This window comes from Emydura macquarii, unplaced genomic scaffold (genome assembly GCF_026122565.2).
Source record: "Emydura macquarii macquarii isolate MOO-44397 ecotype Brisbane River unplaced genomic scaffold, CSIRO-AGI_Emac_v2 contig_1477, whole genome shotgun sequence".
In the NCBI taxonomy this organism is placed as follows: Eukaryota; Metazoa; Chordata; order Testudines; family Chelidae; genus Emydura; species Emydura macquarii.
Window position 1 is genome coordinate 26,559,507 of NW_027131614.1, and position 140,004 is coordinate 26,699,510.

Here is a 140,004-nt window from a genome sequence, read left to right on the forward strand (position 1 = left end):
GGAGAAAGAAAAATGTTGACTTATCAGTCATTTTCTCGTCTGCGAATAAGCATTTCTGCTCATGCAGACTTCCTGGTTCTGCTAGAACAGAGATATGGCATCCATATCAATGTTTTTTGTTAAGTCACAGAATCCAGTTGTCCAAGGGATTTGTTTAAGCATCAGAAATATATTAACCCAGCTGAATGTCAATCCAGGGTTAGCTCAGCACACATAAACTGTTCTGATAATGTTCCATGTTTGCATACAGTTTAATTTTCAGTAATTTTGGAAGAATAGTAGAGAATTGATGGAGTGGTGTCCTCACCTTCACAGCTCCCCTAGATCCACAACTCTAGCTGCCTCTATCCAATCAGCAGTTGGGGACCTGACCCACTTGTAAAGGATCAGCAGCTGCGATTGAGAAGCTTCTTTGAGAAGAGCAATTGAATGAGAAGGGAAGATTTTTCTTTTTGCTTCTTCATTGTATAGAACATTTGACTCCTTGTTTCTCATTAAGGACTTTGGAGGGTAGTACTCTGGTTTAGTCACAAACAAAAGGGTCTTTTAGACCCATTTTGTCTGCTGTTTGTCCATGTTTTCATAGGACTGGAATAACAGGAGTTTGTGAATCAACAGAAACTAGCACTGGCAGAAAAAGCTAGTAGAAAGTCCTTGTCTGCAATATGCCTTGCTAATAAGTCTCTGCAAATACTGATATTTAATTTAAAATTTAGCTATAAAAGTATAAAAGTTCAAATTCTGATCTGTTACACTGGTGTAAATTGGGAGTAACTTTACTGAAGTCTGTGGAGTCATGCTGGATTTATGTTAATCTGAGAGCAGAATTTAGCTGAAAGACAATAATGTTTTAGCCAACATTACATTTATTTTCTTTCTTTGATTTTATTTTAAATATCAAGCACTCTTAGAAATTCTTGACTAAATATTTTTCCTCCATTCTCATTGCCACATTTTGTGTAACTAATTCATTTGATCTGATACCCTCCCTTCCAAAAGGTTGCTTTCCTTCTGCTGTATCTATCATGGCTGGTAGAAAGAAGAAAGAGCGAAAAATCACACAGCTGGTAAAACAGTGAACCTAAAAACATACAAAGCTATACCAGAGGGAATAGTCATGAACATAAAGTGAACAAGCACCCAGACTATTGATTACATGCTGCTCACAGAACACTAGGCATTTCTGCCAACTTCTTTCCACTCATACGCTGAGCTGCAGACAGCATGTTGTACTTTGCATCATCAGTTTTGATGAATAATGCACTGATAAACACTGCAGCCAATATTCTGGAGGAGCTGAGAAGCCAGATGTCATCTGGACCTCCAATAGTTTTAGCCCTGGGTCTCTGACAGACACTGAAATAAACACTAGACATGCACTGCAGAACAGGCTATGCCTAAATGCAAGGTTATGTACAATATTACATTTTACTGGAAAACATATGGAAAATGAATGGGTGTTGTAATTCTTTCACAAATAACTTCAAGTGATGCTGAGGCGGTAAGAAACTACAACGGCATTTGCGGTTTACTGGAAATATCTGCCAGGTACATTTTACTCCATGGAGTACGAGGAAAAACTCTGAAATAAAAGAAAAATTTCACCAGCTATGAGGATCCAATCTTGTAAGTGGCGGGGCATCCTCTTTTCCAGTTAAGTGGATAGAAGATAGGTGCTCAGCACCTCGGGCAATCAAGAGGCTTCTCCATTTGGAAGACTAAACTAAAGTTCCTCCTGTATCAATATTTTTATTGGTTGTTATTAAGGCAAATCTTTCTGTTACCTTGGCCATGCAAAAGATCATTTCTATTCACTAACACAATGAATGCTAATGTTTCTACAAGGCCTTGAACATGGTTTTTAGATTTACAATATATAAATCCTAATGCTAAGGGTAAAAGGCCTGATCTGCAAGCTACCTGCACATTGCTTCTCAGGCCCATCTGTTGAAACAGTCTGAGCTCAGGGGAATCTCACGAACTGTGACTGTATAGGTTTCAAAGTCAGCGTGGGCAGCGCACATCTTATATACCCAGTTTTCTACCCTCTTATCCATAAACAAAGCTCCCTTTGAAATCTCTCAGATAGCATCAGCACCAGAAGGTGTGGAGACTAAATCTCTTCGGGATCCAAAAGTGGCAGAAGTCGGAGCTTCAACGTAAGTTTACTGTGACATTCTTACCACTCACCTCTCAATAACCCAAGCACTCAGTGTGCATCACACATTAGTGAAAAGTGCTTTAAATCCAAGCAAGGAGTGCAGTGCTAATTAATTTATTAACTACAATTAAGGGCCCATGTTTGCCCTCCAATACTTGGGTTAAACTGTCTCTTAAATTAATGAGAGTTGCCTCTGCTTATGAGTTTGGAATTTGCACTTGTTACTCGCTATTTGGTTTAAACACCTTGGTTGAAATTCCATATGTGCTGAAATCATGTATGCTGCTTTGAAAATCTACCCTAGGTACTATGGCGACAGATGCCTTTGGGCAGTTGCTGAGCTGCGGCTAGAGGAGGCGGTGGCGGCAGCAGCAGCTGGAGGTAGAGGGAGCCGGGCAGCACCAGTGGTTCCTGGGGGGCAGCCAGCGGAGCTGGGAGAGCTTGGAGCTGCCACTCCCCGCAGGCTGGCTGGGACTCAGGAGGCGAGAGACTTGAGGGGCGGTGCGTCTACATGGACCACAACACTTGGCAGACCTCCTATGGGATCAACCAGGTGGACATCGGTTCTATTTTTACGGACATTGTTATTTATTTATGGGTTTACAGACAGCAGTAAAATTGCACATTTTTTTACTGACTGTCTGTAAATGTACGGACAGTTGGCAACCCTGCTTTGCAAATGCTTGTACAGAGTGCTGTACTTTTCCTAATGTGTGATGCACAAGAATCTCTTGGATTTTCAATGGGAAATGAATGGGTGGTCAAACTAGTACAACCACTTGTGTAGATACTTTCAATAAGGTAAAGTCTGGTTCCCCAAAAGATGTAGTCACCATAGCTGCTGTTGCGCATTTTTAAGAAAAGGGGCAAAAGTACGTTTTGGATCTTCACATAAAAGGCAAATAATCTGTCCAAATCTCTCAACCCTTGCTCTCAGGAAGGGATTCTCAACTGGCACACAAGAACAGGTGTCAGGGGCTACCCTGTCTTTCCCAAATTGCTAAAGAAGAGGGGAGTTCCACTTAGGTCCTGGTTTGGAAAAGGCTGAGAATCGCTGCTCTTGAATACTAAAATGTTTAAAGGAATGTTTAAAAATGAAGGAGGAAAAAACTACAACCGCACCTAGAGTTACTGTACCTGGAGGAGATTCTAACTCAAAGTTTTGTTGAAGGAAAAACTGTTTAGGTAAAAGTGACACATTGGATTCTTAAACCCTGTTTGTGCCTAATAAATTGGAGGAATTGTTCAAGATCAGTTATGCAGTGTGAAAATATCACTCATGTAATTCACCCAGAGTCAGTAAGACCCCTGGTGCCTTCCTCAGCAAGTGTAGGTTGTGTGATTTAAAGCAATCCAAGTTGCAACTTTAATCTACCCAGCTAGTTTTCTAAGAAAACCGTGTAGAAAAGAGAACACATATGACTTGTATATTTAGAACAGCTTCCCATATTTTGCTACCCCATATTTTTTCTCCATTTCTTTTACACCTGAGCAACATTGTATACTTGGCAAATATCCTAAAACGTGCACTTACTCTAATCCTAACTGGGGGAAAAACATCAGATAATATGAGCCTCCTAATGCTGTTTTTTCATTTAACTTACCAAAAACCTGAGAGAGGCAGAACATGAATAAGGACATTTTAACATGGTATAAAACAATCACAAAGAAACTGAGCTGGACCTGGGACGTGGTTAAAACAAAATAGTTGATCAGGAAATGCTTATATAGATTAGGGGTAAGCTGTAAACAGACAGAGACAGTGACTATAGTGGAATGTCAATTACCCTGACACTGATGGGTACAGCAGTAGTGAAGTCATTAAGGATGGATGCATGTTTCTAAGTGTGATGTACAGCAGTATTTCTCAACCTTTAAAGTAGCAAGTACCCCCTAACTTCTGAAAATTGTAATAAGTACCCCAACACTCAGTTTTCCACTCTGAAAAATACAATCTTTTTCCCCTTTACCACTGGACGACTGTATTTCTCGTAAAGCAGGAGAGTTCTGAGTTCTGCAGTGCTGTGTGGCTGTGGCTGATCACAAAACCCCCTGCTGTTTCTCCCCTCCTTCCTCCTCCCCATCCTCCATATAGGAGCAAAGGTCAACGCCAGCCAGTCACTATGGCCTGATGGCGGGTTCACGTGGTGTTCTCCTCACACAGGCGGGAACTTGTGAGGTATGAGCAGGCACTAGCGGCCCACCAGAGTGGATAGCAGCGCTCCCCATGGCTGTCCCTAGGAGGATGCGAACCTGGGGCAAATCACACTGTGTGGGCCCCTCTTAACATTTTTATACTGGTAAAATCTGGGGCTGTCAGAGTTGTCAATTTCACTGCTCAGCTAGATCAGTGAAATTGACAAGTAAACCTGTGGGTAGAGCCTGGCTCCAGGAAGGGGCAAGCCGCTGGGCTCTCTACCTGGCTTTCTGAGCACCGGGCTTTGAGCCGGGGAGCGGAGCTGCCACCTGGGCAAGTTGCAGGTGGCTGCCACCTGGCTGCCAACCCAGGAGGTGGGCAACTGCCAGCTGCTCCAAGCTGGGGCAGAGGAGACTTCCACGCAGGCTGGGACCGGGAGATGTGGGCAGGCGGCAGGTAGCTGCTGCCCATCTTCAAGCCAGGGCATGGGAGTCTGTCTCTCCGCTCAGAGCCGAGGCACAGGTGACAGCCACCCAGCTGCGAGCCCAGCTCGCAAGGCACAGGAAGCTGCCGCTGGGTTCCCACCTGGGAACTGGGACCGGGCGGGACATGGGCAACTGCTGCCTGGCTTCCCAAAAAGCCAGCGGCTCCCACCCAAGTCGGCGGCTGCTGCCTGGCGTCCCAAGAAGCCAGTGGGTGCCACTCAGCTTCCCAGGACTGGGCGGCTGCCGTCTACCTCCCAGCTAGGAGGTGGGACCAGGCGGGAAGCTGGTGGCTGCTGCCCGTCTCCCTTCACTGGGTTTTTTGCCACGTACCCCCTGACTGTGTCTCACATACCCCCAAGGATACACGTACCACAGGTTGAGAAACTATGGTGTACAGAACTCTTTCTTCAGTTTGAGGAGTAATCAACAAGACCAGAGGCTATTCTGGACTTAGTCCAAGAAAATGAAATTAGGTGAAATGAATAACATGTAAGCTAATAATCCCTTAGGGCTAAATTATCATAATATCACCAGATTGGAAACACCTCTGAGAATATTTGTGAATGGTTATAGACATACAAAAATATTGCAAGTGGAATGAGTTGAAGAAACTTGATTGGTATCAACTGTTTGTAGACAATAATGAAAAAATAGGCAGTATTTAAGAAATGGAGAGCCTGACATTGCAATTAATTTTGCCTTAATCAAAGTCAAAATGATAACAGCAATAAGTCAATGTGGTCCCAAAAAGATGTAATAAAGGTATCAAAATTCTTCCCTTATTTAAAAGGCCAGGCATCCTTGAAAAATGGGAAGGTTTGGCAGATTTATAATGAATGAGAACAACATCATGAGAATATCAACAATGAATAATATTAATTAAATATTTCAATCAAGACTGAAGCCAAGTTTCTGAAGTATATGTATGCAATGTAAATGGTGAAAAGAAAAAAAGAAAGGAAGAGGATAACGAATCAGAGAACACTCCTTCCTATCTGTGTCTACAAATTAAGGGACCAGTCCTCAAACTGTTGGCTTCATTGGTACTTTCATATGACTATAAGTTACAAGACTGGGTGCTTAATGAGACAAGCATCTGTCAGTATCCAGGGCAACAATCCCTTTGCCATTGGAAGCTGACCAACTTCTCCTGGAGGAAGTATTTAGCATATTTAGAAGTGGCCCGAGAGTGTAAGTATGAGCCACAGTGGTTGACTGTGGCCTTTTTTGTTCATTATAACAATCTGGAAATACCTCAGGTAAGAAGCATGTCTTGCTGCATATAAACTATTCAAACATTTAATTGCAAGTGTCATTTCTGGGTTGACAGTTGGTGCAAGCCATCTTTCTCTAAAATGCCATGATTTGTGATACCAGAAAGACACTTGGGAACCAGTTTCTGTTCTGTTTTACTATTGGTTTAACAGCCAGAAGAATTGTAGGGCTAAATCCTACCCTGCTTAGTGAAAGAAAGGAGACCAAAGATACTGCCAAGTGAATCCTTTGCAAAGGATGAGACTTCTGCCAGCAAAGACAAGACCTCTTATGGTGGGCAAGGAGAATGTGTGGAGGAGAGTATTTTGCTGCTTCTCTGAGAAGCCCTTGGTTAGAGCTTGCTGCTGACTGCAGCAGACACTCTAACCAAATGGGGGAAGGGCAACGCATGCCTGACTAACCAGCAGCTCCTGCCCCCTTAGGAATGTGTTGTCTAGCTAGCAGAGTCTTTGCTCATACCCTGAGCTCTGTGAGAAAGATTCTGTCTTGCTGCTTGTGTAGGAGAAAGAGATTCTCCCACCCTTCCTTTCCTCCCGCCAACCCTACCTTCCTCAGCCCTGTCCTGGGGCAGCATGTGGCAGGATTTAGCCTTGAGTAATGAAGCTTGGGTCCAAACTTCCCCAAAGTTCAGAGGTGTTTGAATGCGTGGGTCCAGTTCAGACCATTATAGAAATAGGGCCTAAATTGCAAATTTCAGATTCAAACTGCCCCAAAGTCCTGGGGAGTTCGTATCCCAAATTCCAGTTTGAGCCTACCTCTACCATTTATGTAAAATTCTTCTCCTGATTTTCAACCAGGCTAAAAGCTGGAGAGAAAATGGGCTAGATTCTCTTACGCTGGGTTTCTGAATTATCGGTTCACAGACAACGTAACAGAAGCCTTGAAATTACCCATTTTAATTCAAAACGTCTCTTTACAACTTCATTTACCAGTTTATTATAAATGTTGATTCTTGCCGTGCACCTTAAAGAATGCAAAGTTGATTAAAGTGGCTAGTGTGATCTTTGAAAATGTATCAGAGTCTGGAACTAGAGAACGCACACCTGAAATGCTAAAACGACGTGGAAATGGATATTGAGAAAGGTGAGTTTACATTTTCACAATTAAATGAGCGTTGGAAGAGATTTCTAGTGGGTGAGTAATATTTTAAAGATCTTGTTGGGATTGCCAGTTGGGTAGCTCAGGCACAGCGCATTGCATTAATGCAAAGGAACAGACTTAAAATGCTCAGGGCTGGAATCTGATCTCTCTTGCAGTGGAGTGAATTTCGAATAACACAGAAGTCAACTGACTTACACCAGTGTAAACCTGGTGAAGACGAGAGGAGAATCAGGCCGCTGACCTATAGAAGCATAATTAGCCAGAGTATATTTGGTTCTGAGGAGAGGGATGCAAAGTTGTTGTTCTTCTAAATGTGTGCTATGATAATGAATCTGAGCCAAAATTAGGTCTACTATCTTCTTCAGCAAGGAGGCCTGAGAACCTTTTCAGCTAGTCTGGGCTCTGGAAGGTAGCACATATCCTGAGGAGGAGTAATCCTGTTATCATGTGGCCATGTATCAGCCACCCAGTTCTCGCCAAGGCAGAATCTATAACTCCAGCTAGCCTGGCCACCTTACATATGGCAGTCAAGCCCTTTAAGATAACCTCAAGGGAGGCATAGAGCTCATCAAACTGAAAATCCACCTCTGAGCCTGAGGAGTAGAAATGGGAGAAGATAATCCCTCAGCCCTGCAGCAACCCACAGCACTCCAGTGAAGGTACATGTTTTCTGAGGGGAAAAGGATGCTATGTCTCTCTCCTGTGAGGTACCTGTGCAACAGTAATTGCATCCCTAGTCCTTGAGTAACCTCTGTGACCCAGGCTGCATTGTAGGGAGACGGCTGCTTCTGGGGGAAGAGGAGCATACTGCATGATTTCTCTGTCCCCTGAGCAACTCTGCACTTCCCAGCTACAGAATGGGTACAGATTCTCTCCTCCACTCCAGGCCGATTATCCTTAGGACTGCTGCATCACTGATTTACATGGCCTGCTGAAGTTTAGAGGCACCCTACTGGCCTTTACTGTAAACTGGCCTGAGGAGATGGTTCATACTCTGTTCACAAAATCACGAACTCTGTGGAAATTTCAGCCCTGCGATAAAGATCCACATTTCCATGAAGATTAACTAGTAAACAACTCTAAAAAGTGGAGGAGAGAGAGCAAGGTCATGCATACCTGTGCAGCATTATTTGTCTGCTATGCAGAGTAGAAGGAAAGAGAACGTGAAGAAGTGAGCACAACTGCAACAGCAGCAACGGTGCCTAAGCCACATACCTCTGTAGCATTTCAGAACGGCGGCGGCACAAACATCTGTTCCCAAGGAAAATGTTTTGTTTGTTTTGTTTTGAAGTGAAATCTGGAAAAAATGAGATTGATGGTAAAGCATAAAGCCCTGGAAAGCGGAAATCAGGGTGTGCACCCTCTTTTCCAACCATCACATTATGTGAGAAACAAAGAGAAAAAATAAAACTAAATTAAGGTACATTTTTTAAAAAGCATCCAGTACAGCATGGGAGGAGTGAGCCACAGCCTTTGTAACTGTAGAGTCCACCACATATTTGCACTGTTAACGAGCTCAGAGGAGGAAATTTAAAAGAAGACTTTGTATTGTTCCTGAAGTCTCTCAAGCATACTGAGGGTAGAATTCCATCTGTTCACTTCAGCTCGGTTCAGTGAACTAGTTCACTTTTAATGGTTCACTAGGCTGTGACACTTAGTAGAAATTATGCTAAATGTTTTTTAAAACCTTTACATTATCATTTAAGAAGCTGCATGACAAGATCACTTGAAAGCTAATCCTTTGATCTCTGTCTCCTGAGTTTCTTTCATCTGATAATGGAGACAACATAGCATATGCTATTAAGGATGGAGAATGTGTTGATGTGCTGCATGTTCATTTTGCATGCTGCCTTAATTTGATTCTATAATTTTCCAGACAGTCACAAAAAACGCACAAAACCTGCAGGTCATTGCACTGAGAGTCTGCAGTCACCTCGGTCATTCCTGTGTAGCTATTAACACATCGTGAGAGCTTTAGGTGCAAAATGTCTCTTGCACTAGCTCCTATAGTAAGTACCCTGTGTTACTGACCAGGTGACATTGCTTGAATGACTCCTCAAACAATGTAAATTATTAAGTTTTTGCAGTGGTGCAGAGAGGTGATGGGGGAAGGGAGCTCTCCATATCTGATACCTGCTCAATGGAATCTTACAGAAAGTCTGTTTATTTTTCATAAACTTTTGGAGAAGACCAACTAATAAGGAGCAATTTGAGTTTGTCTGGAAAAATGTTAGTGATGAATCGCAGTAAATTTTGATTCAGTCATGGATTTAATTAAGATTTGTGACAGATATTGGATTTTTAATCGCTACCTTTTCCAACATGCATCTTCACTACTGATTCCTGGGCCTTCCTTTCTTTGGGTAAACCCATCTTCACTGTGGGATGTCTACATTGCCTTGCAGGGACCAGCTAGATGTCTTTATTCTCATGGGGAGACCTGTGGAGATCAGCAGAATGTCTTCACCTTCTTACAAGGAGAAACGGAAACACAGACAAATGGGCACAGACTTTCCAGCGGGTTAGTGATCTACAAAACCTGCCAGTATTTTCACTGTGCTCAAGAGGACAAAGTGCAGCCTTTCCAAGAGGCCACCTAGCATCTGCACTGCATTGCAAAGGTGGGGTACCCTGAACACAGCCAGTCTGACAAAATTAATTCAGACCATGAGCTGTAAAATTTGGTTCTGGTTCTTAATTTCTCCAGCGTTTGGATCCGATATTTGCTTTCAGCCTATTATCATGCTAGGGGCCAGCCACAACATTCATATTCAGATCTGATTTTCCCAATAACTGTCAGCTGTTTGGATCCAGGATTTTGGTTCAAGCACATCTCTACATAAATGTGTCTTCTGAGAAATAAAAAACTCAAAAACACAGATTCTGTCACTGAGATAATTACCATGACGTTGTCCTAATTATGATAACCTCACTTTCGTTTGTCTAGAGGAGAAAACATATAGGATACAGTGTGAAATGACTGATGATGTTGCAGTGCATTTTACAAGCATCACTTTAGCCACCATACAAGAGAACTCTTGAATAAAGTTTAAATAAACCACCAAAGTATGTTCTTACTACAGTTTTAGATCCCCATCTGAAAGACACTATGCTCACTTTTCTCTTTGAAGCATAGTACCTGCTAGTGCTCCATCGGTGTAGGGGTGAGGGATTCTACATTGCCTTCTACAAGTGCCAATGCTGTAAAAGCACTATTTGGCCATGAGTATTTATCTGTCAAAACAAAAATTAACTATAAAAACCTAAATAAACAAAAACAATCAGCTAAATGCTGAACACCTCAAATGGGCTCCCATTATGCCCTGAAGTTTACCAGACTCAAGTTCTCACAGTGCTATCAGAGAGGTTTTTAGGGGCCCTCTGCTGAGGAAGCCCTGCCATCACCTCAGAGACTTTGGCTCTAGACAGTAAGAATACGTCAGCTACTCTCAACTGTCTGATGAGCTACAAAGCAAGAAACAGAAACCATTGGAGAATGGTTCCAAAACTTTCTTCTGATCAAGATGCAGTGGCTAAAGTGTGTTCAATGCAAGGTGAACCCACTATCTTTTTAATCCAAAAATGAATTTTTCTTACAGAAGCAACATTATCTCATGACGCTAGCAGAATCTGGCCAGTGCAGAATATATAAATCCATTTGTGTGTGGACTTTGACTGGTATCAAACTGCCTCAGTTATTGCCAGGACATTTACTCAGAGATTTCTGTTCTGCAGTCGAGCTGCTAATTCCCCTTGAGCACTATTACTGTTGCTGCTTTTTATGCTTCTCTCTGTGATACTACTCAATGCAAGTTACAATTAACTCAAAGGAAGTAGGAAGAGATGGATTCTTTCTTTATAGAATGAAATGGGCTCAGAGTGGGAAAAGATGCTGATTTTGCCTAATCTGCCCTTGGTTATTTATTTTGTCCTTCAAACAGTTGGCCTTTGATTATCTTTACACCTTGCCTTATTATAGAGGTCCAGTACAATGCCTATGTGCCATTTAAATCCCACTTAAGCCCTCAAAATAGGGCTATTTTGACGTTTTCGAGAGGTTAAGTGGGACTTAAGTGGTACACAAATTTTGTATTGGTCCTCTGCACAGGGCTGAGGTTCAGGCCTTTTGTTTGTGAGAACTATGTCACAAAGATGAAAACATTTCCCTTCTGCTGGAACACCTGCTGAACAATTAGAAGAACAACCTTACTGTTCAAACATTAAAGGCCAAAATGTCACACCTGGAGCAATCATTACTCCTGCAGAATCCCACGTTTGTGCGTGCAGATTTTGTCCATACAAAGTGGCAAGTTGTTATTTGCTGATTTAGAGATGCAAATGCAGGTGGAGGGAGTGGGGCCCATCATTTTTAAAGGTGCACTCACCAGCCCACACCTAAAAATTTGTCCCTAAACATTTTGCTTATATTTTCTGCAGTACATTACTGCATTACAAAACAAAATTTTAAAAAATCACATTGCATGTGGATTTGGTAGAAATATTATTTCCCTGATAATAAATAGTATGGTCTAAGGACTGACAAAGTGCTTGGTGCTGTACAAGAAAAATTAGTCCCCAGCTTAAGAAGGTATATCTAAGGCCTTACTTCTGCAAACATTTATGCCTGTAAGTAACTTTACACACTTTACACACCTGAGTGGCCCCACTGAGTTCTACTACTCAAATGTGTAAGTTATTCACATGGACCATAATAAATAGCTCACAATCTAAACAGTTCATATTTGTGAACTATTCAATAAGTGTATTTTTTGACACAAGAGACCATTGCAATTTAAAGACCTATTTTGATCTGCATTCTAATTTTGAAAACTCATTATTATTATTTACATGATAAACATAGTCATCATGTTGTTCCAGATTTAAGCATTGTGAAAAAGAGGATTTTTAATGCAATGGGTCATATTGGCTTAAAAGCAGCTATTTCTGTTGATCAAATCAATTTTGTTGCTGCTCAATGCTCATCAAGTCCATGTGGGAAAAAAATCCTTATGGCATCTTTATTGCTGTGTGAAATGATTTGGTCATTTTTAATTTCTTTGTATTTTGCCTATAATACTCTAAACTGTGTTGCATTCTCAAAGGAGGTGACTTTATTACTCTAGATGACACCACTTAGATCTTGGCTAGAATATAATAAGTGATGTGCTGCCACATTTTTAACAAAAGGCTCCCACAAAAATTTTCTGCCTCATTCAGTGATACATGTGGTGTTACCTGGACAAAATACTCTCCCCCTTTTTCTCCACACCCCAAAAATGTATTAATTCCATACTCTTTTCTCTCCCCCAAAACATCAATTTCACATTCTTCCCCCTACCCCTCCCCCAGCTCACCACCTTTCCAGTCCATTGTGTTTTCTCATCACCAGTATCTCACTGAGGCTCCCAGGTGTCTGGTCATGGGTCTGGCCCACATGCTCACAGTCTAACTGACTGCCACATTTGGGGTCAGGAAGGATTCTTCCCCCAGGTCAGATAGGCAGAGATCTTGGGGTTTTTCACCTTCCTCTGCAGCATGGGGCATGGGTCACGTGCAGGCTTACACTAGTGTAAATGATGATTTCTCTGTAACTTGAAGTCTTTAAATCATGATTTGCGGACTTCAGTAACTGAGTCATAGGTTAGGGGTCTATTACAAGAGTGGGTGGATGAGGTTCTGTGGCCTGCGTTATGCAGGAGGTCAGACTAGATGATCATGATGGTCCCTCCTGGCCTTACAGTGTATGAGTCTATGGACTGACCTCCCTTCCAGGCAGCTATTCTTCAAAGCCACAGCAGCACAATTGGCATGATGTCGAAAATGGGGACTGGGTATCACCAGGATCGTGTTGGGGGATCTTTCCTGAGTGATGCATCGGGGCACCCGCTTTTCTTACTGCATGCTGGGGCCGAGCAGACAAATTCTGGTGGAAGTACAGATGAGCTAGCATGGGGCTACAGGATTCCCAATGACTGCAGCAGCCTCTTGGTCTCATTTGTTCCCCTGCTGCTCCTTGTGTGCTGCTCGAGTGCAGGGCTGAGGTTGGGGGGGAGAGGGTGTTGAGCGAACTATTAAGGTTGTGATGTGCTTTACGCTACTCATCTAAGCAGTGCCTCTCCATCTGCACTACTATTTGTACCCATGCTAGGGGGTTCTGCAGTATGTGTACGCTACACACCACTGTAAATGTAGACATAGCCTATGAGGTGTTCCCCCCATGCATACCTGGAGGTAGTAGTGGGAAAGGCAAGAAGAGAGTTCCCTTTCCAGCAGCTGGCACAGTTGCATCAATAACGTGCATTCAAAGGGGGCTGAACATTTTAACAAGCCGGGTTGGCCTTAGCATTTTGGGGACAGTTGTAAAACAATTTTTTCACTGTTGCCTTCCCAAATGTAACCAACTTCTGTCCACGATTATCGCACCGCTATACTCCAGCCACAGGGCATAAGGCTTTAGCCGAAGATTAGTGAGCTTTTTTAGGATATCCCAGAAACTTTAGCTGATTCATAAAACCTAAAATGTGTGCGTGAGAGAGATTTAGCTCCCACAGCCTCCTGCTGTAGAAGTGGAGTGCTGCAGCATATTCCTTCCACTCTCTGCAATTGGTTTATATTTTAATGGCTAACTTTTCAAAGGACAGTGCTAGAGCCTTACTTTATTATTAAAACCAAGACTCTCCTTTTCAGGGCCCTACAGTTGGCTCTGTTAACAAGGGGCTTGTGTGAGCTCCCATAAATCCCTCTAGCTCCTCAGAGAGGACAGTCTACAGTGGAATTCTGCTCACACCTGTGAAAACATATATCTATGTTTTATTAACCTTTCCTGGTGACTTTTTCAGCACTTTGAAACTAGGAAATAAGGGAGAGAGGAATAAAGTTATGAAGATAAACACAAGACAAATGAAATTTCAGAATAAGGGTGGCCCAGATGCCCCTACCAGATATTAATCCCCTTACCATTCTTTGTTTGAATCACTACACATAGTTCAATAAACCAAACAAAAGCAAAATTTACAAGAAGGTATTAGGAGAGACTGTCAAGGCACAGTAAGCCATCAGCATGTCTTCTGGCATTGTGATTTTTGATCCAAGATTAGAAATCTGTTGTAAGAATTGTTCCCAGATTATATCCCACCTCCCCGATTACCCTGATGTTGGGAAAATGTCCTGGGGGACTTAAATTGACTAAAACTGTTTGTAACAGCTGCCAATAGCTGCAATTCTTTGGTATTACAAAAGCAATTGCCCTTCCCGAGAATATGATTTACAAAAGTAAAAGAATTGACAGAGACAGGAAGAATGACATTACTAAGACTCATCTCCAAACTAAGGATCCAGTCTTGCAAACCCTTTCTCACACGGTTATACCCTCTGAAGTCAAATGGGAATACTTGCAAGAGTAAGAGGTGTAAAATTGCACAACTTAAATTAAAATTAAATCTCTGTGCTGAATTTGCGCCCAGTTCAGTACCTCTTTAACAAGAAAATCTCCCATTGAAGTCAATAGATTTTCTTGAGCAAGGAATATTGAATTGTGCTCATTATCTTTGTCATTGATATCTACCATTTTGTGAATTCCGTGTTCCACTAACATGTTTCTTGCTTGTGAACAAACATTTTATGTTATCAATTATCACTATTACATTTAATAAAAAATTAGGTCCTGACCTAGCAATCCTTACTCGTTTGAATAATTGCTACTCACATTTCAATTGCATTACTTTCCTGAGTAAGGATAATTTGCCTGAATGAGGGTTTGCATGACCAGATATTTCATAACCTTAAACATATTCTCACTGACATCTATTTCTAAAAATGATGTTGAGGAATAAACCTTACTTTAAAGCTTTAATGCAATTAATGATTTTGTAACAACTGACATAATACTATTTTCAGTGATAGCTTATTGTAGTTGAATATAATGTAATGCTCCCTGCAAGCTGCCTTCAAAAATCCTCTGTTAGGCACAGTGAGAGAAGCTGCATTAACTTGCATAAAGCATCTCTCACAAGTAGTGTGAAAATATGAGAACAAAAGACTCATTAGTTGTTTCTTAATTTTAAGTCCTAACTAATTCGGCTGAAAGATATCGTGCTCAAAAAATTTTAAAATTCCTACCTGGTATCGTGAATGAAACAAACTGATTCATTTCAATGCTTTTGCATCAGAAAAAGAGTCAGATACAGTAGTCAGTCTAATAAGTGATTAATAGCTAAAGTGAGCTGCTGGCACTCTATTTCCTATCTCCTGCTCTGTCTTCTCTTTAACACTCAGGTAACTGTCAAAAATGGACCTAGCTATTATAGATGACATGGGGTAAATGCCTTCATGTTGTCCTCCAAAGGTTAAGGTTTACCAACCTCAGTTGGAAGCCACAATCTCCAATAACCATTAATCCACTAAACTCCTGTTCGAGTGAACATATTTATGGCTGCAGTCACTAAAGGGTGAAATAAAGATTAGTTTTTAGTTAGGAACGCAAAGCTTTTTAGATCAATACAGACCCACTGCTGAAATCAATCTAAAGTTTGGAATTTTTAAGTAAAGATTTACTGGGCTTCCTTGTACAGTTAATTTTCCAAAGGGGGAATAGTCTCAGCAGTGCTACATAGTAATCAAATTGAGTAAACACTAGTCAGTTCGTAAACTGACCTCAGTTATGCACATAGCAAATGAGTGTACAGCAGTAAAAACACCCATAATGTGGGTAGTAAATTTGCCAATAAACAGGTAAAGCCAAAGTGAACATATAGACCAACATGATAAAATATTAGTAGCTACATTTGCCTATTTGAAAACATAAATAATCAATAGACATTAATAATGAAGTTGTTCGTGCGTTTCTTTATTACTGTGCATATTAAGTGTTTCAATTATTTCTACTTAGTTTAATAGATAAATGTATATGCACATTTCATGCAAGGCTTTGAAAAGAATATGGGTTTGCTCTTCAAAACAAAAGCTACTGTTTAGATGAAAGAACAAGTGGACTGGAAATACACAGCTTGTTATACCCCTCTGCTGTTCATGTTTGATGCATGTATACAATTTATTATGCAATTTCTTGAGATTTGACAAAGTAATTGTCTGGCAAACCATAGCTTTAATGGTGTTTTTTTCTGCTTCATACCAAAGGTCTGAAGGTATTGTAGGAAAATGACTTAATAGATCAGTGTCTATAAATGCTGTTAATGCATATTATATATATATATATGTATATATGTGCAGTGGTGATCCAAGTTATTTTCTGAGTTACCGCACAATATGTTGTGAGATTCCATGTGGTAAATTCATTTTAGTCCACGGAGCTACTGCGTGAAATCTTATGATATGTTGAACTGTAACTTCCAACTTGGGTTACTGCTGTATCTTTAGTCTAAGTATCTATCACTAGAAGATTTGTGAGTAGACCTAGAACAGTATAGAGCCCTAAGTGTTATAGCAGCACCACTTAAGTTTAAAACATGCTAGAATTTCCATTATTAATTCCATTTTCAAGGGTTTGTCACTTAGCAGCTAAAATCCATTCAGGTCTGAAACCAAAATCAAGCTGCAATATATATATTTGATTTTAATCATATTCATTGTAAATCCTTGTAGCTGTTCTTAAGATAAAGGAGGACAAAAATCCTTAAGTTTTATCATTTTAAACACTTTTGCAGACTCCTCTAACTAAAATATGTCTAATATAGAAACTGAAATTTCCTAGCAGAGTGGTGTTCTTCATTCTTCTTATCTCTCCATTATACTGTCAGTAAAAATGACTGGCTAGATTCAGAGCTAGTGGGAGTGGGCACAACTCCCTGTAAGTCAATAGAGTTGTACCGTTTACACCCACCAGTGAACTTAGCCATTGCCTCTCAATTAACCTTATATGACGTTAAAATTAAATTCATTTTGTCCAGTGTCAGTTCTCAGCCTGAGACTTTAGGAAGTTTTACTTATTGTCATATGTAAATAAATACATGCCATCAGGGATGGTCTTGTGGGTCAAGAGTGTTGTCTCTTGGGTGGCGTGGGTGAGAAAACCTGCACCAAGTGCACCCGAGTGTTTCTGGCAGCCAAATAAAAAATGAGATGACATTCTAATACTACTAGTGAGAGCTCTGACAGCATGTATCATTTTATTATACATCATCTATGTTTTTTAGAATTTCCATTCTAAAATATTTACATTTTTTTTTGCTTTTGTTCTCTGTTTTAGCTGAATTAATTGTTTATGAATGATGCCAGATGCTGAAGTGTAAAGTTTATCCAGTGGTACAACAAAAGCAAGGCCATATAAAATACTCTCCATTCCCCACTCAATCCCTTGAGGAGCCATTGGAAAGTTCTGGCAGGACAACTTCTAAAGATGAAGAAGGTAGTAGAATCTCCATGCCCAATCAGTCCATGGGCTCACTATTTATATTGAAGCAGGATGTTAATTAGTGCCAAATGTGACCGTGTTTTTTGTTACGTGAACTAGAAACTGGACTGAAACAACCAATTCAGCTCACACAGGCCCCTGTTAGCTTTCAGACTGTAATTGCTTTTAGTCTCTACTGACTTGGGTCAGATCTGAACTAGCCACCTAGCTTGAAAGACGCTGTCTCCCATCATCAATCACGTAAAACATCCAGTCCCCCCTGCAATTTTGTTTCTTTATCTAATGTTTTTTTTGTTTTTTTTTTTTGAGACAGAACAGTTTAACTAAAGTGGTATGCTCCACTAGGACAAAAAAAAAAAAGCTAACTTCCTTGTTAATTCCCCACATTTCTGAGAGCAATACAAAAGCCTTAACAAACAAGGGATTTATTTTCTTCCTCCTGCTCTTGTTCTCCCCTCATACAGTAAGCCACTGACTAAGGCTATGTCTTCATTGACAAAAAGGTACATTTTTGCAGTGGAATAGCTAACCAATTGCACTGTAAAATCCTAGTGGAGACAAGGTAAGGTAGTTTTTATCTCACTGTAGCTAGTCAAGGTCAACTCCAGGCAGAGGTGTTGTGTGAGGAGGGGCTGGGGGAGTCATGTGACCCCGCCACCCACCTCCCCTTTACTTCTTGACTTGTACTGAGCATGCTCACACAGACTAAGCATGCTCAGTAAAACTGCAGAAGCCAACTGCCCTCACTCTGCACCCCCACTATTGGTGAAGTTATAGTGTTGACCTCAATTAGCATTGGCAGTGAAGACATAGCCTGACAGTGTCTCGAGAATGTTGGGTAATCCTGGCTGCTGGTTGGCTACTGGGAAAGTAATAATACATAATCTCAGTTAACAGAGCCCTTCCCTCTGCCGATGGAATAAGGTTGCACTATTTAAACAGAGCCCTGCAGAAAGGCAGTCAGGTCAGTGTGCTGATCATGTAATTACATGGCAAATTCAGGATGGAGTATAAGTCTTAACTTGCATTTCTTTGTTCCATTTTTTATGCTTAGGTTTAACTTATGTCCCATCATTCTGTTAATGAATAAGTATCTTAGTGGTCAAAGTTAACTCTACATTTTATTTTGTATCATGATGTCCTCAGAAGTCAATCAGCATCCAACCAATTCTCTGTGCTAGATCTCAGAGGAGGGTCCAAGCAATTCAAAGGCAGTGCTGTGGGAAGTGGTACAATTTTTTATGTGGTGTTCTTGCCGTCTGACTCTGAAAATCATCTTCAGCAGAGGTTGGAAGATAAGGAATGGAAACAATTTGCAACCCCCTCACAAATAACTATTAGCGCTCCCTTGGGGGTTGTGATCCAGAGACTGAGAACCACTTTAAATCTAAGGAATAAATACTTCTCAGGTAGGAAGACTCACTCCAATTACAACTACTGCAATCCAACTATTTCCACAACTTCTAGAGCCTACCTTTGGGCTACAAGCCCCTCCCCCATCATGCATAAGCACTCTCCTACTGTGAAGTTGCAGGAGGAAATGAAGCAATTGAGACAGAATATTGTAATATTCTGGGGATATGTCCTGGATTCCTGATCAGGACTTTGGGGCAACCAATTAAGAGACTGTCTGCCACATGCCACTTAAGAAACCCTTCCCCAGTTTTACAATGAGCCCAGTGCATGCTAGGAAAGGACTTTGAAAGTTTTAACCCGTCCTGTGTGAATGCACATACAGACTCCAGTTCAGGAAAGTAGCCTTATTCAGGAAAGCATTTAAGAATGTGCTTAAAGTTAGGCACATGCTTAAATGTTTTCCAGAACAGAGAGACTTAAGCACAGTCACGTTTCCCTGAATTGGAGCCATAAGGCAGGTGCAATCACTAAAACTTATATTATGTACCTGTCTATCAAGTCCCAGTGTATGAGCTCCCAGTAATCTTGTACACAACATGCAAAGGAGCAATGGTTAGAGGATTTTAGTTACAGCATGGCTCTGTCCAAAAGGACTTGCTTTACCTACTTTGCCTTTTGACTGTAATTTCCCCAAGTTTAGCTGCTTCCTTTAACAGTTCTGAGTTCTGCCCCCAAAACTATCTGTGACAACTCTTTTAGATGCAATAAATCAAAATTGTTTTTCAAAAACTATTGTTTTTTTAAAAAGCTTTATTCACTTAAAACATTTATTTGCTCCATCTTGATTGCACTGATCACATGAATGACTAATTTTGACTGAGTTGCTCTAAAGGCTAGTGGGGGGAAATCTGTGGTTGACTTTTGTGCATTTCACTGCTTTAAGGGTCAGAACTTGTCCTTCTTGCTCCCACAGATTTCAATTCCAGCTTTGGATACCCAGAAATACAAGACAGAGCATTTTATGATATCATGACTCTTCATAACACGTGTCATTATCTATAAATCTCTGTTCTGTATATATTCAGTTATAGTAACAGTATTTTGCTACTTAAATATCTATAATGTTCAGCACCTTTTCCTGAAGGATCTCAAAGCACTTGACAAACATTAATTACCTAAGTCTTACAATACCCATGTAAAATGCTATAGATTATTATTATGCCCATTTTAAACATGAGTAAACTGAGCACAGAGCTGCTAAATGATTCACCTTTGGTCAGACAGCGAGTCAGTGGCAAGAACAGAATCCAGATATCCTGACTTCCAGTCTCCAGCTCTAGCCACTGAACTACACTTCTTCCTTCCATACATTTATAGGGTGCCATTATTTAAAAGTGGATTAACAAGGATTGCCTGTGTATATATGTATTTTAATTTTATTTTGTATGTTTGTACACATAGACAGGTGAGGAGTGTGATACCAGATATATTTTCACAATCACAAGTTAACTCACATGTGAAAATGCACGAAGTGGTGTATTATATAAAGTTATCTGGAATGAGTGGTACTGTTACCAAGAACACACCCTCCATGTCATTGTTGCGCATTTATTTTATTTATTTATTTGTATTATAGTAGTATCCACAATGTGCTAGGTGCTGTCCAAATATATGACATGACATTATTCCTGCCCTGAAAAATTGATTTATCTTGTCTGTACACTATATTTAAGATGGGGGGAGGGGTAAATTTTAGTGTCCTATGATAAGAAATCACATCTTCATATGATTGATTCTTCTGAGCGCTACCAACTAGTCATGTCTCTCCTCCCATTTTAAAAGCAATAGTGGCAGAGATGCAAGCTGCTTATAGTCTCAGCAGGCTGGATCAATCATAAAAAGGCCATTTCTGTACATCGAACAATGAAGTAAGCTAAAATTCCGTTACTACCACCAGCTTTTACAACAAAAATATAGGCGTTTTGGATTGATTCTCACCTTTGTTCTTTGTTAAGATCCTGTGCAAAGAGAACTTGCTGGTTTCTGATTTATACGACAGTATCTGTCCTGGCATGACTCTATTGCAACAACAAAAATATGTAAAAATAAAAAAACACAAGAGCATAAATATAAAGCTATGTTTCAGTTTGCACATATGCATATTACTGGGAATTTTAAAAACCATACTCCTTTTAAAATGAACTTGTATTGAAAATATTTACCCTGCTCAGTTTACTACTGAACTTATTGTTAATAGGGCATTTAAAGACAGGGCCCTATTTTGTCATGTTAATGCTCATGAAGATCTCCCCCTTCCCATACCACTGGTGGGAAGTGCGGGGTGTGTGTGTGAGGGTGGGGGGGTGGGATTTAGTTGCCTCTGCAGCATACTCTTCCTATTCACAAGACCATCAGAGAACCCTCCCTGGTGTAAAGAATGAGTAAAGAATGAGGTGAAATGGAGGAACAGAGGATGGTGGACAACGTGTATTCATCTCCCTTCAACAGCCAGCAGCAAATCTGTTTAAAAGTTAACAGCCTGAGGTAGAGCCCTCCATTGTATGGAACTCCCATGCATGGTTAGGGTGATCCCCGGCTGTTGGCAAGAGAGCTCAGGAGCGAGTGTGGAAGCTCAAGGCCTGCATGTGGATGAGCTTGACCTTCAGTAAATTCCCTGAAATCTGTGATATTTCTCAGATCTGTAAATTCTGGGTGGCCACCCCCTGCTCATTCCAGGGATAAGGAGAACAACTCTCTCCTCTCTTTTTGAAATAAGTCAGCAGTTTGATTCATTCAAGGTTTAGGAGAAACCCCATAAGAAAAAACATCAGTTTCCTCCCTTAGCTGTCTTCTGCAGAATTTTTCCATGGGAGAAGGCAGTCTTGCCCACAGGGACAAACAATAACTTTATCTTTCATAGACATAAGGGATAAAGTTTTCAAAAACAGCTACACCATTTAGGAGCCTAAATCCCATGGACTTTTGAAAATTTTACCAGGTTTGTTTTAACTCACTTCTTTTTCTTGCAAAGACTTTGATTGCTGAAGGTGTGATACTAGCAGACCTGGTGCCAGCTCATGCCAAGGCCCAGGGACTCACTGAACCCTGACAAATGCATAGCTGGAAACCAATGTGGCTTTCTTGTGGCTTAGTATGATTAAAAATAAATATTAGTGTTATAAGTATATGTTTAGTGTTTAGACTTTATGGAAAGCTTGTAGGATGCTTCATGTATTGATCCTACTTATAATATCTGCATCCCATAGTATAAAGTTATATTGAGTGTTTTGCTTTGTAAACCTCTGTAACTCACCAAATGGGAAAAGAAGAATTAATTAAAGTACATTGCTTGTCTTGCACACAAGATGGTCCATTGAAGAAGGCAAATGAGGCATTGTGTAGCATCAAAAGACAGGGACCTTGTTGACTGCATTCCTCACTCCCTCCAGGAAGGGGAGGCCTGTGCATGAACTCATTCCATCAGTTTGGATTCTGGGTGAAGGGAATAAAAATCCCTGACAAGAAATTGGGTCTTTTTATGCCATCTGAACTCTGAGGGGCAAAGGGTCCTAAACATAGAGAGCTGCTTACTATATATAGACGCTTATATTACCTTTTAAAATCTAAAATGTAACTCATTTGTATATTTATGTTTTCTCTTTTAACCTTGTAAAAAAACTCCCTTTTCCTAGTTAATCAATCTTTAGTTAGTTTATTACAGGATTGGCTACAAGCATTGTCTTTGGTTTGAGATGTGAGTACAAATGGCCTGAAGGAAATGACTGGTCCTTTGGGACTGCAAGTAACCTGAATGTTGTTGTGATATCACATAGTCCATCTTGCCTGGGTGACAAGATACACTGGAATGCCAAAAGGACTCTCTGTGACTCCATGGTAAGACTGTTATAGTGGTTTAAGAGTTCACATTTGTTACTGGGTTGGTGAAATATAATTATAGAACATCCAACCAATTTGTAAGCCACTCCAGACAGCATGACAGAAGGTTACATGTTAATAATGCGTAAATGGTCAAAGCTCATTTATGGAAATAAAATCAAGCTTCATTTTGATATTGGTTTGGGTAGCAAAGTGAATAACAAAATAGAACAACAAACCATGGTATTTTCCACTGAGCAAAGCATTTCAATTTGTTAATGCTAGAAATCTGCAAAATGTTTGCTGGGTCAGTCAAAACCTTCAGAGATATCTTTTTGCAACTTATAGTGTGTAAGAGTATGTGACAGATCATTTAATGAAGAACTATACAAAGACCCTCTGGGATTATTTACAGCCATTACAGCAGTAATACAGTAAAGTTCAACAGCACAAGGATGATATAAAAATTGCTCTTCCCATCTACCACAGTTTAGTGACACTTCACATCCTTGGTAACTGTAGCTGCTATTGAAGTGGAGGAGTCTTAAGATTCATACTTCTCTCAAGGATGCTAAGAGCCCAAATCTGGGACATCATATAAGAAAAAGACACAAAAGGAAGGACACAAAGAAAATGGTGTTAGAAGAAGCATAAAATGATGTGAATCTAAATACCATTTTCTATAATGTTAACTACATTATTTATTTATACTGTAAATTTCTTACAATAATAAGTGAATACGTGAAGGCAGCACTATATGGAGGAGGAAGGGGATTCTTGCTCTAAAAGGAAGGAGCTTTCTGATAAGAAAAAATTGGAAGACATGGCACAGTCCATTTTTTTTTTTTTTTTTTTTTTTTTGTCCCCACAAAGCAAGTTAAAGTGAGAACTGTCCTGGAAGTTACAAACTCCTTTTGGTTCCAGCATTTCAAGATGGAACTTCCCAATTCCTGAGCAATCTGACTTCCAGCTTATTTTTCTTCCAACTGTAGATGTATTGGCATCCTTTTGCAAGTTCAGGAGAAAGACAATGAGGGCTGCCTTTCAAGGAAACACCCTTAGCGTTTATTTTAATGACAAGAGTCTTGTTATAGCTGGGAAGAGTGGTGCTTATAGATTTCACACTTTAAAACTTTCTGTAAGTGCTCTTCAGTCTCTTTTCATGTGCATTTCATTCAAGGACATACCTTCCTGCTTCTCCCCGCCCTCCCCCCACGAGTGCAGACTTGACAACAGAAACACAGAGCTATAAATGTGAGGGTGCAGTCTGCAGTATATCATGAGATATAAGTGTGGAGAACATGTCCTCTACCAAAATGCCCCTTGGTGCAAGGAAAAAGCCAAAATGCCTAAAAAGAACTCCCTCCAACTGTTAATACCACAAAGGAGTCAAAAAAAACCCCATGAGCTGTGCACGTTCCTAAGGCATCAGATCTGGCAGAAAGTTGAAAGGTTATGTTTGTGAAATAGCAGCTGCTTTCCTGCCATTTGATTCAGGATTCTGCATTGCAAAGTCTCCAAACTGAAAGACAAATCTGACAATATGCTAATCTTCCAATAAAAAAATATGACTTCTGAACCCTTATCTCTTGAAGAGCTGACAGTGAAGTTCAGAGACGGTTGTCTAACCAGACAAAACGATAGAGAAAATATGCCTTCAAACAAGATCATAAATCTTGAACAGTGCAGGGGAACAAATGTAAAGGGAACGATTTACCACTAATACCATTTCTTAGCCTCACTTTCTTCCTCACCTCACCCCCCAAACCCACCACATAGGCAAGGACGGAGGATGTACCCTGTCAAATCAATAACATAAATACGATGTTGGGGGGGGGGGTGGGGGGAGTGACAAGATATGGTATATTAAGATCAGACGTTATTTCCTTCACATCCGGGGGAAAAGCATAACACAAATATAGGGCAACCTGAACACGACGGTATATACACAGACCCCCCAAACAAAAAGTTTGCATATTGCACAGGGTGCTTAAAGATCATAAATCTATGCATGAGAAAGATGTAGTGGAAATTTTTGGGGGGATTAGAGTTTATTTTTGTCATCTCTGTGAGACAGCTACTCATTCATCCAGATCACAGCTAAGAAAAAAGCTGGTCACAGAAATTAGCAGTTTCAGCTCAGCAGCAAAGTCGCCAGCCTGTGAAGGCAGAGAGAAATTGACTAATTAGCAATGCGCACTAAAACTTGACGGTTCTTTATAGAGAGAGAGGGAGAGAGGGAGGGAGGCAGAGGATTGGGGGGGGGGGCTAGCTTTTTCCCCTTCTTTCTTCCAAAGATGTTTGAAATCGCAGTCATTTACGCTCGACAATTTTTACAATAGCCTTGAGCCATAATTTTGCGAGTCTCTCCAGCATCCATCCCCCTGTATGGTCTCTCTCCACTGGCCATGCACGACCGTTTCTCTCCCCAACCGTGGATTTCCTATTACTCTCGTTACGACTCACTGAGCCCCAGGCCCAAGGATAATGATGTGTTGTTTCTTGGTAGCATAATTTGTCACACGTACATTTTTTCTTCTTCTTCTCTTGCAGAAAGCTCTGCGCTCTCTCTCTCTTTCTCTCTCTCCTTCTCCCTCTCGTACATTTTCTTGCTGTTGCTAATTCATGGTGATCAAATGATGTACGACAAAATAAATTGTAAAGAGTGACTGCTCCGAGTTGGGAACCAGAAGGTTGGTTGGGGTTTTGTTTTTTTTTTTTTCTTTGTTTCCTTTTTTTTTTTTTTTTTTTTGTGGGGGCGATCAAACCTTTAAAAAGGAAGGACAATTGATTTTTTTGGGGGGGAGCTTAAGTGAACCTTTACTTTGGCAGCTGGTTGTGGAGCAGGTAAGTTTCTGGCCTTGTGTCTAGCCGTCGTGTGTGTATTTCCTTGTGTCTTCTGGTTTGTTGGGGAGGAGCGGGGTGTATTTGTGTGTGTGTGTTGGGTGGGGGGGAGGTTGTGTAACAAACGCCTGCTTTGGAGAATAAACTCCTATTGCAAGAAATGGGCAAAGGAGGAAGAAAGAAGGGGAGGGAGGAGGAGGAGGAGAGTGTGTGTGGTGGGGGTGGGGGGGAATTGACCGGGTCCACTTAAAGAGAGAGGCTCGTGGCGATTCTTAAGCCCATGCTGGAAAGGCAAAGCGGGGAAGGAGGAGGTTGGGTTCAGCGGGAGCGGGGCAGGGGAAGTGGCTCGCGGACCCCCCCAGTAAATAAGGGAAGCAAGTGCTCGTGTGAGGACGGAGTGAGCCAGCGGCCGCGCTGCAATGGAAGGAGCCGGGCTGTGGAGGGTCCCGCCGAGGAGCGGGAAGAGCAGCGGCAGGCTCAGCTCTCTGGCGGGCGGGCTGTGGGCGGCAGCCCCGCTCCGCTTCTCTCCAGCCCGCGGGAAGGTGCCGTGACAGGTCCTCCCCCACCCGGCGCAGAGGGGTGTCTCCGGGGGGGGGGGGGAAGGGGCAGATGCCAGGGGCTCCCCCTTGACTGCCCCCCTCCCGCCCCCCAACTTGAACTTCTCTCACTTGTTCGCGGAGTTAAAAGCGGCGGCGGCGCCTCCTGCCCAGGGGCTAAGAAACCCGGCGGGCCCGGACAAGCCGAGGGAGCAGCGGCCGCCTCCCAGCCCCGGCCCGGGGCGGGGGCTTCCTCCCTCTCCTCCTGCCCAGCCGCGCCAGGCTGCCCACCAACTCGTGCAAAGCCGCGCAACTCGGGCGGCGGGAGTGAGTGCGGGGTGGGGCGGGGCAGGGCAGCGCGAGGCTGAGGCCGGGCCCCCACCCCACCCCCAGGCCACAGGCGCGCGCGCTGCACAGGCAGGCGCCCGGCGCTGCAGAGCCGCTGGCCCCGCCAAGCAGAAGGCGGGCAGAGCAACAGGCTGAGGAGGGGGCCCGCGGGGGCAGCCGAGGCTGTATCGGCTGGGCTGCGGTGGGGGGGCTGTTCAGTTCCTCAGCAGCCTGCGCCAGCCCCTGGCTCGCTAGTGCTAGTTGTTCCTCGGGGGCATCGCAGCAGAGTTTTTTTGAAAACAGCCCCCAACTCCTCGCTCCTCCCCTGGAAACAAGCAGGATTTGCACGGGAGGGGGGAGGGGGGGGAAGAAGAGCCTTTCCTCCTAGCCGCGCGCCTCCCGTCCCTGCCCCTCTCCTTCCTTCTGCTCCCTGGTTACACAAATCCCGTGCATGGAGGACAAAGCCCCAGCGCCAGGCGCCGGCCCCAGGAGCTCGTGCCGCCGCCTCAAGCCCCCAGGAGCACCCGGCGAGAGCTCGCTGCTGCTGCCGCTGCCGCTGTGCATGGCTTTAGGGCCGTTGCTCTGGGGAGGGGGCGGCTGAGTGGAGAGAGAGGCTCTTTGGCCGCAAACATGCCCCATCTAGTCAGGCTGAGCGCTCCGGGCCTGCTGTAAAGCTCTGTATTTATTGTTGTGCCCCCCCACCCCACCCCACCCGCTCCCCTCCCCTGCCCCCTTTGCCCAGGTTGGAGGAGGGTTTAAAGGCAGGTGTGTTGAGGCTGCTCGCCATGTCCAGATCCGGGGACAGGACCTCCACCTTCGACCCCAGCCACAGCGACAACCTGCTGCATGGCCTCAACCTGCTGTGGAGGAAGCAGCTCTTCTGCGACGTGACCCTGACGGCTCAGGGCCAGCAGTTCCACTGCCACAAAGCTGTGCTGGCCTCCTGCTCCCAGTACTTCCGATCCCTCTTCTCCAGCAGCGGCGGCGGCGGCCACCACCAACCCCTGGCGCTGGGGCCGGGCGCACAGGACGGACTGGGCCTGGGGGGACCCCACAAGGACCAGCCGCAGCAGGAGGAGCCGGGCACCCCTTCTTCCTCCCCAGAGGACAAGCTGCTGGCCAGCCCCAGGGCCATCAACAACCTGGTGCTGCAAGGCTGCTCGTCCATCGGGCTGCGCCTGGTGCTGGAGTACCTGTACACGGCCAACGTGACTCTCTCCTTGGACACGGTGGAGGAGGTGCTGTCGGTCAGCAAGATCCTGCACATCCCCCAGGTCACCAAACTCTGCGTGCAGTTCCTCAACGACCAGATCTCGGTGCAGAACTACAAGCAGGTGTGCAAGATCGCCGCCCTGCACGGCCTGGAGGAGACCAAGAAACTGGCCAACAAGTACCTGGTGGAGGACGTGCTGCTGCTCAACTTCGAGGAGATGCGCGCCCTGCTCGACTCGCTGCCTCCCCCCGTGGAGTCGGAGCTGGCGCTCTTCCAAATGTCCGTGCTCTGGCTGGAGCACGACCGGGAGACCCGCATGCAATACGCCCCGGACCTCATGAAGCGCCTCCGCTTTGCCCTCATTCCGGCCCCGGAGCTGGTAGAGCGGGTCCAGTCGGTGGATTTCATGCGCACCGACCCAGTCTGCCAGAAGCTGCTGCTGGACGCCATGAACTACCACCTGATGCCCTTCAGGCAGCACTGCAGACAGAGCCTGGCCAGCAGGTAAGGGGGTGAGGGGGAAGCTGAATGGAGGACAGTGGCTGGCAGGTGGGAGGGGTAGGGGTGAGGGGAGGGGGTGATTCAGCCACACACTTACTTATTTTCAGTAAATGCCCGAAGTGGTAAAAGTTGAGTTCAACCTGAAAAGATCCAAGAAAGGAGTAGAGGTGGGGTGAGGGGCATGCAGAAGGGGGGAACTCTGTCTCGCACACCCACACACACTGAGCTGGGGAAGGGGGGGGGAGACACAACCACATGTATGGGATATAAAACCCACAATCAAATAAGAGAAATACCAACAGCAGTGACAAATAGATTACACCCTAAAAGAGCAAAAACGTGGGTAGTGTTGACCCATCAGTTATGATCGGTGAGGTCAGTTTGAAAAGGAGTGATTGGACTGTATAACTAACGTTTCCAAGTGGTTTTTCTATAGTCCTAGCTAGCTGTAGCTCTTTGTAAAATTGTAACCTGCCTTGGTCTCTGAGAAAGAACTTTGAAAGGACTGATAACGAAGTGTCACATCTCTTCAGTGTCATCTTGTTTAATACAAATCAGACAAAGATGGAAATGAAGGATTGCACTGCTGCTCCCTCCCCAGTCCTGCCAAGCAAACTTTTTTGTTCCCTCCACTTTTCTCGGTGATCGGAGAAGTAGTTGTTGCCGAAGATGATGTTGATCTGTCTAATAATATCTGAGAGCAAAACTCTTCTGTCTTTTAAAATGTCTCCGTTAATATAGGAAGATAGGATACGTATGATGGGAAACTGACTAGGGTAAAGGGAGTGATAACTTCCCACTGCACATCACTGTCAGTGCTGGGTGCTTGCAAATACAACAAAGTCGAAAAGATACTCTGCTGTTCTCTAGACACTGTAACACCGTATAGTTTGGTATATGCTTAGCTATCCATTAACAAAACTATTTTTATAACTGTGTGTATTGAAAACAGGATTACGATTTAGTAACTGCCTCTTAAAATATAATGCGTGAAGAAGATTGTGTGGGCAAACAGGCATGGATTCCTAGCTCAGTTTTAAATCCCATTATGAGCTCTCCGGGCTGTTTGCATAGGGAGATAGTATCTTGTCAGCTTTCCATCTTTCTATTGTGGTAATCACCACAACTCCATAAACGATCATGCCTAATCCATAGCACTAAAGTGTAAATGTTAGATTTGACAGTGCATGTGAAGGTTCATTACTTGAGAACCTGTTGTAATTATTATAGGTCATTCCCTCCCCCCCCCCCTTCCTCTCTTTAAAAAGGGGCTGAATGTTCAATACAATACATTTTAAATGATCATACATATACTTCAATTCCATTAATTAATTTTTGTGAAAAAGTTGCATTCATACTTGTTCTGATATTACCCACTTTCAGATAATGTCCATATTATGCATCAAAATTTGTGACTTCATAATGTTTATATCTGTGACATCTCAGTTATTTTGGTGTTAATGAGGTAATGAATAGTGATGTAGAAGATTGACAATGTGATGTTAGTGTCTGGAGGTGAAAGCACAGCACATAGTTTAATGAGTAGTTAGTAAATGGAAACTAAATTAAAAGCATATTTGAAGGGTTTAATTTTTCTTCCCTTGCATAGGTATATACTTCATTTTGTTCAAAGAATGGAATGATATAAAGCAAATATGGTGACACAGTAGTACAAAAATCAGAGCATGTTGACAAGATTTTGCTCTGCATTTTAACTATTATTAATATTAAGTGGACTATTTATTAATATCTTGTATTAATAGGAAAGAGTGGTATAATATTGAGATATAAAATGACATGATATTTTACTGTTAATTTAGAATATTTTTTGAAAATCTAATTTTAATATGTACCCAGATGATTTAGCTTTAGAAATACTCTGTGCCTTCTTTTATGATCTCTGTCTGTCTATTTTAGCGTTTTGTTTGCACACATCACCATAGTATCTAAATGCTTCCTGTTGCTAGATACTGGAATAAAAAATGAATACAAACATTTGCAGTAAAAAGTATTGAGTCCAGTATTATATCTGGTAAATATCCTTAGATTTCAACATTCAGAACAGTTGACTTTCAAAATGCAAAATCCATTACCTGTTTTTGTCTAGATTCTGCACACCACCTGGGTGATACTGGGGCTCATGTCCTGGTGGATTGCTGAGATACCAAGCTGTTTGGTTCAGTGAAGATACCTTCCAGCTTCACTGGTCCATATCATTTGAAGGATATGTAGTGGTGTTCTGACCACTGAATGCTTACAAGTGTCATGGATACTGTAAGAATCTGATACTCCTGCTGTTGGAAGCGGTCTTTTCCTTTAAGCAGGAAAGTACACAAAGGATTGTACTTAACAGACTTAAATTGGCTCCTAAATGGCAGTTATTTAATTGGCTAAGGGAGACTATAAAAATCACATTTTTCATTTGTAATAGATCTGGGTATGTGTTGATAATATTTCAGAGAGTCTTTTATTAACTTGAAAAGATGAATAACACAGTCACCTTCTCAACTTTAATATATGTTTAGAAATAGTGTTGTAAGAAGCTTCTGTTTTGTTTTGAGCGTCACAAGTGGTAGGTCTAAAACATTTTAAATCTTACTTTACAAACAAACATACAATCTTCCATGAAGCGTTAAAATATTAAAAGTACCAAAACAAACTAGGATACAGAATGCATGTTGTGTATTTTCATATTTGGGGCAGGGGATTGCAGCACTAAGAATTGATAATGCTCATTAAAGATCCATTGTTGTGTCTTGATGATCTTAAAGACACCTCATTATTCCATCAGATTGTCCTAATCCATACACGCCTTTAAAAATCCAGTTACCTCTCTCTTAGCTATACTGGCTCGGAAGTTCTGATAAGAGTGAAAAGTTACTTATTTACTTTACTGACTAAAATACGACTCAGAATACATACAGAACACAGGTCTATTGAATAAGAAGGTGCTATTTTACATAGTGAAATTTACAATTTATGCACCTATCCAGACAAGCTTTTGCTGTCTGCTATATATAGTTTTGCTAAAATTATTATCTCTAATAGGTTTAACATTGTAAAAAAGTTATTTTTTAAGAAAAAAGATATGGCAATACTTTCTGAAATTATTAATTTGGAAAATAATATCTAAAAATTACTGAACTGTAAAATAAATGAACAAATAAAAATGTGTGTAGGATTTTCAAAGTTTACTATTGGTTTCCTGGGAGCAATAAAAACCTTAATAGATTAGAACTTTAAAAAAATGTATGAAAGATTATTCATAAAGGATTCATGGCTCTTTTACAAAGAGATAAATTATTCCCTGTGTACACTAAAGTTTTTAATCACTGAGAAGTAAACAGTACAGTGACATAGACATCTGCTTGTAAGTGTAGAAGAATTGGGAGCATCACACACACACTAAAAATCACCTGATAACTTTCTTCCTTACCTTTGTCTCTAATATACTACTTGAAAATAATAGCACACAACCACTTTGGGATTTGACCTAGTCACATTTCTTAAATTCTTACCAAGTACAAAGAGTCAGTATCAGAAAGCTTAACATATGGTTGTTCTGCTATGAAAAGTAACAATATAAAAATGGCACCTTCTTACTCAATAGACTTGTTCCTTGTATGCATTCTGGGTCATATCTATTTACTTTACTGCCTAAAATAAGTTTCTTATAGCACTGTAGAACCAGTATAGCTGTGGCAGTGGGAGCTAAATTTTATTCTGGATCAAGCAGAATGAACAGAATTATTTACTGAGTTCCAAATGCAATATCTGTATTGTTGCTGACGCATGAGCTAGAAAGAATCCAGTTTGACTTTCCTGTTGGATTTTCAGGAGTCTCAGTTAGTAAAAGAAAACAGATTTCCACCTGTTAAACCAAGCAGATTCTTTCTGGGAACCACAGAGACAATAAATGATTTTGCACTGGTCACTACTTTGACCTCAATGGACTTGCTCCTGATATAGGCCCCAGTTCAGCCAGGTACTTAAGTACATGCCCAATGGGACCACTCCCATGCTTATGTTAGCCACATGGGTGAAATTCTGGATCCACTGAAGTCAGAGTTTCCTCATTAGGTTTTCTTGCTGAATCAAGTCCTTACTCTGGCATAAGTGACAGCAGAATCAGGCCAACTCTTTTTTATGGAAATGTGTCTGTGTGTTTATACTATATGATAAAGAGGATAGTACACAGGTTACTGTAATAACCTCTGTGCAAATATCTAGATGTCTGATAATACAAGGCCCAACCATCTGCCATTGCAATCAGTGGAAAGACTCACATTGATTTTAGTGGGAATTGGATCATGGCTATAATGGTAACCATAAAGGGGAATCTTAATTTATTTATGATATCACTATGCTATATGTATAGCTGTTTACAATTTTCCTCTGTTGTGGTATTTTCTATATGTCACAGAAGAAAACAAAATGCGGTCAGATAAAAAATATTGCACTTGGGATTATTCTTTTAATTGTATAACTTCGGTACAGGATTTCAATGATACAAAAATTTATTTGATTTTGAGAGAGTTACAAATGATAGCATTGTTGGGTAGTGGAATTTTGCTATCAGAAATGACTGACCTAATCAGAATTTTATTTTGGTTTATTTACATGCAACAATTCTAATGGTAAAAGACAGTACTGCAGCACTGTGACATTAGGTTTTTAAATCCCATTTTGGTGACAGATGATAGTAAACCCATAGACAGATAATGGAAAATTATAGAAAAAACATTAAAATTTCTGGGAATTTTACTGTTGTTGTGAAGAAATTTTGTTATTCTTTTGCAATTCATTTTGATGGTCACATTTACACTTACTTATCTATGTCTAGTTTCAGTGATGTTACTGTCTCTTTCCAGTGGGATAAGAAGGGGCATTGAGGGGGGAAAAGTCAGTTCATAGAGCCAAACATCTAATGAGGTGCTGACTACTTGCAGAACACCTGCAACTTCTATTAAAAATCAATAGGAATTGGTGTGATCAGCTCCTTTCAGGATCTGGCTACACAGCTAATTAGATATCCATATAGTTATATCAGGCAGCTGAGGGCATAGGAGTATAGGAAAATAAGGTTGGAAGGAAGGGAAAATGGGGATGAGGAGGAAGATGAAGAAAGTGACACTGTGGGAGAAGAAGAGGAGTACATATCTAATGTCAGGGAGGGAAATACAGGTGAAGAGAGGGATGCAAAATAGTGAATAGATATGAGAGAGACAACAGAAGAACACCCAGGAGGAAAATAGACAAAGAAGCAAGTGAAGAAGACAAAGGATAAATCTCATTCTGGCAGAAACATCTCCTTTCAATCACAGGTAGCTCAGCTTCTGCAAAAGTCAGTTCACATGTCAGGGGAAAATAAATCAATTGATCTGAGGTAGGAAAAATGGAGGACAGGAAATATGAAATTGAAGAGAAAAAAAAGAAGGAGAAAGATGAAAAGGTGAAAGAGAAAATTAAGCTGGGCCTGTCTGGTGGTCTAGTACTTGTGTTCAACATGGTACTATATCAGGCCTGGGTTTAGTTCCCATGATTCAGTCCATTGGGATTATAGATGTTGGAAATACTTGAGACTCAGAAGCTGAAGTTCAGACCCTTCTGAATTCATTCGGAGTTTTGCCTTTGACTTCAATGGGTACAAGATTTCAATCAGTGTTTTGTGTTGCTGAACATTTACTACCTCTCCAACAAACTGCGTGATATTGATAGGCTGTGAATGAAGTGTCACCAGTCATCCCTCATCTGAAGGAGGGTAGCTGTGGACATGACAGGTGGAAAATGTAAAGTGATGGTGTGATGGGGCATCATGGGGTTAAAAGCAACTCTGGGGAGGCTGTGTGGGAGGCAGCCAATAGGAGAGAGGTTGGGAGAACAGCCAATCAAAAGCCAGCAAGCCCATAGAAAAGGAGCTTCAGGGCTGAGAGCAGGGCAGTCTCTGCCTGGAGTGCAAGGAGGGAAGGCTGTCTCTTGCAGGCTGAGAGGCCTGAACCACCCTAGATGGAGTTACTGCTGGGAGTGGGTGTTAGCAAGCCCTGAAGATGGGCAGAGAAAGTGCTAGGGCTGGGGGAAATGGCCCAGGGAGACTGCAGCAGGGAAAGAAGTTCGAGGTGCAGCAGGAGGCTGTGATTCACAGGGTCCCTGGACTGGAACCTGGAGTAGTGGGTGGACCCAGGTCCCTCCCCGCCACTGGGGAAGTGGGAGAATAAGTGACTGCAGGTGCCACTGAAGAAGTGGTGAGATTGAGAAACTGCAGTCTGGACTCCTGAGGAGCCAAACTTCTGCTAGAAGGAGAGAACATGGATTGTGGCTTGGCCGAAGCCAAGCCTTCTTCTGTCACAAAGAAGATGCTGCAGGTCCTAACAGCTGCGGGAAGGGCCACAGCGACCTGGGAGGAAGAGTGATGGTGTGCAGATGAGGGATGGGGGTGTCGGCTTGAAGCTAATCTCCAGACAACCAGCAGGAGGTGCCAGTCCAGCAGTGAGTGGTGCAAATCCATCATAGATGGACAATGGAGAAGACATAACCACTCTTTTTTGCCTTCCACCAGACAGATTAAATATGTTATATACACAAGGCAAGGCTGCTACACTGTGTAGCATTGAAATAATGTTCATGTTGCATTTATTTGTCTACAAGTTTGTCAGAGGATAACTCCACTCCAGACTTTCTGCTCTCTCTCAGATTTCCATTGGACCTCAACTCGGGTTTTCACTTTTGCGGGTGCAAATGATTTTGCTTGCATTTTTGTTTTGAGTTGCAGGTGCATATGCTAATAGCTTGGCATCTAAAAGCCCAGTTGTGACCACAAAATAAGTAGTTAGATTTCTGGCTAACATTTACACCTATAATTCATTATAAGTGCAAAAATGCAGGTATAATTGTTTGCACACACAGAATTGGATCTGCAGAAATGGAGGTCCAACTGAAAAGCATGTCCTTAAAATCTTCAGTAATTAAGTCTTGACCTTTTATCTGTTGTCACCATGGTTTTGAGCCAAAGCCCACTGATAGCAATGTGGATCTTTCTATTGACTTCAGTGGGCTTTGTATCAGACCTTATGTTCCCATATTAGTAATTGCAAATTATACCCACAACAGGCCTTTCTCAACTGAGCTGCCCAATAAAGACCAACATCGGAGGCTGCAGGGAAGTGAACTAAAGAATTCTAGTCAGTTTAATCCTAATTAGTTTCACTTGCCTTATGTGCATCCATATGCACATCCAAGGTGTAAGCATAGGTATGTTTAAATATCCAAGACAGAGAGGGAGGATTAAAGATGAAACCATCGTGGAAGGGGATACTGAGGCTCTCACAGGACTGCTATTTAAATAGTTGGTCAGGACAGTTCTTCAGAAGGATCCTTATTAGACAGATTAGAGGAAGAAAAGTTCAGAACTATAGTGGGATTACGTGATATCCAGTTTCTAGGCCCAACTCTAGTGTCGGTAAGGAGAAATACCTCATCTTCTACAGCATCCCAAGGGCTGTTTCGATGGTCTCCAGCATGGGCAGTTTATTTTTAAAAAGCACTTTTCTGAATCTCTGATCAAGGCTTCTGCTAAAGAGAGTTTTTTTAACCAGATCCTTTGACCCCATTCTTCTGTCAGAAAAATAAAATCTCTCCCTGGGAGGAAGGTAATGAGGATAGAAATCTCTTCACAGGATTATTCCTTAGCCATTCGGTGTCGAAGAGGCTGAATGTGCCTCCACCCTCTATCACATGAAACAGGCTGGGGGATCCACTCACAAACTTTGGGGATTCCAGGAGACCCACCTGAGCCATCCAGTGTGGCCTTCTCCCCACAGTGGCCCACTTCTTGGGAACACTGCTCTAATTGTAGTTGCTCCAGAAATTCTTCTGAAAGGGGGAGCCCCAGTGAGAAGTCTTCATGGAACAAGTAGATGCAGACTGTAATTACCTCTTACATGTTAGTACTTTCCCCAACATGCATCGCGATCCCATGGAGGGCAGAGGTAAGAATGGCTGAAGGAGAAGAGCTTCATGCAGATGTTTCCTTCTGCACCTGGACCTTGAAGGCAAAAGTTCCCCAATGGAGAAAGGAGAACTCTGAAATTCTGAATCTGTAATTGCTGGCCATTGTAAATGACGGATCTGCCTCAACAGAATCATTCAACCCCATATTCAAGCGAGTGATAACCAACTTGGATATTTGTGAGGAAAAGCTGAAGATAGAAAATAAAATCAATAGCTGTTTTTTCCCAAGAAAGAGATCAGAGTTCTGTTAAACACACATTGTGGAGAAAATCCCAGTAAAAATAAGGTCACTATTGATAGTTAAGGTAAGTCTTCAAAAATGCAACAGAGTCCTTCTCTATCCCAAAAGCAAATGCAAAAGTCATGACTATTCTTGCACAGCAAGATATCTTCCCAAAAGAAGAAACATATAGGAAGTTAATGAGAACCCTTAAGAGAAATTTTGGGCTTGAGTCCACTGTAGAGCTGGTTGGGAATTTTTCAGCAAAATGTTTGAAAATTTTCACTGGAAAATGGCTATTTGTTGAAACCAAAACTTTTTGCAAGAATGGGTTAGTTTCAGTTAATTTCTCAACTCAAAAAGCTTAAAATCAAAATTTATCAAAACAAGATGTTTTGATATTCTCTAAACATAGTGTTCTAGTTTTCTAGTTTAAAAATGGCTTTTGGTTTGGATATGTAAAGTTAATTATAGTAAAACAAAATTAAATACAAAGTGATTGAAGTTTAAGCAAAACATTTCAAAATGATCAAAATGAAATGTTTAAATTGACCTGAACCAAATTTTTTATTATTTTTGACATTTAACATTTTTCGAGATTGACTTTTTGTCCAATTCAGAATGAGAAAAATTTTGAAATCTGGCTGGAAAACTATTTTCCATCTAGCTCTGTTCACCACTGGCTTTGCCCAACCAGCTCCAGCTTAGTGTAACAAAATAAAATATATAGATGTTTCAAAGGACAAAACCTATCATCAGAAACACTTCTTGGCATCCTTTTTCATAGCTGAGCTATTCAGTGGCTCCTTGAAATTTTCCTTACGGACCATGGCACCCATGTTGTTGATAGTAGATGTCTCTTGCTGTGTCCTTGGAAGGCAGACAGCCAAGTTTGAAGAAATATTATCACTTGCCAAATTTGAAGGAAGCAGACTGTTCAGGGAGAAGCTGGGAAAGTAGAAGCTGATGCAGCAGACAAAAAAATATAAATAAATAAAAAAGTCTGCCTTCAGAAACCCCAGAGGAAAAGAAGATAACCAACCTTAAAGGAACAGACACCCCTTTTAGAGCTCTTGTGGGACTCAGAGAAATTTTAGAAAGAACTCAGGATATGACAGAAATAGGTTTAGGAACAGAGGCAATGGAGGAGACAAATCAAGCTAAGATCACTTATACTCAGATAATGGCAGCAATTGTCATTTCCTAAGCCCAGCTTCCAAAGAAGCATCAGTTAGCAAGAAATAATAATTTTGAAGTAGAGTACCCCATACAGCCACATACTGTTACGGACCAGACCGTAGGCAATCTTGTATAATGGTCAGGGCAAGAGTCTGGCCTAGTGGAGCAGAGGTGACCAGGTCTAGTGGCCAAAGCCCAAATCAGGAGCCGAGTTGCCAAGTCCAGGGAGTGAGCTGTTGTTAATAGCCAGGAATTAGGAGTCAAGCATCAGAGCCAAAGTATTACCTGGAGCAGGAGCAGAAATCTGGAGCTTGAAGCCAAGGCAAGGAAACTAGGGGTGGCTCTAGGAACACAGAACAAGAGGCAGGAGCAGGGAAGGAGCTGAGAGCAGGGAGCAGGATGTGAAACATAGCTGCAGCCATGAAACACCATGAAGCTGCCAGGGACCTTCCCCTGCTGCAGAGTTTAAGGATGGGCTTGAGGGCAATGAGTGGGGTCTGGGTTCATCTGTGGGGACCCTGAGACATAATTTCAACATTGTAATCAAGCAAAGGCCCTTATCAGGGAACTTAATAACATTCATAAGTCTTTCAAAAGTCTACATGCCAATAAGGCTGGCATAGACGGTTTCTATTATTCACTTACTGGGCTAAACACTGTCAGTATGAGTTCCTTCCATTAAGATCACAGTGAGTACCTCAGAGATTCACTGAATTGTTAATAGACATGGTTGCAAAGCTCAGGTCTCAATGAATTTACTGATACCTGTACTTGGATGACTTTCTAGTGTGGATATAATCATTACAGCACAGGTATAGGAAGCAACTAACTGCAACATCAAAAATACAGAAACATGGATTCGTAATACATTTCCACAGAATGAATGTGGTTTCAACACAGTCATTCACACAAGACGAGAGATGCCTTTGACAAAGGAAAGATTCAAGAAGATAAGTTTGGCTGGCTATTCACAATGAAACACAGGCAAAGAAAGCATGTATTAGTGCCTGTCTCAAGTTACAAGGAACAGTAGTTTCATGTACTTATATAGCAACCTTGGCAAGATTCCATATGAGATAACTACAAAGATTCTTTATGAAGAACTGGTACCAATCTCTTGTCAACATGAATAATAAGCTGTAATGGAGAGAGTCAATGAAAAAGACATTATTGGATGTTTGTCCTAGAGAAACGATAATAATGGAGGCCAATTTTCAAGGGTAGTAGCCCATACTTAGTCCATATAACAACACAGGGGATCTGACTCCCAAATGAGAAGATATTCACTCTGAGTGTCCTGGAACTAAGAACAGAGAAGCCTGCTATCCCAACTTTTCAGAATCAACTCGGAAATCATCAAGTGTTAGTAACAAGATGAAACCAAACAGTGACTGCATTAGTAAAAAAGTCTGAAAGGTACTCAGTGCTCTGGGTCACATCAGGAATCATTAGTCTTAATAGAATGGGTGGAAATTCCCCTGGCAACCATATAAGAAATGCACATAAAAGGAAACAAACAAAAAAAGGGTATTGGTCAGTAGGTAACTCCATCAACAGGCACATCGGTGCTTTAATCATGAAATATTCAATCATATTTCTCATTGAAGCAGTCAACCTCAAGTTAGACTTCTTCTTCCAAGGTCAATCACAAGACAAAGATTTAAAAAAAAAGCTCTCACAATGCGTATCTTATGTCTTATTTATTTATGAAGTACTTATGAAGTGCTTTGTGTGCTGGACAAAAATTAAAACATTTTAATAGATCAAGAAGAGCACAAACACATCAATCCCCACAGTAGGTCACTCCCACAACTTGTTATTCTTAACTTCCCCCAACCTCTATCTAACTTCACACATCATTTCCTGGCCCAGATCTCCAACTCCCCAAATAGTCTGCAAGTCAGTCCCCAATAATCCCTTCCTCTCCTGAGGAAATGAATGGGGGAGTGGGGGAAGTTATGTCCTAGAGGTCACCAAATGCAGGCTTAGACAGATGTTGCTATTAATTCTACTACACTACTATAATATATACATAGTCTCTGGGTACTCTGCTAAGTAGGTGTATACAGAGAATAAAGACAAAAAGAATATCTATGATCTTCATGGCACCAAACTGAATGAGAAGACCCTGTTTCTCAGACACAATGACATCAGTGGGACAATGACATTGGACAATGACATCAGTGGGACCACCATTCACTTCCTCATAGGTGCATCCTCCTAAGGAAAGAAATACGTTGGGAAAAATGTCGTTCTAACCAAATCATTTCTAGGATATTGTTGTGAAACGAACCTAAAGTATATAGAGCACACTCCAGGATTTGGCTAAAATTCAGATATTGTCATTGAGACAAGAACTGTGACCCTACGAAAAAATATTCCTGACATCCCAGACTTCCTACAGAAGGGCCTATCCTTAGACACACTTTGAGTACTCTTAAGTTTAGGTCCTTGCTCTGCCAATTGAAGAAGAGCTCTGTGTAGCTCAAAAGTTTATCTCTTTCACCAACAGAAGTTGGTCCTATAAAAGATATTACCTCACCCACCTTGTCTCTCAGTTATATTAGGGTCAGATAAAAGATCCCAGATATCTATATATCCCCAAATGACATCTGAATCTAATAAAGCTTCCCCAAAAATTTGTGTCCAACCCGAAACTTAAATTTGGTCTTCCAAACCTTCATTAAGCCCACATTTGAATCTCTGCATCCTAGTATCTTCTGTTCAGTAAATGAATGTTTCTAGTCACGGTTACCTGTGAAGTAAAGCATCAGCGCAGGCTGAATTAGCCTTAGAAAATCTATACTGCACTTCCCACAGCACTAAGGTAGTTCTTAAAACATCCTCGTCATTTATGTCCAATATCCGTTCTGCAGCCCACCAGTCACAAGAGACTATCTTCCCAAATTTTTGTCCTAAACCAGAGCATGAAAAAGGAAAGCTGTGGTGTAAACATGCTGTAAAAAGAGTTCTCAAAATGCACATAAAGAGAAAACAAGAGATTGATGAAGCTTCAGAACTTATGTCTTTCCATCTAAACTGCAGAAGGCAAAAAGCATCAAAGTCAACAATCTTCAGATGGCTTATATGTTGCATTAAAAAGGCTATATAGAACTTGGCAAGATGGTTTCATAGGGATTTACAGCAAATTCTCTGAGAGTAATACCCTCGACCCAGGCCAAGAGGATGGCCACAGCAGCAGAAGAGATTTGCAGTGTAGCAACCTGATTCTCTATTCAGACCTTTGTTAACCATGATGAACTGGACACTATTCCCTTCAGATGCATCTTTTGGGGAAAGAGGTTTCCAAGAACTATCTTGGACATTCTGGACCAAACTAATCCCTGGCATTATTTCATTGGTGGACTAAAACCAGAGCTGAATGAGGCTGTGTGTTTAAATGTATTTTTAACTTTTAGGTTGAATTCTGAGCCTTAGAATATTTATTTGTTTATACTAGTAATTAATCCAGCTCATTCTGCCAGTATGATTTTCTTAGGATGCTTACTATTTATTATTTTGAACAGTGCTAGGTGGTCCTATATAGGCCCCAGTTCAGCAAGGTACTTAACTGACTTCAATGGGTTTGAAACATGTACATAAAGTTGATCGTGGTCTTACTGAATTGGGGTCACATTTTTATCTACTAATTTCTGTTCTTTGATTAACATAACCACCAGTCTGAATTCACCCTAAAATGCAGCTTTCTTTATTACTTTTAACAGCGTACTGAATATGTGTAAAGAGTTAATAGATTGACATTTCTGTATTTTTTAAACATTAATTAATATAGATTATGACATTTTCTTATATGGTTTGGAATGTTTCACACCTGGAATAAGTGTGGTGTTCCTTCCTTCCCCAGTAGAGAGAATTCTGAACTGCCACCAATAACTACATGGATGAGGAAAGCCCAGCAGGGGGTGGTTAATCAGAAAAAGTAAATCAGCAAGGAAGATATTTCCCCTAGTATTGTTTTATGGGGGTGATAGGGCTGCATAATTGCTTTGGATGGGGGGTAGGGGTCAAGGCTTCTGAGTTCTGTGCCTGTCTCTACCATTGACTCACTGCATGACCAAAAGCAAGCAGCATCCACACTCGGTGGCTAGCTACACATGTCAGTGAAAGACTCAGGCAGCAGGAAAAGGCTTCAGCAACTTCCTGCTGCTGAAATCTTTCACTGTGACAAGGAAAAGCTCTGGTAGTGGGAAGGCATGGGGGAAATCCCCTTGACAGAGCTTTTCCTTGCTTTTTCCTTTAACTTGTGTCAAAGTTATCTGGCCACAAAGGCCATTTAAGACAAAATTGTTCACTTGGCAGGCCGCACAGTAAAAAAAAAAAAATATTAAAGGGGCAGCGCAATGGCACAGCTTTCACTTACTCACTTTCCATACACACTTAATACTGTATTTTATTATTGATCATAAAATGAAAAAAATTAAGTTTTTTCTTTCAATTGAAGTATCTACTAATATAAAACAGATTTCAGAGTACGTAATGCATTACCACATTTCAACTAAAATTAAGTTTTACTGGGTGAAAATCAAATTAAATTAACCTTTTATGACTTCTGCCCAGAAACCTGACACTTTTTCTCTCGCACCAATATTTTTATATCTGGTTCTAAGTTCCTAGAGGTGGCCACTCGCAACACAGCAGCCAGATGTTCATCTATAATCCTTGATCTGTATTTTGATTTGTTTAGGTTCATTGTAGAAAAGAGCTGTTCACAAATCCAAATAAACTCAGGATTCTTCCAAAAAGATATGCCAATTTGGGGAAGTCATTGAATGAAACATATTGGTAGAAATCTTACTGTGGCACTTCACTGAATTTATCCTTAAGATGTTGTTTGCACTGAAACTCGATTATCTCCATTTGAAGATCTGACAGAGCTGTTCTTACATCAAAGATTAAGGGGTTTGCAAACAACTGAAACCTGTCTCGATGAGACTGAAAGTCTTGAAATCAGCAAACAAATTCTTTGGTCAGGTCTGATAATTTTTCATTGTAGCGGTTGTAATCTTCATCTCTAAAAGTATCTTTGTGTAAGTCTTGAATCTCTCTGCGTACACTGAAGTGAACGAAATTTCCATTCGACACCTGTTGCTGCCACAAATTGTGTTTGGCTTTGAAAGCCCTCACCTCTTCATTCATTTCCATCACAATCTGCTTAGGTCTTTGGAACTTCTTGTTTAAAATATTCATTTGCTCCATGAGGTCAACAAAAAATGCAAGATCCAGTAACCATTGTGGATCACTGAGCTCTGCAAGATGTTTCCCCTTTCCTGCCATAAAGTCCTGTATTATTTGATGCAGGAAAAAAAATTGCTTCAGAACTGTCCCATGACTTAGCCATTGTACATGGGTAAAATACTGCAAATCATCATACTGTGATTCCAACTCATTTAATAAGGCACGAAACTGTCGGTGTTGCAAAAACCGACTACAGATGAAATTCACACACTTAACAGCAATGCTCATTACATGTTCTAATTCTGCAACTTTTCCACACAATGACTGCTGGTGCAGAATTCAGTGTAAGAAAATCAGTGATTCTGCATTTATTTCTTTAATTTTTGCCATCACTCTGCCAGTCAATTCATTGATTCTCCGTCATAGATGATGCCCCATCTGTTGTAATGCCTGCTAGTTTCTCCTAAGGTAACTCTGCACTTTTCAAGGCTTCCTCAAGTTTAAAAAAATGTCCTGTCCTGTGGTTGTGTTGTCCATGCTTGACAAACTTAAAAGCTTTTCAACAACATTAAAGTTATTTGTTACCCTTCTTACAAAAATTGCAACATGCACTGTGTCCATGATATCTGTGCTCTCATTTAAAGCAACAGAAAATACACACAACTTGGTTTTTTTCCTAAGCTTCAGTTTAATATCATCTGCCATTTCTGTTATTCGCTCAGCAGCTGTGTTTCTAGACAAACTGATGTTAGAAAAATTCTCTTTTTTTTTCAGGGCATACTACATCGGCTGTTTTAAGCATGCATTTTTCAACAAATTCACTCTCTGAGAATGGCTTGGCAAAACATGCAATCTCTTTGCAAATAATATAGCTGGCCTCTTTAGCGCTTTCATTTTTTCCCCTCATTTTAAGAAAAACATTTCGTTGAGACTCCATAGCTTCTTTCACGTTTGCAACTTTGTCAGCACAAACTTTACCAGTAAATTCAGAATATTTTGCTTTGTGCAGTGTCTCATAGTGTCATTTTATGTTATATTATTTCATTACAGCAGCCGAAGTACTGCAAATTAGACATATTGCCTTGCCATCATATTCAGTAAAAAAACCACTCATCTGTCCAGCGATTTTGGAATTTTCTATGCTCTTCTTCCGGCACCTTTTGTTTCAGAGCATCTCAACATATTTTCAGCAAAATATATTAAATTTTACAGAAATTAAAATAAACATTGTAAGCTTACACTTTTATAGATGGGCTTCACCATACTAAAATAAATTGTGCACCACTCCAGCAGTGGGATGGGGCTGGCCACCAGCCAGTTTGGAGGCCAGCCAGCTTATATAAATGAGCTTCACCATACTTCACTCGAGTTTTGAGACAGTTTTGAGTTTGGGGGCGGATCAGACTGGCCAGCCTGGGGGATGGGCAGACTGGTACTTGGCACTGGGATGGGCTGGCGCTGGGGCGCTGTGCGGCCGGCAGCGCTCTGGAGGCTGGGAGCGCTAGGGCTGGTGGCACTCTGGGAGTGTTCTGTCTGGTGACACTCTGCGGGCGGGGTGGACCAGTACTCGGCGCTGGGATTGGCCGGCGCTGGGGTGCTGCTCAGCCTGCAGCACTCCTGGGGCTGTGAGTGCTCGGGCTGGCGGCGCGGGCCGTGTGTTTGACACCCCTGTGCTAGAGTCTTTACCTGCAGTGGGGAAAAGCTCAGCAGCACGGAGCTGCCTGAGACTTTCTCCCTGCCTCCCTCTTGCCACAGCCTTTCCCCACTGGTGAAGTCTGTTCCTGCAGAGGGGAAAGGGTCCAGCAGCAAGGAGACACCAAGACACTACACTGCTAAAAATAGCAGGGTAGATGGGGAGGCATGGCTTAGATGAGTTGTATATGCAGGGGCGCTGGAACAATTTTTACAGTGGCAGTGCTGAGAACCAGTGAACCACACTACACATCCTGTATATAATGGAAACCACTTCAAGTCATGGAATGCAGCAGCTACCCCAGCAACTCTAGTTCTAGCGCCTATACCAGTAGGATGTGTACTCGTGTACATACCCACATCCTTCAGGTGTGTCTTTTTTGTACTCCCCTAAGCTGTCTATTGAACACGCTGCCAAAAGAAGAGTGCAGTGTAGACATACTTTTAGGCTAAAGCTTTCCACTTGTGAACGTAAAGTTAGCTTCGACTTCTAACTAAGTGGCCTGATTTTCAGAGATGCTGAGCACTTGCAGCTTTCTTTGAAGTCAGTAGTTGTGGGTATTCAGCTTCTTTGAAAATCAGGCCACTCATAGAGGTGCTTAAATATATAGGCTTATGTGCCTGACTTGAGACATCCTCATTTGAAAATTTTGGCCTTAAAATATCTTTGCTCCAGTTTACACACCCAGAAATAGGTAAAATAAATTCCACATGATTCAGGGTTCTCTGAGGCTTAATTAAGGTTTATTAAGTGTTTTGAGATTTTCGTATGGAAGCAGCTGTGTCCATGGAAAATAATAATAATAACTAATAGGAGTATGTGTGTGGTGATAATAGGAGGTGTAATAGGAGTATGGTGAGACTAGACCCAGTGGAGCCTAGGTATGAAAAACCCTTTTCAGGAGAGTTTACTTAGAGTACCATACATCAGCTTTTAATGCTACACAAATAGCCTGCTATGGTTAACAATATTTCAGCCTGCCCAGGTTAGGGCCTACTAATATTAACTGTGTATCAGTTAATATAAATAGCCCTATTAGTATGAATGTGAATTATTATCCTATTAGTATGTCACATGACATTCTATGCTATGAAATATGGAACATAAAAAGAAAGTGTTTCAGCTGCAATCTAAAGTGATTCAGATAATAATTACATATTACCAAAATAACAAATATGTAGAAATGTAATAGAGAAAATATCTGTCTTAGGGTTTTGCTAGCAAATCACATGAGCTTTAAACTATGCCTTTCTCTTACTGTTTTTATTTAATTACATTAATGTTTGAAAATAGGTTACTGCCTATGAACAGTGAGTATGTGTGTATATGTTAACATTCTGCTGTAGTACTATTGCTGGATGTAATACCAAACATGGATATAGTATGACCTATTAGATAAAAATATGTATTTCAAAACCTAGAATATATGCATTTACTCCAAAGACCAGAAAAACACTTTTGGATCTAATCTACCAAGACCATAAAACATGCTTTAAAAAGAAATATAGACACTTGTATTCAGCCAGTACATTTGGAATGTTTCTGATTAGATAAAAAACATATAGTAATTATCTGAAAGATCAAGATGCTTTCCTCAAAAAGATCTTGGCTATTGAGTTCATATTACACTTTTATAAAAGGACTCTTACCTATCTCACAGCCTAAAACATATTTTAAAACATTTCTTTTATAGCTGTGTTGCTCCCTCTTCAGGATGCTGTAAATATACAAATTGGGTTTTGTTTAATTAAAATTGAATGTGGATTGCATGCTGCCAAAGTCTGGAATTTCAAATTTAAGTCTGACATTTCATTCTGCACCTTAGTCATTGAGCCTCTTTTGTTCATTCATTTTTCACCATGTTATGAGGTTTAGAAAGGAGTTTATTAGATGAATGTTGAAAATTGAAATATGCTCCTTTATCTATTAGACCTTACAAGAGCATTCAAAATTTTATAATACAAGTAGAAATAATTGTGATATAACTATAACATACAATACAAGAGGGTTGGAATAAACTATTTACTCTCTATCATTAGGGATGACCATGCATAACTGACTTATGGCTCCAGTTTGCTGTGCCACTAGTTACAGCCTTAACTCAGACAAACAATAGAGTTTATCATGCCCTCATGTTGCATATTATCTATCTACCATACTTACATTAAAAATCTTTATTTGGAGGCACTGAACATTTCAGGGAAATGGTAACATATATGGAAGCTTTCACAGTTAGTTCATAGTTTGAATTTGGTCCATTTGGCAATGATTGTGAGCCTAGTTCTGATCTCACTTACATGTAGAGTCTAGTAAGTTGGTAAAAGCCATCATCTGACAATAAAGAGACATTTTAGCACATAGGCCAAGAACTAAATTGACAGGAAGACAGAATGACTCCCTCCAAGTCAGAGTTCAAGTACATTGGTAAGACCTCAACACGCTGTCTACTGCCCATGCCGTATAAATTCTGTGCATAAAATGAGGGTATCCATTTCCTGTGCTGTCAATTTGGCACCTTACAAAAGCCCTAAATTAATTTCAAAATAAATAAGGCTATCTGTAATAGCATCCTATGTCTGTCTTCCTGAAAGACTTCCTATTTCCCAAATATCTAGAAGTGTAATTGTGCTCTGTGTAGCAACATCTACTAGTACCATCCAAAAGGTTTGATTCCTAAGCTTAATGTGGATGGAATCTCCCATTGTACATTCTCTCTCTCTGTGAGTAAGCTCAGTTGGAATAGCACTTATCTAAAGGCAACTAATATTGAAAGAAAATCAAAACTTGCTTCAGTTTATTTTGCACAACTTTTTAAATGGGGTGCAATATGAAAATAGATGTAAATTAGTCTGTGTGCTTGACAGTCTTGTCAGATAATAATGTAAGCTGTATTTAAAAGAAACAATCTGTGGACATCTGTGATAAGGCTCCCTCTACTGGAGTGTATTACTAATAATGAAGTTTCGAGGCAGAGAGTTCACCCTGTTGATGTGTGTACACAATTTGGTGATAATTAATTAATGATTGATTAATTGATTAGTGGAATTCTCTGGCTTTCTTTGCAAGGAATATTCATTAATAATATTTAAATTAGTGCCAATTACACTATTCTGCTCAACAAAGCAGTGGCATATAGCAAAGGTGTATTATGGCAAACATGCTGTCTCTTATAGACAATAGTGTGGATATATTTTTAAATGCTATATCACCATCATATTGAGAATAAATTGTTTTATCAGGGTTCTTTATTTAGATTTTATCATTTTCAGACTTAGGGTGACTAATAGAAGTTCATGTATATACCAAGTGACTATTAAAGTAACAGGACTCATCTGAGGGTCTAGGACTTCCTTCCCCTCTTCATATACAATTGTTGCTAAATCCACTAATGTTGCAAAGATATGTACATTTGTCAGGTATAGTGATAGAGGCCAGGGTGCATATAACCACTTTTACTATATATGAGACATTGCAGTCCTGTTCTTAAGAACTGCCAGGCAGATTGGGAATCACGGTCACGGTTAATAGCAGCGAATTGCCAGCTCTTGATGGGTGGGTAGTCACTCCTTTCAGTGGTTGCCCCCTGGGGGAGAAGGTAGAAAAACAGAGGGAGGGAATTAGAGTGACTTTGCACAGTCGAGCAGGTTCATGCCACTGGATCAGTAGCAAGCATTGGCAGGGCTCCACTCTGGGGAGGCTCACAACAACATCACAGTCTCATTTTTACCAATTGGTGTTGCTATAGCCAGTGGTGCACAGGGGGAGAGCAAAGAAGGGGGAGTTTGGGGGGAATGGGAAAGCAGGAGTCTGGGCTAAATTAAATAAACAAAAAAGTACTTGTAAGTTAGCATTTAACCCGTAACTGTTAGCCTGGTGCTACTAATTGTATTAACCTATAGTATTTGAAGTTCAGTGTGTGATTAAAGAGTTGGCTCACAAACTCTCTGCATAACCTTAATTTTTTCAAGGTTCTTTGAGTGTAGAATGGCTTATAATAATGATTTTGACTAATACGATTTTTGACATGCAACTTTAATGCTTAACCTTAGTACAACTCCAGAGCATTTCATGTGTATTCAGCTGTAAAGAGTGATGATTTAAAGGGATAATATAAGAAAAAGGTCATTCTAGAATGAACCTCTAACAAATTGCATAAAGGAAGCTTATTATTCCAAGAGTAGAGAGATATGCAGCTTTTCTGATCATTTTTCTGCTTGGTTCAAAAAACTGTTGAGACATGATAGGGGAAAGAAATACAAAAAATGAAATAGAAAACTACAAGCAGTGAACATTCTTTTGATGGTTATGATTTTGTTTCCACTAAAATACTCTACAATAATGTGGTTATTCGTTTTTTCTCTTGTTTTGGGTGAAGAATTCGCTCCAATAAGAAAATGCTGTTATTGGTTGGAGGATTGCCTCCCGGACCTGACCGGCTACCCAGCAATTTGGTTCAGTATTATGATGATGAAAAGAAGACATGGAAAATACTGACAAGTAAGTAGTTTATTTTTTGTAGAGATGTCTTGATGAATTTAAAAACATGGTTAATTAAATTAGACACTTTATTGATTTGTTTCCCTTCAGAGATTTATTTATGTATCACAAGAGGTTTCACAATGGAACAATAAATTGAGATTGCAGAAGATACTAATTTTGTAATGGAACAGGCCTAAATTAAAACTGGCTTAAAATTATTCCAGTAAATTTTTAAAGTAAACTTGCAAAGCTTTCATACCGCAATACTTATAATCTGATTTAAAAAAAAAAAGAATGTGATGTTGGAGGCAATTTCTCAGATTCAGATCTCTGGCTAACCAAGGGTTTTAGAGCACATTTCCTGTTTTATTTTACACTTTTGTTTCCCTCTTCAGCCATTATGTCTTGTCCATAGTCATTAAAGGTAGTTTCCCCCATTCTCCTCTATATCCATTGCCTACAGAATATTAGTGGTATGTATCAGCTGCAGTAAATAGTGCTTAGAGGCTTTATGTGCAGAATTATTCACCCCATTCCTTTCTTAAAGGGTGCTTGTGTTTTACAGCAAGTGTTTTGCCTTGAGCATTGAGATTTGGAACTTAATGTTATTGGTTACAATTCCCAATCCAACTTGTTCATGGAATCAAATCAGTTTCTTGAGTTGAGTGCAGCAGGCTGTGTGTGCAATAGTCCCCTTTGTGGTTAGGCTGGCTGCACTGATCAATAAAACTACATTTTAACCAAAGCAGTATAGATAAAATAATAAATGAATGACTTTGATCCACAAATCAAGACATACTTCTTAAATTGGGCAACTGGTAAAACTTGGATTTCCTAACAGACTTCCACGTTTTCCCAGTGAAACATCTTTTTACCAATGTCTATCCTTTTCTCTTATACAAAAATCTTTTAATAGGATGAAGCCAAAATAGAATTTTGTTCATAGGATGAAGCAAAAGTAAAGACAGATGTGATGCAGTGCTCAAAATAATGCTTTCTCAAGCTGGTTTACACAGTGAATCTAAACTGGTATCATCTAAAAATTGTAACAAGAAGACTCCCTCGGTACCAATACTCTGAACTAGTAGTAAATGATGTTGTGTAAGAACAGCAATATTGAAAAGAAGATATGAACTATAGTCTAGAAAAGTCTACAGTTATCACTCTGTTCTGGTAGACATGTCACTAATGACATTTCAACCATCAAAACTATGATGATATTGCCTTTTATCATGACAGATTACTTTTAAGAAAAATCCGTAGGATAATAATAGTCTGTGAAAAAACAATGTGTTCTGTAAGACAGAAGTAATCTATTTTTCTGATGTTGTTTTGTAAAATACAGTACCTCAGAGTGAGGCACAAGTGAACTAAAGCTCTTTGTAGAGCAAGAGATTCCTGACTCAAGTTCTTGGCCTACAGCTGAATGAAGGATATTTTTTTCATTGCATACTCACTATCTAAAGGACCTGGTCAATGTCCTAAATCTATTTATACCTGCAGATATACTTCTGTAGGAATGACATTTGACTGCTGATTATTTAAAGGAATACTGTCCCTTAGTTTGGGGGAAAATTGAACCATGCTAATATTACATGTATGTTCTAAAAAAGAACACTGTACAGATGCTAAATTAATTAGCCCAAATTCATACACATCTAATGTAATTGAAATGACTGAATTTGAGTTTTATACCAGGATGAATTCAGACTATTTTTTTTAAAAGAGTCATTCTGAACTTTGAGAAGTTTTTCAAGAGTGTTTTTGTGTAGTTTACCAAAATAATGCATGCAACAATGCATCTTCCCCTGTTGCCCTCTAGCAAGCAGTTAACATAGGGCTTATCTACATGGAGCAGCAATGAGCAATAATGTGTTGCACACTAATTGCTCTGTGTAGCTCTTGCTGGTGTGAACTCAGAATTCCCTAATGCGTGCTAGTATAGTACTTTTTGAAACCTTGAACGAGAGCGACCACTCTGTAAAACAACACTGAAGTTACATAGAGTGATTGGATTAGCTACTGAAGGGTTGTAACTCATCTATTGCATCCCCACTGCCTTACTAGATCAAGCATCAGCCCTCTCTCCCCTTCCCCCCCAGGTCATCTACCTAGAGCTTTAAAGCACCACTTAACTTGAGATAGAGATTTTTGTGTGTGAACAGGTGCCAAGTTAGGGGTAACACTCAAGTTAAAACTCAAGCTAACTGTGCTGTGAAGACACAGCTTATATCTGTTGAATTGGGAACACAGAGAAATATCAATATTTGCACAGTGGAAAAGTCCAAATGTAACAGGGACATCTGCTTAGAACGTATTACAGATACCCTCTAAAAATGAAAGGTAACAATTAAAAACCCTTTAAAGAAGTTGAAGTAGCCTTTGAACCAGGAGTAGTCAATCGGTGGCACATGGTCCAAATCTCGACTGCCAGAGGCTTTTAATGGACTGCGGGGCACACCAGGACTCGGGGCTTCAGCCCCTGCCAGGGCGGGGCTTTAGCTACAGGGAAGGTGCCGGGTCTTGGGGCATCAGGCCGCAGAGCGCATCGGGACGTGGGGCTTCAGCCCTGGGGAGCATGCCCAGGTGTGGGGCTTCAGGCCCTGCTGGGTGCACCTAGGCTTGGGGTTTCCACCCTGCGGGATGTGCCAGAGCTCAGGGCTTCAGTTTTGTGAAGCATGCCAGGGCGCGGGGCTGAAGCCCATGCTGGATGTGCCAGGGCGGGGCTGAAGTCCTGGGTTGTGGGGCTGAAACCTCACGGTCCAGCAAACTCCACAGGGCTGAAGCTTCAGTGCACCCAGCAGGGGCTGAAAGCCCAAGCCTTGGTGTGCACCAGCGCGTCCAGCAGGGCTCCATTTAGGGTAGGCGGGGGGTCATCTGCCCGCCCCCTCGAGTTACGAGTCAACCCCAGGCACCTGCCAGGGTTCCCGTTGTCAGTCAAATGGGGGCAGGGCTCTGTTTAGGGAAGGTGGGGGGCGCACCTGCCACCCTGAGTTACCTGTCAGCCCCAGGCACCAGCTCCCCCATGGCCAGTCACTCCTCTACCCGCACTAGCCCTCCCCCATACCCACCGCCCATGGCCCCCAAGAGTTTTGTGTCCTGGTCAAAAGCCTCTGGCAGTCTGGATTTGGCCCATGGTCTATCTATTGACTACCTCTGCAATAGGCCCTGGGTATATTATACAGCATTGTATGTGTTTGTTGACCAGGGGCACTTGAGATGTGAAAAATGTTTCTGTGGAGCCCAGACCTTGACCTTGACCTTGACCTTGACCAAGAAATATAAATAATAAAAAATAATTTGACCATCCCTTCTTTAAACTGTTTAAAATCCTGTACCGCACTGCCCACACACACACCATTTCCTAGCTCACCACAAAGCAATACAGGAACCAAGGGATACAAAGAAATGTGAGTAGAATCTTCTTCCCAATCTCTCCATAAAACATGAACTAACACTACAGAGCACTGGTACATAAACTTGAAGAGCAGGAGAGGACATCATACGTGAATGAATCTGGAGAAAGCCACAAAGTAACCACAGCACAACACCCTGATATTGCATTGCAGTCATGGTGTTGCATCAGCATGTAGAGTGGTGTTTAGTTATCACAAAACAGTGCCATCCTATTTTTGTTGCAGCAAGAGCATGAGGCAAATATTGCAGTACAGTTCCAGGACATTGTGCCATCTTTATTTTCTGATGTAATAGCTCTTTTATTCATACCTGACAATCTTGGTTCTTAGAGGTAGAATGTTTCTGTTGCGCTTTCCCATCCCATCCTTGTCCATAGTTTTTGAAAGAGCTATTTCTTCTTTTCTGATTCCTTACCGTAATTCCTGACTGCTAGGGAGGGAGGGAAGAGTCCTCCTCTGTTTCAGTCTTGTCAGTGGGAGCAGTTCAGACAATACTGCCCGTCCCACAGCCAAAGAGCACCCCAAATCATGAAGACACCATCAATAAAAGTGAAACATTTACTGCTCATTCTTCAGTCATCCAGAGGGTGGAGCATGAGCTGCATCATGCTGACAGAGTGCTGTGATGATAAGAGCTTCAGCCCGGTGGAGATTCAGGATGTCTCCCCCTCTTTCTCGTCAATGACTGAAATATAGTGGATGTTCTTTCTTAACCGAAAACCTCCATCAACACTTTTCCTCACATCCCTCATCCATTCACCAGAGGCCAAATTCCGTAAATCTGAAGAAGTGCCACTGACTTCTGTAGAGTCACTTTGGATTTACACTGGTATAAATGTGCAGAATTTGGCCCCTGTTTTGTCCATATTACTTATTCTCCCCCCTCCTTGTCCCTGTCTCCTACAGGTGGTATACTATAGGAGCATGGGGCAGGTGAGGGTGGGGAAAAGAAGATTGCAAATGAAATCCTGGGCTTTGCAACTGGGAGACTGTATCAGGTGACTCAGGAAGGAGCCCCAAATGTTCTTGAACTGGGCCTGCTAACTGGGCCTGTTAGAGAGAGGTGGTTACCCTATGAGTTCTTTACTCACCACTCAGAGGCTAAGTGACCTTTGCACCAGTCCATTTGCTCAGTGCTCCATGAGACTCCTACAAGCCGAACAAGAATATCATCCGTCGGAAACCGCAGACTCCACAAAAGTCATGATACTCAGGGGTATGAAGAGCGTTGCAGGTTGAGCGCTACAGCTGTTGAGTATGAGTGTTTTGCAAAATAAAAATGTTGCTTTGCTCATGGCCAGTGACTGTATCTGTTGGCAAGAGATACTGCTCTTTTCTCTGTCCCTGGCTATGCAGAGCAACTAATGCATCAGGACTAATGGGAGTAATTCTGAAGGTATCAGGAAAATAACTCACCTTTGTCATAAGACCAAAGGAGGAGAGAAGACATGCATCCATTTCCAATTTTAATGTCATCGTCCATAAACAAGAACGTTATAACTCAAGGGCTCATTAGATTTTTTTACAGTCCAGTGTTGTTGTGTATTTTTCCCTTTTCCCTGCTGGTATTCCAGACTGGCTGTTTCTTTGGCTGAAAACAAAGGAGAGAGAGGGAAGTATGTCATTTTAAAAGAATATATTGGCAACTAATTTTACCTTCAATGGGCTCAATGCTAATTTGAGATACATGGATGCACATTGCTATATACTCTGTCTTGAAATATTTGTTATTGCACATTCATGCCCAAGCACAATAGGAGATTTGACAAACTACATGATGATGGGTAGTGAACATATTTAATACAGTAAACTGTTCTTTGCTGAGTCACCCAGATTCTCTCATGCACGCGCACGCACATACACACTTTCAAGTAATTGGGTGTTATCTGTGTCTTATACCAGCAATAAACTACTACTGCTGTCAGTGGCACTATTTAATCTTGAACTGACAGGTGTTTGGTGGCCCCAGTTAGTAGCAGAAGCATTGCCCTGCTGCTGGGTGCTTCATCACTTAACATCCTCACAATACTCCTTTAAACTGAGTAAACTACCTCATGGACATTGAAGGTGATTCTCTCAATACTTATGCTTTAATTATCAACCATAATCCTACCAAGAGTCCCTTTTTTAAGCCTAACACCTTACTTTTTCTTTGTAACTGTAACATTTAATATTGATTGAACTTAAAAAAATACCCACTGTTTCATTTGTTAGAATTAAAATATAATAATTGTAAGTTTCAAAAGCCAGAACCTATAAAGATTTTTTTGTGTTCAGACTTGCATAGCACTTCCAAAAAACCCTACTGCTAAGGCAATGATGTATTACTTTCACTTTTATTATATGTTTTTAATCAGAGCGTGACTTCACACTAGACAAAGCGATGCTTTATGCATGGTCTCACTTGTTTTTGCTAAAATCTTTTGACATGATTAATTTTACTTTAATGCTTTTGTATTGTTGTAATGCTAAGGATGATGGGTGTAAACCAGGGCAAAAATACACGGTTTTCTATCATAATACCTCTTAGCATTTAAAAAAAAATCTTAGATGAAAGAAAAAAAGATCACAAGAGACTGGTCCAACTGGAATTAAATTTCTTGCTACCTGAACATAGAATACAGGAGATTAAAAATGATGTAGTCGTTTTATTTTTACTTTTGATATTTCTTGAATGCCAATATATTCATCTGCATGGTTAGAAGTGATAAGGAGATTGTATCTTACAGATTTCTGGATATACAGTGAATCCTCCATTTCAATGCAGGATTTTCTTCTTTAAAACATGAATGGATAAAATATTAGGAAATGTTTTTGAAAGCTTAGAGTGCATATTCCATTCAGTATTAAACTGCAGCAGGTCTTTCTTTCACATCAGTACTTCTTTCTTCAATAACATGCTAACTGGAACTTTCATCAACCTCTCAAAAAAACTACAAAGAGGATTTGATGAGCACTGAAAGTAGTGGCAAATACATCTGTGGGCAGTAAAACATTTTTGCTTAGGAACTATACCAGTTACAATTTAAAACCAACATCCTTTGTCCAACCAAAGAGTAGTAACATCGGTGATATATAAGAAAAACACTGGATTGGAGAGTTTTATTTCTCTCTCTCTTTCAAAAGGACTAGTCCTTTCTTTCTTATTACCTCATCCTTATTTTAATTATCCTCAATTTCTTTTCCTTCTGTTTTCTGCCCTACCACTTGGTAACTTACTTGTTTAAGGTTGTAATGTTTGGGTCATTATACACAGAAGAGTGATGAACTGGGAACTTTTGAATGTTCTGCTCTGTCTTTGACTGAACCCACCCTCCCTTATGCCAGCAGCCAATCACACAACAGCTAGGAAGGGGGTGTTGTACATTTGTTCTCTGCTGTGTCGATGACTCACAGATCATGATACACAACTAATCACTTAGTTCATATGTGTGTGTACTCATATGAAAGTAGCCCTTCTTCTCCCTCTTTCACCAGATCAATTCCATTCTGCTGTTTTCGGTTCTATTCCAGGTTATGTCATCAATGAGGTAACCCATGTTTCGAATCATATGGTATATGTTTTTACCATATTTTGACCTAGCAGGCTCTCCTTGGCCATTTTCTCCACAGCCCAGCTCTTTTTAGTGTCTTTCACTTTGGATCATTTAAAATGTAATTTAAATACATTTCCTTTACTGTAAACCTTCTTGGATCTTAAATAATAGTGCTTTTCACTTATATAATGACTTTTAGTCCATATCAGTAGTTCTAAAAGCACTTTTCAAAGCTGCACAAGCTTTATTATTTCTCTGTTTTACAAAGAGGGAAACTGAGGCACAGTGCAGTTACATAAACTTGCCCAAGTTCACACAGCATGAGAGTCATCATGAGTCATCATGAGAGAGCCCAGGTTTCCTCGCTCTCTAACCTGTGCCATGTCTGTTGGACCATGCTGCCTTCCCTTCTGTGTTCCATGCCAGCTCACAGATATTTAGTTGCACCAACTTTTTCCACTCAAAATAGTACTTTTTTCTTTCTGGGCTCACTAAGCACAGTGTTCTTCAGCCTTCTACTCTTTTGGAATGACTTTGAAGTGCTGATTCCTGTGGCAAACCTTCTACTTTGGGGAACTGGTCACTAAAAGAGTTTCTTGGTCTTGGACATATTTATAAACCTTTGGCCACCTTTTCCTATCCATTTCTGAAAATGCCTCTAGTTTTTCCTTACCTATGTTGATCACTTTTATAACTTCAGTTATGATTAATGTCTCTACATTTAAGATTCTTGGGAGAGATTTTCAATGGTGTCTAACTGCCATTTGTGCCTTTAAAACTCTCTCCTTTGTAAATAAATGAACTAATCCACTATAGAGCTTTTACTTTTTCTAAAATGTAGATTAGAGGAGTTTTGAGGACGTCTTTCTGCCAGAGTCCCCCTATTTGATTTATAATTGAAAAATAACAATAAAAGGCGGTGGTGAAGTGGGGAGCAGGGATGAACTAAACCTCTTGACATGTCCTCAAGTTTATATTTGTTATTTACATGTGTAAATCATACATGTGTACATCAAAAATTTAACTTGCTGAGCAACTCTTGGCAGCCCTGATAAATTTCGAATATCCTGCTCCGTTCATTCAGCAGTCTCAAGCACCAGGGCTTCTACTTCAGCGTTGTGTCGAGGTTGGTTTCAGCACTGCATTGAAAAGCTTGAGCAAGCATTGGTACATTACTAAAGCAGAAGCCTTGACATTCCCCACTAGACAGATGTAATAATGTTTGGGAGATCTACAGAAGTAGTGACCCTACCCCTACTCCCCCAACACACACACACACTTACTCTGTCTCTCCTCAATAAATAAATGTAATAATTACATTAAATGCAACTATTTTACGATAAACTCCTTCTGTTTGTTCCATCCATATGTTTAGTTCATTTTTAAAAGGTTCAGAACAGTGCACAAACATGAAAGAAGAGAGACAAACACTTAGAAAAGCTTATACAAGGGAAACAAATATATGGTAGTATATCTGAACTTGAGAATCTTATTTGATGTAATCAAGCAAATTTCCAACAGGCCACAGGTTTACACCCCATGGGCAAGTTACAATATAGCTGTGAGAAGCATGAAGACAGTAAGGAATAATTTTTGCGTGTGATAGGTTAGCCACACAACTCTCATTCTGAGCATGATGCATGGGAATTCAACCATGCAACTCCCATTAATGATGCACGCCTGCATATCTAAGAGCAAGATGGAGCTCTGAGAATGAGTGAAAATACAGTGAGTTGTCAAAATGCATGCTCTATTTGTGTGTTAAATATTATTCTCTCCTGCAGTACCATTTGAAATAACTTCCAAGAAATGGCAGCACTCTTCCTTGAGCCCACATATCTCTCTTTTTGATATACTATCTTAGCTACTATTTGCACACTGATTTTGTACTACTTGTACACTTTTTTTTTCTGTTGATAACTTTAATGACTCTGCCTGGCTTAATCACGTAACCTTTTGACTTCATTTCATCTTCTATCAGCTAAAAGCCTCAAAAACAAAAATGCTTCTCTTAGACAAGCAAAGCATCCTCAAATAACTCAGTTCCCTCTGTTTATCTTCTTGACTAAGACCTTCTGTTTGCCTCCCCTATTCATAACCTTGGCACTGTCCTTGAATCTGGACTTTCCATCTCTTCCCATATTCCCTGTGTCATCATATCTTGCTGTCACCACCTCTACGACTTTGCCTATGAATACCATTGCCATAACTCCATCTCTATCCATGGCTTCATCGCCTCTTGACTACTACATCCCACTTCTATATGGCCTTCTAAACTCCCAGCCCTCCAGACTGCAGCATGTGTGGAATGCTGCTAATTTCCTTCTGAGTCGTACAAAGAAGCACGAACCACCTCCATACTCAGAAATTCCTCTGCCATCTCAAGATATAATTCAAAATTACTCTTCTTGGGTCAGATTCACCGCCTACGCTCAGCCATGAAATTTCTAGCCCTGAATGGTGGAAAGTCAGCCTGGAGCAGGAGCTCAGGACACAAGCTGCTTGCAATCTTTCCTTCATTAGTGGAGAGGAGGAACTCAGAGATAACTGACACAGACAAGAAAGTGAGCAGATCCAGCTGGTATGAAGATGAGTCTAAGGCAATCAGGATATATGTTTGTTTATGGTAGGCTCTGCTGCCAGGCTTCTATGGAGTCTTGTTCAAAATTTAAAGCTGCCGACTCCTGTAGGCACTACTACCAGCTTGGAAGTAAATCACGACCCTTGTTGTAAAACCCTTCTTGGACTATCTCCAGCTTCACAAACTTTATCTGCTTCCAACTCCATTTAATCATTTAGCACTCTGTTCTTTTTAACACTATCTGGACACTGCTGGTGGGAGAATCTTCTCTGCAGTTCCAACCATCTGGAACAACCTTCTTGCAAAATTATGTTGCATTGAATGCATAGTATCCTCACTGCAAACATGGTTTTCAGTTTCTTACATGACTTCAGATAAAATTAATGTGTTTATTCTCATCTAGTTGCACTGGGATTCTCATAGCATTAATGGGAATGAGGCATGTATTTAATTCTAGTATGTTTTTGGTTGCTTGCTTTAAAAAGTATTCCTTTTCTTTCTGTATCTAATGTGACATTTTTGGTTTTGTACAAATGGGTTACAAACAGGATGTTTAAGTACCTGTAGTACTTACACCTACACCTAAGCCTTTATTTTGAACATTTAAATTGTTTTTCTTCAAAAAAGTTAAACTAGAAGAATTTCAAATGCCCTGATTTGGATGAAGCAAGAGAAGAGGATGTTGGAAGAGCTGCAGCTGCACCATTTCTGGATCAGCAGGTTCAAAGGATGATGTCCAGGAATATTTTGTTAAAATATATTCAGACAGTATTATTTAAAATGTGCTTTTCATTTCCCATTGAAATAACATGAAGGGCATTTTAAGTGGCTTCAGACCTTTGCCAGATCAAAAAGAGATTGGCTTTCTGGTTGAATAGCTAAGTACTATTGGAAAAAAATATCCAAAGGCCATTTTCTGTCCTCAGTCATACCCATGCAATGTCACTGAAATCAATGGCATTGTGCGGATGTAACTGATGGCAGAATTTGGCTCATAAGCTTGTCCTATGATTTGAGGTAAAACTGCAAGAAAGTCTTTATTAGCAAAATATAAAATTATATATAACCAAAAGGTGTGATAGCAGAAAAATGTTTGTACACTATGGCCCTAATTCAGCAATGTATGTAAGCATGTGCCTAAATCTATGGCTATTCAGCAATGAATTTAATTTAAACATATGCTTAAGTACTTGGCTAGATAGAGGTCTATAAATATGTGCATGCCATTGTGAATTTAGATAGGAGAGAGTGTATCTGCACTACCCTCAGATAATTGAAATTGGTTTTTAAAAGAATGTGGTAGTCTATACTACAGCTCAGTCTGGTCTGTGGCATCCAAGCCTCGGTTTTCAGACTGGTACATGAGCAGTCCTTGTCTCCCAGCTACATTAGCCCTAATGTATGCACAAGCTGATTTGAACTTTATTTTATTCAGCAGAGTTACAACTGTTCGAATGAATATGAATGGAATGTTCCTGGCTACCATCATTTTCTGCCCAGGCAGAGAACTTACACCCCTGTGCAGAAGGCCCATACAAGGAGGCCCTATGCAGCTTTTAAGCCTTTAGCATTTTGTGGGCCTTTTGCAGCAGGGGGTAGGGAGGGATATTTCATTGACTGAGAACAGATAGAAGCAGCAGCAATCTGTCTCCCCTCTATTCACAGAATGTTTCTAGCCAAACAACTGAACACCCAAGAATGATGATTTACATGTTCTGAAATTTAATTTTTCTTAACTCAAAGATTTATAATGGCAATAAAGCCCTTCCCTAGTGTCCCTTTGTTTGGGGGAATTGTTTGGCTTCACCCCAGCTTCTTCATTTCCACAGCCAGGCCTTTGCCCACAGAGAAAGGACTGCTATGGTCGGCTTTTTTCCTATAATACAATGCAACAGCCTGCTTGAAACAGTTGCTGCTGTTTAAGAGCTCTCACTGAGATTTTTAATATAGGAAACAAAGTGATCATCTGTAGTCTCTTACGGGAAAGTCCTGCAGAATTACATAGGCATGAAACCAATAATGTTCTACAGAAGTAAGCATAGTTCTTTTTTAAAAAAACTATAGAATTGATTAGTTAATGCTAATCTTTCCATAGAATTTTTTAATCATCCTATAGAATTTAATAGAGAACAATTTCTGTAGAAAAATCATCATCTTCTATTGATTTTTATTGAAATTTTCCCTAAGGGAAATATAGCATTCAGGCATTTGAGTGTTTGTCAAGCAAAGTCATCAGATACCCTTTGTCATATACAGAATGATTTAGTCATATAAAAGACTGGATTTTTCCTAAAAGTCATGGGAGGGTGAGGATCATCGCAGAGTTCCCCTATCATTACATAGCAGTTGTGGGTTGCAGTTCCTATGGGATCAGTGGGATACTGGAGCTGTTCATGTAGGGACTGTGTGCCATCGGTAGCTCTGACTCCAGTCCCTGTGGATCTGAGGGCAGGGGGAACATCATCTCTCCCACTCTGGCCAAACTACCTGTATTATGTAAGCACAGCTGTAAATACCTCATCAACAAAGTAAAGGGTCTAAATATGACTCAGAATTACACAGGGGTCTTTGGTGCATAACACATTTAATTCAGCCACAATAAATTTGTGTCTGTTTTTTGAATGTCCAAGTGAGATATGAAAAACTGAAAGAAGTGACAGTTACCCCTTTCTTCCCTATCAACATTTGTAGCCGATGCTTCAGTGGATGCTGTGAGATTTTCAGCAAAGCTGTGGCATACAGCTCAGCAACCAGGCACCATGTGTAGCTTCACTCTTGGAAGGTGAATTCCCATTCTAAACAGATTAAAATTCACAGACTCCATCCTGGTTGGGGAAAAACTGAACAAAGCATGGGCAGAAAACACAGCAAAATCCAAGCAGTCTTTCCCATCCTTGTAAAGTGCCCTTAGGAGGGAATACAAACCTGCGTTCAGACAGAGATGCTCATTTCATTCCATCTTCCTTGCAGAAGTACCAACAAAAGGACAGCAGATTATCCAGGGGTAAGCTCTGGAAAAGCCCACAGGCAACTTCTCAGTCTCCAAGACCATCTTATGACTATGATCAGATGTGCTTACACCCAGAGCTGAAGTAGGAGGCAGAATTTCCTGCTTCACAGAGAAGTAGTGTGCATTCATAATGGACAGCTGGGTGAGGGAGATAGATGAGGCTCCATCTCATACTTTCCTTGTCCAGTCCTCCATTTCCCAAGATGAGGCTCCATCTCATACTTTCTTTGTCCAGTCCTCCATTTCCAGGGACAAAACACGAGTTGATCCAGAACAAGATTTCTCTTCTAGATATAGGAGTATTAGAAAGCATGCCCCTCATAAGAGAGATCCTTATTGTTTTGTTCTATCTTCTTTGTAGTCCAAAAGTGCACAGGGCAGAGCCATCCTCAACCTCGAGAAGTCCAAGACGAGCAGGATAAAATTCCGCATGGAGACCTTGACCTTGCTGATGTATTCCTTATCTGAAGGAGACTTCCTGACATCAGTGAATCTAGTGGATGCCTATCTCCACCTCCCCATAAGGCCATATCATTGCAGACTTCTGATATTCGCTTCTGCAAGGAGCATTACCAATACTGAACACACTCTGTCAGGCTGTCTTTGGCCCCCAGGGTCTTTAGAAAGGTGATGGTGGTGATCATAGTCAGGCTTAGAGCCCAGGCTATCCACCTGTACCCCTTCCTTAATGACATCCTGGTCAGAGCCCTGTTCCAAGCTGTGGCAGAGAAAGTCACAGCTTGGACTCTGGACCTCCTGAACACATATGGCTTCATCATCAATGTCAAAAAGAGCTCCCTGATTTCTTCAACCAGTGTCTCTTGTTCACTGTGGGAGTGAACACACACAACCTGATAGCAAAAATCTGTCAATCATTCTAAAGGTTCCAGGAAATCCAGAATCTTATCACCTTTCTCTGAACCTGCAGGAGTACTACTGTACTTCAATGTCTTCATTTTTTTGTACTGTGTATAGGAATCACTCCATGGGCAACATCACACCTCAGGTGCTGTCAAACCTTCCTTCTGAGAGTGTGGAACCAATCCTCAGAATACATGAGACACCAAGTGTGAGACCTGATCTAGGTTCTCAGTGCCCTACAGTCATGGACCTTTCATGGGAGTGCCTGCAAAGGCCTGTCCATATGCTTTCCAGATTCTCTTATGCTTACTGCTGATGCCATCCTGGAGGGCTGGGGTGCTCATCTGGCTTTTCAATCCATCCGGGAAGCCTGAAGGAAAAGAGACACAGAATAGCCCTTCTGGAACTCAGATCAGTCAGTCTAGCTCTTCGAAAGTTCCAGATCTCCCTGGAGGGAAATAATGTTCTGCTTCAGTCAGACAGCACGACCACAGACACGTACATAAACAATCAGGTGCGGATAAGGAGACCAAAGCTACACCCAGAAGCAATGGAAGTATTGAAATGGTCAGAGCAGTCTCTCCTGTCCCTCAGAAGTAAAAAGGGAGCTGAACGAGAAGGCAAACTGGCTCAGCAGGTGCCAGCTGAACAATCAGGAGTGGTGCCTGAGTCAGGTCTTTGGTCTAATCTTGAGGACATTCAGTTTCACATCAGCTGATTTGTTTGTGAGCTGCAAGAACACAAAGAGCCCAAGGTACTCCATCAGAGAGACCATTCCTGAATCAATGACAACAGATTCCATTTCACACAGATGGCCACAGGGCTTTCTTTACGCATTCCCACTTTCCCCTCCTGGGGAAAGTGATTCAGAAAATAAAAAGGAACAAGTGAAAGTCATATTGATAACTCCCATTGGCCAAGGAGACCTCCGTTTTCCAACTTGATAGACTTGACTGTGGAACCTCTGCTACAACTACCATTGAGACAGAATATCATCTGCCAAGGCTCATTCCTCCATCCAGATATAGACCGGCTTCAACTGACAGCCTGGTTATTGAAAGGGAAGCCTTAGCAATGCTGTGTCTAGCTTCCAAAGCCATCAAGACTTTGCTAGCATCCAGGAGAGCCTCAACTCTAAAGTATACTCTTTCATCTGGTCCAGGTCCAGTGTCTGATGCCAAGAGCATTGTTGTCCCTAGGAATTCAAGGACTCCAGCCATACTTTTTTTGCCTCTGTCTTCACAGACAAGATCAGCTCCCAGGCTACTGCACTGGGCATCACAGTATGGGGAGGAGGTAAGCAGCCCTCAGTGCTGAAAGAACAGGTTCAGGACTATTTAGAAAGGCTGAACATGCACAAGTCCATGGGGCCGGATGCAGTGCATCCAAGGGTACTGAAGGAGTTGGCTGATGTGAATGTAGAGCCATTGGCCATTATCTTTGAAAACTCGTGGCGATTGGGAGAGGTCCCAGATGATTGGAAAAGCAAATGTAGTGCCCATATTAAAAAAAGGGAAGGAGAAGGATCCAGGGAACTACAGGCCGGTCAGCCTCACCTCAGTCCCTGGAAAAATCGTAGAGCAGGTCCTCAAGGAATCCATTTTGAGGCACTTGGAAGACAGGAAGGTGATCAGGAACAGTCAGCATGGATTCACCAAGGGCAAGTCATGCCCGACCAACCTGATTGCCTTCTATGATGAAATGATTGACTCTGTGGATGTGAGGAAAGAGGTGGACGTGATATACCTTGACTTTAGCAAAGCTTTTGATATGGTTTCTCATAGTATTCTTGCCAGCAAATTACAGCAGTATAGGTTAGATGAATGGACTATAAGATGGACAGAAAGCTGGCTAGATCATTGGGCTCAAGAGGTAGTGATCAACGGCTCAATGTCTAGTTGGCAGCTGGTAACAAACGGAGTGCCCCACGGATCGGTGCTGGGGCCAGTTTTGTTCAACATCTTCATTAATGATCTGGAGGATGGGGTGGATTGCACCCTCAACAAGTTTGCAGATGACTGCAGGGGGAGGAGTGGTAGATACGCTGGAGGGCAGGGATAGGATACAGAATGACTTAGACAAATTAAAGGATTAGGCCAAAAGAAATCTGATGAGATTCAACAAGGACAAGTGCAGAGTCCTGCACTTAGGACTGAAGAATCCCATGCATTGCTACAGACTGGGGACTGACTGGCTAGCAGCAGTTCAGCAGAAAAGGACCGAGGGGTTACAGTGGACAAGAAGCTGCATATGAGTCGACAGTGTGCACTTATTGCCAAGAAGGCTAACGGAATATTGGGCTATATTAGTAGGAGCATTGCCAGCAGATCGAGGGAAGTGATTATTCCCCTCTATTCGGCACTGATAAGGCCTCATTTGGAGTACTGTGTCCAGTTTTGGGCTCCCCACTGCAGAAAGGATGTGGACAAATTGGAAAGAGTCCAGCAGAGGGCAACGAAAATGATTAGGGGGCTGGAGCACATGACTTATGAGGAGAGGCTAAGGGAACTAGGCTTGTTTAGTCTGCAGAAGAGAAGAATGAGGGGGGATTTGATAGCAGCCTTTAACTACCTGAAAGGGGTTTCTACGGAGGATGGAACTAGACTGTTCTCAGTGGTTGTAGATGACAGAACTAGGAACACTAGTCTCAAGTTGCAGTGGGGAAGGTCTAGGTTGGATATTAGGAAAAAGTGGAATGGGTTATCTAGGGAGGTGATGGAATCTCCATCCTTGGAGGTTTTTAAGGTGCGGCTTGACAAAGCCCTGGCTGGGATGGTTTAGTTGGGGTGGGTCCTGCTTTGAGCAGGTGGTTGGCCTAGATGACCTTCTGAGGTCTCTTCCAACCCTAATCTTCTCTGATTCTGTGATTCTATGATTTTATCTTGAATTAATTCTCAGTAGGCAGGAAATGCTGATCCAGCATGTAACTAAAAGTGTCACAGGTAGAAAATATTAGATAACGAAATCTTCACTAGAGCAAGACTCCCAATTACTTCAGTGGGAGTAAAACAAAGCCCTTAGTGGATAACAGAGAGGAAGCATTTGGCCCCATTGAACTTACCTGTGATTTATGATGATTCACTGGAGTTTCACCAAGGATAAATAGCTGGAGGCCTGGAAAGAGCCACTTTGACTAACAGTTTTGGGGGCTGTTTTGTAAGGCCTTTGGGTCCTGATTCTGATCTGAGCCATTATAATAAAAGAGTTACTCACTGGGAGTACATTTAAACCTAGAAAGGGTGTGCTCTTCACTAGTTGGGAAGGCTGATATGCTGAAAATAGATTTCATTTATTGATAAGCACTGAAAGGGTTAGTGGAACTATATTCCGTTCAATGGGCCAGAATTATCCTTGGTGTCACTGCATTGAAATCAGTGTTCAAAGGGATACTTCCATCTACTAGAAATCTGAGTGGTTCCTATTCAATACTATTTTGCATTAAACGCAGTGACATTCTTGAAGACCTAAAGCTGATTATCAAGCACTTTGCCTGCCTCGCCATATACCATGGACATTCCTATCGGTCCTCCAGAAGTCTCAGCGCTGTCTTTGTGCAGTACAGTTAAACTAATTTTTGTAACAGAGGAGTCTCCTTTCAGTTTCTTCACAGTTCACTTAGGCTATTGGACTCCACTGCACCTGGGACTCCGATTATGTTAATAATCAAAGATAGTAGATACTAATTTACTTCCATAAAACTTTTTCAAACCTACCTGTAAATGTACCAGCTCCCCGTTATGAAGTGGCCACTAGCGATGAGAAGGAAGTTCAGTTTGATAGGCTGAAGTTAGTGCATTGGACTGAGTGTGGTGTTAGTACATTGTTAGATTGTATGTAGCCCTGCATTCTCTCTCAGAAAGTGCCATTCTAAATTACTTCCCCTTTATCTACAAAGCTCCCTGCCTCTGGCTCTCTCTCAAGAGCTCTGGGTAAGCTCCAAAGCTTGTCTCTCTCACCAACAGAAGTTGGTCCAATAAAAGCTATTACCTCACCCACCTTGTATTTTTCTCTCTCTCACACACACACAAGCCAGCACCAGAAGGCAAAGGTTGGGGGATGGGAGAGAGCCTTCCCTGCTAGCCAGCATAAAGAGAGAGATGACTTCATTGTCTCACTGAAATTGACAAAGAAAATGTCTAGTATTGAAAGCATGCTGGTGCCTTGTGTCTTTGTTCTCACTTTCACCAAACTGGTTTGCTATGATTATTTTTTCCCACATCTTTTCTTTGTTATTTTCAGTCAGACTTGACCTTAGCTCTTCTGTGACAGGGAAGCCTCTCCCACTAGCTCCCTTTCTTTGACCCTGGAAAGAGAGAGTGCGTGATTATAGAAGGGAGAGGAAGACAGTTCAGAGTGGCACTCTCCCTTCGTTTTTATTTAGACTGTACGCATTTTGGTACAGAGCAACTCCTCACTCGTTGTGTGGGCAGTGCCCAGCCACATAGGGCCCTGCTCCTTAGGGGTCCTCTGGACTCTGCTGCAGTTGAGTTTAGAATACAAGTAATTCCCATTGGAATTAATGAGATTGACTCTTATCCTGGGTCAGGGGACTAATTCCCCAGGATTGTATGTGAGACTTAATTAGGGCACGATTGTGTCTCACTTGCATCATATGACACTGTAGTGGGGAGAGCAGCCTCTTCAGTGGGGAATGGGCATGTCGGGGCAGAGAATGACCTTGAATCTACCCTTCAAACATGCTGGCCATCGCAACTGAGCCAGTATGGCAGAAGAAGTAATCAGTTACTGTGGTAGACCACCAGTAGCTTGCTTTTTCCTCTGTAGGAAAGAGGAAGCCAGGGAGGGAATAGTGTTTCTCAGAGACATAGTTCCATCCCTGATCTGCTCCAAGTCCTGGGGCAGCGCAGCTACAAGCTGCCCCTTGCCATGGGTTTGAGAGTAAACTCAGAGGTTAGCCCTTGGTTAGTGCCTGATTCTAACGGCTGCTGTGATTTTCTCTCACCTCTCACAACATTTGGTATTTTACCTAAAGCCTCAGCTCCTGCGTTCAGGTGATTACTTTAATTTTTAAAACGTAACTTTCTAGCCCTCATGGTTGAGGAGAAAAGCTTGAAATTGTCATCCACGTGTACCCTTAAAGGCTCAAAAAGCAGAAGGCAAATAAAAAGAACCCAAAGCTACTTATTTTCTTAATCTCTTTTTTTAAGCCAATCCGATGATCTTTAGGGGTCTGGTTTTTGAACCATGTTTTTTGAACACTTGAGTTCGGCAGTAGTACACTGTGAGTGAATAATTAGGCCCTTAGTGTTAGTAATTCGGCTCTTAACTTTGGAGGTGAAAACTGCTATACAAATGCTTAGTATAGGTATAATTTTCATAAATAGGTGTTTTCAGCGTACGTACTATGATGTGAATGAATATATTTTTGAAATCTTGAGGTGATACTGACCTTAACAACTGTTCTAGAATAATTTTTGTGATCAGTTATTCTAGTTATTGGTGGGGAATGCTTGAACACTAAAAACTACTTCTTAATGTCAGAAAATGGATTAAACCAGAAGAGAGATGATTTGAAATTGACTCCAGGTCTCTCATACAGTGCAGCTATCTGTCCAGACTAGGAATCTAAAGGTGTAGCTTCAAGGAGTTTAGTCTTTTGATGAACCATTTCTCTACTAGAAAGAACCAACTGCAGTTAGGCTCTGCACAGCAAGTGAAAATACTGTGTGTAGCTGTGTTGCACTTGCAAAGTACAGTCATATGAGCAGTGAGCTAAGCGTGCGGTTTGACTTTTCAAATATCTCGAATTACTGCATTTTTGGTATTGGCAGAATTTGTTTGAATTTTGAGGTTTTATTTACCTATAATATAAACTTAAATTGTTTATAAGGGCAATTTAATTTTTTAAAAATATTTTTCTTTTAGCTGCATACAGAGCTGTGCTATGCATTAGAATAGATGTGTGCTCGCCAAGTACTCTGGATTAGGTATATTGTGTGCATACTGTTTATTTTTTTCATTTGCATTTGTAAATTCTTCAGGGAGGGGCAGTCTGTATTTTGTGTTTTTCATGGCACTGAGCAAATTGTCAGTGCTTTACACATAATAAAAAAAATATAATTTTTTCTACCACTGTGCTTCTTTTATCACATTCTCCATATTTGTTCTTTGTTCCATTTCTCACCCTTTTTTCACTAGATTTGTTTTCTTTCTCTCCTTTCTCCCCTTTTTTCATTCTTTCCTAACTAGAATTGAAACTCAGTAGCAAGGAAGCTTGAGTTACATTTTCAAATACAGGCAGTGTGGCAATGTTTGTAATTATGCGATCCTACTCTGTTCATCCCTAGATCAGACTACACTGCTATGGTTTTATCCTCCCTGACACAGCTGGTGATGGTGATGCAGTATTACACTGGAATGTCTGACAGCGTTGCTGTAGCTGTGCTAGGACTACAACACAGATACTAGCGTGTGCATGTGTACGTACAAGGGGGAGGGCCACTTCTGACAGGCTGCGGAACTATGGTAGCAGGAGGCCCTGTGCTAGGAGCAACAGAGAGGAGTTGTGTACATGCTTAGTCCACTCCTTACTCCTCCTTTGCACACCACATTAGGCATCAGCATAAGTGGAGCATCCATCTCTGTCTCATGGACAGGGCTGCTGCTCAGGGAGGACAGGTGGAAACAAAGCCAAGAGCTGGCTGTCTGAGCTGTCTGTGCAGCTGTTTAAAACTGTTCCTAGCGATTCCACACAGCAGCAGCAGGGGGAACCTGAAATTCTCAATCTACATTGTTCCGTCTCACCACCGGGCATGATAGGCCTTGGCAGGCAGGAGCCTGGCTCTCAGGCAGAAGGTGAGAAAGACTCTGCAGCGAGTGCCCCCTTTCTGGCACCTGCTGAACCCCCAAATCCTCTTCTTTGGGGGAGCAGAAAAGAAGAGAGGAGGCTGCTTTCTCCCCACTGCCAGCCAAGAGGAAAGGAAGCAGTCCTGGTCTCGAAAAAGGGACCAGAGTTAAAGATCCCCTGCTGCTGCTTTTTCCTTCTTTCTCTTGGCGAGTAGAGAGAGGAAGAGAAGTCCCCAATGTCTGCAGAAAGAGCAATCTGGACTAGTAGTTGTGGGCCTGAGTGAGACTTGTGTTGGCTTTAGGTGAGATGTGTCTGTAATTGGGAGGCTGGGTGAGGCCATGTTTTGGGTGGGGGTGCAAAATTGTTGTTTTATACTTGTATATGTATAGGTTTAATTATAAGCTAGATGGTGGGATGGATGATGACATAGGAGGGGTCTTTAGATGAACCAGCTCTGGGAAGTGGTACTATTTGTAGCACTAGGGCAGATGGATTTAGGCCCACACATAACTACAGGCCTGCGCCATCAATTAAGGGGGAAGAACCACTAAGCCCAGGCTACAATTGATTTCTGGGGACAACAAATGAGAAAAAAGGAGCAGGAGTGAGTAAGGAGGAATGAGGTCAAAGGTAAAAAAATCAGGGAACCAGAAGGGGACACCAAGCAGAGAAACCCCAACAGTGCCCACCTCTCCTCAAAGGTGTCTAGGCAGTCAGTGGGTACTGCCCGGAGGAACTCTACCCAGAGACATGACTGAACAAGGGAACAGAAATAGGTCCATAGTCAGAAAGCATCCCCCTCCACATCCAGCTTCCTCCTCTTGGAATGATGGCTGGCCAGCGCCCTGAGGAAGCTGATGAGAAAGTCTTGCGGCTTTGTGGGAGCACAGATAGGGTGTGCATAAATGAGGAGATGCGGGGAGAAGTGCTGGAGCTGGAAGAGGGATTGCAGTCTGATGCACCCTGCACAGATGTGTGCCAGGTTCTCCCTCTTACCGCAAAAGGAGTCAGCTGTCAGAGGATTTTGTGAGACATGTCAGGTACATGCCCATGCTCACAGCTCCATGGAGGAGCATCCAACTAATATTCCTGCTGGGCCATGGAACCATGGTGGAGCAAAGGCTGGCCCACCAGCGTTCCTCGCCTTCTTGGCCTGGCAACAGGTCTAGCCTCTTAAAGTCAGGGTGGAACACATGGGCGAGGAAATGGATGTATGAACCACGATCATGTAAAGCTGTGCTTTTGGCACAGTTTGGAGGTAGACCAGCTGGATATTGTGCAGCTGGCTCTGGTGGCATGTGGGGCAGCTGGGGAGAGAAGCGGAAGGCAAGGCTGCCCTTGTCTCCTGGAACACACGCTAAGGCTGAGTACCGCGAGGTCTACTCATTCTCTCTGATCATAGTCCAAGATGTCTCAGAGACTGGTTGTACCAGCCAGGATCAACGTCTGGAGCACCAACGGGGTCTCCACCATCTGCCCACATAGAAGGAGGTTGTGTAACAGGGGTTGAGATTCACCCCCTCGGCAGCTGCTGTGAACCTAGTCACTGAAACTAGCTTCCAGGTCCTGAGGAGGTTCTGATAAAAGACAACCAAAGTGCCCATGAGATACCTGTGATCCAGCCTATCAAACGCCTTCTTCTGCTGTAGGGACAGGAGGACGAGTGACAGACTGTCCCTATATGTTAGATGGACCAGATAGAGGTTATTGAAGATGATCCGTCTCTGGTTGTTGTCGGTCTGATCGGGGTGAATCACGTCCACCAGCACAGGCTGCAGTGAGGTGGCTTTTGCTATGATTTTGTAGTCCATGTTGAGGGAAGTAACGGGGCCCCAACTCCTTAGTTCGCAGAGGTTCCCATTTTTAGGCAGCAGGGCAAACACCGCATGCTTGAATGACAGGGGAACACCCAGGTTCCCGAGGACTCGGCCCACACAGTGACATGGTCTGGGCTGAGGACATCCCAGAATACACAGTAGAATTCCATGGTCAGCCCTTCAAATGCCCAAGGATTTGTTGGTGGGCATCAGTCAGAGGGTTTCCAAGAACTCAGTCAGAGTGAGGGGTTGCTCTAATCTTCTCCTGGTCGCCCTTGCTGACCGTAGGGAGTTCATTCCACAGGACCCCACAGTCATCATTGTTGGATTCAGGGAGAAGAGGCTGACATAGAAGGCCCTGGCCCTTCTCCATATCTCCACCAGATACGTGAGAAGGGTGCCGTCCTCCACCAGGAGACAGGTAATACACTTTTTGGCACCCCTCTTTTTCTCCAGGCACAGGAGAAGCAGGAGATGCGATCCATCTTCCAAAGGAGGTGGATGCTGCATGAAACAAAGGTGCTGGGCCTGATGGTAATAGAGGGTCCAGAGCATGTTCTGCTTCTGACACTGTCTGCAGAGGGATGAATCCCCGGGGCAAGAGACCAGGCACCTTTCTAGCTCTAAAACCTCCCACTCCAACTGGTCTATCATCACATCCCTCCTCCAGCTGGGCCTCTGGGCCCTGTCAAGTGGTGGGAAAAGGGAAAAGGTTTCAGAATAGAGAAGCAGGCAGTAGTGTAGTAAATCCCTTGTATATTTCTGAAAGCCTGGGCATGCTTCCAAGACTCTACTGCCTTAGCCATGACAGCTTTCTTCAGGGAAAGAGGAAGAAGACAGATGTAATATGTCTGACATTATTCCATCCAGCAATTTCACTAGCACTGTGTTTCCTTTGAAAAGAAGTGAGTTTTTTAAAATGATTTTTTCTGGAAGTCTCTGTTTTTGTACCACAGTTCCCTCAGAACCTGCCTACCCATTCTATCATAAGGAACTAGTCTCTTTGACGAGGACAGGCACATTGTTTCATCCAGGTTCCTCAATACTATTATAAGAGAGAGCTTTTGCCATGTATTGGTAAGGAAGGGAACTGTGCCTGATGTATTTCACTGGGTCTGAAGTGTGGAGTAGAAAAGCAGATGTGTGTGGACTGCCAGAGGAATCACTGACTGATTCTTGTGCAGTTTAGGTTCGGGGAACTGAGACAAGATAAGACAAAGCAGTTATAACCGATGCTGTGCCAAATCCTGAGCATTGCTGAGCGCTTACAACTCCCATTGCAGTCAATGGGCAGTCTCAAAGGAAATTATAGGAGCTTCGTACCTCTCAGGATTTGTGCCTAGTGCATTTGTTTTTTGTGCTCTACATTTGATTTCCTTCCTTTCAAACTGAACATGAGGAACAAACAGAGATGAACTGCTTGAGAGAAAGCTGGCTATGTCTTTTTTTGTGTTGCATTTCACCTCTTTGTTTTTGGTTGGCTGCAAAACCCAAAGCTTAAGTATAATTTAAATCATTTTCTGGGAGGGGGTGGGGGGCAGCTGAGAACAATGTACACCATCTAGTGGCTTAGTATAAAACTGCAGTTCATGAAGACAGTCTGGTAAGAAAGGAATGCGACAACAGGCTACTGCAACTATCGCAATTAACTTCAGCATTTATGGGGATGATCAAGAAACGCCAAAATAGATGCAATATGTGACCATAAACATGTATACGGAGATTGTTAGCTACCTATCAAAATTAAATACACATGAAGTCAAATCTGTTATTAGAAAAACTCATTCTGTTGTCCTATATACATGCATTGTGATGAGCACCGTAGTTAAGGTTGTAAATGCACTTCTATTTTCAACTCGTACATTCAGTCATTGACATTTGGAACTGCATGAATTTGTGGCCTTTTTTGTGAAATTTTCCAGTTTTGTTTTGTTCATTTACATGCCCTGAAATTTTAAGTTTTCATGAAATTTCTCAAAAATGTTAATGGTCTTTGAAAAAATGTCAGATAATTTCAATTTTGTATGTTGTTATAATGAACACAGATTTTCTCAGAAGTAGGCCTGCCTTGGTATCAACAGTTTGCTTATACAGTTGCTTATTCAATGCTTATACATTGTGAACTTGAATTCACAATGAAATGTAAAAGTGCTCATATGTTGCATGTGTTGAATTCTTTGCAAACAGTTCACACAACTATACTCATAACTCTCTCAAAGGACAAAGTTGTTTTTCAGTTTGTATTTGGACTAAATTTGTTCAGTAGTGTTTCAGTTACAGTAAACAAGCATAAAATCTAACTGCTCTAAATTTTGTTAAGTAACTTTTTTGTACACTTTGACAACTCAAACTGATAAAATGATAAACTTCATATTTGGCACAATTGTAATTTTCAACAAGGAATGTGCAATAAGCCAATTTGGGAGAAAACAGTTACATACGTTAAAGTGTTAGCTGTTGAAGTTATGAATTTGTGCATAAATGTAACAGATACTTTTAAGTTGCTAATTTTGGGGAGAGACTAATTGTGTGAACTCCCATGTGTTCATTATTTGAAATTATTCATATATGATTTTATGTGGACATATGTCAGCCTGTGTGTTGCTGAGAAACGTTTGCCACTGCTCTTTCTTCAAGTAATAACTATCTGTAGTTTGATACTTACACTGTATGATCGCTCACTTAAGAAACATGCGTTCCAAATCCACAATGAGCTTTCAAAATGGCAGTGCAAAGCTTCCGGCATGAATGCTCATGTGAATATGTATTTGCCTGAGTGTTTGTGACACTTTCTTATACCATTATTCATAAAAAGCAAATGAAAGGGGATGCAAATATTGTCAAAACTGATTTGTGTTTTTTATTCAAACAAATGTCCTCAAATCACCCCCATGTGTAGATCCCCTCAGTAAGTAATTCATGCAGGTTTTGCATAAGTTAGCTATTGAACTGAACATGTCAAATTTCCTTCCCCAAAGCTTGATGAAGTGCCTATGAGACAGTCCCATTTCCCTGCCCAGGAAGCCTATTTCTTGGATGGGTACTAAGAGAACTGCCTACCTGACCCACTGCCTCCCTCTGGTGTTTCTTTCTGGGAAGCTTAATTTTGCATTCCTTAATTGATGTGTGAGTAAGGCCAGGTTTACACTACAGACCTGTATCGGTATAACTGTGTCGCTCAGGGATGTGAAAAATCCACACCACTGAGCGATGTAATTATACCAATCTTAATCCCCCTGTGTAGACAGCGCTATGTCAGTAGGAGAGCTTCTCCCATCCACATAGCTACCACCTCTCGTGCAGGTGGATTAACTACGCCAATGGAAAGGCTCTCTTCTGTCAACATAGGAGTGTCTCCACTTAAGCGCGACAGCAGTGCAGTTGCACCGATGCAGTGTTTTTAGAGTAGACCTGCCCTAACTTCTCACTCTGAACATTGAATTCTATAAGAGTTGCATTATAGCTAGCACATTTTCAAAATTAGCATTTATTGTCCATTTTGTGTGGAGACAAATTGTTGGGCCAGAGTCACTCAGACTGGCCCAATAGAGAGATGCCATGTACAAGAGCATTGGTAGCTGCTGTTTGCAGCACTATCACTCCTCTAAGGAATTTCAGGGGAGGAAGTTTCAAGCTCTGTGTAAGGTGCTGTCTTGTATCTAGACCACAAAGGACTCACTGTCACATTCAGAGTCTCTTTCAGGGCACAGTTTTATTTTCCAAACATAGGGAAAACATAAAAACGTCCCTCAACCACCCTACACTACAGCTCCCAGGAGATTTTCCTCTTTCTTGCCTTTCTCGGTCCCTCCTGCTTCAGGGCCTACTGCAGGATTCTTCCTGGCTCTTTTAACTGAGCATCGCCTCCCAGGGCTCTTGGGGGGCACTTTTTTCCCTCAAGTTTCCACCACCTCCCTTGCCAGAGGACTCTGGCAGCTTCTCCCAGGGAATTTACTGCTACTACTGCTCCTGGCCCCCTTCCTTACAGACAGCCTGGCTCTTCATAGGGAATATCTTTCCCCTCCTCAAATGTGCCAGATTAATGAATGGGGCAGGTTGTCCCCAGGCCTCTGGCCTTTAATGGGGCAGACCATCCTGTTACATGCTGCCATGGTATCTACAGGAGCCCCACCTGTAAGGGCTGCAGTAGGGATGTGCTAATCAGTGAATCACCTGGATGCCCTGGCCCCAGCATCTTCTGAGTCAGCACCATTCACCTTAGGGGCTGTGTTGACTGCATGTGGGCTGCCCACAAAAGGAACTTGTGGCCCTCTTGTGCCACTGAAATTTGCCTTGATGGACTTTCCACTGTCAGGGACCCTCAGTAACTCAAACAATATTTAGGCAATATAGGCACATTAGTGTAACTATGCCAGTAAATGCACATACATGGCCAACTCTGTGTTCTTGAGTACACAGCGAGTTTTGGCCACTCAGAAATTGCATCAGGTTTCCTTCCATGGTGTACCTTTTCTGTGGGAGGAAGTAAGCTGTCGCTGGGTTTCTTTCTCTCCCCTCTCCTATGTTTTTGTTGCTGGTGGACTACAGCCCTGCTGGCAGATTCCCTTTTATTAAAAATACTACAGTATTCAGCAGTGATCGTCCAAAACTTCATAGCAACACAGTTATAAAAGTTGTATTTTGGACCATAACTAAGAATACTGTGATATATCTTTATAAGGACCACTCTCAAAATATGCTTTCACTATGTGATGGAGTTCTGGCACCTGCCATCCCTGTGCAGAGCCTGCTGAGTGTAAAAGTCCCATTTTTGGCCTCTCCTAGAAAGAGTTCAGTGCTGATGGAAGAAATAGCAGCACTGGGTTTCTCTGGAGAAAACCCATTACTAGAAGCCAGGAGGTAAGTGGAGACCAGGGTTTTAAGCTATGGGATTGAGAGTTAAAAGGATGAAAGACCAAGTCTTGTGGGAAATGGGGACTCAGTGATAGAAGACTATTAGGTTAGCCTTTGTGTGGAAAATTTCTAGTCACTGTGTGGCTGGGATCTGAGATTGATGGGAAGGATCTGATCGGGATCTGAGATTGATGGGAAGCCACAAAGAAGAGTTTGTGGTTTGTTTGGGTCTGAAAGGTGTGCTTCAGGAAGCCTTTGAAGTCAGTGAATCTTATTCTCAGACAGAGGTGGAGCCAAGAACAGACATTGAAAAGAGATCTACTGAGAGCAAGCAGTTGGGCATTAATTGACTGTCATTGGTGTGGGGAGTCTACTTTTGATTCAATGGCACTAGAAGAAAGAATGTTTGTCCTCAGACAGCTATCTTGAAGGATCCAGCAGCCTCTCATGGGAAAGCACAGTATTTCTTTCTGGAGCTCTGGTGGTTTTGCTGTGGCTTCATCTTATCAGGGACCATTCATCATTTCTTCCATGCAGAGATTTTATTGTGGAAAGTGTCGCACATGAGTGTTTCATCATAAGACTATTAGTTGTGACGAGATGTCATCCTTAGTAATATATGTTGGGCTGTAATTTAGAGACCAGGCCTGAGTGTGTATACAGTATATGCTACTGGGGACAAAACATCACTGATGTAATACTGCATAGTTCATTTTTGTGGACAGAATGTTGCCTGATGAACTGTCTGCCTCTAGATGGTGTGGACTCCGTTAAGAGTTTTTGCCAGTGAGAGTCAGCCCTCAGCAGGTGTTGCGTGTAAGTAGAGAAAAGCAACACAACAGGAAAAGCTCATGTGTCCCAAAAGAGTCATAATTAACATTGCCATATGCATGTACATTAAATCTCACTACTGCACTTCATGAGGATAAGTTTGGTACATTTCTGTACTATCGCATCTCAGAAGTTGTGGCTGTTTGGCTGCACTGAACAAAGTCTCTTTAAGGAGTGCAAAGAGAAGTATACCAGCGCTTCTTGAACAGTGTATGACCATGATAATGTCAGCATGTAAATGCACAGGAGCCAGCAAGTACTGGAATGTAAACTCAGCATCCTCCTGCTGTACCTGGGCACTGCAGATGTAAGTCCAGGTGGATAACTTTATTTTATTATTTATGTGAGGCCCAAAAATATGCTAGGATCTTTACAAATATATGGGCAAAACAGCCAGCACAAGACTTATCACCACTTAAGTTTACACTAAAGCTCTCTGCAGAGGGGTAAATATCACTCATATAGGAAGACAGGTCTCTGCCATGAAGAACTCACATTCAAAGCACTTTAAAATACTTGATTTCAGTGGGAGCTATAGATGCTTCATACCTTTGAAAATCAAATTGCCTCTTTAGGATTTGAGGTTTGGGTTTTTTTAGGCATTCACTTCTGAAAAATTTAGCCAATGGAGATTTTTTTAAACTGAGAACATGCTGGACAAATCTTGCTAGTATTGTTCCAAAGAGTGAACCAAAATAATTAACACCCATTAGTAACTTACTTTTAAATGCTATTGTTTATATTTTCATTAAAATAGAGTGTGTTACTAAATAGATAGCATATCTAACGTGCTTTGGGTGACTCCTATGACTTTAATTTGCCCAAATGCTGCTACTTGATATTCAGTTTAGATTGAATTGAGGGGACATATTGAGAGGTGAAGTTATGTTGGTTAATTCCAACCTCAATTGAATGAGGACCTGTACTCCAAATGTAGATCTCATAGAGTGTGTCCATCTTGTGTGTGAGTGTTAACATAACAAGGACCTTTCTGTGTTAAGATAGGGCTGGTGATGATGTAGGGGTCACCCAGTTGGAGAGGGGCTGTTGAGTCATTAGCTGAGCTGATAGCGTTATTCTCTGCTGTGTTGCTGGAGTCTCTGAGACTTTCCATAGTGGGTGACTTCAACAACTATATGAATAAGGACTTGTCTTGATCAACTTAGGATCTGATACAATTAATATTGGACTATCCCAAGTAGTTTCTGGCTCAGCTCATGTATATACTCTATATTGGAGCTGGTCTAATAGTGAAAAAACAAAGTTCACAAATATTTGCTCAAATTTGAAATAGCTGATTAGTTTGACCACATCTACATGAGAACAAAGATCTTTGTTATTCACTGTTTGTCATTTGTTATTCTCCTGGTTGAAGTTTCATTCATCCTCTGATGATCAGAAAACACCATGGGGTGAAATCCTGGCTCCGTTGAAGTCAATGGCAAAATTCCCAATGACTTCAGACTTCACTGGAGCTAGAAATGCACACCAGGTGCTTTGCATGATCAGTCATGATCTGTCACAGCTCTCCTCCTTGGGTGGAAGCAGGGAAAAAGATCCCCATTGTAGTCCCCTCTGACTCAGGGCATGCCACTCATGTTCTTTCAACCTTCTCATTGGTTGGTGCTGAAATGAGGACAAGCCAGGCAGGGGAATCTGGAGTGGGTGTAGCAAGAGGAATTTGTGCATAGCTGGGGAGTTTCTGGGACCCATCAGAGATTGTGCCTCGGATGAGAGACAGCTGGCTGAGATTTAACCTGACAAAACTGGATTGGGGAAGCAGTGCAAAGCATGGGCAGATGTGTACCGATGCCTGCTGTGACACAGGTTCAGAGACTGGGTGTGCTATTGGATCCCCACTGCTTCTGGATAGCCATGTAGAAGCACTAGCCAAGAAGTGTTTTTTCTCTGTGAGTCCTTGGCTATAAGGTTGTAGTCTTTCTTTTTGGAGGTATGCATCATTATAGTTATCTATGCCTTTTGTCATCTCAAATTTTGCTCACTCTAATGAGTTCTGCCTGGGACACATTACTACATGTGTATATTACTGGAATGTCTTCTAATGGGACTATACTAGAAAAACATTCAGGAGCGTCAGCTCAAGCAGAATGTAGCAGATCATTTGTTTAGTGGGGGTCTTTTGCAAGCAGGCCATTCCACATTTATCTCCACTCATTTCCCTGTCATTTTCTGATGTAATTCAAGATACTGGCTTTGACCTAAAAAGCTCTAAAAAGTTTTGGTACCTGCCTACCTGAGAAATTGCCACTCACCCCCCTTGAGGCCAGCAGAGGCTCCTGGGCTGACCATCCACTAAATTAATTGGGAGGGAGCTGCTGGCAAGGTGTGCTTAGTGAGGACCCCTGGAACTCACTTCCACTCTTGGTCCAAAGGAGCCTGAATTGATAGATCTTAGGCCCCAAGAGATCTGAAGAGAGGGAGAGTTAGAAAAAGCAATGTCTGCTTATTATCTAATCTATATCTGTCTGTCTGTCTGTCTAGGAGGGTATTTCTAAGGCTCTTATCACCTTGGTATCTAAGCACATTCCTCAAATAACCAGGGCCCTTCTTATTTTTTTACTTAGGGGTCTTTTCCCCTTTCTTTTAACTCTACTAGTTTGTTTAATAAAGTTGAGAATTCTTGCACAGGGCTTTATAAACATGTGTTATTAGATTTTAAATCTGTTTTGAAAGTGCCTCTATCCTACTCCTTCCTAGTAAAGTGACCTTTTTAAATGGAGGGAAGCGGGTTTAGATGACAGTCATGATAAATGCGGTCATGTTCACTCAATAAAATAAGGCCCAGTGCATTTGAGGATAAATCAGTGAAATGTACAGCCCCACCTGTCTGTCTCCATCATTCATTTCCACTGTCACTTTCACAGTGGCTGATGGATCACAGTTGCTGTAAAATTAGACAGCCTTTAATCTCATTTCATCCTGATTAGCTTCTCTTTACCCTTTCCCTCTAACTCACTGACTGACACGCTAAAAACTCACACTGGGCTGTGTTTGAGCGTGGCATACAAACTTCTCTTCAAATACCTTTTCGTGGGGCAGGCAGGTTCACCTGAGTTGAAATCTAAAAATGAGAAAGTCTGAGATTCATGTTATTAAAATAAATCAGCAGACAAAGGGACAGATATAAAATAGACGAGAGTTTTGGGCTGTATGGCCAGACCATGGGGGCCAAATTCTGTCCCAGTTAAACCCTTGTAACACCAATGACATCAATAGATTCCACCCATTCTATTGGAGCCTGAATTTATCTTTTGATTTGTCCCACCCATGAGTTTTGATTGTACAGTATGAAAAGTTAGGCTGTGTGCAAAACTAAGACACCTGCTTTTAAAAAGTCACATTTTAGAACTAGAGGGTTTTTTCTTTTTTAAAGGGTATTTTTAGAGCTATAAAACCTGCTCATTCCCATAGTTTTCTTCATAACTAGTTCAGAATTATGAGGGACACTGAAAATGCTTAGGTGTTAAGAATGTAGCTTTGAGGATATTGCAATTTCAGTGCAAGAAGGTCCTCTTAGATACTGATATTCAGCCTCCCGGGGAACTTGCAGAACGCAATATCACAATTGAGATTCATGTAGCGCTGAGCACAAAATATTGCCTATAATGTTGCGGGAAACTAAGGACACAGCAAAGCTAGTGTAGATTCATGTCATAGTCACCTCTTCTATTAGGGTCCAATCCTGCAGCCCTTATTAGGTAAACTTCCCTATTAGGAGTTCTGAGCAACAACGAAAGGTTTGGGCCATTAAGGTCCAATCCTGCACTAATTAAGTCAGTGAGAGTTTTGCCATTTAGTTCAGTGGGAGCAGGATTAAACCCTTAGTTTTCAAGGTTTAGTTCTCCTCATGAGCATGGGACTCCTGGACACATGATCATTTATGTGCATGGGAGTGGCTGAAAAGCTTAAAATATAATTTCTTCCTCAATTGACCCTCTTTGTACCAATGTGGGGAATAAATAAACAAAATAATGCAAATACAAAGGGTAACAAATGTTTGTGTGTTGTATCATGTGCATTTTGGTTTTTGGTAAATGCAAGATTTTACAGGAATTGACTAAAGGAGAACAAGGGGGAGCTTGGTTATGGGTGCAAGTCTTTGGTTTATAATTTTACAAAATAACAGAGTAGCTGTATGGATAATAGTTGATGGCTCTGCTTGCTGGGGCTGGAGAGTCCCTTATTGGCATCTGAGGGAAGAAACACTACTGTCCTATGGATACAACCATCACATCTTGCAACACAAGATACTTTAAAAATATGGCTAAGGTTCAGTTTATAAAATAAAGTGACTGAGATTTAAAGTGACTGAGATTTAAAGAATGGGGAAAATATAATTTGCATTTGAGAGAAACACTGTGCATTCACTAATAAGATACCAAAACCTCCAGTGTTTAAATTCGTTCAACATGCTAGCAACCTGTATATAGTAAAAAGACTTATAGAGTAGTCCCAGTTACTTCATGGTTGTGTACAATTTACCAGTAGCAAATAACTTTAATTAATGCATTTCCATGAAAGCAGGCTGCCTAATTTAAGAATTGTTTCACTTATATGGCTTGTAAGAGCACAGACCATGAAAATAATATTTGACCTTTACTAGAAACTAAAAATGCACCTTGCTTATTCATCAATGACTTGCAAAAACTTCAGTAAGGAGCTTAAACGAGCCCACTTGATCTTTAAGAAAATGTGTCCTAAATAACAAACCTATGCATATTTCTTGTTATTATTATTTGCATATGCTATACTGCACAACTGCATTCTGAGAAAAATAAAAGATAATAAAACAAATGAAATGAGAGATATATCACCCAAAATAATCCAAGTGTGAGATAGGCTGCTTTTTTTTTTTTTTTTTTTTTTTGGCATTGGCAAAAGAGCACAAAGTAAGAGCTGGCCCTGAGTCATATTGATTTCCCACTGCACTGGTTTCCTAAGTGCTCTGTTGATCCGTGTCAAGCAATAAGTTCCCTGCCTGTACATGCACATCAGCTCCCCATTTGTCCTCACCTAGATTTAAGGTGCCCATATGATGAGCTGAACAAGGACATCATTTTTCCTACTGGTGTCACTGGGCCAAAACTACTGCATGTGGTATGATCACTAATACTATGTACATTTACATTTACCATATGATATTACAATAGTACTGTATAGCACAGATCAGTACACATTATGATATAGAAGCAGTCTATTTTTGTACCTTAGCTCTTGCTGTAAAAATGTAAATGAAAAGAAAAACAGAGTCTGATGGTTTTAGCCAGGGTCTATAGTAACAATCCTAACAACCACCTCCCAAAAAGGATATTGCAAACCTAATATCACAGTTTTGATCTTTGTTAATGAAGGGCTTCCTGATTAGATGAATAGGAAATGTGTGGTTCTGCTGCTAATGACATTGTACAGGAAATTAAGCGTATACATTTGGAGAAAGCATTAAATCAGCAGGACTTTAATTTAAAAACTTAAAACTGTATGGAAATGCAGCTTGTTCATTGCTGTGTAATAGAAAGCTATTGAACACACTGATTCTTGCTGTGGAAGCATTGCCAACAGAACAAAGCTGGGATGAGGTTTTTTAATGTGTCCTAGCATAGTCTGTCTCATTTTCAGAGAAATATCAGACATTGTGACCCATTTTGGTGTGCCTGTTATTTTTTAGAATGCCCGTACATGTCAGCTAGACAGGTGTGGGTGGATTTAGTAACCATAATTCATGTAACCTGGTTATTCTTCAATAATTTGCAGGATAGCCTTATGTGAAATCATTGTTAAACAAATGGATTTTGGCTGCTGCTAATTCACATGACATATATATTTGGAGCAATGCTTTGCCTACATATCCAGTTCAAATTTTGTAGTCATGTTTTGTACCTTTGCTAAAGTAAATATTTTAAAATAACCAGTGTGCTAATATATAGACTGATTAAAGAATACTTTGTTTTATTTGCAGTTATGCCATATAATAGTGCCCATCACTGTGTTGTGGAAGTAGAAAACTTCTTGTTCGTTTTGGGAGGAGAAGACCAGTGGAACCCAAATGGTATGTACACCACACCACATTAAAAGAGAGCATGCACAGATTCTAATCTATCACATCAAACGAACTGGTCAAGATCACTTATGTCTCAGAAGTGATGTAATAAATATCTGGAGATTTAGCTTCTCCATCGTTCCTCAGGTCCCACATCCCTTGAGAAATACCAAAGGCATCAGAACAGACTCTTTCCAGTGAAGGCACCAGGCAGCAGCTGTTAAGAATTTTAACCCTCATTTCCAGCCTCCTTCCAGTCATAATACAATAATGCTGTTGCAGTAAATGAATGCTCTCTTTCTAATGTCTAACCAGATACTTGCAGCTAAAGTTGTTAATGTGTTAATTATCTAGACTCTCAAGACTCTTAAACTGGAATTTTTTCTAGTCTTCTACAAGAGCTTTCCATATAGATTATCTGCTGCTACCTTCTTTTGATTTGATTACTTCATAAATTTACTGCAAAGAGAAATTAAACAATTTAACAGGCTTGTGAGCAAAGCAAAAGGAGAACACTGTGCCTTGCAAAATTCACAAAATTGTCAAGACATTGTTAGAAAGCTTGCAGATGAAGAACGAGTTGTAGTTGTAGCAGTCTGTGTAACAGAGATAATTATGACTGAGAAACCATAAAACAGCTTGCAGGTACACATTTTTATTTTAAAACACCAGAAGATCCAGCTGAAATTACATATACTGCATATATTTTATAGTGAATGCCCCATTTCAGCATCTGCATTAAACCAAATTATAGAAAATTGTTACATCTGTTCACTTCCTAAAATCTGAGACAAACAATCCAGTCCACTCTATAAGCATATTTCCGGCACAGTTAAAAATATCACTAAATGTCTTGAGAGAAAAACCCTTCATCTCTGTTGTTGAATCTCCTGTATTCTAAGCATAATTATTCATTATGATTATTATTAGCACAGTATTGTGGTAGCATTCAGGGTCCCCAGCTGTTGTTTGGTGTTCCATTGTGCTAAGCACTGTACATACACATAGTAAGAAACAGTCCCTATGCCAAAGTGTTTACAGTTAAGTAGTCAAGACAGACTAAAGGTTTGAGGAAGGAAATATAAGTATCCACATTTTACAGATAAGGAAATTGGGATTAAATGATTTGAACAAGGTCCTACAGGAAGTCTGTGGCAGCATCAGGAATTGAACCCAGCTCCCCTGACCAGATAGTCCAGCAGTCCATCCTTCTTAGTGCTTGAACTGTGCAAAGGCATCTAAATCAACTCTTTGAGTCTGAAGTTCATTCTCTGAGTTGAAGACACTTCCGTTAGGATTAAAACAACTTCCATGTAAGAACTTGGATCACAGGATCAAGTTGTTCATACCCTGTAAATACCAGATAAACGTAATGTGTGAACAGAATGGATCTGAGACAGGAACACTATTGATTTTGGTGATCACTGTATACATTTATCCCGATAAAGATGGATCTGATACATTGAAAAAAAAATGGACATGAATATCATCTACTATACATTGTCCGCCTATTCCGGACTTCTTCTTTGAACTAATCTAGACTAAACAGAGCATTTCATCACTACACACACTAGGCTCAATATCATTTACATTATACCACTCTGGCAGCGTAAAGGAGGTGGGCCCTAAAATGGGTGGGAATGTAACTGACCTGTCAGAGGAGTGTAAAGGGTCTGTAGTGTAAATAAGAATCATTTGTTTGTTTATATAAATCAAAATTGGGGCCTTCAAAGCTGCTTCTAGATTAATTGGATGGAGGTTCCCATTGGGATGGGAGAAACTAGGGGTAGGGGGCAGTGGGTATAAGCCACTAAGTTTGCAGATACTTGAGGAGCTCTGCTCCCAATCCCACAGAACCTGGAATCTCCAGAATCCTGGAATCATCCTCCATGATAAACTTCTCCTCCAGCCAGGGAGCCATTTTGTCATTTGCTGCCTCCTCTCATGGCTTTGCAGTACCAGCCACAACAGGAGTCCTGTGGGGGTGAATGCTGCCTAGCACTGCCTCACAGAGCCCTGACTCTGCCGAATTGAGGCAGAAGGTCTTCTTGCAGGATATGGGGGAGAGAAAACAAGCTACAGCTCCCATCTTGCACAGATTTGCCTAAACTGACTCCCCAGTTCACTGCACAGGAACAGCAACCCCTTTATTTTTAAATACAGTTCACAGTTTCTACATAATGAAAAGTGCCTCCTAACATGTATTTCCAGGCTGATGTGCAAAGCAAACTGGTGCATGCAATTTTCTTTCAGACTGAATTCCAAGAATAAACTGGAGGATCCACATTAAAGCCTGTTATGCTGGGCAGTCTGAAAATTCCTGTGCTACCACCAACGCATCGTGTTTTAGGAAGTGTAGGCCCACAAAATCAGAGACATGTAGGTTAACAACAACTAAAAAGCTGTTATACCACCAAGGAGTTCTGAGGGCACCATAAACTGCGAGATCTTTGGTTTGTAGTATCTATAACAGCATTAGAACCATCCCAGAATTCAAGCTTGTATTCAGTACTTTCCGTGAACTGCTCTGTAAATCTACTTTTTAGGATACAAATATATAAACAAATAGATTTAAAAAATAAAACCTGGAATTAACATGATGTGTGCCCGCCTGCTGTCAACACATTTGTTGTTCCCCATAGTTAGTTGAGTCACGGGCTCAGTAGCTCCTCCCCTTAGGCTGGGGGAGAGGCCTTCAGCGGAAGCCCACCCACTTCCCAGAACCCAGTAGGACCAAGTGAATTGCTTTTCTTGTATGTTGTATCTGTTGCCCCCAGCCTTCATCTCTCCATTGCTTTTATATATTGTAATCTCTTTGAGGCAGGGACCATGGGTGAAATCCTGGCCTCACTGAAGTCAATGGCAGAACTTCCATTGCCTTTAACAGAGCAGAATCTCACTCTGTCTTCAGATATATTTGTGTAGTGCCCAGCAAAATGGGGCCTCAATCCTGATTTAGGGACATGCCGGATCCAGCAATATGTGCCTTTCTCTAAGTCCTTGTAGAACACGATCTTAGATTATTAAAGATAAAAACTGTGGCTGGATCATTATTCTTACATATGTTTTGATCTTTACAAATGCATCCTGGGGTGTGTGTGTACAAAACAAGAGGCAAGGGGGACCAATCCTACAGATACTTGACAATGTAAAATATTCACCTTGCAGAATACCCACTGACCATTTATTTAACTGTGATGTATACGGTTGGGTTATCTTGATGTCTTTGGAGCCTCTAATTCAATTTTTTAGTCACACATATATAAAAAAAGGTTTTCTTCAGAGACCCTCGTGTTGAAGTCTCAGGTGTTACACAGAAATTGCCATAAACTCTTTTGCTTCAATCTTCTTGCTTTGATGTCAATCTGTATGTAAAATAAGATGCAATCTTAATATCGTGAAGGCATGCATACAGTTCTGGGGTTTGACAGCAGGGATAAGCTGGTTAACTGGCTATGTTGCTCATGTTTCCTATTTTAGCTAACACACTTGGAATAAGACCGTAGGAGTATATTCTCCCCTCGATGCACACATATAACTCCTACTAACTTACACTGAATGCAGATGGTAGAATAAACTACATAGTGTAGTGGTTGCACAACACATGTTAATGATCTGTGCAGCTCCTGGTTATTTAAACAATCTTTTTCACCCTGCTTCAAATAGAAGTGAAGTGGGGAGGAAGAAAAGTACATGTTATACCTGTGAATTTTCAACCTCTAGCCATAAAATATGCCATGAAGAAGCCCCCTCTTGAGCAATAATTTTCTCTTGTGTCCTGAGACCTTTATTTATGGTGGATTTGAAAATACCAGGACTTCTGTTTTTAAATACAAATTTTCAAGTTCTTATTACAGAGAGAAAAAATATTCTCTGTGTCTTTATTTATACAGTTGATATTTGCTAACTCAAATATTGTAATGCCCCATTTATTGAATAACTACATGTACTGAGTTAATCCATTGTTATAAAAAGGGGACCCTTCATAAAAGCTGCCAACACGTGAAATATATTTAATATATTAAATGGTGATTTTAAGTACATGAAATAAACAGTTGACTGTGAAAATAATCTGTCTTTACAGGGAAACACAGCACAAACTTTGTCAGCCGATATGATCCCAGGTTTAACAGCTGGATACAACTTCCACCCATGCAAGAGAGGTAAAAACCTGCTCCACATTTTTCACTATTTCTTTTATTCTTCTAAGAGGAGCTGAGGCTTGGCTCGGTTCTGGAAGAAGGCAATGCTGTAGAATTAGTAACGATGTTGAAGATAAAATCTCACTGTGCTGTTGTTTCTCTTTATGCTTCTAATTTTATTAAAGTATTCCAAAATAAAAAATCGAGGGGTCAAATCCTGCATTGCTAACACCTGCAAAATTCCCATTGACTTCATGGTGGGAGAGTTGCCTGAGTAAGGCCAACAGGAGTTGCTGGCAGCCTGCACAAATTAGAGCAGCATTTGTGCTACTCTTATTTTGTACTGGAGAGTGGCCTGGTACTAGAACAGCACCAGGATCAGAGGAGTGTAAAGGTTCCTTAAACGTACCTCTGCACCCTATATCCTATCCCTAGGGAGGAAAAACCTCAGTGGAATGTTGTAGGTTTTAAAATAAATATCTGAAAGCCAGAAAATACAAATGTATACTTACGTTTAATGAAAACAATTCAAAAGAGTATCCACCAGTTCACTAAAATCTCTCCTCTTACACTTTGTATATACAACAAGGACCTGACTAGCTCCCATCCCACCTTCCTAAAATAATTTCCTAAATCCAGATGCTGGAAATGTTACAACTCTTTGTATTCTTCACTATCGGCTGCGGTCATGCTCCCTGCATTTATGGACACCTTAAATTTTGTTAGGCTGTGTATACCCCTATGGACATTGTTTAAGATGGTCACAGGTGAAATGTCAAAATATACAGGATTTAAGAAAGCTCCAGCTGTCAGGACCTCTAACCAAATTGCTAGTAGTGATACTTAGAGCTGTGTGAATAACAGATTGTTTGGTTTGCTGGCAATTCCAAACAAACTTTTTTTAATGTTGTTTTGGGTGCAACTGAAACAAAATTATTTTAAACATTTTCAGCAAAATGAAAAATCAGGGGGAAAGATCATTTCAGATCAAACAAAAAGTTTTGTGTTCATTTTCAGCATTTTTGTATGTTTTTAATTTTTTTAAAAAATGAAATAAAAGGAAATTTCAAAACAAAAAGTCATTTGTAATTAAAAAATCAAAAATGTTTTGTTTTGAAAAGGTTTAAATGAAATATTTCAGTATTTTTGGAAATTGTGTTTGTTTGTTCTCAATCAAAACAATTGCGTGAAATCGACACGAATCTGCTTTTTTTGACCCAGCTTTAGTGCCTATCATACTTGTCAGAGTCAAATACACTGTCAGTTTGTCAGGATATAAGAGCAGAATTTGGACTGTTCTGGAGTACCTTGACACTGCATTTCTGTACTTACAAATATTTGGGATTCTTTTTCTGGCCTTTAAGATAATTAGAACATCAGCGTACTATCAAGGGCTTTCCTCTTAAGCTATTTTTATACATACTGTATTTACAGCCTTAATTCTACTTTAACAAGGGTTTTGTTTCTGGGAATTATATGAGATTTGATACAAAAAAACGAACAGTTCTGTGATGAGGTGTACAAACCCTTCAGAGGATCAGCAAGGATACCTTTTTTGACAGAAACTCCTCATACGCTGGGACTAACCCCATAAGAATCATGTAAGAAGTGCATGGATGTATGTAGGTCAGTTGGTGAACCTGCAAGTTGGCTATTATTCTTAAGGAATTTCCAGTCTTTATAGTAAGCCTGATATAAATCTTCACTAGATCTTAGGGGAGCAAAAGTCCTGCAGAGAGAATGGGTAGGATGACCTCTCTTACGTGCTTATCCAGACTTAAAGAGTGGCAGCAAGTGAGGCTTATTTGGATTAGAAAAGGAGCTCCTCAACTCAGAAGGAAGAAGGGTAGGAAGGGAGACAATAGCAGGACATGTGATGTCCAGCTCAGTAGCACTAGAAACAGTGGAGAAAGTTTATATTTGGGTGATCTTAGCTTTGTCGGTTGTGTCAAACAACATGCCTGGTGGATCTGGACTCTACCCACTTTATTTGTGATACAGAAGAGAGTGAAATAAACTAAGATGACCTGAAGAGGTGATGTTTGGATCTGGATTAGGCGTGGGATTCAGATTTGAGGCAGAATCTGAGTTTGGGTAAGATTTGGGTTTGAAGTCAATAGCGATGAAATATCATGAGTTATTCCTGTGGAAATTTGGCTCAGAAATGTTGGAAATCTTGTGGGGCTTTAGCTGCATCTGAAACAGAACCAGGAGGCCCTGTGAGTGTGATCCCAGGACCAAAATCATAGAGGTCTGAACTATCTGAAAACTTGAAGATGTTCCGTGGATTCAGGATTCTGGATTTGACCCATCTCTTCAACAAACCTGGAGAATATTTTCTTTGCTAGTTACCCCCATGGTAAAGTGTAGCAATTCCATAGGCTTTGTCAAAGTAGTTACTGATGTACAATCGGATGCTTTTAGGGCCTGATCCAGCACCCATGGAAATCAGTTGAAAGACTGCCATTTGCTTCAGTGTGCATTGGATCAAGGCCTGTAGAGAAAGTCAGCTTTAGTTTCTAGTGATTTTCTACCAAGAACTAGAAACCCTCTGGATCCTTCTGACTGCTCGTTACTCTTCCTGGTGATAAATAAGTCTTCAAAACTGTTAGTAACATAAAATGTTACAAAATTTTGTTTAAATGTAATGTTCTAATCATAATAGTCCCTTTTCCTGTGGGCTTTAGAGTGAGACAATTAACCTTCACCCTTTCAGCCCAGGGTCCATAACTCAGGCATTGGTCAATTATTTCTGTATAGAGCCCCTAAGAATGGGGACTTTTTTTGAAAAATGTGATTAGGGATTTCTTAAAATGTGTATGGTTACTTGCTAGCCTGTAATGACTTCCTCGCAGGTGTAAAAAGTGAGTCAAGGTCTATCACAACAATTTTTAGGAGGCAATATATCTGATTACATTACTGCGAGGCAGTCCCACCTCCATTCCTTACTGAGGCAAAATGCATGTTAAAGTCAATATAGAGAGACAGTGAGGGTGAGGTAATATCTTATATTGACCCAACTTCTCTTGGTGAGAGAGACAAGCTTACACAGAGTTGCTCTTCAAAGACAGTAGGCCTTTTTGCCCAAGGAAGGATTTCAGGATTAAGCTATCTGTCTATTGGCACAATGCAGGCACCATTGACAGTACAGTCTGTTTAATGGGTCCTTCTGAATCATGATGGTCCATCAAGTCAAGACCTATGTAGGGATTTTAGTCTGAGAATAATCAACCACGTAAACTGTAATGTCTCCTTTTAAATGCCTGTCAGGTAAATATGGGTCTCATGCACATGCAGTAAATTCTTAAATTAAAAATCTGTGTAAAATCTGTGATGGATAAACATTTATCTCATATGCTGAAATCCATGTTAGACTGATCTCATTTTTTGAGTTATAAAAACAACATCTTCAAACATCTAATCCTGTTATGGACTCAGTGCCACAGCAGCATGTTTTGCTTTTTCTTTAAAGCCAATTATTTTGTGTGAGGAACATCTTCAAGCTACTTGCTTGAGTTAATACGTAGTATTTACTGTTATATAACGCTTTATGTGATATTAAATAACTAATTAGATATAAAATTAAGAAAGTCCTATTAAAAATCGATCAGTCCTGCCTTCTTACTCCATCCAATAATATAAGCACAATGGGACATTTAAAAAAACAGTGCATTTAAACTATTAAGTCCAGTAAAAGGAAATACCTTTATAGCAGTCATGTTGCCCCCCACCTTTTGGAATTCACTGCTGCTAAATGTCAGACTCAAATGCTGTTTCTGGGTCTGAAGATAGACCATCTGTTTCAGCCCAGAACTGCAAGTTACAAAGCCTAATATCATTCAAAATATTTCCATGATATTTAAATTTTTTCAGTTAAAAGCTTTTATTTAAAGTTTCCTCTGCATTATTTATAATCTAAAAAAGACTACATTGTACCAATGCATGAGAACCAGAAAATGAAACAGTCTAGAAACAGTCAGCCTTTATTTATTTATATATTTATATATGATTTATGGATTTATTAGTAACGTGTGTAAAAAATCTTTTCCTTAACATATAGAGTTAATCTGATAGTATTCTTTTAAAAGATCCAGACTTTGTTATGACCATTAATAATGTTAGTAGCTATTCAACCTAACATTGGTAATCAAATGTAATGTTTCAGGGCTTAAATTAATTGCCTGTGGGGATCAGGAAGGAATTTCGTCCCCCTTTCCGATATACAGCTTTGTAAAATTTAGCTAAATTCATCATAGGGTCTTTTTCATTATCTACTGAAGCATCAAGTATTGGCTACCGCTGAAGACAGAATGCAGGACTAGTAGATGGACCAGTATTCTGATCCACAATAACAGTCGATTATAATTTTTCTTATTACAGTGGACAATCTCTTCCCAGTTTCCTTGGGGGGAAATTCCTAGGCTGAGACTTTTCATACTATAGTGTAGTCTGGAGCACATTTTACGGCAATTAAAATACTGTTAACTATGCAGTGTCCTTGCACAGTGCTCTTATAATGTATTTCATGGAGAAAAAAGGTGAGGGAAATTTGAAATCTTTAATGTTGGAGTTTCTGCACATATATATACACATTTAATCAGAAGACTGAAGCATGTTATTTCATTTTTGCTCCTAACAGTGACACTCTGTGGATGAAACCAGGAGTACACATACAGGACAATATTAGGGTTTTTTTGTTTTGTTTTGGTTTTTTTAGTTAAAATAGTAAGATCTGCCCATTGTACCTACTGCTATATTTTGAGCTTGGACAAAAGTTAAAGGCTGCCAGTTATGTAGATGTTTATATTATTGATGTTAAATTGTAATGTCTAAGCACCTTGTGTGTTACCGACACTATGTAATTAACTAATTCACATACACAATTTTGCACAAAGAAAGTTTTTCATTAAAATGTACTTTACATTTTATTGAACAAGCACATGCCTCCTACATCTAGTGAATATTGTGCAAGATTCCAAAGTTATTATATAGGAGGATGTAATACATTTTTGGCAACAAAAATACATTATAATTTATAGGTTGCCACATGCTAAAATGATCATGGTTGTTAACAAAATATATTAAAAATATATCAAAATGTAACATGGCACAATAAATTTCCATAAAATCCTGAACTGGCAACAAACCCTCAATTACTCACCCTCCACCATACAGTCCAACAATCCTAACAAAAAAAGTGACTTAGCTTAACATAGCTGTGCAGGAAAAAAGTATGGGACATAATTTTTATTAAAATGTCCTGTAATAGCCAGTACTGAGAAAAGACGGAAGTGTCAAGTTTATAAATGTTTAGTTAACCTATCGGAGAAAAAATTGATAGGGTGCAAAATGTGTATGATGTGCTGCTACCTGATAATGCAGAGAATACATGGCAGCAACTTCTACCTGACACTGATTGATGGATGAAATGGTCATAATTTAATTTTTAACAGCTCTTGTGAAGGCCAGGAGCTATGTCCAGAGCCATTTCTCAGCCATCTTCTGCCGTGTTCTCTTTTGATTGTAAGTGTGAGCCTTATATCCTCTGATAGCATTGTCATTTCTGTAGCATTTAGATCTTGGACCTAAGAACTTGATCCTGTACATTTGAGGTTGTCCATGTACACAGAAGTTAAAAATAAAAGGCAGGACAGGATTGGCAAGAGCACTGCTTCATGGGCATCAAATCACTCCTGCCTTGTAGTAAGAATAAGGTCATAGTTGGGAGCAGGTAGATCTCATCAGACTTGGACATTCTACTCCCTTGACCAACTCCACAAAGAAGTGGCAACACACAGGATTTGAGGTTTCAGTTCGGTGTGAAGGATTATGCTTACTGTTTAGCCTTACTGACACCCACACATAGCCTCAACTCATCTTGTGCTCACCGCTTTGCACCTTGCAAGGACTTGCAGGATCAAGGACTAAGTAAAACTTGACAATCTGTGTGATGCCTTAAGGAACTTTATTTTGTGTTTCAAGAGACTGGCTGTGTAATAGACAAAGGCTCCCCTTTTCAAACTTGGGTGCCTAGATGGCAATTTAGGTGACTTATATTAGGTACCTAAATTTGAAAAACTTGTCTAGTTGCTTTCTTTAGAAGATACAGTCACAATTTATTAATTGGATATAGTGTGTCAGTTCCACTGAGTAATTAGAACTGTACCTTGTAGTGTCTAAAACGTCAATGTCTCTCTGGGCTCCGACTCCCTTGGGAGGGTTGCATAACTAAGGATTGGGCCCTCTAAGTCTTGTCAATCTAAACTATGTACTAGTCCTAGTGTACAGCACTGCAGTTTTCTTCCTCATATTGATGCTTCTTACAACTACAGGGGCTGATCCTGCCATTCTTACTCTGGGAAATCTCCCATTAATCTCCGTGAGAGTTTTCCATAAGTAAGGATTAGCCCAAACTAGGAAAGACACAGAACACTCCCAATACTCTGTTTTTATTCCTGTGGTAAACATTTAACATTAATTTTATAGGAGCCAGGAAAGCAAATTTTAGAAGTTGTGTCAACACAGTTCTGACCAGAAACAATAATGTACCTGAGTAGCATGTGAAACCAGGCAGATGGCTAAAACTTTGTTCAGAGGTAGTTAGTTGGACCTTTGTGAGGTAAAGGGCAGAACTGTAATACCATGCCTAGCTTAAGGAAAGTTGTTCTATTTGCAGTACTGCAGGAAGAAGGAAAAAAATGATAATTGAAGAAAAATTTTGATGATGTGGTTCTCTTAGTAAATTGGGAACAATGACCCTTGAAGGACCATAAAGAAAGTGAATGTCAAGATAATTTATTATTGTTACATTATCTACCTCATTTTTCACTTTGTCTTACTGAGTTCTTATATCCTTACAAAGTACTAAATGCCCCAAACATTAATAAGCACCTTTTTTATCCTTTAGTGATGTTAAAAGCAACAGCTTTGGAGAGAAAAAAAAGGTATTCCTTGCCAGATGTATGTGTGTTAATTGTTATGACAGTAAAACCAAAGTATTCATTTGATGTGGAGCACATATTTGATTAGCAAACCAGATCCAATCTTGAAATGGTCCTAAACATTTGAAACCCACAGACACTCCTGTTTGAAGTAGAACTTGAAGTAGCAGCTAATTTAGTTCAAAGAGTGGAATGAAAGAACTGTTTTAATAACTAATTGGGTTATTGTTTTTATTCATTCATTTATTTGTTTATTTTACTATAGGAGAGCCAGTTTCTATGCATGTCGGCTTGATAAGAACTTGTATGTGATTGGTGGAAGAAATGAAACTGGCTACTTATCCAGCGTGGAATGCTATAATTTAGAGACAAATGAATGGCGTTATGTATCTTCTTTACCACAACCTTTAGCAGCGCATGCAGGAGCTGTGCACAATGGCAAGATATATATTTCGGGCAAGTCTATTTTCCAGTTACTGCTACATACAAAACTTCATCGTCAAATTCCTGTTGCAAGGCGACATCTTCATTTAAATTTAATTAATGAAGGTATATTTCCTTTGTAGGTGGTGTTCATAATGGAGAATATGTCCCCTGGCTATACTGCTATGACCCTGTTATGGACGTCTGGGCCCGAAAACAGGACATGAACACAAAACGAGCAATCCACACTTTGGCTGTAATGAATGATCGACTGTATGCAATTGGAGGAAACCATTTGAAAGGTCATTTGTATAGCAAAACAACATTTCAATGTCCTGTCTCAGGACAGAAGATATTTCTGTTGGCTAGTCATTGTTAAACTAAGTTAAAAACCCTGCAATACAATTTAACAGGATGCATGAGCCAGCAACTTTAAAAACATCTTATGCAAATTATTTTAAAATTATAACAGTACGTTAAATAAATGAGTAATGAATGCTTTAGATAATAAAAAGAAATAGGAGCTTCCATTACTTAAAAGCATGGATGATTTGTCATTACCATGAATTCAGTGAAACAGATTATTCTTTGACCTAAATGTAACAGCAATATTTTCCTCTGTAAATCATTTTCCAAGATGTGAAGTTAGAGTTTTATTCAGAGCTGCACAGAGAAACAAACCCCTGATTTAATGAAAAACCATCCATTAAATATTTGAGACTTAAAATCTGTTTTTAGTATTAAATGTATCATGTGAATTTTAATTCTTTATTAATTCTTTTTAGAGGTGTCTCGTTTTCATCTTTAAAAGCTTTTTTTAATGACTAGTGTACTGGTATCTAGTATTCTTTTCTCAATACATACATGCAACTCCCATTAATGTTAAAAAAGATGCTATCCATTCTAGTCAGTTTAAAAAATGAGTTTAAAGAAGTTTCATGCACCTCTTCTGCCTTTGTGTCCCCTCACCCTGACAATAATCTGTCATTTTATAATTCAATTTGTTTGTTTGTTTTGTCTCCCCTGTTGCAGCCTGAAAAAGCCACATAGACAAAAGGGGAAACTAACTGACAATGCAGGAGAAACAGTGAAAATGACTATGAGTAAAATTTTCAAAAGTGCCTAAATGACTTAGGAGTGTAAGTCCTAATGAGATCCTAAGTCACTCTAGGTATGTCAACATGACAAGTAAAGGTATGATTGTAGCATGGGTAGCTTTAATCTAGCTAATACAGGGGGGAAAGGGCTATGTCTACACTATTGCAAAGGGTGGGATTCTCCTGTACACATACTCACGCTACCTCTCTTCGAGATAACACGAGTATAAAATAGCAGTGTAACCGCAATAGCACAGGCAGCAGAGGCACAGCGGAACCATGCTGAGTACATAGCCACTGGTTTTAATACATGTATACAAGCAGGGGAATTACAGTCCACACCTGTAGTGTAGATGTAGCATAGCCATATATGGTGACAAAGGCTTCAGCATGGGCTAGCAACCAGAGTACAAGCCCTGTAAGGAGCTTGGGTACATACTCTGGTTGATAGCCTATGCTGAAGCCTGTGCCACCACGTCTACACTGCTATTGTTACCCGTGTCAGCTAGCTTAACATCAACACAGGTCTGACTCACTGTGATACGGTCATATCTTTGCTTGTAAACATACTGTCATGCGCTTTTGAAAATTTTCCCCTACGTGCATAGTTGGCTGAAGCACCATAGCTGGTACATACAGGGACCACAGAGAAGCATACAGTCCCCTCAGTAAATAGCACTGTGGCACATATTACCTCTATGCCAGGTGCGGAACTGGTTCAGCCAGTTCTGAGCAGCCTACAGAAGCATTCCAAGATGGGACAGGCCACAGGAAAGAAGGAGTAGAAGCTATTTGTACACTGCACACCTGAAAATCAGGCCACTTTTAGGTGCCAAGTTTGAAAATGTTGGTCTTTGAATACTTACGCCAAGTCTACACTAAGAAGTGACGTTAACCCAGCTATGTTGCTCAAGGGTGTGGAAATTCCATACCCCCGAGCAACATAGTTAAGCCAACCTAGCCCCCAGCGTAGACAGCGCTAGGTTGATGGAAGAAGTCTTCCGTCGACCTAGCTACTGCCTACTAGGAGGTGGATTAACTACAGTGATGGGGGCACCCCTCCCATCACAGTCATGTCTACACAAGTGCTGAAGCTGCGCAGCTGTAACGGCTTAAGTGTGGACATAGCTTTACTCCCATGGAGCTCCACCATTCTTTTTTCTATTCGAATAACAAAATGGAGGTATATAAAAACTGGAACTGTTTCCCTCTTCCCTCTTCATTGCTTCTTCTAGACTCTGTGTTGTCCTTCCCTGCAACAGAGGAAAACAACAAGTATAGGGGCTGAGTTGCAACACTATGTACCTTTAACTGAGTAGAGTGCATTTCCATGTTTTTAATATTGGTCACAGAAGTCGTTCTGCATTGGACTCTTAATGCTTACTAAATAGAGGGTCAGATCCTCAGCTGGTGTTCATTGGCATCACTCCATTGGCATCAGTGGGGTAGCACAGTCTGAGGGTTCGGCCTTAAGATCTGGCCTATCTACTCAGCATGGGGGTTGTAAGCAAAGTGCTTTGCGTTGCTTGACTGATATGTTCCACAGAGTAGCAAAATGTTGATTAAAATATATTTGAATATGGGTTGATTAAAATGAAATGGAACTGTAGTGCACACTTTAGTAAGGTCTCTTTACTCGGGAAGCTGTGAACAGAGTTCTTATCTCCCTAGTGGCATCTCCCAATTTCATCAGACACATAAAATGGAACATGTTACAAGCGTTGTGTTTTGTGCTCCACTATTTTGTTGCCTTGTATGCTTCAATCATAGCTGAGTTGCTCTCTCTTATGGGGAGTTTGCCATGTTTGCTTCCAAAATGCAGTCTGTTGTTTTGAGAAGGTGTTCTTTTAAAAACATTTCTTCTTCTATGCCCAGTCATGAGGAACTCAAAGAAGAACTGAAAGCGAGGGGATGGGACAGTGGATTGCAGTGTGGATTCTTCAACAAATACTGTGTTGGCTTGGGATAGTAAAGACGCTCTAATAGTTCAATGGCAAAGCACTCTTTTGTGAAGCTGGATCTCTGTACTAGTGTCAGGAGTGTCTTTACCTCAGCATAACTAATTGTGTGTATACTACAGTTTATTAGGGGGATCTTTGACAGATTCTGGGCATGCTGTTTGGCTTCTTTATGGTCCCTTGAAAATTCTACTGTGATGCATAATTATTTCATCACACCTGTTCGTTCCTGACATAAATTACAATTTTGCAAGCATCGTTGTTATGGGCAAAAGCGTGGGGTTGGATGGGTAGGGTAAATGGTTGGTGAGGAGGGATATTGTTTGGGTTCTGCTTTCATCATTTCTAGTTATTTTCTAGTTTGGGGTGAAGAGAAGCTTCTGTTTTGCTTAGGTTTTTATACAGTTGTATTTTTGATTCATGACAGAGGTGCCGAATCCTTGGGTTAGGTGCTTTTTAAAGCATTATTATAAATTGAAATAGTTTAAAAAAAATAAACATTAGAGGAGTTGGCTTACATATTTGTATATTGGGTAAGATTTGGTCATTCGTTTCTAATAAGACTTTTTCAAGAAAATACTTATTAGTGTTAGGAAGAAATAGAAAAAATTTATTTTTATTTTTTTAAGTAATAGAGAAATTCCCACATAAAAAGGATTCATTGAGAAAATGTCTAAGATTGTATCTAAATATTTATTAATTTAAAGCAACATTGTTAAAATTAAATATTTTTAAAAAGCAAAATACCCAAACATTTGAAGTCAGGAAGTTCTAAATTAAAGTTAAACTACCAAAAATCAAGAAACTTTAATTTTTCAAAACCCTAAACATTGTAAAGTCTCAAAATAGTCAGCAGATTTTTCACACTAATTTTAATCTTTCCACCCCTTTACCCTCACTTCTCCTCCAGTTTCAGGTGGAAGAACCTCACTAGTGGCCATATAGAATAAATGCCAGTTTTTCCTGTAACATATCTGAATAACTTAGATTGTTGCATGATAATATCATCTGCAGCTATCTTGCTAACTTGTATTGTGAGGATAGGCTATTTGGGAATCTTTCATCATATGATCAGGAAGGATGTGGAAAAAGCTAACTTCTGGTTTTGGGGGCCTAGTGTTTCTAAACTACACTAAACTAGTAAACTAAGGTTAATAGCGTAAATTGGTGTTTACACTATAGTTATCTAGTGGACAGAGGCAAAGTTTTGTGTGGCCTATTTGTGTAATGTCACAATGTGATCACTGGCCTGTGGGAGATCTCTGTGATGGGGAGGAAGTGTGGATAGTTTTGCAGCTTATAGGCCAGTACAGTATCTTTATTCCTGGATAGTAGGTGACTGTGGAAGTTAAATGGAGGATAGTTGTTGGGATATCGTGCAGAGTTAAGGTTGGCATAGGAATTGTTACTGTGTATTTTCACATTTTCTGAAAATAGAGATGGGCCTAAACCAAAGACTGGGTACAAAGTCACCACAGAATTGGGGAATTTCAGATACAGACTTTGCAGCTCAGGCATATATTTCCTTTCATATTTTGTAGAAAATTCCTATTACTATTAGACAATCACCATTCATGAAGTATTTTTAGAGATGGCTGCATTTGTTCTTTTGAAATAAATGTGGCTTTTAAAGAAGATCTAGAAACTTAAACGATGTCTGATTTAAGTTATTTTCTAAACATTTTATTCAGGTTTCTCCCATCTTGATGTCATGCTTGTGGAATGCTATGATCCAAAAGGTGACCAGTGGAATATTCTTCAGACTCCTATTTTGGAAGGTCGCAGTGGCCCTGGATGCGCAGTTCTTGATGACAGTATTTACCTTGTCGGCGGCTACAGTTGGAGTATGGTATGTACCTGTTTTCTGAAAATAGCTCCTCATGCAATTTTTAGTTACTGTCTGAAAAGTTGTGTCTGTTCTTTTCTTCCTTCTAAGAAATGCTGAAAATATCAATCAAGGTCTGTCAAAATCTTGGATGCATTGAAAATGTTCTTGAGGCTGATTTACAGCTCTGTTTGTAAAGCTGACATTACTTATTGATTCTTTGATGGAAATAATCTTACTTCATTTCCAATTTTATTTTATCATGAAAATAAGTTAAGGGCTAAGCCCAGATTTTTAAAGCTATTTAGGCATCGCTGCTTTGACGTTCCCCTCTGCAATTTGGACTGGTGTATAACGGTGTCACCCCAATCCCTCACTCCTGGAGCCCATCTTGCACTTGCCTTGCTGTGTAAGCACCCATCCTAGATCAGCCCATGCACAGCCTCTTGCAAGCAAGCAGCCCTCAACTCAGTGGGTGATGGCTTCTGGCCAGCCACTCATGGGATTATGCAATAGAACGACCCCAGCAAACATCCCCAGTCCCCGATGCAACCCTAGGAACTTCCATCCTGCAATGTTCAGTGCTGCCCACTGAACAAAGCAATCTCATTGCTTAGTCAGTTTATCAAAGAAATGGATACGTATCAGCTTTGTCACTTCAAATGGACATACTCTGACATACCTTAAACCACAAATGCACTGCTTTAGATAAAACAAACAAATACGTTTATTAAGTACAGAAAGATTTTAAGTGATTATAAGTCAGAGGAATATAAATCAGATTTAATAAGGATGAAATAAAAGCAAATCACATTCTAAACTAAGCTTAACACTTTCAGTAACCTTACAAAGTTAGATAATGCTCACCACAGGCTGGCTGACTTCCTTCAGCCAGGCCTTCCCCCTGTGGACAGTCCTTCAGTTGCTTGATGTTGTTTTGTAGATGGAAGTGAAATGGGAAAGAGAGCAAAATGTCCTCCCCGTTTCCAACATGTCCCTTCACCCTCCTCTGGGGCCTGACCTCCACCCCCTTTCAGGGTCAGATAACAAACAGTATCCGTGCATGGTTTTCTCCATGTTCTGAGACACTGTGGTTCTTTGTGGATTGCTGGTTGATGTCCGGGCTGGTCCTTTGCTCTTGAAATGCTGAGCTGGGCTGTTCTAAACAAGCCTTAGTGAGATGTGAACTCTCTCTCTGCTTTTGGAGGGTTTTACTCAGATCTACCTCAAGCCATGAGACACATATTTAGGAATATTACATAGCAGAGCTTCATAATCATACATATAACATTGCAACAATCATATTACTATAACAATAATGTTCAGTATGTCATGAGCATTCCAAAAACACCTTACATGACATACTTGGCATTAAACAATACACAATTACACTGAAGGGTGAACATGAATGATACACAGTCACACCATAGGGCTGTATATAGGTGCCGTGTGTCACAGCTGTGCTCAACGTTGCACTGCCTAACTGATTTAGGAACCTAAGTTCTTTTCAGAAGTGATTTAGGCAGTTAGGACATTAACTGGCAGTAAGATTTAAATGACTAAGTGCCTAACTTACTTTTGAAAATGGGACTTAAATGCCTAAATCAGTTAGGCGTTGCAACACTGAATGCAGCAATGCCTAAATAGCTTTAAAAATCTGGACCTTCGTCTGCAAACGCTCCTGTTTAAGTTACATCCATAAAATACACACACAGGTGTAAAACAAAAAGCTGCACTGAACACTGGGGATTGAGCATGCAAAACAGGTGCTGTAAAATACTGTAGTCTAGAGCACTGGTTCCCAACCTTTTTGGCTCAAGGGCCACAGATGCCATTTTTACAACCCTGGAGGGCCACCTGTCTCTGCCAGCAGCCTCCTCCATCCCCACTGCAGCCAGATGGAAGGAAATCTCGGCTGCATCCTCGCTGATCTTCCATCCCCCTGGCTGCAGCAGGGAAACCGCACGCTTCCTGTAGCCCCGTGTGCTCCGCGTAGGTCCCTAGGCAGTGGCTCCCTTCTGTCGCCAGGGGGACGGAAGATCAGTGCTTCCCTCCCCTCGGCTCCAGCAGGAATCCCAGTGCCTCTGGATCCAGGCGGAGTGCTTTGCCAGGCTCTCTGCTGGAACCGGGGGAGGAGAGCACTGATCTCCCGCCCCCTTGGCTGCAGCAAGGCGCCTGAACAGATCTTGTAGTCCTACGGCAACGCGTTCCATCTGAGTCCTTAGGCAGTGGCTCCCTTCTGCAGGCAGCAGGAGAGGAGCAGCAGGCCACTTTGAAAGACCCAGCAGGCCACTGGTTGGAAACCACTGGTCTATAGGATTTATCACACAGTTGGGTATCAAGAGGTCTGGGCTATAATCCCAGCTCTTCCCCTGGCTCACTGCATGGCCTGGCGCAACTCACTTCACATTGTAAGTTCCCCAAAGGGGACTATTAGTACTTATGTACCTGTTTCCTTATGTTATTGTGAGGTTTAGTTAATGTCATACAGTGCTTTGAAGTCAGACTTGACATCTGTGGTACAAGATTGGACCCATAAAGTACTACATTAAGTATTATTGATTACACAGAAAGTTCAAAGTGCCTATTTGCAAGTGTGTATCTGCATGCACAACTGCCTTTGGGCATCCATCTACATTTTTATAGGTTAAAATATGGACAAAGGTTTTGAGCATGTAGCCCGACGTACATTTTGGTATTATTAAACAAGGGTAATTTTAATGTATGTTTGAGATCTTGCTTCCCTTACTTACATGTATAGTCCCATTGACTTGGACTGAAACATTTTTACAAACTCATTGGGCGTGGTTCTCCTTACATTAGTTTTACATCACTGTAGCTCTTCTGACCTCCTGATTTACAACCAGGTAAGAGGAAGATCAGACCTTCTATAGTTGACTTTAGAATAAATGATGCAAAGCTTTGGTAATGTTATTTGCACAGTGTACATTATTATATGCATTAATGGAGTTAGGGAAGAGGGAATGAATGGATTTAAGACAGCTTCCATTTTTTATAAATCTGAGCATTGGTCACTTGTAGGAACTTTTAGCATTTTTTCATCATTGCAATTTCCTTTTAAGATAAAATATTCTAGAACAAATTATTTTAATTAATACAAGGTGTAGTGATACAAAAGAGGGGTGTATGACAAAAGCGAGTAGTGATTTTGGGTGCCTCAATACTTGCATACTTAACTTAAGGCACCGTTAAAGAAACTTGATTTTCGGAGGGTGAGTATTCAGCACTTTATGACAATCAAGCCTCTTTAAGGTATCTCAAGTTGGGCATCAAAGATCACTTGTTACTTTTGAAAGTCTTGGCCTTTTATCTTAAATCAAATTTGCCATTTGGGTTTTGCTCTCACAATGTTTCAATAGGATTTTGTTCTATTATAGGGAGCCTACAAATCGTCTACTATTTGCTATAGTCCGGAGAAAGGAACCTGGACAGAACTAGAAGGAGATGTAGCTGAGCCACTTGCAGGTCCTGCATGTTCGACTGTCATACTGCCAGCCTGTGTACCGTACAACAAATAATATTCGAGAAGCACTGACATGAACAATGTTACATTCTGAAAAGTAATGACTGGTGACATAAATATTTTAATAGAACAGAATTCCTGGTAAAACAAAACTACCGTAATCAAGCCCTTATTTCATATTTATGCTTTAAAAGCAAACTAGGGGGGGGAATCTCATCTCAGATAAATGCCGGTGTCTTGTGAAGCAGGTAGCTAGAACATACCGAACATTACATGCTGACAGACTGCCATTTCAGACTGATTTTAACTTTTTCGCGCTACAGAGATACATCAATTTTAACTTTTAAAAATGAAGGCTAAATGTCCAAATACAGCTTGACAAGATGAAATCAGTTTTGTGCATTGTATTCTACCTGCATGTGATCTATGTGAAGTCATGAGGATGTTGTGTTCATGAATGCTTCAAAACTCAGATACTGAAAAGCTCACACTGCATTGCAGAATTATCTTCTCCTCTGTAATCCTAACCTACAGCTACTTCACATGCTCTGCAAACAACACAGAATCAAAAGATCATAAAAGGTAAAAGAAATGTCATTCCATTTTTGCACAACTTGGCCTCTCATACATTCTGCCTTCAAAGTCCCCATGTAATGACGAGCAGACAATGATGAAAGTGATACTTCACAAAGCCCTTCTTGAATTAGTGTTTTTAAGGATTAGGAACAAATTCTGCTCTTGGTTACATTGGTGTAAATCCCAGAGGCACTCCACTAAAATCAATGGAATGAATGCTTTTATAGTTGGTGTACCTGAAATCTTGGCCTAAACTTCAAACTCCGGGTTTACAAAGCAAGTGTTTATCATAAGCAGTTAAAAGACAACACATTCCTTTAATACAGTAAACATATAAGAATTCTTCATTTTCACTAATATTAGAAGTGAACTCACTTGCTATTTGCTTCCAAAGACAAGAACACTGAATTTAAGCATAATTGTACCTCTTTGGATTCTTAAATTAGTATGCACAGAATTGAAGGGGCACTGGTAAATGGCTAAAATCCTCATCTCTGATTTACCTTTAGATGTTCATAATTTGAAGCGTTTTCTCTGTTGATCCAGAGAAATATAGGGTTGGATTGGATTCTCCACTGCCTTAGACCTTGTGTAGCTGTTTACATCTTGCAGAGTGAATGCAAAATGCTACCAGATCAGAACAGTGGCATGTTACACCCACTTTACACAGTTGTACTTGACTACATAGGGTGCAAGGCAGTGACAAATCAGGCCTTATGTGTTTTCATGCTTATGTCTTCCTTTTGCAGCAGTAAGTGACTTACAGTGCACCTGATTCACACCGGCCTCTTGGCTTGCATAAGCATTTACACCTGTATACAATGCTTATAAAATACTTCCATTCTAGATCACTGGTGTGTTACATCCACTTTGCACTCAGGCCAGTTCCTCGGCTGGTGTAAATTGGCGTAGCTCCATGGAAATCAGTAAAGGGACTCTAGTTTACACCAGCTGATGATTTTCATTTGTAAAGTTGTAAATGCTTACACTGAGTGAAAGGCAGTAGAGATCAGGTTGAGTATTCCCAAAACTGTATATATTTCTGTTGATATTAATTGACGATGATGGTACATAAACAAGAAGCAAACAGCTACTGTATGTTAGCTTCTGCTGCAGTAGGAATAGGCAGATGGGGGAAATCGTTGTGTTTTTTTACATATATAGAAATAGAAAAAGGACAAGGTTGGTTGGAAATTAAACTATATATTCAAGTTTCCAAGACAGTGATATAAACAATGGAGAAAAAATACTGTGGGACTGTTTCTCCATGGCATCACCCCGGTTTTATGACAGTGTAACTCTTGCTTGCAGTAGAATTATACCGAAGAAAAACTGGAGTAATTCAGTAGAGACTGAGGTTGTACAAATGCCATAAAGCAACTGGTGAGGCAGCTGCACTTGTAGAAAATGTTGTTTGAACAAAATAATTTTCCAAAGCCACAGATAGCATCACTAAGGAACTCATAAAGGTGGAGTGTATATTCTGAAAACTCAATCCATTTCTACTGTATAGTGCAATTTTAGTTGGTTTTGTATTTATTTGTATTGTTCATATCCAAAGGATCCCTTGTAAAATATATTTCGTGCAATCATGACATTTTTTCTTTTCTGTTGAAAGTATATAAATATATATGAAAAGGTAACATGTTACAATATTAAATGAGGAAACCTAGAATGACATTTAAGATCAGAATAAGGTCTGCCATAAAACAGTTACCTGTCTCTACTAAAATGTATCACCTTAAAAGGGTATTTGTTGTCTTTTTAAATGGTTCTTTTTTTACCAAGATAATTTAAAGATTTATGAGGCTTGTATGTAAATCTTTATCTTTCAGAAAGGCATGACCAAGGAAAGTGCTAACTGAATAAGTCACAAAGAATGTAAATTTTGTACAGTATTAGAATGTGTAAATGAAGCTTGCTTGTAGGGGAAAAACTTTAAATAAAACTTTATGTACTAATTCAACTGTCTGCCATATTCCTACTTATAAAGTGTATGTATAAATAATATCTACATTAAATTCTTTGGAAGTTTTTTATCACATAGATGCGTAAACATTTTTATTTTGTGGAAATGCATAACCGTTTCACTGTTCTCCAAGTGTGATATACTCTATGCTGTGAATCAAATTCTTCCCTTGAATGCACATGCTTAGCCTGTGTTTAAATCAGTGAAAGCCCCACATACATGTATGAGAACAGAATTTGATCCCATGAAAAATGACAAATTCTACTGAACACTTCTGAAATACATGGAGTATGCACTCTGCCTCATCTTCAAGTCCTTGAGTGTCACTTTGCTGTGCCCATTGGGAAAGGAAAATTTAACATTCATCCATTTCATAATATATTAAATTAAAAGGATACTCACTGAATTAAATCCAATCTCTCTTTTGTAAAGTAAGTTGTACGCATGAGGATTTTTTGTCCCTCTTCAAAATGTCTCTAAAGCTTGATTGACATGTTTGATTATGTGTATTTCAGTTGTTAGCCTGGAAGCACTAATGCAGGTGAGCGGTTAAGGAGTTGAGTCAGGTGGTGGCGTTGGGTTGGTAGGAGGAGAAAAAGGGATGGAGCTTGCTGGGTGTGGTGCTATTGAATCAGCAGCAATAGTTGTCTTGTTACTTGGCTGACGGACACAGTGAGGGATTTTAAAAACCTGTTCTAAGGAGGAGATGGAAGCCTGTAAAAATCTTCAACGCCGAAGGGAAGAGTGGTGGTAGACAAGAGAATGGAGTGAGAGACACCGTGAGGAGGACTCTTTTAAAGTGTATATGTTGGGCACAGAATGGAACAGAGGAGAAGGAAATAAAAAGGAGAGTGAGGAGAGGATTTTATTCAGGGAAGGGTGGTTATGTGAGAGAAAAAGCAAAACATAAGCTGGAAACAAAGGGGAGAGATAGGAGCCACAGAGAAAAGAAGGGACCGGGGCTAGGAGGAGCACATAGGAATGAAAGGAAGAAATAAGAGGAAGTCCTGAGAGAGGAAAAAGGCACTAGTCAGAGGAAAAGTTAGAAGGGGACAGGGTCTTCTGGATCAGGGTCAGAGGAGGAGAAACTGATGAGATGGGATGACAAGAAAGAAGGGGGAGAGGTGTTCCAAATATGAACTGGAGAACAGCAGGAATGAAGGATGGAGGAGAAGTAAAAGAAAATACCAAAAAAAGAACGAAATGAAGTAATGTAAGCAGATTTGTGACAGTTCCTGTTCTGCTTTCCAACGCCAGTTCATTTAAAGTGCTATAGCTATGAGTCACAGAAAGGACAAAATCCTGTCCACTGGTGTAATAGTGGGGGGAGAGGGGGAGGAGAATGGAAGATGAGACGTTTCCTCCTTGTTGCAGGGTACGTCCAGCCCAACGGCCCAAGTCAGAGGGGCCACGACCAGGGAGGCGGGTGATGGCCAGGCTAGAGGGACCCAGCCTCTTCCCTACTCCTTTGGGTCCCAGCCCAGCATCCTGGCAGTGACAAAATGGCTTGCCACTGAGTCAGCAGGCAATCTACATGCAACACCCCAAGTCCGGGCATCACAGCTGTTTACCGCCCTCTCTGGGCTGCTTCCTACCCCATCTCCTGGCATGGAGGTCTTCAGGGCTTCCAGGCTCCTCAGAGCATGTAGTTCCCTGAGACTGACTCCAGTCAGATGTCTGAATAGCCTGGGGATCCTGCTTGGTTCTTTGGGTCTCAGGCAGCATCAGGTAAGGGCTCCAGTGGCTGCTCAGCTGGGGCCTCCACCATGCATGCATGCATGCATGCATGCATTCTTATTCCTCTTCCCCTCCCTCCCACCCCACCCCCAAATGAGCTTGGCTGCTGTCTTTTATACTAAGACAGCAATTGGAGCATGCCCAGCATAGCCTGTGGGGTGAGACTTCCGCCACCCATAGTATGGGTTTAACCCTTTATGGTCTACTGTGGGGTACATCCACCCCATCACACCCATCTACATGCAAGCAGGGTAGTATTCCTCCATAGTGCTCAGGAAGCACAAGAGGAGAGAGCAGCTTGCTAACATATCAACCCACATGCATGTCCTGAAAGGGGACACAGTCTGCTCTTTAGGGGACATGTCTTCCACCAGTTAATGCCATCCTGAAAGGTGCTAAGCACCCACAGCTTCCATTGCAAATTGAAGGCCTGAAGTTTTGCGTGGGAAACCACATGTAAGGCTTTTATTAGCATTTCTTTATTTTGTATTTTCCTGTTATTAAAATGCAGGCCCAAGTGTCTACCTGCATCTCAGGGCCAACCTATAAGGAAAATTCATGCACTACCTCACAAAGGATTGGATCTGAATGACTCACCAATGAAGCACTGTAGTTCTCTTTGTTTAAAGAGTCCGCTCCCTTTACAGATCCTTCCTTAAACTGAGCCTGCTGGGTGTGCGAGTGGAGACAGAAATTGCAAACAAGTGGCAATACAAGAGCACTAGCCTTCAGTTAGCAAAATACACTCTGCTGTACAACTGAAGATACAGATCCTGTTTTCTATGCTATACCAGCAAAAGAAGAGGCTATGTTTTAATCCTCTGGTTTGTTTAGGCCTTTAACATTCAGACCAAAGATGTAGCAATGGCAGTGCTGGAGGTCAGCATGGTTAGTAGTAACGGAAACTACACTAATGAATTCTAGAGAGCTTGTAATGCCATAAAAGATTCAGTTAATCTGCAGCATAGATGTTGATCAGTGGCACTGAACCTAACTCCCTGGACCTTGTCAGATGTACTCTGTGCATGTTAGTGTTCCACACCAATTACAGATTTTAGAAGATGCTCTCATGCAAAACTATGTGCCAGTATATAAGCCAGCTCAGATGTAGCTAAAATTAAAATCTCACTGTGGCAAATTTCTGTGATCCTGATATATGAAAATCCAAATAAATGATTTGTTCACAGAAATGAAAAGTAACTTCAGCAGGAAATTTCAAAATTACTTATGCAGGATTAATCCAGTTCAATGAATGCATCTTACATTGAATAATAAAGCATCCATGAACTGCAAAATAAAACTAGAGGAGACTTGTGGGGCCTTTATATTTGACTCTCATACTGAAGCTAAAGACAAGTGTGTGCATTTAGAAGAGATGTGGTCAACCAATGTGTTATTTTAATTGTAAGGGACTGAATAAAAATAGTGATTTCCTAATTGTTTGTGTTTGCCCCTTCACCTGCAGTTTAGTATTGCATCACTTTACTGCTTTTTTGAAGAACAAAGAAAGTCACCATCTTATCAGCCAATGTGGAGACCAAGTACAGGGTCACCGGCACACTCCCCACAGTGACTCCACTCATCACCTGAATAACATCTGCCGCCGTCACTGGCAACAAATGCAGGAGCCTAACCATTAGCTAACCCAGATCTCTTTGTTGTTAGACCATTCTGTCTCCCTGTGCTTGTGCTTGGACACAAATTAGAATTCTTGTTCTAGTATTAGTATTCCCACTTAGGATTTGTTGCACTTGTCTATAAATGGCCTTAGAAATAAAACCAGATGAATATGAACAGATACAGAGAAACGATTTAGTTGTTTTTTAACAAATTTTACTTTCCACCAAATGATTGTTAAAGAGCTATCAGTTGGATTTATGAAAAGTAGCATCATCAGACCATTGGGATTCTGTTCTTCAGTTCAGAAAACTGTAATTAATCATCACAATGGCAACAGAAGGCTGAGGTGAATTAGCTGTGAATATCTTTCAAATTCCTTTATAACTCCTTCAATTTTGAGTTGCCTTCATCTTTCCCATGTTGTTATACATGTGTCAGAATCCCACAACCCAAGTACAGGGATAATTCCAAAGTCCTTTTACCTGTTTGAATTCTTGCATTTTTAAAACCACGGTTACTGTGAACTCTTCAAAAGAAATATATGTTGACATTTCTTAAGACAATTTACAGCAGTAATTATCTGTACTTATCTGCCATAAGTAAAGCAAAATCCAGGAAAACCAGGAACTCCTTGGTTTAAGGGATTGTTATTTTTATTGAGCACTCTCAATGTACTCAGGATTGTGCAAATCTAAAGGTACTTTTGCTAAGAAATTTATCATGTAATCCATATCATCTTTACAGTTTACACTGGACAGTCTAAATCAGATTGGTAATGGAATTTGGAGCCTTTTGCTTCTAGGATGCTAGTTCAAATTTCAGCTTCAACTGCCCATGTTTCCATATTCAGTGGACAAACCCAACTTCACCTTCAGGGATGTCAGTCCATTTCATTAGCACTAAATTCACAGCAAAAATAAAAACAAATATAATCTAGAATAAACACACTGGACAAATTGCCCTCACGGCTCTCTTGCTTTGTATCTCATTTCCATGTGTTTTAGCGATTTCTAGTGGTTTGCCATTTGCTTCAGTTTTTGTTTACATTTGTGCAAAGTAATTCCAGACAGCTCTTTTTTCAAAAACATTTTTGCCGATTAAGGATACCTCACTACCAAAATATCTACCAAACTTCTTTGGATTGTGAACATTGACGACTTAGACTGCTGAGCTTGGCTCAAGGAATACATTTTCTTTTTGATGTGGTGTAATTACAAATATCCAAAGTGTGGGTGTGAATGTGTGCACTCTGTCCGACTGTGGTTTTCATACATCCCAAATATAGCTCTACTGGTGTATGAATAACCAGATGGAGACTCATAGACCTTTTCTTTGTGCATATAAGGTTTGTAGGGCACCTGTGCACATTTTTTTCATTGCTGTAAATTTAAGGGTAATAGTAAAGCTCTTTGAAATTCCTTCTAAAAAATCACACCTTTAGATTCTGGAGATCCTATTAGTCACAGCTGGGAGCATAACCACAAGGAGGCTGTATATAACCATAGTAGGAGAGCACATTACACTGTCGGTTGAAATCATGATAGAATGATTAGCTTCAGGGAGGAAGTAAATCCTCAGACTCAGAGATTTAAAGTTCTTTATTTCCATCCTATTTAGGTCTTCATAGAACTTGCCCAGTCTAGAGCTGATTGGGACAAATATTTCAGCATTTTTCAATAAGAATGTGAAATATTCACTTCTTAATAGCCATGTCAGATTTCCCATCAAAGGTAAAGAATAAAGTTAAAATCCAGATATCCAGTATTCTCAGACCTGCAACCTTTACTTAGTCAATAGCGTTTACTCACACAAATGAATATAGATCTGGTCTGTTGTCAGAAAGTGACAGTTTTTTCAGTGGATGGGCATTTAGAAAAGACATCTTTCGTTTAAGCTCTTTTGCTTCCCTTATTAGAGTAAGATGAAGTATATTTGTGAATAGTTATGTCTGTCACAGTATTACCTCTGCAGAAATGTGCTCCAAGCATTCACTTTTGCTTTGTCATCACATATTCCAGTGATTTCAAGAGTACTGGAGAGGGCCAATATCTGAAATGAAAAGACTAATAAATGTCATGATTTTTGTCTGTTCATTTCAGGTATTGGTGCTATCCAGTATCTTATCTTGAATCTAATGAGACTATTCCTGGTAGGAAGCACTATCCATGGTTATAAAGGTTTGCATATTACATATTACATATTATCAAGAGCCTGTAACGTTCCAAAATAAATATTCACATGTTTATTCTCCACCCCAAGGAGAGCATTTTTAGAAAAGTCTGAAGAAGTTTGTCTTGCAGTTTGTGAAGTAGCCAAATGGAAAAAAAAGTGGTTTGTGCATGTTAAAAAAAAGACATTCAAAGTTTTCACAAAGGTTTGCACTCCAATAACTCTGAAATGTTTCATTTGAAAAGTTCTGGACTTGGCATGTGAGCAACTCTCAAGTGAGAAATTCATGTTTTAAGGTATAAAAAAAATGGCTGGGAAATAATATTATACGTATTTGAAAACTAGGTGCCCTCTCATTTTTAACAATAGATCAAGGTGCAGACATCCTGCTATAAATTGCACGTATATAGATTAAGGGACTGGGCTAGGTTCAGCGTTGGTCTTCACTAGGGTGGAGGAGACTGTAATGGCACAAAGCATCCACAACCTTCCCTCTATGCTGGAGCCAGCCAGCCAGGGACGAGCACAGCCTACAAACGTTAGCCAGGAAGGACTTGTGGCCAGGGGTCGCGCAGATTCAGCAGCCTTCCCTGGCAGACCTCCTATGCAGCCCCCAGCAAAACCTTACACTGACCTCCCATCCCTTACTGAGAGCAGTGACAGGAATGCTGTCTGCCTCTCTAGGGCAGAGCCCCTTCGGGTACAGTGGGTCTCTGGTTCAGGGGTAAATCTGGCCTATTATGTTAATGTAGAGCATGATTCTTCACCATTGCAGTCAGAGGGAGTTTGCCCATTGACTTCAAAGGGAGCTGGATCAGGCCCACACTGCTGAATTAAATCTTTAGATTTCCTATCTCTCAACTATAATATTGTATCAAGTTTTCCCATTTTCTACATTGAGTTCTCGTCAATGTGGGGAATATCTTTGTTTGTGTTTTCCATTTCTTTGCAAAAACTGCAAAAAACTGGGGATGAACTTCATGCTCAGGAGAGGCAGGGACACATGCTATTGGCTAATTGCCACAGGTTTAATGAAACTAGGTGCTGTCCAAGCTTCCTACACATCAGTGGCCCTATAACCCAGAATTCAATTACAAAACTCCAGCTATTGCGACCTTTAGCCTCCCTTGAGCAAAGAGAGCCTGCTGTGTCTGTTTGCTGGGTGTTTGCAAAGTGGACCTACAAGCTCCTTTTCTCTTGCAACCCAAAAAATTATGGCCCTGGCTTGCAGAAGTGAAAGGTTAATATATTCACACATCCTAGGCCCAAAATGGTAGAGATTGAAGTCTCAAACTAAGAGAGGTTCTAGTCAACATAAACTGATAGCTCAGCTAAACTATTAAGGATGATGGAATTCACAAATGTTTTCTTTCATATCTTTTCAGAATTTGCCTTATGATCAATTTATGTTGTCACTTCATTCCTGAACTGCACCTTGCATTTCAAAGCCTCGCTTTCAGATTTCACCAATGACAGTTTAATTGTTTACTGCTGGGGAGGAGGCTGAAGAATTTCAGCTTGACATCAGGAACTCATACTGAAAAAGAACCCTAATTTTTTCACCTTACTTGTTTGGGGCTAATTAGAGAATGAACTGTCCTCTGCTTTTCCCAAATAAGTTTAATTTCTAATTGATTTATGGGGTTAATGTAGATTGACCAGTACTGCAATTGTCATTCTGAAAAAGAAGACAAGCTCTGATTATGTACAATTTGGGAGCAGCCTGCACACTCTGTCATGAGAGCTGTCAATATGATACTTAACTACATTTGCAGTTAGAGCTGTAACAGTGGGTAGAAACACCCTGAGCCAAATTAATTACTGATGTAATTGCAAGGGAGTTACACTGCACACAGAAAGGAAGGCCAGGCTGTAGTCCTTCAGAAATTGTGCACCTCAGTCTCATATTTTATAGCTCTTCTTTTATCCTATGAATTTTGATGTGTGCGTGTGATGTCAACTCCACTTTGCCAAAGGCATGTGTGATGGCGTGTAGAAATAGCCACTAAGGGGCTGTGGGACAGAGAAGCTGCCTCCCCAGCTGCAGTTAATTGGTTGACCAACAACAGTTGGGATAAGAAGCTGCAGTCAAGGTGGGAAGAGGTGGCTGCTAGAGAGGCTAAGGAATATCCTGTATCAGCAGCGAACGGCTCAGGACTCAAAATTCCCAGAGGACTGGGGTGAGATTGCTGGGGGAAAATCCTGCCAGTCTAAGCAGGTTTCCCTTCTCCTACTCTCCATGAGCTAGAGCAAGACTGGATTCCCTAGGAGCCTTCTACCAAGCCTGTGAGGAATCTGCTGTAAGGATTTGAGAACAGGGGGAGCTGAGGGCAAAGGCTAAGAGAACAAGTTCTTAAAGGGCCACGGTCTTTTCAAGGGGCCTGAGGCCAGGTGAAAGGGTTGAGGGCCCCTCCCATGTGATGCCAGAAACTGGAATCTGCTTGACTGCAGCACAGCCCCTTTGCTCTGCTAGTAGCTGGTGAAAGCCCTAACACAGAGGTGATTCTGTGGCTGCTAGCCCAGCCAAAGGCCATGGCCTTAGAGCAACAGGCAGCTCCTAGGGAATAGCCACAATGGATGTTAGCCTTTTGCCTGACAGCTGCTCCAGCTCAGCAGTGCCACAGCCCCGTCACAGCATGGCTTTTGAAATGAGGTTCTACTGTGTTCTATGCCTCTGGGGAGTCTGGTCCTAGGCTATGAAAGCCTGGCCATATATAAGCCTGAAAGGGGGCCATACAAAAACAAGTCCGATGTCCCATGCCTTACGTTTTTTACTGCATTTGAATTGATCTCTGAAGTTGGATACTATCTAGTCAAAGTGCCTAAATAAGGCATGTACCAGTATGAGTAATTAGTGAAATTAAGCAATAAACCCTAACTTTCACATATCCAAAAGGCTCCTGGCCTGACTCTGTAGAAACGGAAGTTTTACTTGAGTAAGGCCTGCAGGAGCTGGTTGTTCATTCGGTGAATGCAAGTTCCATTATTACAATATTACAGTGCATGTGTATGTTACCAAACTGAATCATGGCTTCCTCTTGCTACAGTCAGTCTCCAACTTCAGCATGACCCGGTCAGTGAACTGGTGCCATTCCATCTGCAGGCTGAGGAATGGATTCAGGCTGCGTTAGGTTCCTTTTGGTTTAAGTTCCATCTGGCCAAAGCTGACTGCTTCTATATGTAATTAAGTTGCTCTCATTCCTGTTCTCTACAGTGCACCTTCCTGAAAGTTCATCATGAGCTTGACCTTGCTCTGACTGAAATCCATGACAAAACTCCTGTTGACTTAGGTAGGCGTAAGTTTGGGCCCATTGTGAGAAGTACTTCCTCACAAGTAAACTCTCAGTGGTATAGGAGCTTGCTGGTGATATTTACATACTGATAAATAACTGCACTGATAAGGGCTTCTTACTGGCATTCCATGTGCACTCGAAACTCCTGTTGACTTCTGTGAAGTCTAGGGACTGTGAGAGAGCAAACTAGTTTCTATCTTGCTCTCTTTTTCTGCTTTCTGAATCTGTAAAATAATTTAAAAGAGGGATTACATGGGTTGAATATGAATTTGGAGGTGCTTGGGACAGACTTTGCTCTTTCCATAATCTATTTTGAAGTATTTTTACTTTTGTTGTTGGTTGTTAGACTATGGTGTCAGACTTTTAGGGAGCCCTGTGGTTAGAGGATGCATAAATATAAGGGAAATAGAGCCCTGCATGGATACAAAAATTTGGATCCACATCCATGATTATTAACTTGTGTCCAACCTGCGATATATATCCGCACCCACACTAGCGTTCTATCTCACTGTTAGAGCCTTGCGCGGATACAAAAATTTGAATCCTCATCCGATCCGCAAAGATGGTAAACAATACAACCGCATCCACGAATGCAGAGATCCACAGATATAAAGTGGATACCTGGGGATTTGCAGGGCTCTACACATTTGCCATGTTTGCTGCTGTCTATGTGACCAGGTAATCTAGGGCAGCAAGAGGCTTCACAACTGGAGCGCATTTACTTGGTGAACACAAACCACCTCTCTCCCCTCCACACCCTGATGCATATTGCAGGTCACAGATAGCACTCTGCACAGCTGGCCCTTGGATTAGTGGTCTTTTGACCATGTTTACTGCTCCCTCTGACAATATATGAAGTGTGGCTTTTCATAGAATCATAGAAGATTATGGTTGGAAGGGACCTCAGGAGGTCATCTAGCCAACTCCCTGCTCAAAGCAGGACTAACCTCAGCTAAATCATCCCAGCCAGGGCTTTGTCAAGACGCAGCTTAAAAACCTCTAAACATGGAGATTCCACCACCTACCTAGGTAACCCATTCCAGTGCTTCACCACCCTCCTTGTGAAAAACGTTTCCCTAATATCCAACCTCGACCTCCCCCACTGCAACTTGAGACCATTGTTCCTTGTTCTGTCATCTACTACCATTGAGAACAGACTAGCTCCATCATCCCTGGAACCCCCTTTCAGGTAATTAAAGGCTGCTATCAAATCCCCCCTCATTCTTCTCTTCTGCAGACTAAACAAGCCTAGTTCTCTCAGCCTCTCCTCATAAGTCTTGTGCTCCGTGCCCCCAATCATTTTTATTGCCCTCTGCTGGATTCTTTCCATCTTGTCCACATCCTTTTTGTAGTGGGGGGCCCAAAACTGAACACAATACTCCAAATGCGGCCTCACCAATGCCGAATAGAGGGGAATAATCACTTCCCTCGATCTGCTGGCAATGCTCCTACTAATGCAGCCCAATATGCTATTAGCCTTCTTGGCAACCAGGGCACACTGCTGCCTCATATCCAGCTTCTTATCCACTGTAATCCACTGTATCCTTTTCTGCAGAACTGCTGCCTAGCCTGTCGGTCCCCGGTCTGTAGCTGTGCATGGGATTCTTCCATCCCAAGTGCAGGACTCTGCACTTGTCCTTGTTGAACCTCATCATAGGCAGGATGCCACAAAGTTTTTGTTTCTGAGCCCCAGTGTCTATTTTGACATAGCTCTTTCCCTTCACATTGATGCATACAGATAGAGTAATAATGTACAAGATTTTTTTAACCACATTAATTTTTAAAATATACAACTGTTGTACATTCAAAACAAATTTTCAATTAGCAGTTCTTGATCCATTTCTGTAATTGTTCAAAATAAACTATTTTATGGGAATGGTTAAAGGAGAATTCAAGGGAAGAAAGAACATGGTGACTTCAGGGAAAGAGTGAGTGATTCAGTGCAAAAAGGGTAAATTTCATCTTCACATTCTTAACTGCGAGGACATTCTGCACATCTCAGGAGTGCACTAAGTGGTGCGGTAAACCAGTAAATTAGAAGAATGTAAATTCTTTAGTAGGAATTGCACGCAAGGGGAAAATGCTTCCTCATGCTCATATTTGTTTTCATGAAAATAATGTACACTCTTCCTAAAATAATACTGGTACAAAGCTAAGTAAGACATCAAAACCAGTAATAGATATTACACTGGACTGAGAAATGGCAGTGACACAATTATCTTCTATGTTTGTGAAAATTCTTGTGATGAACCTGAGAAATACCATATTGAAAGCCTGACTCTGTGTTTAGCTCTCTCTCTCTCTCGTGCGCGCTCTGTCTTATTTATCTCTCATTAAATTAAATTGTATTCTGATTGGCTGAGTGACCTCTGATGTTGTTATTAATTGATTTATATAGTGCCTTTTGCATGCCTCAAAGCACTTTACAGAATTACAAATATATATAGGATCACTTCACCCACTGCCTAAGGGCGGGCACCTCTGGAATGGACATGGTAGCCATTAAATGGCACTGAAAACTCTTAGGGTGATAACAGGAAGAAGAGTATTGTATCCAATGTCTTCTAACAATCTCACTACCCAGGAGCTGCTCCATAACTGCCTTCAAATCAGACTGGAAGCATATAAACATCTTCTTTAAAATGACTGCTTATTGCAAATGCCGAGTGAATTGAATGTAATCAAATATAAACCTGTAAAAGAATATTTTGCACATGAATTCAATATACAAGAAAGCTGGGAGTAAGGCTAGATTCTCTTCTCAGTGTCCTGATGACAATGTAAACCTCTCAAGCTTCACTCTTATCTGCATATGCGTATAGCATTATGTCTAACATTTACTTGTCATTGTCTGTCTAGATCCACAGGCTTATATTTAACCATGAAAGGCTTTTACCTACAAAAACCCCTGTGTGCACATAATTATGTAGGTACATGTATACATAGGTACTAGCAGAGGCAAATATTATTTGTGTGTGACTACTTGATGTGTAGTGTTTTTGTGGCCACGTTGGTCCCAGCATACAAGACACACAAGGTGAGTGAGGTAATATCTTTTGTTCAATAAAAGAGATTCTCACCCACCTAGTATCTCTGCTTAATGTGTATTAAGAGAAGCATTTGTGTTTGCGCACACATTTTTGCAGGTGCATATCAGCCTTGGGTTCTTGGAAAGCTGGGCCCTATGGTATATATTTCATACTGTGGCTCTGATTATGCAGCCTGCCTAAGCTGTATTTGGCACAGGACCCTTATTGGAGGGAAGGTGTGCAAAGGCTGCTCGAGGCCTAGTGCCACGTTTGCACTTCCCTGGGGACTGCCAGGGACCAATTTAGCACTCAGTGAAAGTCTGAGTAGCCTCTGTGCAACTCATTTTCCCAGGCTGGAAAGGCTCTGTGGGTATGTTATGCCAGCCAGGGGTGGTAAGAATGTAACAATGCTGCAACCACAAGCTCTCTCCCAGGCATTTCCCCAACATGCTCCCTGTTTTGGTTTTTGGGTGGCACAGAGCTGGTAGCACCAGTTGGGGATTCCTCATTTGCTCAGTTAGATAGTCCCTATGACTCTTTTGGACTACTCCCTTCAGGATTTATTTTCATTTATTTCTTTTTTTTCCTTGACCTAAGCAAATTGTTTCTACTGTATAAATTTGGGAGAAGGCCTAGGATGAATAAGATTCCTCACTAATATACAGGAATCCCAGAAAGCTGTTTCTTGTGGGGGAAAATGTGGAAAAACACAGAATTTGCATTTTTAGAGAGTATCTTTAGTTTTTTTTACATTTTGTAAAAAAAAATAAAAACATTTCAGCACAATTTAGTCAAAGTACCCGTGTCACTTATTCAGTGCATGCAACTTCCCCCTCTTGTGGTTGGTTTTTGAATGTGCTTTAAATTTACAAGCATTTATCCACTCGAATTGGGACCAGGGCCAGACTGGGTAATCAACAATTGGGATAAGCAGGAGAATTGGCAAAGGGCTTTCGATTCCTGATTTTACAATGGATTAAAAGCTACAAACCAGGTAGCTATCAACGGACTTAAAACAAAACAAAAATTGCAGACGTTAGCGCCCCAGAAGAGCTCCCATTTTCCCATCTGGCATGCGGCCGCTCAGCTCTGCTCCTTGCTCTATGCTGTGCCTGCGTGGCACAATGGCAGCCCTTCCCACATGATCATTGTGCATATTATCTATCGAGCATAAGAAGACTAATTTTTAATATGAGAACTTCAGCACGTGCAGTAAACATTTGTTATACTTTTACACCAAATATAGCTGAGATGCTCCATATTTTTCAGTATATTACAGCATGATCTTCCTTTGAAACATCTGAATGCCGCTAATTAAACATGTAAGTCTTTCCTAATATACAATCATAGCAAGGAGTATCAGAAATATCTCTGCAATATTAGATTATTAAAACTTCTTAGACTTGAGTGAAACATATTGTATAGCTTGGATGGTTTTGAACCCTTCGACATTAAAATGATCCCTGGATTTAAAAAAAATAAAAATAAAAAAAATGCACCCCTCTCCCAAAAAGAAAAATTAATTTCACTGGCTACATTAACAAGCAGGTCTGCACTCCTTTTATCTTTCAAGAACTGGATGCCTGACTGCATTTAAGTTCTCATTTAGCATCTCAAAATGGGCACTTTCTTTCAAGAAGGGTTACTGCATGACTCATCTGCTTAGTTAATCTGACTAATTAGCATACTGTCACCCATTAACAGCATTATAACAACAACTGTAGCTCTCACTACCTCATTGTCTTGAAAACAGACCTCTGCTGGTTTGCAAGTGCATGTGTTGCACCCTATCTTTTGTTAACGCCAAAGATATTTATCACGCCAGCAGGATTTGCAGAGAACTGTGGAATAAATGGCATAATTCTTACTATCCTGCAAAAAACCCTTAGCCCATAATCTTTCCTAGTGACTTATTAGAAATTATTCTAAAACTAAATCCTTAAATCTGCAAGAAACCTCTCTGGAATCCAAGCAGCTCTCAAGCCTCTCTTCAAATTCTGTTGAAAGACACCAAGAGTGGGAATTACAGAAGATTTTCTTATATATGCTGTTTCATAAGCGGTAGATCAATATGAGCATCTTTAGTAGTTAAATTAACATTCATAACTTGACCCTATTGCCCACTAATATTTTAGGTGCGTATTGCTATTCACAGAGACATACATTCTAGCATTAATTTAAGATTTGTGGATTCTTGGAAGTATAAATCTATCATGTAGGCATGCATTGCAAACTAGGAATATTCTTATTCATGGAGGTGATTCTGAGAACCCGAGGTGCATAAAAGATTAGAATAGAAGGGCCAATCTAGTGCCTGTCAGAGCTATTTGGAATAATTGTGGAGGAGGGTCAGGCTTTAAGTGTTTAAACTTAGTTGCTTAAATGTAGATACTTAAATCCATATTTTGGCACCTAAATAAGGGGCCAAATGTTGACAAAACTACCATCTTCCCAAAGAGCAGTTTGGCTTCTCTGCCATGGGGAGCAACAGGAAACTGTGGTCGTGTTGAAAAAGAGCACTTTGTTAAGGCAGTATGTAGCCTCCCTCCTGTGCAGAACGATAGGCAATGGCAGCCATTTTGAAAGTTGGCAGCTTTCATGGAATCTCTAAATTATTCATTAGTCCCCTATTCTGGCAAAATGAAAATGAGCAAATAAAAAAAATAAATAAATCTAATGGGCCTTTAAAAATAAGTTTAATTTAATTTGGCAGTAGAGTCTCTATTATGTGCTAATCATAATTGTACTGTTATTTCATAGCATCGATACAGGCCAGTGTTAAGGTTGTTTGGGTGCCCTAACTGGGTAGTTCCATAGTTTAACTTGTTTGGATTTATTTTAAATTTAACCTTAACTCTGAATTTTCTGGGTTTAAAATGCTTATTTTGGGGATAATTATACCTTCCCTGTAATATTTTACCCTTAAATTATTGATATGTAGTTAACCTTAATGCCACATTCATGTATTTTTTTTAAATCTGGTAATATATGCTTAGAATTTGGGGATACTTACAGTTTATGAACTGAACTAAATAAATGAACAAGACCTCACAGAAAGATCCATACAGCCAATCAGAACAAGTCTTTAGATAATCCACATTCAACACCATATTATAACATATGTTGTTTTACTGAGCCTACACTCAGGTAGGCTGAAAAACAATAGGAGCAAGATAAGTGTGAATTTCACTATGTCTCACAAAGTGCTGTTAGCTGCGATGCCTAATTATGATCACTTAAATGCCAACATAGTTAATCATTTCACTGCTGACCATTGTACCAGAAACATCCATCTAATGCGCTTCTTCAGCGTCACCCGTATGTAGGTGAAACACTCTGGTGTCAGACACGTTCACATGGGCACGCCCTAGGAATAAATCAACAAAATCTGAATGGACAGATTGCTAAACATGCTATAGAAATTTACAGTGGAATAGCATTGGTTATTTAGATAATCATAATCTTTGTGTTTTGTTCTTAGACATCAGGGAAAACATTTTATTCTTCTTTGAGTGCTTGCTCATGTCCATTCCAATGTAGATATGTGCTTGCCCTGAGCATGGCTGCCAGAAGGGTTTTCCTCCAGTGGTATCTGTCAGGTTGGCTCTGGTGCCTCCGGAAGTCATGAGCTCATAATGCTGGTATAAAGGGTTCCACTGACCCGCAGCCCCCCTCAGTTCCTTCTTACCCCCCATGATGATTGCTGGACCTGCCTCATTCTTGCATTCACAAATAGTTCTTCAGTGGACTTTCTAACCTTGGTGCATATAATTATCTTTTATTCTCCGTATTAAGTTTCAGTTGTTAGATAAATAGTTGGTTAGGTTAGCGAACTCCACTCCGTGGGGTTAATCTCTGCCCAGTACCGGGGCATGCCTCGGTCTCCAGAGTTTAAGCTTTGTGCTTCTTGCCACAAACCTATGCCTATGAGTGACCTCCATTCCAGCTGCCTTAAGTGCCTTGGGGAAGCTCACGTGCAGGAGTGCTGTAAGATCTGCAAAGACTTCAGACCCTGCACCAAAAAGGATAGACATACTAGGCTCAGATTTATCCTTATTGAGGCAGCACTTCGACCTCCCTCAGAGCAGGGTCACTCAGACTCAGCACCGAGTACTTCAGCTTCCATAAGGAGCACCCTGGCTACTCTCCAGAAATCTCAGCGCTGTTCCTCATCTCTGGCACCAAGAAAAGATGCACTTTCTGCTTCTCAAGAGCCTCAGCATCGTCCGTCATCCCTGGTGCCGAAAGAAAGGGCTCTGGTGAGGGAACTTCGGTGCCGCTCTCCATCACCGCTGCCAAGGAAGCAGAAAAAGATGGACAGAGGTCAATCCCCAACCCTGAGGTTAATGGGGCAGAGACAATAGTGTGTTTGACCCACACTGGGCCACTCTGTGGCTCCAGCAATGAATGCAGTGCCGTTGACTCCGGCCTCAGAACGGGTACCATTAAATCTGGCACCAATGGACTCTGCTGGAGCTTCACTGCCCTGGAGCACCGCCAATGCCAGAGGCATTTGCAGCAGCAAGCAATTTCCTCTCTCTACTGGTACTGTCGTCCCCAGCAGTACAGGAGCTGTCAGCGGCAGCACCAGAGGGAAGAACCACTGAGGCCTCCAGTTCTTTCAAAGGGAAATTGGCCATGATAGCCCAGCCCCAATCTCCTCCCTCTCAGCACTGCTCGCCAGCACCAGTCAGTACCGCTCCATCCTGGTCTCCAGGAAGGGAATTTTCAGAGATGGACTCGGAGGCAGAGTCATACATCTCTCCTAAGGTGGCACCATCACTTCATCTGGCACTACCCGTCCGTAGACCTGAGCCAAGGCATCCCACCCGTGGCTTGGCCACCAGGACAGTGGGAGATGTCAGTAGAGTGGCCTTTCTGGAACCTCTGGGCTCCTCCTCCAATGCAGGGTTCACACTCCAGAATGTTGTACTCCGCGGTGTCGGAGTCTAGAGAGCTCCACCATCCCACTTGGAGCAGGATCCAGGCTCCGATACTGAGACCAGTGCTGAATATCAAGATCCAGCACCATGAAACCCAGCTAGTGCCAAGGTGAAGAGCAGTCCCCTCTGCCCGTACAACTGTCCTCCTCCTCCTCCTCTCTGCATGAGGCTGTCGCAGGAGCAGACACAGCGCCACCCCGAGCCAGGACGATTACCAGGCGCATCAAGAGCTCCTCATGAGAGTGCTCAAAACCTGGGGATCCAGGTAGAGGAGATCAAAGAGTCCTCCCAGATCATGGTGGGCATTCTAGTGGCAACTGACCTTTCCAGAGTGGCATTGCCCCCAAAATGATGCTATTATGAATCCCATCAAGACCCCAGCAGACCCCAGCGTTCCCCCAGCCAAAGGCAAAGAAAATAGAAAAGAAGTACTTTGTCCTGAAATTTAAGGTGCTACTACCACAGGAGTCCAGATGAGAATTTGTAGCTCTCATGGAGGAAGGCAAATCTGTGGCAAGGACATCCCTGCAGGCAACCTTGGATGCAGCAGTCTCTGCCTCAGCGGTGACAACACAGAAAAGCTCTTGGCTTCAATCCTCGGGCCTACCACATAAGGTTCAACAGATATTACAAGACCTTTCTTTTGAAGGTATGTTGCTCTTTTCTGAGAAGACAGTCTCCAAGCAGCCCAGCCTAAAAGATTTGAGTGCCATCCTGAAGTCCCTAGGGCTTTATACACTGACACCTTCGAGGAAACATTACAAGCCTCAGCCGGCTACCCGTTTCTTCCCGCCACATGCCTGGCAAGACTACAATTGGAGGAGGAGCAGGGGGTTTAAGAGAAGACCTCTGTCCCAATCATCATCCGTGTCCACGTCCTCGCCCACTCCGCTCGCCATATACTCTGCATGGTCTAAACAGGCTTTTTGATGGGACGCTCCGGGATGACACACCAGGACAGAATTTGGATCAACTTCCCTAGTTTTTGTGGACCATTTATTGCATTTTTATTGGGTGTTGGCCTATATTATCTCAGATTGCGGGGTGCTATGCATAATAGCACTGGGATACACCCATCAGTTCAGTTGTTTCCCCCACTACACCCCTCCCATCCCTCTGGACCTTCTCACGAGCAACTTCTAGCCCAGGAGGTGCAGTCACTTCTAAAGGTGGGAGCCGTGGAGGAGGTTCCACCAGAGCTAAGGGACTGGGGGTTCTACTCCTGTTATTTCCTAATTCCAAAAGCCAATTCTGGACACATGAAAGCTCAACAGATTCATGAAGAAGCTAAAGTGCCGCATGGTCTCCTTGGCTTCCATCATCCCGTCCCTGGATCCAGGGGACTGGTACACTGACCTTGAATTGAAGGACACTTACTTCCATTATTTCAATCTTTCAGGGACACAGAAGGTTCCTCGGGTTCTTTGTGAACCATGTGCACCACCAATCTGCGGTGCTCCCGTTTGGCCTGTCAGCAGCCCCTCGGGCGTTCACGAAGAGCATGGTAGTCATCACAGATTTCCTGAGGAGAAAGGGGTTTAGGTCTACCCTTACCTCAATGACTGGCTGTTCAGAGGTCAGACCAAGGTCCAGGTGGAGTCAACTTTCTGGGACTTAGATCTGCTAATAAATGTGCAGAAGTCTACTCTCTCCCCGGTTCAAAATATAGATTATCAGAGCGATTCTCGACTAGTCCAAGCCAGAGTCCTCCTCCCAGAGGCACAGTTCCAAGTGATAGGGATGCTTATAGAGAGCCTCAGAAATCACCCCATCCCCACAGCAAGAAACTACTTGAAGCTCCTGGGCCACATGACATCATGCAGCTATATGAGACTTTGGCTCAGACCTCTCCAGGCATGGCTGCGTCTGTATGCTCACCAAGCTGACAGCATTTAGACACGGTCATCACAGTTCCCCTATCAGTGGTTGCCTCCCTCCATGAGTGGCTGGATCTGCTGGCAATGTGTGCAGGGGACCCATTCTCAAGATCCCAACCATCAATGTCTCTTGTCATTGACCCTTCAGCGATGGGCTAGGGGTCTCACTTGGGCTTTCTCAGAACTCAGAGTCTCTGGTCTCTGGAAGAACTCTTGCTACACATCAACATCAGGGAGATCAGGGCAGTTCGCCTGGCCAGCCAGGCACTCCAACCCCATGTGACTGGCAAGGGCATATCAGTTCTCATGGACAAATACAACAGCGATGTTTTATCTCAACAGGCAGGGAGGAGTGCGCTTCTTTTACCTGCACCAGAAAGCACTTCACTTGTGGGAATTCTGCATAGCCCACTCGATATACCTTGAGCCTCCTATCATCTGGGATCGTAGAAAGAGCTATCGGATCACCACAGCAGATCCTTCTCCCATCATAACGAGTGGTCCATCTGTCCAGATGTTGTGAAAGCCATTTTCCAGAAGTGGGGGACCCCCAGATAGATCCGTTCATGACAAAGCACAGTAGGAAGTGTCTATAGTTCTGCTCCTTCCTGGGTCACAGCTCTGGGTCTCTCGCAGATGCCTTCCTCCTCCCTTGGATGGGTCATCTCTTCTATGCGTTTCCTCCCATTCCTCTCATACACAAGGTCTTGAAGAGGATCAGAAGGGTCAAAGCACAAGTCATCCTGATAGTCCTGGCCTGGCCCCGCCAGCAGTGGTTCACCATGCTCCTAGACCTCCATTTCCAGACCTGATCTCCCAGGATTATGGCTGTCTGCCTCACTTGAATCTCAAGTCCTTTCATCTCATGGCCTGGAAGCTCCATGGCTCGCCCCGCAGAGCTAACATACTTGGGGCTGGTTTCTGAAGTACTTCTAGGAAGCAGAAAACTGTCCATTAGAGCCACTTACCTGGCAAAATGGAAAAGATTCTTGAGCTGGTTTACACAGAAGGGTGTCTCACCTACGCAATCATCAGTACCATTCATTTTAGACTACTTATTCCACCTGAAACAACAAGGGCTATCTGTGTCATCTATTGGGGACTATCTGGCCGCAATCTTAGCTTTTCACCCATGGGTGAATGGCCATTCTGTGTTCTCGAACTCCATCTGTAGCCGGTTTCTTAAGGGCCTTGAGAGATTGTACCCCCAGGTATGACAATCAATCCCTGCCTGGGATCGCAACCTGGTATTGTCAAGACTGATAGGATGCCCATTTGAACCCTTGGTAACATGCTCCCTGCTTTCCCTGTCCTGGAAGATGGCCTTCCTGGTGGCCATTACTTCTGCCAGAAAGGTCTCAGAGATCCGAGTGCTCACTTCAGAACCACCTTACATGGTATTCTTCAAGGACAAGGTCCAATTGCATCTGCAGCCAGCCTGCCTTTCAAAGGTGGTTTCACAACTCCATAATAACCAGATATCTTCCTACCAATCTTCTATCCAAAACCACATGCATTCCCCTCGCTGGACATCAGATGTGCACTAGCCTTCTACATAGAAAGTATTAAATCACTTTGGAAATCTACTCAACTATTCGTGGCCAATGCAAACAGAAAGAAAGGTCTTCCAGTCTCAGCTCAGAAAATATCATCATGGATCACTTCCTGTATCTGCACATGCTACGACCTGGCGAAGGTCCCTGCTCCCCCTGCCCTGACAGCACATTCCACAAGGGCCCAAGCATCTTTGGCAGCATTCATGGTACAAGTCCTGATCCCGGACATCTGTAGAGCAGCAACATGTTCATCGATCCACAGGTTCACGTCTCACTGCGCCATCGCCCAATAGGGCAGAGACGATGCTGGATTTGGCAGAGATGTACTACAATCTGTATGCCAATAAACTCTGAACCCTCCACTGGCACAACTGCTTGGGTGTCACCTGCATTGGAATGTACATGAGCAAGCACTCGAAGAAAAAACGGTTACTAACCTTCCATAACTGTTGTTCTTTGAGATGTGTTGCTCATGTCCATTCCAAGACCCACCCGCCTACCCTTCTGTCGGAATTAGTCAGCAAGAAGGAACTGTTGGTGGGATTCTTTATGCCAGCACTTTGAGCATGCGACTCCAGAGCCGACATGACAGATACCAGTGGAGGAAAGATTTTCCGACAGTGGTGCTTCAGGGTGAGCACATACCTACATTGGAATGGACATGAGCAACACATCTTGAAGAACAACAGTTACAGAAAGTTAGTAACCATATTTTTGGATTGTTGGAAGTAAACTCTTGGACTCCAGTGATAGGTGGGATCCTGTGGAGTACTGTTCATATCTTGTTTACACTAAAAAATTGTGCTACTGATGGCAATGATATTCAGCAATGTTTCCTCCTGCAACTAATACTGAAAATTGTTAACCTCTAATGTAGATGGGGCATACATAGCAAGTGTGAATGAGAGTTGGTGCTGTAATGGTGTTGATAACAATGTCATCCCATGTACATTCGTAGATAAACTATTTTCAATACCAGATGGAGGAGACCATTTCTGACAAACATTGTCAATATTGGTTCAGTTTCCTACAATAGATAGGGCCTAAATGCCAGCAGAGCTGTGGAGGCAGCCAACTACAGAATGTCTCGTTTTGCTTAACCGCAACACTTGACCATGCCACTGCTATGATTGTGCTCTGTGACCCCACTGGAGCAGGAACCAAGCATAATTTTTTCGGGCTCAGAAAAAACTTGTAACATGGGCCCGGTCCCACGCACATACCACAATCCCTCATCCCATACATACAATCTCATGAGCCATGAAAAAAGTTTGAATTATGAAATTACTGTTGCATATTCTACATTTCTGAAAAATGCCCCCCTTCGCTATTTTGGTTTAACATAACATCCAGCCTGAGAGTCCTACAAGTTTGCTGACTATTTTGTAACGTTTTGGTCATTATAAAGGTATTATATCCTGTCAATGTCTTGATTTTTTTATTCTAATGGACCAATGTGACTGCAAACATTTTATAATTAGGCCAATTAACTTTAAAGCTTTATTTTTCTGGCCTTTTTCATTGCAAAATCATGAATTTGCTCCCCAAAGTCAATTTTTCTTGCAAGTTCACACTCAATAGACAAGACAGCTAGGTGGCTTAACCATTTTTGCCCCATTGTAGAATGCCTGCAGTTTTTGATGAGTGCTAGCTTGTTGAAATTTCTTTCAGCTTCTGCCACAGTCACTGGCAGTGTGCAAAAAATCTGCAGGGCTATGCACGTCACTGAAAATTATTTGCAGTTGTTTTTTTGTAAATATCATTTAATAAAATAAGTGAGGGTAGTTCATATTCTTTTCCAAAAGTAGACTTGAAGATTTTTTTCAGGTGCAACATTTCATAAGGAAAATCCTCAGATAGATCTGTAGAATACTCGTGAAGTAGACATTTAGAAGCTTCTTCCAGTTCCCCAGGCTCTAGTGTCACATATTGACTCCAGCAAATCTCACAAGATCTGGACAATAGATACAGGGAAATAAGTTTCTATACATATTCTCAGGCATGATCTACAATTTAGCCTCATTTTTTTCCTCATCGTAATGGGGGTTGCAGCCTGGGCTGGGCGCCCTAGGGCCTCTGGGCCCTGGTAAAGTGTACCCTTTCCCCCCCGCCATGTGGGGGCCCCGCTCTGGAGGGACATTGCAGAGCAGCATTAACTGTCTGTGAGTTTACTGCAGATTTTCCACAGTTCTGGGTGGAGCATGCTGCTGATTGAGGCTCCACTCTTCAGTCATTGATTCATGAATATTTTCTCAACAACTACTGTGCTATGTGGAAGATGGGACATTTTATTCCCACTCTTGCTGTGCTGCAAGGGGAACACAGGAATTTTGAGGCCCCAAAACAGCAAAGCATTTAAGCATGTGCTTAATTTTAAATGCCTGAATAATCCCATCCCAATACAGAGATGCACTAAACCATATACTTCAGTGCTTTGCTGAATCTTGACTTAAATGTATAATGTTAATAAATATCCTACAAAACCATGAGTAGCACTAGTTATAACACGGAACAGTGGCTACTGCAGGTTTCTTGGATGAAATAGCTCATTCAACATTATCACGTGTGGTAGAGGATGAATCCCAGTCCAGAAATTTGACCTGAACAGGGAACACAATTTGGGGCAACACAGATTTTCCAAAATATGCAATAATGCATGATATATTGGAAGGCAAAAAATCACACCCTAAAAACACATTTGGTTGTATTTCAGTTCTGTGGCTCTTCTGATTCTACGAATCATCTGCTTATTTTAGCAGGAGCCCAAATGAAAATACATCTTTATAAGAACTGTCATTGGATTAATATAGATTATACCCTTCTCTCCCCTCAGAAGCTATGAAATTATTTTATTTTCACAAAATTGGGGAAGATGAAAAATGAAAAAGAGGATTCTGCTGACTTCATATATATATATATATATATATATATGCCTACTGTAAAAAGTGTTTCACCTTGAAACATACAGATTACACAATTAAGTGGTCATGAGATGAAAGATAAAGTTCTGTCATGGATTAGGCACTGGCTAAAAAGACAGAGAACAAACAGGAATTACTGGCCAATTCTCCACAGGATCAAAGGTTAACAGCTGAGTCACCCAATGTTCTGTAGTTCAGACCAACATTATAGAGGTGGCAGTAGTAACTTCACAGTTGTTTGTTTGAAATGTACACTTGAAGCGGGACTAAAATCCCTGTTTTTCACACTTTAATGACTGAATTTAGTTTTCCAATCTTAAAACTAGGTCTTTCTAGGACAAGTGAATTCTCTATTTTTCCAGTAACTTATTAACTTTGGCTGAGGAAACATCTAAAATGCTCCCTTTTAAAAGTTTGATCTGGAGAACCTCACTTTTCTTCTTTCTTTAGCTAAATAACCATGAACTCCAGACTTCACACAGTCTGATAACATCTCACAAATAGGCCACTTCTCAATTTTTTATATAATTATTTCCTGTAATTGGCATACACTATTCTAGTGTGCCAAGAGTAAGTGACAGAACTGTTGAGTTTCACAAGCTACTTCCATTTTCTGATGCCACCCTGACTGACTAGATGTGTGCTGTGCATACTGTTGGGAACAGAGCTGTGCCAAGGGGAGGAAAGAGTGAGGCTGTGTTGAGAATTTTGAGATAGGAAGATCTTGATTATCTGGATTTGCACATTTTTTAGAGATTTTGTATTAGAAGTGAAAGTTCTGTGTTGTGGAGTCATAGAGTCTATGTGTGTATGAGTACGGGGCAGTGAAAGAGTCTTGCAGGATCTTGCATGAATGCTTGTCCCCAAATAGTCCTTTTGGCCCTCATTCCAAAATATATATAATTGCTAGATCACTATTTAAAATGATTTGCACAATCAATCTTTTCCACCATTTTTTGTTTGGTCCTCGATGAAATTTTGATTTCTTCTTAATTGTAATTCAAAGAAAATGTTCTTGATTTAAAACAGAGCCTTGACTTGGGGAAAACAGGTCATCAAGATAATTCAATCTGGTTAGAACGGAACACTGATAATTTCTCACCTTCATTTCATAAATGTGTAACCCACTAAACTTTGATTACACAAGTATCCACAATCATTCCATTTTACCGCAGGAATAGTGAGTGGGGTCAGTCTGTTTTGACAGCTGAACTGCCACCCATGAATAACACAAGATAAATATGCAAATTTGGACAGTCATGGATGCCCATTCCCTAGGTTGTCCCCATTTGGAATACAGACACCACAATGTAATAAAGCTGCTCAGGCTAAAAAAATCTTTGTTTATATGAGGACAATTTGAGGGTTACCTAAGATTCCTCATAAATCTATATCTAATCTTATCACTACAGCAAATATTGTGCAAACAAACAAATAATAGTATCAAAGCTAAACATACAGATTTCTTCAGTACCAAAAGTACATAAGCCACAGATCCTATGCCTTTAAACATGCATTGCTGATTTGACATTAATGTCACCACACCGTCCTGGACTGAATAAACAACGAGCACCCTGTTCTTTGAATAGGCTGGTATCCTTCTTCTTGCAGTTATCTTCTTCCTAGAATTAGTAAAAGCAGACCTGTGGGCATCAGCCCTCAAGGAAGAGATCTTCAGCTTCCCTCCCATATGGCTGTCTCCCTCTGTGTCTGGCTGAAATAACTGAAGAGTCTAGAACCTTTGTTTCTTTATTTTTGGGAGAGGAATTGGCCCCCACCCTTGGAGATGGCTTACAGAGCATGCTCTAAGGGTTTGTGAACCTTTTCCTTTGTTTACCTACTAGTCCCAGACTAGTTTGAGTCAGTGGATAGCTGCTCCATTCTTCTGGTAAAAAATAAAACAAAACTGACTACTATAGTTTAAAAGGAACAGCAACAGATGCATGGGTTACAAATGCATCCCCCTGTTACTCCTCTGTTAAAATGGCACTAAACATCCCTGGTTCACAAAGATTTTATTATTTTAGCATGATTTGCTGGACAAGAAAAAACAGACATGTCGCTCAAGAAGCTGGATTTCAAAGGGCCAAGACAGCATTTCAGTATTCCTGATTATTAGAATATCAACTCTAATAACATTGGATACGCTTACTGGATTGTATGGGCTAGTTAATCACATCTTGCCTTCAGAAGCTAATATATTATTTTGAGATTTGTGTGGAATGGAGACAAAATAGCTAATCCCAAGACTATTCTGTATAGAAATATTTTATTAATATAAAAATGTCACAAATAATAAAAAAAGGATAAGCCTTTAAAAATTTTCACATAAGTAAGTTCCTTTATTCGGACACATTTAATCCAGATTCTCAAGCAAAGGCAAAATTTACAAATGCCCAGAGAGATTTAACCGGTCAACTGAATTCCCACATCCCCCACCTCAAAGGCTCCAATCTCTTCTAGCCAATTCAAAGAAAAATTCCTTTGGCTTCAGCCTCTGGGACTAACCATCTGCTAGAAAAAGTCTCTGAGGGACAGCTCTGTGCTGAGCTCCCAAGGGGACAGATTCTGCCATCCCATATGCTGAAAAATAACCTTGTTCCGCAAAGAGTCCCATTGGACCAGAGTCACCAGTGCACTCTGACTGCTTTGTCTTGCTCTGACAATGCCATCCCCCTACTCTTGAGCTTTCTATGGGTTGCTCTGCAGCCCACAACAGCTGAAACACCTCATACCTGCATATGACACAGGGATTCCCTTCCTGTGAATGACATTCCCCCCCTTTGTCCCTGCCCCCTTGCATGCCACTACTCTAGAAATTATGATGAGGGCCTGTGCAGGGCACTATATGACTGTCCTAGGCAATGTCTGCACCAAAGGACTCTTTCAACTGTTAGCCCTAATGGGAGTGGAATAATAGGTTACCTTATACCAAATGGACCCAGCTTCTCGCTCCATTTTCTCTCACTCATAGGTGGCTATTGTACTACAACTGTTTCTCTAGTTCACATCTAAAAGCTATTAGCTACATCAAAGAAAGGGCCAGCGGCTGAACTCCGGGACCAAAATGAAAAGTTTTTGGTGTACTCATGTGTGCACAGAGTTCTTTTCTATCGTCTATGCAAATCAGAATTGTGGATAGTGTCTCCCACATTCAGGCACTAACCACCCTACCGCTCGGCCAATGCTGTGATTCCCATTGCGTGGAACTTAATTGACTTTTCACTGGGTGCTCCACATGGGGGCAGCATTTTACCCAGGTGCTATCAATTTCAGGATCAGAACCAAAAGCTTTTAATCATGGTTGAGATTCCAAACACAGATTATTAATCATATGTGATTACTATAACAGTCTGCAACCACACCTGATGAGATGTGTTGATCACATTATTGCTATAAGCCTCCATGCTACAAAGTCTACATAACAAATTCCAAACACTTGGCAAATTTAAGTAATTTTGGGGATTCAGAGGACAGGGAGGAAGGGAGAGAGAAAGAGAGAGACTAGCAAGGCAAAAAAATGAGAAGAGTGGCAGTAGGAGCATAAAATTTATCCCACATTATGTCTTACATATCAAGGACTGGTGTCCTGTGTTTTAGGAATCTGTGTCCTACATTGTAAGAAGAGTGGCTGAAAGGTGTGACTGGACGTTCCATCAGAAGAGTTAATTCTGTCTTTCTGGCAAAATGTAATATTCATTTTAACAAAACTGTCAGATTCCTGAGATTCTCCTGTCTTAACAAAATCTTTTTCTGTTTAGCTGAATCATGCAGCACAACTCCAGAATGTCTTCTTGCTGTGGCTGCTCTCCACAGCTTGTATTTTTATTGGGTTTAGATGAGGTTTTAGTGATTCATAGTACTTCAGCCACTCAAGAGCACTTTTTTCAATTGGAAAATTCACTTGAAGTGAATGCATCATCAGCGTGATTGTCCATGCATGAAAGAAATACAATCAAAACAATGAGTACCATTTTTTAAAACCTACGCTTAAGCTAAGAAAAACAGTTACCACGAACTATTAAAATACCTTATTTTTCAGTTTCCAAGAATCTTTTATGGAGAACATGGGTTATCCTTGTCTCTGAGTACCTTATTCTGAGAATCCTGAATTGAAATGAAAAAAATATAATGTACATATTGTTTTAGAGTCATTAGCTTGATACCTTTCAACATAATATAATTCATCTACAATAGATTTAGCTACTGATTTACCCTGATTCCTATGGTAATTTTTTCTAGGAAGAGGATTATAAGATCTAAGAATTGCATATTGCTTTATTGTTTTTTTCTTTTTGTGCTTTCAGAATGCTTAAAAAAAGGAAATTGCCTTTAAAACCTTTTAATGATAAATAAAATATCATTTTGTGTCTAACAATCACATTCAAGATATACGAGGCAAAGTCAGATAGTTGAATCAAAATGGGTGCCTGCACTTTTGGCGGTTAGTTAAAGAAAAACAAATGTTCGGTATATCTTTTTATTTTACTCATACTTTGTGAATGGTACTTTCTAAACATTTTTATCCCTAATAGCACCAAACCCACCCTTTTAGCCTTGCCCCATCGTATTGATTTATTAATTCACTTATTTAAATTTATATGATACATAAAAAAGTCTATCTAGGGCTCCAGGCATCTGTGACGTGTAGGAAAAATGCAGTCACACTGGTGCAAACAAGTGTGAAGCCAGCAAACTCCCTAATACCAGAAAAGAGCCAAAAATAAAATATAAACCAGCCCTGCCCCCCTACAGAGATTCATAGTACTTAAAAAAACTAAACTTCTCAAGAGCACTTCAATGCATGGAAGCCTGGAACATCAGAGCACACCCACAAATCCCAGCCCTCATCCTCTTCCTCCCTCCCATCCTGAGATAAGGGAGGGATTTTAGCACAGTTATCCAAAATTATGCAAACAATAAACAAACACCCACCCCAACTATCTCAGGTAGTCATCGTTTGCCTCTGTTTCCTACCTGGCAGTGTGAAAGTCCAGCAGACAAATGTTCCTTTGACATGCCACTTCCCCTTTCTCTCCAGAGTTATCTGAGATCAGTGAAGTCCCAGAGCACAGGGTCATGTTCAGGTAGGTTCACCTCCCACCTCTGAGAGGGTGGTGGTTCAACAATGACTCCTCTTGTATTACTGTTAGTTGTGATGCCATATAATGAGGTTCCATCACCTACTCCAGTCCATAGTGATTTCACTGGATAATAGGGAACTTCACTGCTGCTGCCTCTTCTGTCTTTCACTACAAAACACTGCCCTCAAACCCTAGGTGCTGGAACTAGGGTTACTGGTGTAGCTCCCGCACCCCCTAGCTTGAAGCGGATTCAATCATACCCTGGGTTTTCAGTTTGGTTCAATGGCTTTCAGCACCCCCACTATAAAAATTGTTCCAGCCCACTACCCCATACCCACTCTAAGCTTCAGCCCACTAAACTAGCTTACCAACTATTCCAGCTTCAGGGATCACTGAGCAAAATAAGGACTCTCAATTGAGTCTAATCAGCTCTATCTTTAAACACTGGTTGGGAAGAGTCAAATGGTATCTAGAACACTGTGAACAGAATCTACACCGCCAGGTAAGAACACCTGCTCCCACCCCCTCTGACTTTGAACCTCTGCAGTTGAAGTGAAGATGACCTCCTTTCCCCCAATTTAGGCATAAGTACAGAACTTTAGTCATACTGTAAGGATAACAACATTTCATTACCCTTGCATTCAAGACTCATGTGAATTTTAACCCAAAACAGCCAGAATTGGCCATTTTGGCAAGTAGGTGTGTCTATGCAAATAGGGTCTGCTCCTGAGGTCTGTTCCCTCTGTTCGTCAATAGATGGCAGAGAAGAGCTCATTCAAACTCCTGGTTTACACAGCTAAAACATTTGTCTATGTCCTAATCATCTCCCACTTTGATTACAGAAACCCCTCCTTTCTCTGGTCATCATGTTATACATATTGCTCCTCGCCATTCTGTCCAAATTGCTGTCACCAAAATTCTTTTCCTGACCTGATAATGTGAACACAGCAATCGCCTTTATGAATTCCTCTACCAGCTCTCTCTGCCCACCACATCAGTTTTCTTGACCTAACCAACACAGCCTGGTCCTGGCCCACCAGTCCCCTCATTCTCCTCACAATATCAATTTATACATGGAATGACATCCAAACCCAGATTACCAAATCACTAACTTCTCATTCAAATCCCTCCTAAAAATAACCACTTTCACTATACCCAGAAGTTAATAATATATAATATTATGAGTTGGGCTAAACCTCATTGAAACTGACGGGTGTAACAGATACCCTTCATTTGGGATAAATGTAAGAAATAGTTAAATTCCCATATGGAACCAGAAAATTGAAACAATAACAGCCTCCATCCAAAAGACAGGCACATGTCACAACCCAAACTGATGGCACATGCCAGGCACATGTGGACAGTGGGTTTCACTATTGTTTTATGAAGGTTTGTCTGAAAAAGAAAGAAAAAGACCATAGAAGTGGAGAGAGAAGGAAGCAAGGAAGCACCAGATAGCCACAGAACATATTGGTAGTATGGCCTGGAGGAAAAAAAAACTAAGAAAAACAGCTTTGGGGGTTAGAAAAGGTCTGGGAGCTGAGAGCAAAGAAATCTCTTGCTACTTTGATTCCTGCTGTGTTCAGGGGAACAGGACTTTGTACATTCTTTATAAATAAACAGGATTGCATTAAAGATACTCCACCATCAGTTTTTCCCCCTAACTGAAACAATCCAGAGAACTTCAAATTTTGGCTAACTGCTTGAGGCAAAAGGGATAACAACAATAATAATGCCCCAAAACAAACAAACAAAAATATTTATAATCTATCCTCTGGGTTCTGAGTGTGTTGTGTCTGCCTACTTTTTCCTTCACACATACCAGTTTTATACAGGTGTAAATCTGACATTAATGGAGTTTTTTTTGATTTACACATACGTGAGAACAGAATTTAGCCCTTTGTGCCTGCCTTTTAGATTATAAGATATTTGGGTCAAGAACAGTTTTTATTTTTGTCTTGCTTCAGTGTTAAGCACATTGCCAGCACTTAACAAACAATAAGTAATAACCTCTCCTACATTTGTCTTCGAGGACTGACGCCATTTTCTTTAATTTTTTGAGGTACTAAAAAGCATTGGCTTCCGAAGTGGTTATGCAAGTATATTTTGTAAATTCATGCAACAAAGCTCGTTCTAAGAATATAGGATCTTATCATCCACTCTGTTTCACCAGTTTCATGCTTGTGTAATCAATTACACCAGTTTATAAAACTGGTTTAGTAGAATGGAGACTCAAGGCAATAATATTCCCTTACACGGTCAACTAAATCCTCAATCCTTTTTTCACTAATTATAGTGGTAACGTTAAATCTGTTAATTTTCAATATATTTTACTCCACACTACAATAAAAAATATTTTTTTTTTTTTTTTTTAAGTAACAGTTTAATTAGCAAGGGAATAACCTTCAAGGTGAGCATATAATTCTGCAAACTCATTTTTTTTAAAAAAGCACTAAATGGCCATTTTAGCAATGCTCACTGGAAACTCACTATTTTCTCTTATGAGATTGATTCATAGTGAAGTTTTTCAGGATAAAATGGAAATAATTTAACTGTTCCAAACCAATTCTAACTGGATCCTAGTCTCATCACTATATGTGTCCAGTTTTGTATTGAAGAGTCATAGAGTGCCAGTAAGCTATCCTTCACAAAATGCTTGACTTCTATCAAACATACAAAAGAGTTTTCAAGACGGGTAAGGAGGAACTGCCTAACCACTTGTTTCCAGGCAGCTCAGAGGCAGCACAGGCTGCTCATTTCTGACTCCTGAATAATAAAACACTGCAAGTTTGAACATTGTTATAACTAATGTATCATCTTTGTTTATTTCCAAGCACTTCTATGCAATAAGAACATTTTAAATTAATATATATATAAAATTTGGAGTATTTCAAAAAAGTATTTCCTGCCATATTTAGGCACCCAAATAAATGATCAGATATTCAGAAATTTCAAGCTTTCAACAGCCCCTATTCAGCACTTTAGAAAAGCAGATCACTTATTTAGGTGCCTAAATATAGATTTAGGAGCTTAATTTTAAGGTACTTATTTTGAAAAGCTTGGACAGAGATAATTAGCTCATTATCTGCAGAAGTAAAGTATTTTGCAATGTATGTATTGCCCCAAAAGAGGAATTAAAAGAATTGTGGAGAAAGCAGGAGCATATTGTTACCAGATCTGGCCGTCACCTTGGGGTGCTCTAATTTATTAGGGTGACGTTCCTAGGGGGGAGTGTTCTGTAATTCTATCAATGTACTACTTGTGTCACTTTTGTGTCCATAGTGAGCTCTGCTTCTCCCTTCTGCAAGTCCCTTCCCAATGGAGCTACCCTGCAGGACTTAGGTTTTCCAGGGCTGGGTTCCTCCAGTCCCAGAATCAGATGAACACACACACATTAACAGAGCACGGCTGAGCAGACTGGGTTGATCAGCACTCCCAAACTGACCCCTTCTATGCCCCTAGATTCAGCAGGCTGGGTTGAGCAGCACTTCCAAGCTTCCACCCTAATATGCCACAGGTTCAGTGTATTATATCCCCATCTTCACGTTACAATTGTTCTGGTTGTAACCCCATAGAGGAGCAAACCCCACAGGATTTTTGGGCGTTACAGGGATCTTTGGCTTAGGTAAGAGGAGCGTTGCTGCAGAGCAAAATAGGGACGCTGAGAACATGCAAGAATAGATGAAGTTTGGAGAGAGTCTGGCAACCAGCTTGATCATAAAAGTTATTTTATTGCCAAGTATATAAAATTTATGATACTAAAAGTAATAGCCATACAAGGAGAGAAAAAATAACCAGTTACAATATTACACTATTTCAATTGGGGTACTGGGGAAATCTAGCCAAAGTTCGATTACAAAAGTCAGGTTTAGAAAGTTATACCTGGGGTGAGAGAGAAAGAGAGAGAGAGAGATCAAATTAGGTCTGAGGGGAAAAAGTGGGCTGGCTTAACCAGAGAGAGAGAGAGAGAGAGTGAGAGTTGGGGTCTCACCACTCAGCGCAGCTTGAACCGGTCAAAGTTTTTCAGGAGACAGGCTGTTCAGCTTAGGGTCCAGAGTACTTGAGACAGGCAGAGCCCCCAACACAATCAGTCAGGAAAAGGGGAGTCCCAGTGGAACCGATGAAGCTTTGGGATCCAGGCATCAGAACAGAGTTTTGAACTTGGGTAGGGGATTTTGTAGGGAAACAACAATGGTTCAAGGGATAACACTAGATTTTTTTTATGGGTAAACGATGACTCAAGGGAATTTATCAGAGTTGTTTTGTTTAGGCTGGACAATAGAAACTGATCATTCCTGGCTATGGGTGGTGTTCCTTCGAGGGAGCTCACAATGCAATTAGGCAGATTCAGTATTTGGATGCCAATAGAGGGTTCATTACTGGAATTGGTCCGATAATTGCTGAGCTGGGGGTGTGCAGGCGTGGGTTCATTAACATTGGGAGCAGAGATCCACCCAACATGCAGGCTTCCCTGCTTCTCTGGTCCCAGGGTTCAGTGTGGTCCGTGCCTTGGAATCTCTGTTCTCCATTCTGTATGCTAATGGAGATGCCTCTCTGTCTCATCTGCGATGCAAATGAGGCCAGGGGAGGTGCCTTAATCATGTCACCCTTGTCCGGAGGGATTTAGGTGTGTCTCCCACTGCCTTTTCATTGCTTTTTGTAAGTCTTTCTTCTGATCAGTTCTGGTTCAAGCAGAGGCTTCGTGAGTCAGACAGGTTGGGTACTGTGCCCTGGTTCCCCAAGAACACAGAGATGACAGGTAACAATATATTATGATATTTGGGGATCATTCCCTTTGTAGTCTTCAGTGAGCATAGAGATGGCTGACAGAAATAGAATTACAGAACTCATTAAGGTGGCAGAATTGGTCAAGAAGTATTAGTTTAAATCTATTGTGCAGTGATATTGAACGTTATAGATTAAGCTGGCTCTAATGCAAGAATGAAAAATAAAAGTTGGGCTATAATAGTTCTCAGGGTATCCAGGACTGTGAGCCACCGTATTACCACCTCATCTTTATCACCTAATCTCCAATGAGAGGCAATCTCTTTTTTTTTGGTGCTAGTGGTAGTGAGGAGTCTGTTGCCTGACACTGCCAACCCTCTTGAGCACTCTCTTCTGGGCTTATGCTGCCCTTCCTTCACCAAGCAGGTTAACAATAGGTGCACCCCAATTCCCAACTCTCTTTGAAGTGTTCCCTTCTACTACCCAGCCCCTAACTCTGGCTATTTGCAGAATTTCCAGATCCTCTGGCTTAAACCACCACTTCTGTAAACTACACAGCACTTGTGAGCACTTATGATAAAATGAAAGGTTTATTTAAGAAAGAATAAAGAATTAACTAGAAACAAGAGGAAGTGATGGAAACAAGCAGTTGCAATACAAAACAAAATCATAAAACACAAACTTAGGTCCACACTTAACACTTAACTTAACTTATCATTCTTATCTAAAAAAGTAGATTTCCTCCAAAGTTCAGTTTGTTGCAGAGCTGGTTGGTTTCTCAAGAACCAGAATCCAAACGTTCCTGAAAGCACACACAATCCACCAATGGTTTTCCTCAGTGAATGGATAGAGTGCCTTTCCATATAGTCCATTATACTTAAAACAATCTTTTTGTTTCTATTCCCAGATAGGATAAACTTCTGCTTTGTTGCAGAGTTTGTTTTCTACCTTTAAGTAGTTTGTTTCTTTGTCCTTGTTTCTGATGGTTTTCTATTGATTTTTCTGGCATTGTGGCAAGGATAGATAATAGAAACTTGCATTACCTCACCATCTGACTATGAAGGGTGACAACTCCCTTTTGTCTAAATGGGTCATCATCAAAACTAATTTCTACTCCAAATCCATATAACATACTTCAATATAAATACATTGTTCCTTAACTATTATCTGTACATACTTCTTGTAATGATTTTGTGTCTTGACAAGTTATGAGCTATTTGTAGATATCTTATATATTACTCTTTATGGATAAATATCCTGAAAGACGTGTTTGGTGTAGTGAATTTGTCGGGTCTGAAGTGAGAGGTGTTTGCAAAGAACTGTGGACCCTTTGCTAAGAGGTCTCCATGTCACATGGGCCCCTACCATAAAAATTGTTAAGTTCTTTGAGTGAACTTGAAGTACAAATCTGGATTTTATTAAGTGCACAAAGGCCAGTTATTACATCCTTTTGAAATAACTGTTCCTTTTAATATCCTGGACCTAGAGAAACTGACAGATTCAAAGATGAATTCTGGAAGAGAGAGGATCATTTCTCAAATTGGAACAATATCCTGTTATCAAACTGAATCATGTTATTGGAAAGATTCAAGCAAAGAAGGAGAAGAAACAATAACAGTCTCCTGCTTTCATAGTGATGGTGTCATGGGACTACCCCTGGGCCATTAATGTACATTGTATGGCTTTGTTTTATAATTTACATAGATTGTGCTGTGGACAAGCTCTTCTAATAACTCAAATCCATGATCTTAATAAAGCTCTGACTTTCACTTTCACTCTAGTAATTAAACAACTTTATTTCAATTATAGGGATATGGAATATGTTTACAGGGTGGGAGATATAAGCACAAATCCAGTATGAACAAATAGGACCAATTCAGTTACTGGAACTTGAAGCATAATTTTTTA

At 41.0% G+C, this 140,004-nt stretch overlaps 1 protein-coding gene across 1 annotated transcript; it reads left to right on the forward strand.

Moving 5' to 3' along the window:
* Positions 1–27,252: 27,252 nt before the first annotated feature.
* On the forward strand, positions 27,253–105,211 carry KLHL14 (kelch like family member 14). Its single transcript, XM_067553882.1, has 8 exons — positions 27,253–28,184; positions 48,852–48,973; positions 82,647–82,736; positions 86,812–86,890; positions 94,076–94,266; positions 94,377–94,535; positions 98,980–99,137; positions 102,512–105,211. The coding sequence occupies exons 1-8, from the start codon at positions 27,253–27,255 to the stop codon at positions 102,650–102,652; spliced, it is 1,872 nt and encodes a 623-aa protein (XP_067409983.1). The 3' UTR covers positions 102,653–105,211.
* Positions 105,212–140,004: the final 34,793 nt, after the last annotated feature.

What these genes read in the sequence shown, in the direction of transcription:
- KLHL14 (XM_067553882.1), top strand. Translation starts at nt 27,253, where the DNA reads ATGTCCAGATCCGGGGACAGGACCTCCACCTTCGACCCCAGCCACAGC. An exon ending in GACATGGAAAATACTGACAA is followed by an intron (nt 48,974 to 82,646) that starts GTAAGTAGTTTA and finishes TTTTATTTGCAG; the next exon opens with TTATGCCATATAATAGTGCC. An exon ending in AGACCAGTGGAACCCAAATG is followed by an intron (nt 82,737 to 86,811) that starts GTATGTACACCA and finishes CTGTCTTTACAG; the next exon opens with GGAAACACAGCACAAACTTT.